Consider the following 108,939-nt stretch of genomic DNA (forward strand, 5'->3'; position numbering starts at 1 on the left):
TAACTGCACAAAGAACAGACATTAGCACTGTAACAAAGAAGTCAAGGTGTTCGTAACTCACTGGTACAAAGTATAATATTTTGCTTGCTTATTTAAGTAAAACAAAACTACCCATACTTGTCTGTGACAGTACATTAATAAGTCAGATCCATCATCCTGCACAAAATGCTTAATTTCTTTTTTTCTGAGATAAGTCAACTGACCTTTTCTAATGGCTATTTAATAACTTTCTATTTGAGTGTGAACCGATATATGAAGGGAAGAAAAGTTTTATCAGTAAATCCTGTATATTTGGGAACTATTCCCTGATTCCTACATAAAAAGGAATTGTATACTGGGTTCCCTCCTTATGGCTCCATATAAAAGAAACTGTCAGGGAATAATTTTTTAAAAAATCTATTTTCAAACTGAGGTTTGGTTACTGTAGGTTAGCAATTTTTCAAACAACTGAGAATATAACTTTTATTTTTTAAAGTCACTATTAGCTAAGTATATAAAAAAAATACTCTTTTTATAGAAATTCCAAATAAGCATCTTTTCCCTCAAATCTCAGACAAGTTTGTTTTTTTTTTTTTTAAGAAAGTACAGAACAAATCATGCCAACATAATCTGTGGTGCGTTAGCATAATTGAAAAACATATGCAGAGATGTGATCTTTAAATTTAATATCAAAATATGCTGACCACTGGGATTTCATTATAATCTTAATGATTGAAAACTTTTGTCACCAAATTTGTTTTTAATAGAAAAAAGACTTGCTAATGTTTTCATGTACACAATTTGAAGAAGTTATACTGTTCATAAGAAAGTGATATTATGCTAGGCATATAGTACTTACAAAACAAGTTTCAGTTAAAAAAAAAAACACTGAATTAGAGTTTTGTAAATACAACTGATTTCATCCTTGTAGATAATTAGTGAACATACAAATAAGAATTTTGCTAGACTGCTTCCAAGAAAGATTAGGTAGACTTGGTGACTGTGAATTCAAGTCAGCAATGCAGGTAGAAAGCTAACTTGGGCTCTCTTGTGAGCAGCACTGTAGAAAGGATTTTTCAAGGGGGTAAAAGCCTGCATAAAAGCAGTTATATTGGCATGTGCAAACAAGAAGGGGGAAAGTTGTGTTGAAGGAAGGGGTGAATTAAAGTCCCTAAAATTCAAGTCCCTTCTTTAGGGAGGTGAGAACCTCCTTGGCATATGCCCTACCTTAATTTGAGCTGTGTTATAGAAAAGTACAGACTCTGGTGTTTGGGACTGCCATCTCCAAACCAAGAAAATTAAATAAATAAAAAGGCAAAGGGAAACAGGTTAAGTTTAGAAAATGGTTTTTTCACTAGTGGAATAGAGTCTGAATACCAGAATTCACTGAGAATCTATTTACACCACAGTTTGATTGCACACACACACCCATACATATGCATACTCTCACACACATTCCCAATCATTAATTTAAAAAAAAAAAAAAACTCAAACAATCAAGAGTGACTGCTCTTAAAATAATTTGTAAAATGCCTAGAGCTGGGCTAAATTTCAACCTTATAGCAGATCCTGCAGATAAATTTCATAATTAATAATATTCCCATGCCTAAATTGCCACTGTTAAAACTGAAAAAAATTTAAGCATAGTAACATTAAACACCAAAATTAGTTTAAGCATTCAGTAGCAAATGTTTTTCTTGTAAAACTAAGTTTCTTTCACTGGAAATGGCCTGAAATATTAGTCATAGCCCTAAACCATAGTACAAAATATAACTGAAGAATTCTCATTTTATTCTAAGTTAAACCACCTAACAATATCACTTGTATATTGCCATCATGTTATTCTGTAAAGATGTGATATATAAAATGCTGTAAGACCCGGTACCTTTTCAATTTATAAACACAGTGAACTTCATTACTGTACATGTACTCTGCAACTACAGCTTAGCTGTAAATCCTCCACACACAATGGTATGGACATTATTCCCCCTCTATCCCCATTAAACTGTACATTGAGACAATACAAATTTACTGTCCCACCCACCCCGTTACAAAAAAATAATACTCTAAAAGCAACCCTACTGCAACTTTTTAATTAAGACGATTACATATATTTTAGACCAATTGCTTTAAAGCAAGAAGGCAGTATAAACCTTCTAGGAAAATTTTTATAAAAGAGGTTAAGAAATATAAGACAATTTATACATTTAAAAACTTACAATAAATAAGAGATGCAGGCATTTTTGAATACTAGATACTATAATCCAATACAAGAACATCTTGATGTTCTAAAGCCATATGTTGAAAATCATTGTTCCTCATGTTTCCTCTCCATGCTTTTAATATTCATTTAACATGACTGGGTACTATGGCTCATTACTTTTCACAAATACTGTGACCGGAAAAAAAAAAACGTTAATTTTTGCTACGAAAATGTTATAATACGTTTTGTATGATCAGTCATCATCCCTAAAGAGTTCAGTAGAGTCAATGAAAAATAGCAGGGTTATAGCCCCTCCCCCCAAGTCAAAACAATATTTGTTGAAGTAATAAGAATTAGACCCTATCACAAATGACTTTCACTGAGAACATTATAACTTAATCCTGCAGCAAAATATCCTTTTTTCCTTGTTCTTTTCTTGCAAAGTTCCAACAAATGAAGATCACAGCATATTCATGATAAAGTTGTATAACTGATTCAGCACCACAAAATGAATTGGGAGACATGAGCGTCTGTCCTGGATTGCAGGGTCACAGGTTAGCCAGGAGAGTGCATTGTACTGTTCCAAAACAAACCTGAAAAGCAAATAAACAATGTAAGTCATTTATCTATTTCCAGTATAAATTTCAGAAGTAGTTTTCAATTATAATATCTAAGATTCAAAGCACCTCAAAAGTCCTTGGGGAGAAAGATAATTAATTTCATGAAAAACTGTTCTTAGGCGAGGGATGTTTGTAGCTCAATGGTACAGCACTTGCTCAGCATGTGTAAGATCATAGATCCAATACCCAGCACCATTAAAAAAAAAAAAAAATCTCAAAAACATCTAAGGGTAAACACCTATGAAATCTTGCCAAAACTGAGGAAAATGCATTAAGAATCAAGAATCAACATTATATTCTTTGCTGTTATTGTTTGGTACTGGGGATTTAACCCAGGGGCACTTTACCACTGAGCTACATTCCCAATCCTTTTTTATTTTTTCTTCAGAGCTAAGCTGCTGAGGCTTATTTCAAACCTGGGATCCTCATGCCTCAGCCTCCCCAAGTCCCTGAGATTATAGGCCTGTGCCACCATGCCTGGCTTACATTATGTTCTTTTAAAGTTGCAATGGAGAACAAATAATGGTAAAAGAGCAGTACCTGAGGACATCTGAAGTCTGATTTGAGTCAAGTGGGTGGGAGTGTTTACTGTGAAGCAGCTCGTCAGATTGCACTGAAGGCACGTGGAGGTGCAAAGAGGCCTAAAAATGTGAACAGGGAATCAATAAGCCACATGGGAAAAGACTGGTCCTCTAGTTTTACCTTATTCTCCCAATGTATCTTTCTTAATGAAAATATATTTTACTACTATGTTATGAATGGAACCACTGCAAAAATGCTTGCTCTCCTTGCTGAATTCATTCATTATTGAAGTAATTTTTAAGTGCAAAATATACTGAATCTTCCTACTTATTTTAGTTTTACTGTTTATAAAACCTCGTGCTAATCCTTAAAAAGGATTTCCAACTATTTTCTAAGTCTAATTTGCCTAGATGCATAAAGTAAATGTTTTAAGGATGCAATAAACATAATAAATACATTTCATAACAGAGGCTTATTAAGAACTGGCATATCCATTTAAGTATGGCCGTGAACGGTGAGCGGAAGGAATCGCTACTTCTTCGCATTTCAACTAAATGCAAGTAATAATTTGTAATTAAATATGTATAATAGTGTTAAAAAGTGTGACAAGATGGTGATGGTATTCACCACAAAAACTCTCTGCAGATCTTATTCTATATACTATAAAAAGTACTCATGGGTTAGCATTGTGGCTCAGAGGTAGAGTACTCGCCTAGCATGCATGAGGCACCACATAAAGTAAAATAAAGACACTGTGTCCACCTATAACTGAAAAATAAATATTAAAAAAAAAGTACTCAAAATTACAAGCTCTCTCCTTTCCAGTTGTATACCCTTGTTAGGTATATTCAGGAATATAATTTAAAATGTTTATATCCGAACTATTTTGATTTTTGAGTTAAAAACAAGTTCCACATGGCAGATCACTACAAATTAAATGAATATTAATTAGTACCAGTGCTCTTAATCCCTATGATAAAATTATTTTTAACCATCTAGGTAACAATCCACTATTTCTCCAAGCATAGAGAAACACATCAGGTGGTTTTATTGCCTATAGTATACAACTAAAATGGGATGTATGAAAAACAAGGTGAACAAAATTATGGTAAGTTATGCCTTACCTGGTAATTCAGAATCAGAAGTCCTAATCTTGTTACACTGTATCTGAGGGTGAATGCTCACTTTACACTATCCTCTCTGCAAATAAATATTGAGTAGAAAAGAATCTGGATAGTCCCTTGGACTTTTTGTAAAGTAGTGTTTCCTAAAAAAAAAATGTGCCCTGAAACACTAAGGTCATGAATTACAAATAGGTGTTAAACAATCCTATTCTTGTGTATTAAAATAGATTTGGGAATTGCTAGGTAAACAATGTTACTATTTTCAGAATCTGTAGTGTGTATACATGCACTGTGTCTACAAAAGGGGGCAGAAAGCATGTACACCACTTCCCAAACATCTAAAGAACCCTTTGTTTTGTGGAGACTCCAAGGACTATTCAGCAGAAAATCTCTTGGAAAGGTGTTCTTGTAATGAGATTTGCACATCTACTGGAAGAGGAAGAAATCATAGGATAAAGCTACTATCTTGGCTGACACTCTTAAATATATTCTCTCATTAAATATTATCAAGGGCTGGGGATATAGCTCAATGGTAGAGTGATTATCTACCATGCACGAGGCCCTGGGTTCAATCCCACCTCACTACAAAAACAAAAAATAAGTTCAGATCTTCAACTGTTGTGCAAGAAGGACTCAAGTGGAACAGGCCTGTAGTCCCAGCTACTTGAAAGGCTGAAGCAAGAGAATCGCTTGAGCCAAGGTTTGAGGTCAGCATGGGCAACAAAGCAAGGCCCTGACAAAGCAAGAAAAGGAATGGAAGGGACAGACAGGGAGGAGAGGTAGGGAGAGAGCAAGAGGGCTATAGGTTTGATAACCACTAAAAATATAATATAAACTAAAGCATACTATCTAATTTTTGCCCTACAAGCAACAAGTACTCAACAAATACTTAAATTAGCATGACTAGTGAAATATGAAATAGAAACTTGGAATTCTCCTGCCTCAGTCTCAGGAGTAGCTGGGACCACAGGTATGTACCACCCCACCTGGCAAGACTGAATCTTTTAATCCTCAAAATAATGAAGAATAATGAAAATAAGATATGATGTAATTCAAAAAATAACTTAATAATAATTAAAAGATCCAGGTTTCAATCTTGAGTCTACTGCCAATTAATGACTTTGAATAGGTGAGTTTTTCTGAACTTAAACATTGTAATGAGATTTGCACATCTACTAGAAGAGGAAGAAATCATAGGATAAAACTACTACTTTGGCTGACACTCTTAAATATATTCTCTCATTAAATATTATCAAGGGCTGGGGATATAGCTTAATGGTAGAATGATTATCTACCATGTGTGAGGCGCTGGGTTCAATCCAGCAACCACAAAAAAAAAAAAAAAAAAAAGTTCAGATCTTCAACTGTTGTATATATGAACATGGTACAAAAGTTGAAACTAAAATATGCTCATCTAGAAAATGAGAAGATTAGAAAGAAATAAGTTTTTCTAAGCTCCAGTGTGTACAGTTGAAAATACCACTACTATATAAATTTTAAAAATTAGAGCTGTTTCCTAAGTAGATAATTCTGTGTGTGATATTTAGAGTCATTTGTGGCAATTTAATTAAACACTTAAACAAGCTATAAAATTTCAAAAAGCCACTTCTGTATTTCTCATAAGTCAAGCTGTCAAATATGATTCTTTATAAATTGGCACAGAAATGGTAATACCTTAAGAAAAAGGGGACACTGATATTGTGCTTGAGGACATGCTGACCAGAACCAGTCAGGTAATGGACCCGCTTTGGCAGTTGATACGAAGTATCCAAGGGCCAATGGTTGCTGAAGAAGAATATTAGTTACTTCATCATGAGATTCTGTTGAAAGTAGCCGATCAGTACCCTGACCCTTAAAAAGACAAAATTAAAAGTATATTATTTCCTTCAGTATACCTAAGTACTAGATATAAATACAAAATGGATTATGACAAATCAGTCTTATTGCATTATTATCTCAATTTTAAAAATACTAAAGGATATTGAAAAATTCAATGGGTTAAAAAAGAAAAACTCAATGGTTACATACTTAGTAAAAATATCATAAGGTAATAATATTAAAAGAATGAACTCTAAAACTTGCATGAGGAAATGAATATGCCAACTGTTCAACAAGTCTATTTTGCCAAACCCAGGGTGAATTGTATGTATATAAACATTCACAGCTGATTAAAAACCACAAAATGGTCAATCAAATTTCTAACTCATTTCCTAACAGTCTCTCAACTAATTCCTGACACTCATACCCCAATCCAAAGGGTAGATTCAATACACTTTTGTTCATCTACCACAATCTCTAAAATGCAGATATAATGTTTTAGAAAGCATTATGGCAAAATAGAGACAACTCTCAAGTGGTATTAACAAACTCTGGATTAGTCAATTTACTTCTTGGTTTTTTGTTTTTTGTGGTTTTTTTGGTGGTGGTGGGATCACCAGGGATTGAACCCAGGAGTACTTAACCACTGAGCCTCATCCTCAATGCTCCATTAAAAAAAAAAAAAAAGTTTTTTTTTTTCAGTTGTAGGTGGACACAATACCTTTATTTTTATGCAGTGCAAGCGCTCTACCACTGAGTCCCAGTCCTCTCAACCCTTTTCATTTAATTAATTTATTTATTTTGGTACTGGAGATTTAACCCAGGGGTGCTTTACCACTGAGCAACATCCCCAGCCCCTCTTTTTAATTTTTAAAAATATTTTTTAGTTGCAAATGGACACAATACCTTTATTTATTTATCTTTATGTGGTGCTGAGTATCAAACTCAGGGCCTCACACATGCTAGGCAAGCGCTCTACCACTGAGCCACAACCCCAGCCCTTTTTATATTTTATTTAGAGACAGGGTCTCACTAAGTTGCTTAGGACCCCACTAAATTAATAAGGCTGACTTGAGATCCTCCTGCCTCAGCTTTCCAAGTTGCTGGGGTTACAGGTAGATTTGTGCCACTGTGCCTGGCTTCTTGGTATGTAGGTTAAATAAATAGAAAAAAGAAAACTAATATGCACAGAAACATTCATTATATCAGTAACTATAACAACAGCAACAACAACAAAAGCTTAAATGCCCAATGTTTTAGGAATGATACAACAAATTATGGTGTCCATATTAGAAAGCTAAAGCTGGGCATGGAGGCACATAACCTGTAATCCTAGCTACTCAAGAGGCTTAGACAGGAGGATCCAAAGTGCAAAGCCAGTCCTGGCAACTTAGCAAGATCCTCCCTGAAATTTAAAAAGGGGACGGGTATATGGCTCAGTAGTATAGCTAGTATCCCTGGGTTCAATCCCCAGTACAGAAAAAAATTTAAAAAAGTGATTAAACTTCTTGAAATTTGAAAATAAATACACCCATACTTCAATCTTGCTTTTTTACATGTTTAAAAAGGAAGAGATGACAACATAAAATTCGACAAAGATCCTTTCTTAAATGAAAAAAAGTAAATTCTAAGCTGGGCATAATGGCACATGCCTGTTAATACCAGGTTCTTGGGAGGCTGAGGAAGGAAAAATCACAAGTTTGATGATAGCACTGGCAACTTTTAGTGAGAAGACCCTGTCTCAAAAAATAAAAGAGCTAGAAATGCAGTTTGGTGGTAGAGTGTTCCTGGGTTCAATCCCAGGAACAATAACAACAACAAAAAAGGTAAATTCTAAATATATGCATACTGTAATAATCAAGTAACTACTAGATATAATTTCACTCAAAGATGTTATTCAATGAAGCCCTAATTGTTACTTCAGAGAGAAGCATAGTATAGCCTGTTTTCATAAGTGCTAAAAATAAAAGGGACAGTGGGCATATTTTATCTGTTTGTATAAGAAAATTAATTTCTATTATATTCCTTGTCACAGCCCTGATGTGAATTACAGCTCTTACAGTCATATACTGATTATCTAAGATACTGTGATCCTACACCTGAAACTACAGTGAAAGGGCTAATACTCAGTACTCTAGAAAATATGAATTCAGGGAAAGCACAGCCTCAGAGAACCTCTGCAGAATGTTTAAATCCAAGTATTGGTTTCCGTGAGGCAGAAGTATATGAATGTACTGTTAATCTCACCTGTTGCCAACTTCCAAGGTAAACAATGTTCTATTTCATTTATTCATTGCTTACCAAATGAATGAATGACATTTAGATAAACTAAATTTTTAAAAAAATGTTTTTTATAACTTTATTTATTTACTTTTTATGTGGTGCTGAGGATCAAACCCAGTGCCTCATCCATGCTAGACAAGTGCTTTACCACTGAGCTACAGCCTCAGCCCCAATAAACTGAATTTTTATAATAGGATTACCTTGCCAGCATCACTTCCATGGGGGTAATGAGATCCTGGAGAATGTACGGGAGATGCAGTTGGAGATGCAGGAAGGATATTAATGATATCAGGATCAAGATCATCTCCTGTGTCTAACAAATCAAAGATAACCATTCCATCTGCTCCATCTATATAGAAGAAAGAAATTAAATATTCCATTATCCATATCCCATGATTATTCACAATTAAGGGTTAAAATAAATTTTAACCAAAATAAGTTTACTTAACCATTAAGTGTCTATCATGTACCAAATATTGTGCTAATAGCCATTTAAACAATGCATAAATAAACATATACTAGTCTGAATAATGGCTCCCAAAAGATGTCCATACCCTAATCCCTGGAATTTATGAATATGTTATCATAAAGGATTTTGTAGATGTGATTAAATTAGTGATCATAAGAAGAGAAGATTATCCAGGTGGGTCCAGTGATCAGTTGTGCTTCTGATCAAAACCATGGCCTCCCACATGCTAGGCAAGTACTCTGCCACGGAGTTATACCACCAGTCCCAGAAGAATCCTCCATGAGAAAGAAGTGGCAGGGTCAAAGTCAATCAAGGAGGCTGACAACACTATACTGCTGGCATTCAAGATGGAGGAAGAGGCCACAAACAGGAATGCAGGTGGCAAAGGCAAGGAAACAGATTCTTACTGAGAATCTCCAGAAAGAATCAACTCTGCCCAGTAAGCCTGACTTTTGGATACCTCCAGAACTACAAGGTAATACATGGACATTTTTGGTTTTGCTTTGCAGTACTAGACATTGCCCCGCAGTGCTCTACCTTTTTATTTTTTGAGACAGGGTCTCACTAGGCTGCTAAGGGCCTCACTAAATTACTTAGGCTGGCTTTGAACTTGTGATCCTTCTGCCTCACAGATGTTCTTTTAAACCACTAATATACAGCAATTTGTTATAGCAACTGTAGGAAACGAATACAAAGCAAACACAGTATGCAGGAAATAGAAATGTGTTTAAAATTATACTACTCACAATTAATGCGCTAGTCAGGTTTTTTTTTTTTTCTTTGTGTTTGTTTGTTTTTGTATCAGGGACTAAACCCAGGGACACTCAACCTCAGAGTTACATTCGCAGACTGTTTTGAGATGGGCCTCACAAAGTTGCTTGGGGCCTTGCTAAGTTGCTGAGGCTGACTTTGAACTTGCAGTCCTCCTGCCTAACCCTCCTAAGCCACTCCAATTACAGGCATATGTCCCAGCTCCAGATGTCCTAGTCTTCACTCAGTAAAACATTCAAGGTATTTCACAATAAATTAAATGACAGATTAATACCTACAAGTGTGACTTTGATGATCTGATTATCATGTCTTATATTCTTTTTGTTACTGAGGATTGAAACCAGGGGCACTTTATCAATGAACTAATCCCCAGCCTTTTTTATTTTGAGACAAGGTCTTGGTATATTGCTGAGGGCCTGGCTAAATTGCTGAGACTGACCTTGTGATCCTCCTGCCTCAGACTCCCAAGTTGCTGGGACTATAGGCATGTGCCACTATACCCACCAATCTTGATATTCTAAGGTCACTCAAAAGTAATAATGAAATCTCTACTTTTTGTTCTGCTAATCACAACCAACAAGGTTCACCAAAAATCACAACCCTACTCTGGCAATTTAAATAAAATATTATTTTGGCAAAGAAGACTAAATGATTTATAAAGATTGATACAACTACCTCAAAAACAAAAGCATAAACCTATACAAAAATTTTATAATCAATTATTATCTTTTAAAATAAGATTTTAAGTTCCAGTATCAGTAAGATAGAATAATGATCTACTAGTTTCCTGGTGCCATTTAACAAATTATCATACAGTTGTTGACATAAAACAACACATATTTATCCTTTCACAATTTGGGGGTCATAAGTCTCTAACTAGTTTCACTGAACTGAAATCAAGATACCAGCAAGGGTGCACGTCCTCTAAAGAGCTCATGACCCTTTCCTCAGTTTTTAAAGTGAGGGGCACAGCATATTCTTCCTCTGACTGCATCCTCTGCTCCATCACATGGCTTTCTTGTCTGTGTATAATCCAAAACTGCCTTTGTCTTTCTTTCATAAAGGATACATGTAATTGCATTTAGGCCCACCTGTATAATCTAGTATAATCTCTTCCTCTAACTTAATCACATCAACTAAAAATTCTTCCTTCTTTTTAAAAAATAATATAACATTCACAGGGTACAAGGACAGGAACCGGCTATCTTTGGAGACCATTTTCGGTCTAGCAAAATTGTCAATGATTAAAACCTTAGGCAAGACATGGTGGTACATAGTTGTAGTCCCTGCCGGCAGGGAGGCAAAGGCAGAAGGATCACTTGAGCCCAGAAGTTCAAGGTCAACCAGGGCAACATATTGAAATCCCAACACCCTGTCTCCATAAAACAAACAAACCAACAAAACTTTTCAGGAACAATTCACCTACCAGTGTTGGGATTGAAAGCTAAGTCCAAATTTTCAGTGGTATAAGTAGCTGAAGCTACTTGCACAGTAGCAGAAGTAGGGAACACAAGTATATGAGTACATGATGTATCCTGTGGGGTATTTAGCTGAGATGTCTGCATATTTAGAGTGGTGCTTCTTCCAAATACAGAACCAGTTGACACAGAATCTACCAAGAGAATGAAAGACATTTTTCCTTTTAATAAATGAATAAATTTTATGTAATACTTAAAAATTTAAATACATAATGAATTAAATCTGATATAAACTAAAGATAGCTAACCTGGCATAATAACAAAAGAGCCTTGGGGTTCCATTGCTACTAAGCAAGCACTGAGAATGCTGGGAGAGTCTGCAGCAGATATACCACACATTCTACACATGTCTTTGAGCCTTTTACTTAGAGACTGCAGGTTTCGACGACTCAGCAAACAGTACCAATCTATGGGTATCAACAGTAAAAAAAACACAAAAACACAGTAACAACAGTTAAAATAACAGCATCTCTACTACGCATAGAACCAATATTAAAAATGAAAAACTTGATGGCATAAAAATTTTCTATGTATTTTCCCCAAACAAGAATGAAAACTCTTATGACCAATGCTATTAACATCCTTTATCCCTCTAACTTTAGTGAACAAAAGATAGCATCTGCTGAATAAAAAACAGAATGGAGAAAGGAGGTCAACAAGAAAGAATAGTAGTAACTACCTGTATGTGGTTCCTGTTTAAAAACAAAAGTTTGTAGTTTACTTTTGTATTTTTTATTCAGCACATATATTTGGATATTGTCGGAATGCTATATAAATTAACATAAAACAAATTTAAAATTTTACCTTTCAATTCTCCATGACCTATCCTTCCCAGACGACCAATTACAACTCTCCATGGTAATGAACTCATTTGTACAAGTCCTAAGCACCACTCCCAAAGTTTCTGCAGACCAAATCTCCTAGCAGAACCTTTTTTTCGACGTGCCCTATTGAGTGAAATAAAAAGAATCAAAAATCTCTCTTTTTTTTGTAGTTATAGATGGACAGCATGCCTTTATTTTATTTTATTTTAGTATGAGGTGCTGAGGATCAAACACAGTGCCTCACACGTTAGGCAAGTGCTCTGCCACTGAGTCCCAGCCCCAACCCCTAGAATCATAAATATTTTTAAAATCCACATGACACTTTAAGAGACCTCAAAATTAGTTCCTTAATTGAATTTTACTTCATTGACTGATCAGTGCCAGCACTTGTTTATGTTAGCTACACACTCTTTAACACTAAGCTACATCCCAAGACCTGGTTCCCTACTTAATTTTAATGTTTCACACTTTAAACAAGTCCTAAGCAAGAATATATATGAAATAAAAAAGCGTAGTCTATAAATGTTTGTGGTTTTTCAATTGAGAAAGGGTCTCATTATGTTGCTTAGGCTGATTTTGAGCTCCTAGACTCAAGCAATTGTCCTGCCTCTGCCTCCAACTACAGACATTCACAACCATGCCTGGCTAAGTTTATGTTGTTTGTTCTTGTCCACAGATTACCTCAGTTGACCAGAAATACTGCTCTACAACAGTAAACTTCTTTTTGAAAAGGCCAACACTTTAAGGTTTGCAGGCCATCAAGATTCTGTCAGAATAATTCAGCTCTGCCTGATAGGAACTAAAGAAACTGGGAATGTAGAGATTTGACCTATAAGCTTTAGTAAACCAATCTCTGCTGTTTACTGAAAAGTCAAAGAATACCCCCCACCAAAAACAAACAAACAAAAAAAAAAAACAAAAACAAAAACCCACACTCTCAGACCAAACAATATAGGTATGTTTTCTACATACATGTCCTTTATTAGGTAAGTATATAATGTACATACACTGTGCCTGAGCAATGGTAGCTCTTACTATAGGTACTTACTATATACCAAGTACTTAAGTACTTTCTATATACCAAGCATCCTGCCCAATCAATTTATATGAAATAACCTCACTTCACCCTACCACTCCTATGAAACACATACCAGATATGACAGATTACAACTTAGCTGACTAAAGTAATTTTTCCCCAGGATTCCCAGGATCCCACGACCAGTAATTAGAAGGGTTGGCATTTGAACCCATTTTCCATTTCAACTTTTTAAAATCTAGGTAGTAAATTGAAAATACCATATTAATATTGGAAAGGGTGGTATTATTAATTCTCTACCCTCTCTTCCTTCAGAGATACGCATTTCCCAAACATCATTTAAATAGCACTAAAATCCAAAGGAAAAAATAACAATTGCAACAAAGAAATAAGGTAAGAGGCCCTATTCCATGATTTATAATATAGTCAGTAAACATTTATAAACAATACTATAAAATTTTTTTGGTGGTAATGGGGCTTCAATCCAGGAGCATTCTACCACTGTACTACATCACCAGCCCTTTTTATACTTTTTATTTTGAAACAGGGTCTCACAAAGTTGCCAAGGCTGGCCTTAAACTTGTGATCCTCCTGCCTCAAGTTTCCTGAGTATCTGAGAATCTGGGATCACAGGCATGTGCCACTGTACAGAGCATATTTCTCTCTCTATATATAAAATTTATGTTTCTATATTCTATTTCCCAGCGCCAAAGATCTAATAATTATCAAATATTTCAGCATACAATTTCCAAACATAAAGAAAAAAAATCTTTATCTAATCAAGAAGAAAATAAAGGCTAGAATCTAAATCTTAAAACTGAAAATTACTCCCAGTAAGTTCTCTTGAAATACATTACTAGAATATGTTTATCAAGTGGTAACTCAATATAAGGCTCACCTTTTGTGACCTATTACATTCCATTTAATAACTGGCCGTGATACTTACTTACTGCCAAGGAGAAATCTAAAAAGAAGGCCACCATTTTCAGAAAACATCCCACAATTAAATGGTAATATTTTCAGTTAATAATTTTAGAGGCTATATCTTAAATGTTATGTGAGAAAAATTAATCACTGCCTGAAGGTTTATGATGCCGAAGTTAAGTATGGACTTTAATAATTTTTGTTTGTATAAGAGATTAATCAAATTTATTTAACTATCTTAATTATCCAATGTGAAATTCATTACAAAAAAGTGAAAAGGACCCAAATTTCCAAGTCTTAATATCTTATTGTATATAACCTTGCAAATGATTTTCATTCAACTCATTAAAAATGAAACATTGTATGTGACTATAGGTACACATATGAAACTTTAAATTGGGATGATATAATCATAGATTTAGGAAAATATATGTACCTATTTGGAACATCGATGTTAATGATACAAGTTTCTAAAAGTTCTCCATATAGATCTGTGCAAGATGCAAGAATCCACCTTTGATCATGTGATAAACAGTAGCCCACAAAAAGAACATTATATTTCTGTCCAGCTTCTCCAAATGTTTCTCCTAATTCTGTCTGTTTGTCCTTAACAGGAGCCAGAATAAAAGGAGGTGTATAAAGTCGAATACACTCTGGTCTCTGTAAAACAAAAAATTAAGGTATTATAGTACAATATAATCTTAGAAAAACATGTATTATCTACTCAATAATTAGAAAACAAAATTTTCAAAACTCCTTCAATTTTTTGCACTTAGCTTTGCATAAAACTATAAAACATACAGTCTTTCAATAATTTTGGTCATGGAAAATAAAATACTCACATCAGGACTTTTAAGAGCTGTTTCCATGGCTAAACCTGGACCAAAGCCAGTCAATGTTTTTACATTGGTTGATGTTGGAAGTGGTCTCCGACATTGGGTGAAGACCGAAAAAGCAAGAGATTTTAAATGCTGGGTATAGATTTGTCTATCTTCATGCTTCACAGGTTGTAACAGGTATTGACAAGGGACAATCTAAGAGGTACAGGTAAATATTACACATGTTAAACTTCCAACGAAGAATAAAAGAAACTGTAGGACTAAAACTCTTATAAACTCCTTATTAGAAAATCTAAACAGAAGAACTTAAGTGGTTATCTAAAGAATTAGGTTTTATTAGCTACCACCTAGGTTTTTAATAAATCAACAGTTTTAGCAAAGAGCCATCAATAAACTAAAAAATGTCTACACAGCAATTATATTAATTAATACTACCAGCAATACAATGAACAAGTTAAAATGAATTCAAAATTCCTTCAAACAACTTACTCTGGTTAATCTTCTGTTTTTTACTTAAAATTTGACTTTTAATTAGAACTCTAGCTTATATAGTGCATGTTATAAACTTTTCTGTTTAGGGTTATGGACTTAAGAATTAGCTTATATGGGACATTTGTTGTTCCCAAAGTAACTGGCAGCATGGCGTACCTGCAGTGCACCTTACAATATTAAAGCAAGGTATTTATTATAAACAGAATAAAATTGTTCAATTAAAAAAACCTGATTTATAAAGTAATATGGAAGAGTATTTAATGTGTTCAATATAAATTTTTTACTACTCATTTTTACTATGGTATGACTATGAAGTTTACCTTTTAGAAACTCTCTTTCTATTATAATATTAAAGTAAAATCATTAAAATAGAACTTGGCATTTAGAAAATTGATGTGAATACAGAAAAGTAGCATTTTTAAACTTCTGAAACATCAAAACTGGTTTTGATGTGTATAAATTTCATTTAAAACAGTAATTACTCTTACCTGTACAGAAACAGTACTCTTGATATGAGGAGGAAGAGTCTGGACCATTTCCAGAAAGCATCGAAGTAGCCCCAAAGTCCACACATTAGAAGAATTAGTGCTCTCATCTTTATTTTCATATGTAAAAGGATCAATTATATAAACAACAATTGCAGGTGGATAGGTAATTGCATGTGAATCACCATCTGTGGGGATTCCCACTTTATCTCGATCCATTGTGCTAAAAGTTGAGGTAAACAAAAAACCAAAAAAGTTGTACTATATTTGCTTGGAGTAGCATCAAACAGATGATTTTTTTTGGTGGGGGGGCGGTACGGAAGACCAAATCCAGGGGCGCTCAACCACTGAGACACATCCTCAGCTCTTTTTTATATTTATTTATATTTTATATTATTGAGTCACTTAGGGCCTCAATAAGTTGCTGAGGCTGGCTTTGAACATGCATATCTCCTGCTTCAGCCTCCTGAGCTGCTGGGATTACAGGTGTGCGCCACCATGCCTCCGCTCAGGGCAGATTTTTATGTCCCTCCTCTTCTTCTGGTGGGAGGTATTAGAGAACCTCTCTGAAAATCAAGGATATCTCTTTCTCTCCAAAGAGAATCATAAACATTGCATGTAAGATTTCACACTGTACAAAGTCCCTTTTCATTACAATAATAAATAAACAAAAGGAACAGATTTCTTAAAAATCATAGTGTATCAGAAATGAAAGAGCTCACTTCCTCAGGGACAATGGAGACAAAGATGAGTCTTTACTTCATAAGCTTATCCAAATCACAAACTTGGCTAGAAAGAGAGCTAGACCAGAAAAAACAGGTTTCCAGACCTGCTCAATGTTCTAGTGCATTTTTAGACTATATACATTCATTTCATACTTTTTAATTTCAATGGTAAATAAGCTTCATTCTTCAATGGGTGATCTGATCTTCCTCTAAACTTCAAATCTGTTTAGATAGTCAAGATGGGTTTATTTTTACCTCTATTTATGAGTATAACTTTGGCACAAGGGCATCCTGAGCAGTTGACAAAACTATAGTTAAGCTCAGACTAACCTAATCTGTAAATCAAAAGGGAACTCACTCAATACCTAAACCATAAAAAGAACAAGATATCATCATCAAAATAAACAACTTGGAAGCACTGTGTAAAGCTTTTAATTCATTTTATTATATTACTCCTACTTTGTAGATAAAGATACATGTTAAGAAAAGTTAGAATATCCTCCAAAGCACAAAGGTGGTAAATGGCAGAGCCAAAATTCAAAAGTTGCTAAAACTCTTAAAGCCCCTACAGTGAACACACTGGTTCAATAGTGACTTCTCAATTACAGAAGTGATTTTCATAGGCATTTTCTTTTTTTTTTTAAAGACTGAATAGGAAATGAGACATGGAAACCATGTGTATAGATATCTCGTTTAAGAGTTTTTTTTTTTTTTTTTTTAAGATAGAGGAGAGAGAGAGGGAGGGAGAAAGGGACGGAGGGAGGGAGGGAGGGAGGGAGAAAGGGTGGGAGGGAGGGAGGGAGGGAGAGAGGGAGAGAGAGAGAGAATTTTTTTAATATTTATTTTCTTTAGTTTTCAGCGGACACAACATCTTTGTTTGTATGTGGTGTTGAGGATCGAACCCGGGCCGCACGCATGCCAGGCGAGCCACATCCCCAGCCCTTCATAGGCATTTTCTACTTGATGCCATGTCACAGGACAGATTCATCATATGTATATTTGGTGTTTTGTTTTTTGTGGTACTGAAAAGTGAACCCAGGAACTCATTCTAACATTAAGCTACATCCCCAATACTTTCATTTTTATTATTTTATTTTGAGATAGGTGTTGCTAAGTTTCCCAGGCTAACCTTGAACTTGCAATTCTTCTGCCTGAGCCTCCCGACTAGCTGGAATTATAAGTGTAAGCCAATACAACCAGCCTCGTATGGATATCTAGATATTTGCAGTAAAATAGCTTTCTTAAAAATCCTAATTATATTCATTAAAAATTTCTAATGCAACATTAAAAAATCCTAATTATAATTTTACAGATAAAATACTCAACATTATAAAAGCTAACTTTCAAAAAGAGCAATAAGCATTGTTCATTCGCAATGTCTATTTTTAAAAAATCAGGCATCATAGTTTTGTATTTCTGCAAAAATTATTTAATTTAATTAATTTATTTATTTAGTAGTACTAGTACTTGGGACTGAACCCAGGAGCACTATGCCACAGAGAGCACTTTATTTTTATTTTGAGACAGCATCTAGCTAAGTGGCCAAGGCTGGCCTTGAACTTAGAATCCTCCTGCCTCAGCCTCCTGAATAGCTGGGATTATATAGTAAAGCTTCACCATTCCCTCCTATCTATCTTTATTTATTCTTTTGGTTCTGGGAATTAATCCCAGGGCCTCACATACAGTAAGCATATACTTTATCACTAAGCTATCTCCTAACTCCAGAGACAAAGTTTTTTTTTTTTAATATTCTTTTTAGTTTTAGATGATGCAATATCTGTTTTGTTTTTTAAATATTTATCTTTTAGTTGGACACAATAGTTTTATTTTGTTTATTTTTATGTGGTGCTGAGGATAGAACCGAATGCCTCATGTGTGCTCTACTGCTGAGCTACAACCCCAGCCCCCAAGACAAATATTTTTAGAGGTACCTTTCAGACACATCAGGGTGTGGTTGAGTGGGAAGTGAAGATGACTCTCCAGAAATCCCAGCTGTCTGTAGAGCTGATGACTGCTGCCCTCCTAGATGACCACTCTGAACTGTGTTTGCCTGTGTGGTCATGGATCCAGTACCACTACTGTTCATACTGCCAAAGGGTGGAAATGAAGGGAGTTTATTTGATGATACTCCACTACTCAAGCTGGAGGATGAAGAAGATGAGGTTGTGGTCAAAGTTGAATTAGCTGTGGCAACTGAAGTAGATATGGCAACACCTGAAGTCATCGTCATAGTGTTGCTTGCTGCAGATGCTAAAGTGGCAGATGGAGTATTAGAAGTTCCAGTATTCGTCACATGAGGTGGAGTAATCAAAGACTGATTGGTAGGGGCAACTAAATTTGGCTGAGAAAGTAGAGAGCTATCCAGTGGTTGAGAAGCAAGATAAGGACCTAAAGAATAAAAACAGGACATTCAATACTTTATTTAACTGGTTTTTTAAAAAAATTCTATTATATGAATAAAAGATTATCTAGCTAATAGTGTAGAATGTACTGGCTTTTTCTATTTTACCCTAGAAACTGAAGAAACAAATCTAAAATGGAATAGTAACAAAACTAAACTAGCATTTTAAAAAATTAAATAAAGGATAACAATAAAAGCCTAATAAAATTCTCTTTCCTGACTACAATTCATTAAATGTTAAACAGTATCTTACAAATTTTCAAACCATTTCAAGTGTTCCTAAATCACAGAGTGAAAATATTGTCTACACAGATAGCCAATTAAAATATAAAATGAAAGAACTTTATCATGGTGCTCAAATCATAGAAACCTGAAGAGATTCAATATGTTGGTAGTGCATTTCTTCTTTGCTAAGACTTTCTTTATAGTTAACCCAAAGAACTATTTCCTAGTGTTGTAGAGATAAACTAAAAATTGTTTTATCTCTAAACTATGAACCACCAAGAATTATAACAGCGGCTGGAGATGTAGCTCATGGTACAATGTTTTCAAGGCTCCAGGTTTGATCCCCAACCTGCCTTTAAAAAAAGAAAGGAAGGAAGGAAGGAAGAAAGATAGATCAAACTCTACAGAACCAACAAAAAATTAAAAAAAAAAAAAACAGTTTAGAATTCACAACTCCCCCCTGACGGAATCCCTACATCAGCAAACTTTACAAGACTCAGGTGTATTTTTCTGGCTTTGTAAACCACAGTCTCTGTCACAATTACTCAGCTCTGATTTTGCAGCACAGAAGTAGAGACAATATATAAATGAATGAACATGGCTGTATCCTATTAAGATTTTATTTATGAAATCAGCTGGTGGATCAGGCAATTGGCCCTATACAATAAATGCAAATTCAATACCTAAGTCATATCTGCAGACTTGTGCATAAAGCTTGAGTTTAGAAAATGCTTCGTTGTTACCATCAGCTGCCTGAGAAAACCATTCTGCTACCAACTTTTCTGATAGTTTCTTTGATGCAGTAGATCCAACTCTCATGATCCCATCCGTCAACAGTCGAGAAATAGGTCTATGTTGACCTAATCGACAGGACTACAAGTATATAAATATATACAGAAAGCAGAATTGTCAGTTAATTACAGTATTTGAGTACACACTATAAAAGTTATTTAACATAAGCTTAATTAATTGTAATTAACATTTGAAATAAAAATATCAAAGGTGAAAATTGAGCCACAGCTCTTTTTCATTTTCCTAAAAAAGTCATTAAATTTCTTTCAAAATTAAAATAACTGTAATGAAAAGACATCAAGGTATAATATTGGCACTGGAACCATTTGATTTGATTAATGAAAGCTTTTAGAATTCAGAAATAAGTAAGCATAAAAATACAATCTTTAAAAGAAAAACCAGGAGAAGGGGCACATGCCTATAAATCCCATCTACCTGGAGGCTGAAGCAGGAGAATAGCTTGAGCCTAGGAGATCATGGCCAGCCTAGGGAACATATAATGAGACTCCATCTCAAAAAACAAAAATTTACAAAAGCAGCCTTTTTAGATTGTGCATATACCTCAATTCACATACAGAAAATGTGCCAATTCTCCTTCTTTTGGGGGGGGTCATGATTTTTGTTTTAAAAGTTCAATATAGAATACATTTGCAATTGGATTAAGTAAATTTGTTTCCATACTTAAACCTTTCAAAGTCTTTAATAACTATGAATTATGTATCTCTAAAAGATAATATAATATGCAGTGCTTCATCAAATCTATTTCATTGTGGAGTGTTTTTCATTCAGGACTAAGGTTCCAAATAATACTCCTCGGGAAATGTTCATTTATAAAAGACACTTATTATTAAAAGGAAAATTTATAAGGAACCTAAACCATCACAGACTAACAAATTAAGATTGTAAAAGAAATTAAAATATAAGAATTGAATTTCCAAGCATTTACAGACAGTATAATGAAGAAAGGCTTTTTCTCACAATACATTCAATTTATAATCATTGTGCCTAGTGATACATACAGCATGAGAATTATAATGTAAAACAACAGTCAATAATTTCAAAACTGAAGTAGATTTTGGAGGTAGTTAGCACAAATTTATTTTACATATTATCAGGAAACTCAGGAAACTGAAGCCTAATAATGTTACTCATTACCTGAGGTCCTATAGAATTTGGACAAGAATTTTTTGTAAATGCAATTATTTTTCTGGCTATCCTGTTTTTTTTTTTTTTTTTTTAAAGAAAAGATTACTTTAAATGAGATATATATGCCCACAACATTTGCCCCTCCAAAGTGGTGTTTTTCCATTGTGACCCACGTTATGCCCACCTACCAAAGAGACTTGCTAATATGAGAACTAAAAATCTATTATAGATCATCATCATCCTTACTTTGTCCCAATCAGTTGAACTTCTCAGTATATTTTATACATAAACATATAAATCATAAGGTAGTCTTAAAATGCCACCTCTTTTCAAAACACCTACCTCATATATTGCAGTAAGATCTCTAAAAAAGCTTTTGGCTCCATTTAACAAAGCTTCATTTTCTGGACATAGTACAACATAGGCTATATCTCTTTGAGATCCATAGGGTTCCAGCATAAGTCTCTCCCAATAAGGGAGAGCAAATGGAGAAAGCACCAAAAAATCATAATCATAACCCAACAAAAACGTGGGGATTGGCAGTGGTTCTGGAGATTCGTCAGTTCCTAAATAAGAGGTATTTTTTGAAGAAAAAAAGAAAAAAAAAATACTTAAATGTAAGATATGTTTTTCTTATTGTAAATGTCAAAAGTAAATGATATAATTATCAGTAAAACTACTTGATTAAAAACAAAAATACTTAAAGCAAATGACTGGTACTATTCCAGTGTTAGATATTTCCTAAATGGTCTTCATAAAATATACTTGACTACCGTAATTTAAATGTAAAACATTATTTAAATAGAAAAATTTAAAAGTGTCAGAAAAAATGAAAAGGAGTTTTATTCGTATTTTTAGTAAGTTTGGACTGGGTAAAGTATTTTTTCTTTTTTGGTGGTACTGGGGATTGAACCCAGGGATGCTATCTATACCACTGAGCTATATACGCAGACATTTTTATTTTTTGAGACTTGATAATGCTACGTTGCCCAGACTGGCCTCCACTTTATGATCCTCCTGCCTCAGCCTCCTGAATATCTGGGATTACAGGTGTGCACCATTATACCCAGCTGGAGAAAATATTTCTAATCATAATAATGAAATCTATTCATTAAAAAACTGATTAATCTCTACCATGTCATAAAGGTTCAATATCTAGTATCTCAAATACAAACAAACAAACAAAAAACCCCACTTGACTATATAAATTTTTGGCATAAAAACACACCATAAGAGGCTAGAATTGTGGCTCAGTGGTAGAGCGCTTCCCTAGCATGGGCGGGACCCGGGTTTGATCCTCAGCACCACATAAAAATAAAGGCATTGTGTTGTGTCCATCTACACCTAAAAAATAAATATTAAAACAAACACACACACACACACACACACACACCCCATAAGCAAAGCCAAATGATTAACAAACTGGAAAACAACATATGAGGAATATGACTAAATGTTAATTTCCTAATCATAGAAGGGGAACTACAAATCCATGAGAAAATAGCCAGTAAGATCTGCTAGTTATATCATTGTTCAGGAGTCCACAACACTGTCCTGAATACTTAAACCATACACAGGTAAAAATACATTACCAAATGTAAAAAATAATGGAGTACTTGCAGCCATTAAAGAAAAAAAAAAGAAAGTTATCTCTATATGTACTGCTAGAAATTATCTCCAAAATCAGTCAGGTACATAAATAAATAAATTTAAAAGAATTAAAAGAATGTAAAAGTTTATGCTGAAATACATTACTATTAACCTGCATCTTATACAGAATATCAGCTTTTGTGACATTTAAATCATTTAGCTACTTGAGCGTGGCGGTGGACACCTGTAATCCCAGCTGCTCAGGGGCTGAGACAGGAGAATTGTAAGTTTAAAGCCAGCCTCAGTAGTAAGACCCTAAGCAACTCCGTGAGACCCTGTTTCAAAATTTTAAAAAATTAAAAGGGCTGGGGATGTGGCTCAGAGGTTGAGTACCCCTGGGTTCAGGGTGGGAAAAAAAAAATACACACACACACACATATACACATATTAATGGAGATAAATTTCAATGATAAGAACTATTATTCCAAATATATTTTAAAAGCTATCCTACTTTTCAGAAACACTCTGTAGCAAATAATTCAAATATTCTAAATGTTTTTTTCCATTTCAAGTGACAATAAATCTACTGTATACCTATCTTCGTCCTAATTTTTCTTTTCTTCCTTTTTGTGGGGGTGGGGGTTTCCTGGAGATAGAACTCTGAGACACTTTACCACTAAGTTAAGTCCTCAGTCCTCTCACCGCCCCGAACGTAGGTACGTATGTATGTATGTATGTACGTACACGTACACACACACACACACACACACACAGTTTAGTTGTTAGATTGACACAAACCTTTAATTTTACTTATTTTTATGTGGTGTTGAGGATCAAATCCAGTGTCTCACACATGCTAAGCAAGTGCTCTACCACTGAGCCACAACCCAAGCCCCTATTTTTATATTTTTGAGAAAGGGTCCGGCTAAGTTGCTGAGGGTCTTGCTAAATGGTTGAGGATGGCCCCAAACTCACAATCTTTGTCTCAGTCTTCCAAGTTACTGGGATGATAGGCATGGTCCATAGCTCCTGGCTCTAATTTTATTTTAAAATGAAGACCTTCAGTTTTTTTTAATAACTAAGATTATCCCTACCCCCATTACCCACTCAGTTTAGTAAAATGATAGCTTAAGGCAAAAGTAGTTTTGGGTTTTAAAAATATATTAGTTGTGTGACGCTTTCTTCACATAAAATCTTATTGATAACAGGAATACATAAAAAAACAGACATAAGTGAAACTATTCCTTTTAAGTTATAGAACCCTGTAAACTGCATGTTGAAAATGTTGAAGTAAAGGCTAGAACTAGAACTGGACCCACAGTGGCTTAAGCTGAGTTTATGCCATAAAAATATTCAAGGAAATAATGTGCTTATTCAAGTTGGGCCATTAATCAGAGGACTAACATAAAACCAATCATTGCATTCCACTATAAATTACTTACCATAAGAGCCTCGGCCAGCCATTTTATGAAACTGTTGCCAAGTGAGAGGACCTTGAACCCCCCACGGTCTTACTGTTCTTTTTTTCTGAATAGCATCTTGAAGAACTGGCTGAAGAGAGAGGAGCATTCGAAGTATATCCTGTGAGCACTGCATACTCATATCTATAATCAGTTAAAAAAAAAAAGTAAGAATTGCTATTGCCTGAACACAAATAAAACTTTAATAAGAAATAACACCTAGAGAAGTTTAGCCATTCATCATCAAGTATATTAAACATCTGCTAGCATAAAGAATTCTATAAAGTTCTATAGAAATGGTTTTACAGGGCTGGAGGTATAGCACGAGGGAGAACATTTGCTTAACATGCATGAAGCATTGGTGTCAACATACTTTATATATAATCAGAGATAAGATAAATTATGGTATAATGTTGTATTAAGAATTGTAATACAAAAATGAATAAAATAAATAGATGGATAGATAGATAAATAAAATGCATGACGTAGCAGAGCATGGTGGCACATGCTGTCATCCTACCAACTCAGGTGGCTGAGGTAGGATCATCACAAGTTCAAGGCCAGCCTTAGCAATTTAGCGAGTCCCTAAGCAACTTAACGAGACCCTATCTCAAAATAAAAAGGGACAGGGATGTGGCTCAGAATTAAGCACCCCTGGGTTCAATTCCAAGTGTCAAAAAACAAAACAAATAAAATGAATTAAGCATATCAGAATGGCATGCATACAAGCACACACACAAAGGAATGGTACTTCCAGAAAACTACAGCTAAGAAGAAATGTTTAACTCTGTAATTCACTTCCATAAAGTCATTAATTATAAATTTTTCTTTTCCCATTTATTTTACCAGAAAAAAACTGTCACACTGAAATGGTTTATAAATTATGTCCCTTAATTACTAACCACTATGATAAAATAATCAGATGAGACTGATTATAAGAATTAACTAGGGGAAACTGTTAACAGTTCTGAAATACAGGCCTGAGGACTCACAGCTCAGTGACAGAACATTTATTTGCTTGGCATGCATGAAGCCCTGGGTTCAATCCCCAGCACCAGAAAAGCAAAACAATTCTGTAATACAAAACTTGTACACAGATAAACTTGTTCATCATGCTAAAAGAAAATGTATTATCCACACATTTTATTTTTAAAAATATTTATTTTTTAGTTGTAGTTGGACACAATACCTTTTATTTTATTTATTTTTATGTGGCGTTGAGGATCGAACCCAGGGCCTCGTGTGTGCTAAGCAAGCGCTCTGACACTGAGCTCCAGCTCCAGCCCATCCACGCATATTTAAAAACCTAAATTTTTAAAGCCCTGATCCAGAGAGTCACAGCCTTTGGGACAGGAGTCCCCTGTGTTTCTGGTTTGCTAGCAAATAAATAAAAATTTCTTTTTCTATAAAAACAAAAAAACAAAACAAAACAAAAAAACCACAACCCTAAATTTAAAGATCCTGAAATTGTTTCACTTGCATTTCTGACCAACTATCAGCATGGCTATGACAGGTACTGCTCATAAATGTCAAGTGGCTAAAAGAAAGACCACTAAATGATATTGACATAATTAATCTGGCCCCCAGTGTGGTTCAGTTGTACCACCAAACTTGTTAAGGCATACCATTACATACCTTAATTATGACCATTGCCTAATTTATGACCGTTAGCTTTCATTTCCTATAACTAATAAACATTATACAGAAACAGAAATAATTTAATTTCAAATATAACCCTTAGTAACAATTATGCTTAAATCAACATATAAAATATTATTTAGTCATTAGAAATGATAACAGAGCTACCTGACATAGACTAATGACTAACACAGTGATAAAAATAAAAATCAGGGGGCTGGGGATATAGTTCAGGTGGTAAACTGCTTGCCTCACATGTACAAAGCCCTGGGTTCGATCCCTGGCACCACCAAAAATAAATAAATAAATAAAAATCTGATTGTAAAATTGGGCTCTTTACCACTGAGCCACATCCCATCCCTTTTTATTTTGAGACAGGGTCTCTCTCTAAGTTGCAGAGGGCTGGTCTCACTAAATTGCAGAGATTGACCTCAAACTTGTGATCCTCCTACCTGAGTCTCACAAGTTGCTGAAATTGCAGATATGTGCCACTGTGACCAGCTTCAATTTTTTGGGGTGTGTGTGTGTGTGTGTGTGGTGGTGGGACAGTAGGAATTAGGTAACTAGGGATTAAACCTAGGGGCACTTAACCACTGAGCACATTCCCAGCCCTTTTATATATTTCTTTATTTAGTGACAAAGTCTTGCTGAGTTGCGTGGGGCCTCACTAAATTGCTGAGGCTGGCTATGAAGTCCCAATCCTCCTGCCTCAGCCTCTGGAGCCACTGAGGATTATAGACATGTGCCACTGTGCCCAGCTCAGCTTGTATTTTGATTCTAATTAATGTGATGCTCACAGACACTCATTAAAAAACACATATATTTATTAGAAAACCTACTATGGGCCAAGAACTATGCTAGCTGCCGAGTTATGTCTTCAGAGACCTAATAACCTTGGGGAAAGAAGGCTGACATGAAAAAGTCTTGTCATATAATTATAAGTATTAAGGGATAAAAATCAGTATGTAATCTGAGACCTAGTAGAAAAGCAGTAATCAAAAAGATATACATTGTAGGGCTGGGGATGTGGCTCAAGCAGTAGCACGCTCGCCTGGCATGCGTGGGGCCTGGGTTCCATCCTCAGCACCACATACAAATAAAGATGTTGTGTCTGCTAAAAACAAAAATAATAAAAAAAGATATACATTGTAACAACAAATCCCACCATCATGTGCAACAATAATGCACCAATTTTAAAAAAAAGTGGAAGAAAAAGATTACAAAAAGAGACATGACACCAAAAAGTACAAGCAAAAAAGAAAAACAAACAGACATTATCAAAACTAAAAACTTTTGCTTCAAAGGATACATCAAGAAAATGAAAAGACAATCCCAATAAATAGAAAATATTTGCAAACAATTCATCTGAAAAGAGACTCATATACAGCATACATACAGAATACTTAAAAACTCAATAAAAAGATAAAACACTCTACCTTATCTAGTTTTTTGGTTTTATTTTGGTACCAGGGATTAAATTTTGGGGTGTTCAACCACTGAGTCACATTGTCAACCTGTTTTTTTTTTTTTTACTTTTTAACTTTTTATTTTCAGACAGGGTCTGACTAAGTTGCTGAGGCTGGTAGTGAACTTGCTGATCCTCCTTCTCAGCCTACCTGGGATTACAGGTGTGTGCCACCATGCCTGACTCACAATCCCTCTTTTTATCCAAAGAAATAAATTATACTTTTTCTTCCTGCCTTTCCTTTGTTCCTAGTTAAAGGTCTGTCTACCTAACCCTCGAATATTTGTGCACTGGATTTTATTACTATTCATTTATTCAGTGATTTTACTTCTGCAATTACATCTTCTTTTCTGCATTAATATTTCCTCTCTGTGGAGGAGGGTAAGGACAGAGAAAGGATATTGGTCAAAGGGTACAAAATTTTAGCTAGATAGGAGAAATAAATACATTAATCACTGAGTTCATTGTGTGCATTGAACAATATGATATGAACACAGTTACTAAGAATGTAGTCTAAATTTCAAAATTGGTCAAAGAATAGACTTTTTGGCATGGAAAGCTAACCAGGGATTAAACTCTGGGGCACTCAATCATGGAGCCACATCCCCCCCGCCCTATTTTATATTTTATTTAGAGAGAGAGTCTCACTAAGTTGCTTAGCACTTCACTGTTGCTGAGGCTGGCTTTGATCCTCCTGTCTCAGCCTCCCCAGTTGCTGAGATTACAGGTGTGAGCCACCACACCTGCCAAAGAGTAGATTTAAAAGAACTGAAACTCTCTTTTATCCCCACCATCTAATTTCTCTGCTATGTATGACAGAAGTCCCCCCAATTTAAATTCACTTCTCATCTCATTCCCTCATAAATCCACTCTAATCAGATTGAATGAAACTGCTTGTCAAGGTCATTACCAACCCTGCATTCCATCACACTGAATGTCCTGTCAAAGTTGTCACCTTGATGTATTAGTTCCTCCCTCTCCTCTCCAAATATTTTTCATACTTCATTTCTAGGACACCATACTCTCTTGGCTTTTCTTCCAACCTTTCTCAGTTTCCTTACCTGGATCCTCTTCTTCCCTACATCTAAATGGCAGCTTCATCCTTGGACTGTTCTATTTAGTTACTCACTAGGTTACTTCATCCAGCTCTCTCTCCTTTTTTTTTTTTTGGCATGAAGGATTGAACCCAGGGACACTGTAACACCACCAAGCTACGCCCCCAGTCCTTTTGAGACAGGGTCTCACTAAGTCACCAAGGCTGCCCCGAACTTACGATCCTTCTCCTTAACCTCCCAAATTTGGTGGGATTACAGGCGTGCCGCAAAGCCCAGCTGTCTATAGCTTTTTTTTTTTTTTTTTTATGTATTTTTAGTTGTAGTTGGACACAATCTTTTATTTTTATGTGGTGCTGAGGATCGAACCCAGTGCCTCATACGTGCGAGGCAGGTGCTCTACCACTGAGCTACAGCCCCAGCCCTCTGTAGCTTTTAATACTGATAACTCAATACAAAAAATGTTCAGTCTCTAGTCCCAATCACTAGTTTGAATTTAAGACTCCCATTTCCAAATGTGTACTTGGGCGCTTCCCTTCTCCGTAGTCAGCACCACCATTCATCCAATTCCTCAAACTATCCCTGATGCCTCAATTATTCCTTCATGTATCAGAAACTCTTGTAGGTTCTACTTCCCAAATATAACTGGAATCTATTACTTCCACCTCTATTCCAATTTTGTCCACGCTGTCATCAGTTTTTACCTCAAATACAGCAACTGCCTTCCAATTAATCTATCTGCTCTTACTCTCACCTTTACCACCTCTAACCCTCAAGCTATTTTCCAGACAATAGCTAGTGATCTTGTAAAAAAATAAACAAAAATTGGATCATGTTACTTTCCCTGTTCGATACTGTTCAATAACTTCCCATCACATTTAGAATGAACTACAAAGGCACCTGGGTCTATTAAACCCAATATGATTTGGGGGCTCAGATGCTTCATCTCATACCAGTATGTCCACTACCCAATGGATTCCACAACATTAGCTTCCTTCATGTTCCTCAAACAATATCAACAAGAACACAAAAATCTTCAAAGTCTTTGCATTTAGCATTGCCTGCAATAGTCCTCCATCAGTTACATACCATACATTCTCCCACTTTATGTAGGATTTTGACTAAATGCTAGCCCTCAATAATATCTTCTTTGACCATACATATAAAATAGCACACACTTTTTTTCTACTTTTTGCCCTGCTTTGTTTTTCTTCGAAGTACTTGTCATTATCTGATATATTATGTAATTCCTTAATTTTCTGTGTAATATCTGCCCCTTCCACTAAATTATGAGCTCAAAAAAAGCAGGGACTATGCTTGCTCTGCTCAATAGTGATTGTAGAACAGTACTGGGCACACAGAAGGTGCTTAATAAATATATAATGAGAAAGACTGTTGAAAAAATAGACAACCAGCAGTTTTCTACTAATTAACATGTGCAAAGTAACTTTTATATTCCAACATAAGCATATACTTACAGATTATAAATTAAACAATATAGCTAAGAAATCTCCCTTTAAAAATATCATCCTTAAAATAGCTTAAAGTTGCCAGGCACAGTGGCGCACGCTTGTAAACCCAGCACCTAAGGAGGCTGAGACAGAAAGATATAGTTCAAAGCCAACCTCAGCAAAAGTTGAGGTGCTTAAGCCACTCAGTGAGACTCTGTCTCTAAAAATAATACAAAATAGGGCAGGGAATGTGGCTCAGTGGTTGAGTGCTCCTGAGTTCAATCCGATACCACCCAAACCCCAAAGTTTAAAGTCCAAATTTAAGAGTCTCAATTAGCTTCATGAGAAGTTGCCTTTAATGCTTTTTCCTAAGAAAAGTCATACAACTAACAAAAACAAGCGTACGTTTCATTAGTATACATACCATTTCGTTTGGACCAGGGGTGTAAGCATGAACTTTTCACAAGTGCTTCATCAACTTTTCCTCCTGACATATTATCCATAAATTGACGCCCATGTTCCAATGCAAGGTAGCAGTCATTGCAACAGTCCCGTTCTTCAACTCGCACCCAATTGCTAATCACACCAATTTTGGGAAAAGGATCTTGGTCTGCCGCTCCAAAGGGTGAAAATAAATTAGTGCACTGATCTTGTAGCAATAATATCAACTCATCAGGAAACTTTTCAGATTCCTTTAGACCTCCATTAACATGTTCAGTGGAGGTGGCCCTGAGAGCTTCAAAACGTTTTTCTGCTTCTTTGCCACAGTCTGTGTTGCGTCCTATGATATCTAATTCATCTTCAAGAAATAATCCTGAATTGTTTCCAAATTTTCTGTTCATGACAGCACTAAAGCCGCAGGCACACCTATATTGTGCTTCCTGCGTTGGATCTGGAATGTAAACTCCAACATCGGCACCCTTGATATTCATGTTGCAGACACATATACAGCAACTATCAAAGTTACAGTCTTTAAACAAATTCATAACTGATTCTGAAAGGATGAGGTTTACATAAAGACTGTGTGCTTCAGGGATGGAAGGAACAGTTGCAGGTTCAACAGAATTAAGGGGTCTGCATGTGGATGGGGTGGAAGCTGGTGAATACAAGTCTGAATTTTCATATTTGACTGAACCTTGAGCGCTAGCAGGTCCACCAGCTCCACGAGGAGTCCTTGGAGTCCTTGGAGTCCTTGGAGTCGGAAACCTAGGAGTGGATGGAGAAGGAAGAATTCCTGCTCCGCTGTTACTAGGAGGTGCACTGCTAGGAGGCATCCCAAAAGAAGTATGGGTTTGTGGTGTATAAGCAGGGCCATATTCTTGATCCATATTACTTCCATCACTACTGTCACCGGGGAAAAAGAGATAATCAAATATATAAATAAAGCAACACTTTTGTGATGTGAAATACAAATAAAAATATCTCAAATGTTTTCAAGTAACACTGAAAACTGTGATAGAACAATCAGTGCAAAAATCTCAAGTATAATTAGGACTTATTTCTGATTAATATGTCCACTGGTGACTGTTGTGGACTAAGGACCAATTAACTAATTTCAAAATTAAGAATAAAATTCTTATTTAATAACTTATCCATACCTAGAGACTCACATTTACTATCTAGAAGTTTCTTATATTTCATTCATATTATGATGCCTCTAAGAATAATAATTCCTGATTTCAGAGATGTTCATGTGTAAAAAGGACAATATGATTTTATTAGGCTACCAATTACAACACACTCCAAATTCAGAAACACTGATGTAGAAAATGTGGGAAATATGGCAAATGCAAAAATGAGAATGATTTTGAATTATAGGTCAAAAGAAAAGATGCTTTTGAAATCAAATAAAGTACAATGGTCTTATGTTTTCAAACAGTTTATCCTCACCTATTACCAGTATAATCAACCAGAAAACAATTTCTAGAACTTTTAAAAACCAATATTGTTTTGCCATAATACCAAATGCTTCCACACACACACACACACACACACACAATTTCTAGAACTTTTAAAAACCAATATTGTTTTGCCATAATACTAAATGCTTCCACACACACACAATTAAACCTATAAGCATTCATATAATATGATAAGAACATAAGTCATACCCTTCTTTGATGAATGGCATTGCAGGCCCTGAAGAAAGCAATTCCAATTTTCCAACAGTCCAGCTCTGGCGGTAAATACATTCTTCTGGCAATTTGATAGGGGGTAGACATTGGCTTGGTAGAGTTTTTAGAGGTGCAAACATGGAACATCCCACTAGAACTTGACAATTTTCAGGCTTATAGACATAAGAAAAATCCTATAATATAAAGGTCACGGATTTTTAAAGATCTTATCTTCCAAGAACCAAAAACCAAAACAAAACAACAACCCCCAAAAAAGTACCCCCCCACAATCTTTCCTTTTTTCCTATTCTTTAAACAAAAGAAAATGTAAATATCAGTTATATTCTAAAATGCATTCTTAATACTGTCACCACATATTAGTCCTCAGATCTGTTAGCTACAAAACTAGGATCACTATGAAAGGATTTTTTAATATAGTAACAAGAAATTCCATAAGAAAATATAGGGAGGCTTGGGTTGGGGCTCAGAGGTACAGCATTCGCCTAGCATGTGTGAGGCACTGGGTTCAATCCTCAGCACCACATAAAAAGAAAGAAAACATAGGAAGTGAATTATTTTTTCTAGAAAAATAAAATACTTACTTTAATTTCAGAAGGTTTGGGGCTACAGAATCCTTCATCAACCTCAATTTTGAACTGTGCTCCTATACTAGAACTATTTCCTTCTAGGACAGTTCCTCCAGGTGTTGTATCCATACTACCATATTCTTTATTATTCATATTCATTGGGGAAAATCCCATAATATGCTGTTCCAAAGATGGTGGTGTAGGATACATCTTATGAAGATCTGCAGTGCCTATATTTAATAAAACACACATTTTACCATAAGACTAAAAAGAGGTGAATCTATGTATAAAATAAAGGGAACAGAAAACTTTACTGAGATTACAAGTTTGCAAGTCTATCTGGAGCACAGAATTGGGAAGCTTACTTATGCAAGATAATGGATCCAGATTTCCTGTCTTTGATTCTTTGCAGCTGGCTTTATCATCTGATCCATTCGATGACTTTTTAGATCCAGGCTATTAAAAAAAGCACATATTTATCTGAAACCCAATGTGATTTCAAAGTAGTAAATATTCAGATTCAACTTAAAAAGTAAAGCCCATTCATCAAAAGTAGTATTTTGAATCTGTGACAGAGCCAAATACATACTAGATATAGTTTAAGGACACAACAGTTATTTCATAAGCCTCCCAATTAACTAAATTGCCAAGGCTGGCCTTGAACTTATGATCCTCCTGCCTCAGTCTCCCTAGTGCATGGGATCACAGGCATGTGCCACCATGTCCAGCCAGGAAATAAGTTTTAATATGCTGAACAAAGCATCCTCAGTATAACACCAATGTTCTTAGAGTTGACATGTGTTCCATTGTCTCCTATTAGACACTTTGTGATACATATGTAGACTGAGCTCTGAGTACAATTTCTTTATGTCAGAGGAGTCACAGCAAAAAAATGTACCAAGGTATTCCAGGATATAGTCATCTAGTGAACAGTGTCCTGACATATACTACTTTATTAGATACAGATTTAAGAGTTCGTGAATAGCTATATCTGCCTTTTATACATAAAAGCATAGCTATAAATAAACCTATATTAGCTGGGCACGGTGGTGCATGCCCACAATACCAGTGGCTCAGGAGGCTGAGGCAGGAGGATCATGAGTTCAAAGTCAGCCTCAGCAAAACTGAGGTGCTAAGCAACTCAGTGAGACCCTGTCTCTAAATAAAATACAAAATAAGGCTAAGGATGTAGCTTAGTAATCAAGTTCCTGAGTTCAATCCCTGATACCCCCAAAACAAAAACCTATATTACACACAGCTAGGATGAACAGCATATATTGTAATTAATAACATGTTACGTAAGAAAAGAAAAACTAAATGTGCCATAGTTTCCAAGATACTTTTATTTATGCAGAGGCAAAATGATTCCTTTTTCTGAATGCAGCACCCAATTCATTAATTTCCAAGAGGTTTGACATTCTAGAAAATCTCATTTTAAGCTTTAATTTCTTTTAACTTCATCTTCCTCTGCACATAGGTGTTAAAAGGATTAAATATTAATTTTGTCTTCCTCTCATTGTTATGCTATGTATCTGTCTTATAATAGAGTGGTGCCAAAAAAATTCGAAAGTGATTTTCCTTAATAAAGTGATAAGGCATAACTTTTATTGCTAATTATTTATATATTCTCTACATAAGTCAATTTCAGAGTTATTTCATAAACTAGAGATCAAACAATAGGAAAATTATTCTTCTTCCTAAGGACTGGAGAAAAAGAACACACAGCACAACTTATATCAAATTTCACTGTATATCCTTCAAACATCATAACAAAACAGTAAAAAGTCACCTCAAAGTTTATAAAACTATGTCAAGATGATTCAAACATGAGATTAAAATGAAAAAAAAAGATATTTTATTATAAAATATCTCCTACTGTTTTGACCTAAAACAGTATTCAAGCAACAAATCACTTCCAAAGAACTTATATAAAACCCAAGAAAACAAGCTTAATTCTAAACAATTAATAGGATACTCACTGTCAATTCATCTTCATCAGAATTGAAGAGATTATCAAGGTCGGTATAAGAGACAGCCAGATCTGAGTCATATATCAAACTGGTTGATGGAGGACGTGCATGACTAGTAGGGCGTGGAGCATCTACACGTTTCAATCAGAAACATAAAAAATTCAACTACAACCAAGTATTATTCCATTTACTTAAACAAGATATTAAATTTGTAAGAAGACTATACAACAAAGAATTCTAAGTTCTTATTTAAAATTTAAAAAACATTTTTCATGAAGTTGTAAATGAATGGTGGAAATCTTCCCCAGGAAGCACTAAAGGCTATGTAATCTATGTAAGTATTCTAAACGAATAATAAAAATAATAAAATCCTACAGGACAACAGAATTAAGCATACTTTTTTCAATTTGAAATGAATAAATTTTATTCTATGTAAATTTATTTCAATAGAGATGCTGTTAAAATGGGCAGTTGTTCACTGGATATAAAGTTAGTTATACTGGTCATGGTGGCAAATGCAGTAATCTCCACTACTTTGAAGGGTGAGGCAGGAAGATCATAAGTTCACAGCCAGCCTAGGTAACTTAGCTAGAACCTGTCTCAAAATGAAAATAAGAACAGCTGGGGATGGAGATAAGTGGCAGAGTACTTGCATAGTATATGCAAGATTCAGGATTAAATCTCCAGCATGGAATGGAGGAATGAAGGAAGTTAGTTAAGCAAAATTAGTAAGCTTCACCAATTAGTTTATAACAAAATAAAAGAAAGAGCTCCCTTTAGGACCAATTTTTCAAAAAAGTAAAAAAAAAAAAAAAGATTAATAAGTTCTACATATCCATTATACAACACAATACCTAGAGATATAACAATTCAACACTAGATTCTAGGAGGACAGATCTCACGTTGTGTTCTTTTACTGTGTTTGTGAGTGATTACTAGATGTGAGAAAGGAGCTAGAGGGAGGACAGATGAAGGGTACCAAAACAGAGTTAGATAGAAGGAAAAACCTAGTATATATTTTATGAAGAAGTAGAAAAGAGGAGCTTGAAGGTTCCAAACATAATGAAATAATAACAAAAAGAAAACATTAACTGGGCTGGATTCGAGACTCAGTGGTAATGCGCTTCCCTAGCACATGTGAGGTACTGGGTTTGAGCCTCAGCACCACATAAAAATAAAGATATAGTGTCTGTCTACAACTATTTAACAACAACAACAACAAAAAACCCCACTAATTACCCTGATTTGACTAATTCATATGGTATATGTGTATCATGTGTATTAAAATACACTGTATCCCTCAGATATGTACAATTATTAAATATTAATTTTTTTAAAAAGCACATACAGATTTTTAATTTTTCCAACTTCCTGACATGTAAAAGAAGCATAGTACAATAATTATGAATTCTGGTTCTTAAGTCAGACAGATTATTAAATCAAACCCCAGCTCTTCCACCAACAATGTTTCTTGGTATACTGACAATCTCTCTGTGCCTTCATGTAGCCCAGAATTTAATGTGGTAGAATAAAAGTACACTGCTTTGTCCAGAAATAGGCACTTAAAATACTCAATAAATATTAGTTCTTAGATAAGCTAGGTTTCAGTGCTCCCCACCCGCAGTTGGGAGGAGTTGACGACATATGATTAAAAAGTATACAAAAGCAATAAAAATTAAATTCCCCTTATATTACCACATAAGAAAAACAACTTATAGTAATAATATATAACCTTCCAAATCATCTGTATGTCAATTAACTTGAGATAGCCTTCAATTTCAGAAAAATAAGTTGCTTTCCCAGTGCCTCATTGTGTCAGTTCTAAATATTCACCATAGCAGTAATTTCAGACTATGTAAAAATCATCTTAGGGTACTTACTAAAAACCAAGATTACAGGGGCTGGGGCTTGCCTACCATGTGCGAGGCACTGGGTTCAATCCTCAGCACCACATAAAAATAAATAAATAAAATAAAGGCATAAAAAAATGTCGTATCTGTTAGAAAATTTAAAAACAAACAAACAAACCCAAGATTATAAGGCCCCACCTGAGATACTCTACAATGGGGTACATAGTTCACATTTTGAGAAATATACATCACAGGCACAGGGGATTCAGAATTTCTGTATCCTAGAGAATACTTTAGGGGTGAGGGGAACCAAAGAACTTATTTTTCATATATGTGTGTGTTAATGGTTAAATCAAAGTATTTAATATATGCATTATCTCACTTTTTTTTTTTTTGTAGTATGGACACTTAAAATCTACTCTCGGCAATTTTCAAATACACAACAAGACTTTTACCAGTTTACAATGGTTCAGCTTATGATTTTTCAGTTTTATGTTGGTGCAAAAGCCATTTGCATTCAGTAGGAATGGTACTTCAAACTCTGAATCTGATCTTTTCCTGGAATGACAGTATGTATCATGATAACTCTTAAAATACTGAGAAGAGGCAGCAGTTCCCAGTCAGCCACATGATCATGAAGGTAAACAACTGATTCTTCATGGGCACTGTTTATTGGACACAGGTAATAAAAATTTATAGGAGATATTCAACACTTTACAAGTTTTTGATAGATGATTTTGCTCAAATCATCTAAGTATTCTTAGCACATATAAGGTAGACTAGGCTAAATTATGATGTTAAGTAGGTTAGGTAAAATAGTACAGTTTTGACTTAAAATATTTCAACTTATAATGGTTTTAATTTAGGATGCCTCCCATCATAATACAAGAAACATATGTTATGTTACCTGGAGACACCATGATATAACAGATCTCTTGTATTTATTTCTCCTAACTGAAATGTTATACCCCTTGGCCAACCTCTATTCCCCAGGCTCTGTTAACTTCCATTTAACTCTGACTTCATTTTGTGGCCCTAGAGATTGAACCCTAAGCCTTATACATGTTCACTGATTTTTATGAGTTGTACTTTAGATTCCACCTATAAGTGAGATCATGCAGTATTTATCTTTCTGTGCCTGGCTTATTTCATCAAATATAATGTCCTCTAGTTTCATACATGTTGTCACAAGTAACATAATTTTTCTTTTTTAATCTTCATGCATACACCTGTTGATGGACACTAAGAATTATTCCATATCTTGCCTATTGTGCGTAATGCCACAACAAATAAAAGCATGCAGGTATCAGTATCAACACACTGGCTTCCTACCCTCTGAATATATGCTGAAGAGTGGGACTGATGTATCATAAGGCAGTTCTATGAAGAAAATTCCATACTTCATACTTATTAAATACAGCTCTAAAAATTTACATTTCCACAAATGGTGTACAAGTGGTCCCTTTACTCCATGTCCTTGCCAAACTTGCTATCTTCTATCTTTTTGATAACACCCATTATAACAGGTAAAAGGTGATATCTTATTATGTTTTTAATTTGCATTTCCCCAATAATCAGTCAAGTAGAATATTTTTCATAAATCTATTGTATTTTGTATAAATTCATTTGAGAAATGTCCTTTTCCCATTTTTAAATCAAGACATTTTCTTTCTATTGAGTTCCTTTATATATTGGGTATGATTTGCAAATATAGTGTTTCCTCAGAATTATCTCCTCAGTCTGTTGACTATTTGAATCATCATACAGAAGCTTTTTAGTCTGATGTAATCTCATTTGCCTATTTTTGCTTTTGTTGCCTGTACTTCTGGAATCAGATCCAAAAAAAAAAAAAAAAAAAATCTTTGCCAAAACTAATCTCATGGAGTTTTCCCTCATGTTTTTTTCTAGTAGTTTTACAGTATCAGGTCTTAGGTTTAAGTCTTTAATCCATTTTGAGTTGACTTTTATATATAACATAAGATCCTAATTTCATTCTTCTGCAGGAGGATATCCAGTTTTCCCAGTACTTACTGAAGAGACTTTCCCATTATGTATCTGAGGCATCTATGAATCAGTTGGATTTATTTCAAAACTTATTATTCACTTCTGCTGATCTAGGTACCTTTTTAAAATGCCTATATTTGCTGTTTTAATTACTATAGCTTTGTCATTGATTTTCAAATCAGGTAGTGTGATACCACTGGCTTTGATCTTTTTGCTCAAGATTGCCTTGCCTATTCAGGTTATGTTGTGGTTCCATTCAAATTTTAGGATTGTTTCTTCTACTTCTGTGAAAATCGACACTGAAATTTTGATAGGGATGGCACTAAATCTTTAGATGGCAAAGAACCCAAATTGTTAACTCACCAAGTTACTTAAAATCATCAACCACTAAATTTACTTCATAAAAAGACCATCTGCTCCTTGCACACATAGACTTTCTTCTTATTCTTATTTCTTGTAACATAGAAACTGATCCTACTTATTCCAAATATTTTGTTTCAAAAAGCACATGCCGGAAAATATCTTCCTTTGCCCCTATCAAAAGTCAAGTAATTGGGGCTGGGGTTGTGGCTCAGCAATAGTGCACTTGCCTGGCATGTGTGAGGCACTGGGTTCGATTCTCAGCACCTTAGATAGATAGATAGATAGATAGATAGATAGATTGATTGATAGACAGACAGACAGATAAAGATCTATCAACAATTTAAAAAATATATATAAAAAAAGTAATGGGAGGGCTATTGGTCAAATGTGGATGTACTAATATGTAAAAACAAATCATATCAGTATATACAACTATAATGCACCAATAACAAAATGTGGAGGGGAAAGAAGTAAAAAAAAAAAAAAAGTTAAGTGAATTCTGACTAAAGTTAATATTATACCTGACACTTACTAAGAAAGTACATTTTAAGTCAGGTGAACTATAATCCCACCCACTCAGAAGGCTGAAGCAGGAGGATCATAAGTTTAAGACCAGTCTCAGTACCTTTGAGGCCCTGTCAAAAAATAAAAAAATAAAAAGGGGCTGGGATATGGCTCAGTGGTAAGCACCCTGGGTTCAATCCCCAGTACTGAAGGGAAAAAAAAATTGACAGATACATGTATATGGATACATACATACACACAAACACACACAGACACACACACACACGTTAAGTGTTCTCATCACAGAACAGTAGTACTTATGTGAGGTGATGTATATTAAATTGCATGTGTTTTAAGTTTGATTTAGCAATTCCACAATATGTATGTGTGTGTATATCATAAATATTTACTTTTTACTTACTAATTTAAAATATTGTTTAAAGATAAATAATTTTTTTTAAACAAACTTGTTACACTGTGTCTCTATGTGTCTCTATTCCATTCACAAGGAGTATAAGCCAGATAATTTTGAAGTGGAATCTTGATTACTTTATCCCCAATGCCTAGCACCCATAACAGGTATTCAATAAATTGTTCAATTAAGGACCTTGGAAATAGCACTCTTAACACTTACGAAGGGTGGACGAAAAATATTTCAAAAAGTTTAATTGAAAAATTGAGTTTTTATATCTGAAGAACCTTAGGCAACATTCTTATCCAATCTACTAATTTCATGAGTAAGAACTATTTAAAAGAGAGGATAAAAAGTGTGTGTGTGGGGGTGTTCTAACAATTCATAAGGTAATTTTTGTCAACTCAACTTGCTCCTCCCAATAAAAGATAAATAATAAATTCATCCACATATCCTATAAAATATATAAATTTTGCAAGAAGAAACAGTAAAACTTCCAGGAGTATCAGACGTAAGTCTATAGAGACAACTCTGGATGCAATGATTTTTGAAAGGGAAATAAAAAGTTTTACCTTGCTTAATAGAGGGACTAAATAATGACATAGCATCTTCTTCATGTGATAAAACTGTAACAGTAGATGTTCCGTCTTCTACCTGCAAACAGTATTACATATTAGCCTAAAATGTGTTATTTACCAATAACAAAACCTACCAATTTTTTGTCAAGTATTCTGATAAATGTTCTATGTACATTAACACTAATTTTTACCAACTTTTATAGTTAACAAATACATTGTATGCTTATGTTCAAATAAAAAGAGAGTAAAAGAGAAAAAAATCTAAAGAGTCTGCCCCAGGAATCATGGCTGATAGTGGGAGCTGGAATTTTAATCTACATCTATAAAATTGTAAATTTGGCATTCGTTCTATTTCATAAAAAAGAACAATAGTTTAAGTATCATGCAAACAGTAGGGTTAAGTAAAACTAGTGAAATTAATTATTTGTACTACACATATTACTGGGTCCTTTCCCCAGTTTTACAGCTTTCAATTCTCACATTTTGTATTTAAGGCAACTTTTTTTTTTAATCTACTAGAGTGACCATAAGCTCAATTAATCCCAAAATGTTTAATTCTGAAATTTTTAATCAAAAAAAATTTTTATGTCCTACATTTAATTAATGTTAAGTTTTTAACTTTTGGGGACACTATAAGTAAGTTCCTGAATCACATATTCAAAAATAACTTTTTTAAAAACTCAGTAATATATATTTTATCACTGAAAGCAGATAATTCACTTTTAGCATATTCCTACTCAGTGTCAAAATAGTCTATACCATAATGCCCTGATTTTAGTTATGACAAAAATTAATATCTCTAGCTAGTCCAGAAACATCAGAAGTAAACAAAAAACATCTTTTGTCAGAGATCAGCCATAACGTGTACTATCTGCCTTATTTACTTATTTTTTTTAAAAAGTGTGTGTACAATCAATTTTTCTAAAAGAAAAAAAGTGAGGGGGCCAGGATTGTGGCTCGGCAGTAGAGTGCTCGCCTAGCATGTGTGAGGCTCTAGGTTCGATCCTCAGCACCACATAAAAATAAATAAATAAAAGTATTGTGTCTAACTACAACTAAATATATATACATATATATATATATATTATTTTTTATAAAAAGAAGAAGAAAAGTGATAAGGTACATACTCAGCATGCTACTCTATGTTGTGCTACAAAATCATCAGTGAACCTTCAGTATACTGTGATTTCTCTTACCTTGTGTTTTTTCCCAGTCTCTCTCTCACTATTTTGTCTATCTTTTTTATCAGGAAAAAGGAATTCCTCATCTCCTTCAACAAATGCATATGGATCAATTTTAGGTTCTTGTTCTGCATCAGATGCTATTGCTGAAAGATACTGATTCTTCATTTGATACTGCTGAACTAATTCATCAGAAACTTTTAAACGTTTCTTACACTGCACCATTAATCTGCATGAAAAAAATAAAATCAGAAAATAATTATATTTACCAGAAAAGCATAAAAAGTTTCCAAACTTAAGCATCACGTGAATTAAAAAAATTAAACATTATCCAACCTGTAATCTCTGATTTTACAAATGAAAAAACTAATTATGCATCCTAAATTCAGCAGTAAAAAAATGGAACTAAAATCCAGGTCTTTCCTACCAAAATATATTATCCTTCAATAACTCATTCTATTCTCAAATCCTCAAGCACAATAACTAATCTAAATCCATTTACTGAAAGGGGCTCTTAAATCTAAACTCTTCCAGGACAATGACTCTAAGTGTGGGCTTTATATAGTGAGACAGATACTGTAATTATACAATTTATATATTTAAACAGTGAAAATGATTAATCCTTTCTTACTGTCATGAATGGACATATTTTAAGTTTAAAATTTTGAGTTGTTTCATTTGTGTTCTGTGATGTTAGGGATTAAATCTCAGAAACTTGCTTAGGCAAGCGTTCTACCACTGAGCTATACCCCCAGTTAAAAATAAAATTTTTGAGGGCCTGATTGGGTGTTTCATCAAAGCAACATTATTACTGTATTATTATTCTTGACAAGATAAATTATAGGGTAAAGTGTCAGTGTTAAGCACTTCAGGTTTTTCTAAACACACTGGAAAATATAATAATTTTTATATTACCAGTCCTCTGGTTGAACTGGTGACTATAAAATGTATGTTTTTCTCTGCTCTCAATAAAATGACAAGGGAGGACAAAAGAAGAAAAAAAGCTGGGATGGTGGTACTTGCCTATAATCCCACTGACTAGGGAGGCTGATTACCAAGTTCAAGGGTAGCCTCAGCAATTTAGCAAGACTCCGTTTCAAAATAAAAAATAAAAAGAGCTGGGGATTCAGCTTAGTGGTTAAGCGCCCCTAGGTTCAATCCCTAGTATCCAAAGAAAGAAAAAATGGAAGTGGGGTTGGGGACAACAATGAACTTGGAAAGATAAGTTGTAGAAACTGACAGATCAGAGAAGGCTGAAATATAAGGTTAAAAGAGAATTCATAACAAGCAGCAAGCTGATTTGTACCCAGAACTCTCAGAAGCATCAGGACATATGTCTCTCCAAAGACCAGAGTGTTCATGTTTCATGTCCCTGAAGACTAGAGTGTGAATACAAAATGACTATTTTCTAGTTTGCATAAAAGCTTTTAAGACTCTCAAATTCCTGTTCTCTGAGGTTTACAAAGCTGAGGTTCCCAAGCTGTCAGAATAGTGGCAGCCAGGCTTCTAGCCATACATTTTTTTTTTTTTTTTTTTGAAGTCCTGCAAAGACTAGCTTGCTCTGAGTAAAAACCAAAATCCTTAGAATACCCTTCCCACACCTTCCATTATCTAGTTTATTTTTTTTCCTCTTGAATGCCATCTGTTTCTACTATAGTCCTCTCTCATTTACACCACTTCGAAGGGTTTCCTTGATGATCCTTAAACAGAATAGACACCTCTTAACCCTTCCCTTTGTTTGGGATATTCTTTCTCCAAATATCTGTATGGCCAATTTTTTTAATTCCTTCAAATCTTTGTCACCTTCTCTGTGAGATCTTTCTTATTATTGTCAACCTTATTTAAAATTGCAATATGATCACCTATCTATAACACTAATCCCTCTTACCATTCCCTATCTTCCCATTAGGAATTACCTTTTAACATATATAATTTATTACATTCATAGTTGGTTATCATTCCCATTGGAATAAAAGTCCCACAAGATCTGGAATCATCTTTGTTCACTGAATTATCTCAAATGGAAAGAGTGCCTGACACATAATAGGCAGTCAATAAATATTTGTTAATGAATAAGTAATATCTAAAAGAATTGAAATATTTTTGCATTAATAATTACAATTATCTGGTACTTTGAAATAAATTATCTTTACATCATAGAAAGTACTGATGCCGGGTTGGGGTTGTGGCTCAGCGGTAGATCGCTTGCCTAGCATATGCGGGGCCCTGGGTTTGATCCTCAGCAGCATATAAAAACAAAATATTGTGTCCATCTACAACTAAAAAATAAAATATTAAAAAAAGAAATATAGTTTATCTACTCTGAACATTTAGACAAATATATAAGGTTTGGGAATATTAGTCCAAATATAAATTCTTTGAATGACGAATATAATATCTCATTCATCTATGCACTAATGCCTAGCGTTAGCCATCACTCTGTCCTCTATGTGGAGGGGTGAAACAGCATGTATTATTCATATTCTGTTTATAACAGATTATTATGAACATTTATTCATTAAGAGCTCTATACCTCATCATATTGAATCCTAAATAACTATTGGCTGAAAACTGTGGGATACTATAATTTTTTAAAAAATAGTTTTGACATGTACTCTCATTTAATACTTTAAATAACATCATAAGACAGGAAATGGAGGGCAGTCCTTCTAATTTTGATGTGGAAGTTATATAGAAACAAGTGGTTTTTCAAGGTCACGTAGTGGGCAAAGTTATGAATGGAAAAATTTAAATATTTACTCAAATAACTAACTATTAATAGGGAAAAAAGCATAAAGAAGCTCTTCCATCCACATCTTGACACTACTACTCTGTACAGGTAAATAATACAATTGTTTTGCACATTAAGTTGTTCTCTGGCAGAAGCATAAAAACTGCCACACTGTTTACACACATAGGTGCTAAACTAGTGCACAGTAACATTGTTAAAAACACTAATCCTCCTTCACAAGGCTCTGTTAATAAAAAGGAGTAAACCAAATGCATTGCCTAAACACAAATTTTTGTTATTTTATTGAATCATTCTCACAGACATTGGGATATGCAAAAATTTTAAATGTAGTCAATATCAAATCACAATAAATTTTAAAATAAATAATTTACATTATACATTCTTCTGTATTAAAAGTTCATAAAAATAGAAATAAAAAATTGTGAGTTTTGAGGTGCCTGATTAAAAATTCAAATTTTTACTGTTAATATTCAATTATATAGTACACATAATACTTTCATATACAGGAACAAGAACACCTCTCCTTTAATAAAAAGAACTTTCATAGATAGCCAAATACTTAACTTCAGATAGTTTCAATTAGAAATAAAGCTAAGTACAGACAAACTGGAAGAGAATCAGGTACAACCATAAGCAGAAATGTTGAAAAGTCCAAAACAAATTTAAATTTCCTTTGTATCATTAATTACATCTCCCACTTTTCACTCTGACAATAACACACTGACCTGAAATGCACTGATAAAATTTAACATGGCTTAGGGTAGGAGCTGCCTTTATGCCTTTATTTAATAAAAATTCCTCTACAATATGACAGTATTTTAAGATTGACAATTATAGAAGGAGACAAGCAATAGAAGGGAATGTTAAAGAACAGATGAATTTAATGAACCTTAAAATCTTTCCCTTTTCTTTAAATTAACTTATTCTAGTACCATCTCCCACATTCAGAATGAATCCTTGAAGTGAATCAAACTATCAAAATTAGAGTTTTATTGCATTAAAATTAAACAGCAAATAGAGAAGACTTACTTAAAAGATTTAGAGTACAATCAAATCGAGTTTATTTCATCACAGGTTTCTTTCTATGAGACAAAGGCATTCAAAACTACCTTTTAAGAGATCAAATAATGCATTCTATACTATACACATACAATAAAAATCTAGTAGATATAATACAACAAAGCAGTAGTTCTACTGATGAATATTAAAATAGTTAAAACATCGTAATGCACCCTGACTACAGAACAACATGGAAAGAACTACACTCAGGTATATATCTTTCTTTGCTCAGGGTTTAGAAAGGTTTCCATCTGAATTAGAATAGCAGATTATTTTAAACAATCACAAATTCTACTAAAACTAAGAACTAAACCCTTGAAAAAAGATTTAAAAACTATAATGCTTCTTGGCAAAACTTTTTGTCTTTAAAATTATAAGATCCATAGCCTCAGCCTCTATTCTAAAATAGACACTATCACTAACAGAGAAACTAAATACAATAAGGAACAAAATGAAGATTTTGTTTTAAAAACTCCCAGATGTCTGTATATTCCATGTATGGGACATGCTGTGTTCCACCCCTAACATCTCCCTCCCACAATGAAATTCTAACAAATTAAAAAAGGAATTCAACTTTAACATAGCTGGTGAAAATATTTTCATAAGGTGCTACACATGTAAGTCTAAGACTAAGGGAAGTATTCAGAAATCATGCATTCTATTACCCTGTACTAGTTAGTTAGCCATTACTATCAAAAACTACACAGCAGAGAAATGAAGAGCAAAGCTTTCTTTCATTTATCCATTTATTATGGAAGCAGAGTACATATCACCTTTCAATAGTGATCAACACAAAACATCTATTTATACTAAATGGAAAATGGATTTCTACTCAACACAAAAAAAAAAAAAACTCTCAATTTTCCTCCTACTATAATTCTCTATGAAATTCAACTATCATGAGAAAACTAATTGTTTAGATATATCCGTGCCCTTTGAACTCCGAGTTTTTAACGGTTTCCTCTTAAGCTATATACACATGTTCCAACACCGGATGGAATCTGTCTAATCAGACAGTTCATACTGAATTCACATTTTGCAGTCTGCATATAATATACATAGCTAAGGTCACAGATGAAAAGGGTATCTCAAAGGTATCTCAATCCCTCTTCTTAAAAACCATTTATTTATTTATTTTTGTTTTAGGTTGACATGCCATTATTATTTAGCTAGACCTTAATTATTTAGCAAGACCATACTTAGTAAGGTATGCCAATAGTTATTTCAAGGTACTTCTATTCTGGAAAGCAACTTCTAATAAAATCATAAAACTGAAATTTGGTAAGACGTAGCCTAAAATAGGTAAAAAGGCTTGTAAAGAAGTCTTCAAACCTGCTCTTTCTCATCTTCCTCAAGAAATTAATATGCTTGTTAACTCTTCTGTTAGTCTACTACTCAACTTGCTGAAAAGATTTTTCAACTACATCATAGTATCTATAGCATTGATATATCCCTGAATCTATTGCTGTTTGTAACTTCCTAGAGATAACCTTACATCACTTTTTGTCTGAGTAGTTCAAACATGCCCAAATCGATCTCCTTGATCATAAAGCTTGCAATAGTACTCCTGTTGTTCGAAGGATAATATATCAATTTATGAGCAATAATTTGCTATTCTATTGCCTTTAACCCACTTTTCAATCTCATTTCTCATCACAACACACTAAACTACTAAGCAGGATCCCTATCATCTATCCATGCCAAACTACATTAAAAGCTTCTGATCTCCATAAATGGAATTCAATTTTTCAACCAATTGTGGCTCTGCATTCTTGCTGTTTTTCTTTATTTTGGTATCAGGGATTGAGCCCCGTGGTGCTTCATTATGGAGCCACATCCCTAGCCCTTTTTACTTTTTGAGATAGGGTATTATTAAGTTACTTAGGGCTTTGATAAATTGCTGAGGCTAGCATCGAACTTGTGATTTTCCTGCCTCAGCCTCCTCAGCTGCTAGGATTACAGGAGTACAGCACAGTGCCCAGCTTCTGCTATTTTTTTATTCATGCTTCTATAAGATAATTTCATGTTATCTTCCATTATACAACAAGTTTGGAGCCTGGACCAAATTTACTTTATACCCCTACAGTGTCTCACAACATCTTGCACATAACAGAAATTTCAGTTTTATGCAAACTGATATAGAAAAAAAATATATATATATATATATTTAAAATTGTTGATGGGCCTTTTTTAAAATTTATTTATATGTGATACCAGGGATCAAACTCAGTGCTTCACACATGCTAGGCAAGCCTTTATCACTGAGCCACACCTCAGCCCTAGAATATATATCTTTTAAGAAAATGAATTTAAAAAGAAAGATAATTGTTTTAAGAAAGGAGAAAGAATTCAGGACTTGCAAAAAGTCTTCTAATTAACATCATTAAAATTAATTGCTACACATTTAAATACACTTTCAAAATTCAAAGGAAAAATAATAGAATTATCAGGTTCTTCCAAAAGATCCTTTTCACCATGGGGGAAAAAGGACTTTTATGCTTCAGTATGTGACAACAAAGATTATGCCAGTATTTTACTGTGATTTAGGGGGACTACAGTAATACTGGGAGATCTTCCTAATGAAGTTTATCATTAAACACAGTGGACCTAATAGCTATTAATAGCTACTATTAAAAAGGTATTCATTATCTTAAAGCACTACAACGCTATTAAAATGTGGATCTGTATAATTTTTTGTTGTGGAGAGACTACACCTGCACTATAAAGATATATAGCAAGCCAGGTATAGTAATACATACCCGTAATCTCAGCTACTGGGGAAACTGAGGCAAGAGAATCACAAGTTTGAAGCCACTTTGGGCAACTCAGAGACCCTGTCTCAAAATAAAGAATAAAAAGGGCTAGGGATGAAGATCAGTGACAGAGTGCCCCCAGATTCAATTCTCAGGACTAGGGAAAATAAAATTAAAAGGTATTTAGCATCTCTGGCCTCTACCTACCTCATGTCACTTGCATATCTCCAATTATGACAACCAAAAATTTCTCAAAATATTTTTACCATCCTGAGGATGATAAGATGGAAAATACCCCCCGTTAAGAATTACTGCCATAGGACAAGAATTCCAGGGAAAGGACAAAATCATCTAAATGACTGAAACATGAGGAAAAAAAAATTGTCAACCAAGTATAGAACTATTATAATCCACAAATGTTTCTTAGTGCATACAGAAGCAAAACCTCTGATGGTTGACCTATCTCCTAATCTATAACACTATAATGAGTAAATTTTGACATACTACAAATTTTAGTAACTATCATAGTCTTAACAATGCTCAAGAGACAAAATAACACAAAAATTTTAAAAATTTATTCAATTGTTTGTTTTTCTTTTCTACGAGAGAAAAAATGATAGCCAGGCACAGGCAAAAGCATGTTATTTCCTTAACTTACATAATCATGACCCAGTACCACTCTACTCTGCATGCTATTTTTCTATATTATGCTTCTTCATTCTCATTCTTATTCAGTAAGAAAAATGTCAAATCATTTTTAGAACAGATTCTAATGTTAAGCTGTATACTAAGGTTAAGCAGCCAAAGTATTTATTTAAAGCTATAGCCAGAATTCTTAGATCTTTTGAACACAATGTGTCCATAAAAACTCACTCTTGAAGTTTTTATAATTGAAAATATTTATACCACATTTTTACATACATTAAATAGAAAATATAACTTGGAAAGTAAACAAGTTTTAAAGCAATAAAATGTTCTAGGACCAAACTGCTGTTTCATTCATCCAAACATTGTTGAATTTCTACTATATTCCTAAGATTGTTGTAGGCATGTTTGTGTTAAAGCTAGAGGAATACAGCAGCAAACAAAGAGTCCTTGCCCTCATAGAGCTTACATTCTAGTAGGGAAAAGACAATTAACAAATACATAATTTCAGATGAGATATATTAAGGAGCAGTTAAAAACCAATGTATAGTATAGACATGATTTGGGGGAGAAAAGATAGACCATATTTTGGACAGAATGATCAGGAAAATTCTATCTGAAAGGTACTTAATGATAAGGAGTAAGTAGTTCCCCAGACTGTGTGATGCAATTTGGAAGGTCAAGAGGCAAGAGCTTGGCTTTTGGAAGCAATGGCAAGGAGGACAGTGTGGCTAAATCAGAAAGCAAACAGGGTGAACACTAGTTAGGCAGATGACTATACAATTTTACATTATCATGAGAAAGACTTTGAATTTTATTCTTAGTATATAGGCAAACTATTGGAGGGATTTAAGCAAATGAAGAACATCATTTAACTTATGGTCACTCTGGCTGCTGTATACAAAACATTCTTTAGACTAACAGTTTCAAGCAAGACCTGAAGTTGGCTTAGATATCTGTATTTAGCACTGGATAAATTACTACCCTCCCTCTTCCCTATTTAAATCCCACTCTTCCTGGGAACTGAACCCAGGGGTGCTCTACCACTGAGCCACACCCCCAGTCCATTTTATTTTGAGAGGCCTCACTAAATTGCTGTAGCTGGCCTCAAAGTTTCAATCTTCATGCCTCCCACCCCCCAAATTACTGGGATTATAGGCATGTGCCACCATGCCTAGCTAGATTATGATCTTTGTTTTAAACCTGTTTCTAAGACATTAACTTTAAAAGATCCACTATTACACAAGTTAGTTGTCTTTATTGATCAGAAAAGTATTCTGAAGTTTCTTAATTCAAAATCCAGACTTTAATTAAAAATAAAATCCTACAATTATTTTAAATTCAAGTGTTAGATGAAACACAAGGTGTCTGCTAAAATGATAACAAAGGCATTTTAAGAGAGAATAAATTGCTTAACAGTAGGGAAAATGAGACGTTATAAATGGAACAGACTAAATCTTAGGGAAGCTCAAAATCAGATGAAATACAACAGAGAAAGTTCAGTCTACAGTATGCAAAAGGAGACTGTAGGAAAACTATATGAACAATATAATACCCAAAATGCCTAGAAAAAATTTTTTTAAAAATCTGGACTTAACATGTCTAGACGAAAATGAGAAGAGCTCAAAATGGGAAAACAGATTTTTTTTTTTAATTCATAAAAGGTAATGGGGGTGCTGGGGTTGTGGCTCAGCAGAATACTCGCCTAGCATGTGTGAGCACTGAGTTCAATCGTCAGCACCATATAAAAACAAATAAATAAAATAAAGGCATTGCGTACAACTAAAAAATAAATAAATTAATTAATTAAAAAAAAAGGTGATGGAAAATTGAACTCAGGGCACTCTACCACTGAGCTGTATCCCTAGTCCCCACACTCATTTAAAAAAAAAATTTTTGAAACAGGATCTCCTAAATTGCCTAGGCTTACGGTGAACTTGTGGTGCTCCTGCCTTAGCCTCCCAAGCAGCTGAGATTTCAGGTGTATGCCACCATGCTTGATGGAAGAGTTTCAAGAAAACAAAGTGATGAGGTCAAAGACATTAACTTCTTCATTCTGAAGTGAAGCAAGGCCTGCCAATCAAAAACGTTAGCCTATGTACACAAACTTTCCAATCTATTCTCTCATTTTAAAGTGTCTATAAAAAATAATTATTATCAGAAATATAAGAACAATGAAGATAAAAGATCAAAATAAGGTAATTCTACAGCCAAAAAAAAGTTTTTTAAACAAATGACAAGAAGGGGATGCTAATCTTGTATTTTTTAAAAAATCTGTTTAGGGGCTGGGATTGCAGCTAAGCAGTAGAGCGCTCGCCTAGCACATGCGAGGTCCTGGGTTGGATCCTCAGCATCACATAAAAATATTTTTAAAAAATCTGTTTAGAAAATTTTAGTAACATTATATAGGTGTGCCCAGCATGGGGCACACCTATATAATCCCAGCTGTGAATTCAAGGCCAGCATAGGCAATAGAGCAACACCCATCTCATTCATTCAATCATTCATATATAAATAAATAAATAAGACAGAGAAATTCTAGAAAGGGCTATAAGAAATAAGGAAGTCCCCCAGAACACAAAAGGGGAAAAAGATTTTAAAATGAGAAAATAAAGAAACTCACCATTGGAATCATAAAGTTCCAAAGAGAATAGGGGGAAAAAAAGAGAGATGATATCCAAGAAAGATTTCCCAGTAGCAGGACAAAAAAAAAAAAAAAAAAAAAAGACTTCAAATTAAACAGTCCCTTCAAGTATTTAGTACAAGGACTTAAAAAAAAAAAAAAAAAAAAAAGCTTGCTATACTTAAACATATTCTTAGAATTTCACAATTCTAAATCTAAAAAGAAAACCCTAAAGCCTCATGGAGGTAACAGATCACATTCTTTAAAAAGTGAGCCAGAATGAGACTGTTATTACATATTTTGTTGGAAGCCATTAGAAGACAAACAATGCCATAAGAGTTCTAAGAGAAAATGATATTTCACTGAAAATGCAATATATACCCAAATTATCAATGAGTACAAGGACAAAATCAAATCATTTTCAGAAATTCAAAGATGTTAAATATATATTTCCCACAATCTCTCACTCAAGAAGAGTATTGAAGATGTTTGTCAACAAAATAAGAGCAAATCCCAAGAGAAGCCACTAGTTATATTAACTTAGGCATCTATCTACTATCTACTAAAATAAAATCCTAGAAAACATATCCAGTAAACAACACTAGAAAGTAAAAAATTCTATATAATAATTACATAATAGGGAAAAATACACAAATAATGGAGACATATGACATTTCAACCAACTAATAAAGTCTAAGATATCATTTAACCCTTGAGTAATTTTTAAACAATAAAAACATAACTGACTGACAATGGACTGAGAAAAGGAAATGTAATCTTTGCATACTACTTGGCCTTTGACTAACAAATAGGTAGACAGTTCTAAGGAATATAGTAGTAGCAGTTTGTTGGATTTCATGTTTTAAAAAAATGTAAAAATGCAAAAGACTTATTTGACAAGCTGTATATATATTCAGAAAACAGAAAAAAAAACACCTTCTGCCCAAAGTATGTCATAATATATGTCATAAATATAGTGAACAAATAAGGCAAATCACAGATGAAGCAAAGTATCTATAGCACATATTACTAACAGGTAACCAGAAGGTGAAAAGAACAAATCAGACAAGAAAGACTTAAAAAAAAAAAAAAAAGACTGCAATTCACAGAAGAGGTAATCTAAATGATCAATATATATTTTATAAGATGCTTAACCTCATTAGGAATCTGGAAAGTATGTATTAAAGACAATGAGATGCCATTTTGCATACAGCCAAATTCAAAGACTCCTAACACCAAGTATTGAGGAAAATGAAGAATAACAGTTTTTCTCATACTCTGCTGGTTCATTAGAGAAAAACTATATCAGCTGTTTGGACAGCAACCCTTAAGACTGAAAATGGACAAACCTCATGGCCTAGCAACTCTAATTTTCAATGTATTTCCTAGAGTAATTCTTATACAAGTGCAGAAAGAAATGTGTACAAAACAAGTTCAGTTACATCCTTTGTAACTGTGAAAAACTGAAAATGATCAACATATCCATCTTTTAGAGAGCAAATTAAATTATGATATAGTAACAAGGAAATACCATAAAGTCATTAACGTGACTTAATTAGAGCTACACATATAAGGACATGTATAGAAATAATAAGCACCAATTCAGGAAGTGAAAGAAGAAAAATAGTACACGGGAGTTCTAACATTGGTTGGCTGATGGATATGAGTGTTTATATATTATTTTCTCCACTTTTTTTTTTTGGTGGCTAAACTATTCATAATGAAGAGGTTCCCTGAGGAAAAAAAAAGAAAAGAAATTATACAAATTTAATACTCAGAGGATTTATTATTGTAAATCCTATTCTGAAACAAATCCCGGAGTCCTAATATTAAGAACTTAGATCATTTCCACCCTTAACTTATAGTAGTGACTATTAAAAAAAATACATACTCTGTAACTGATGTTACATTTTCCTGTCCAAAAGGTCCAACTGGATCATCCTTGAATTTATCACTTGGAAGTTGAGGTGGTAAAAACTCTACATCTTTTTTCTTTGGGACTTTGTAATACTTCCAGGCTATATTAGCTTCATCTTCTTCCAAGTTTACAGCTGTACCAATATATACTGTAGGCTCTACAGCTTCCTGGAATTGAGGTGGGAAAGACTGGGACAAACTGTCTATCCTATCTTCCATTGGTTTAGTAGGAACCAAGGGATCCGGTGTTGGCATTTGATAAAAATGTTGACTCTGAGGAGTTGAAGGTGTTTTAGTCACTCCTTCATCAACCACATCACATGGGTGAGGACTAAGTGGGGGTGGTTGAGGTGAATTTGTCATTTCAGTGCCATGCATCTGAGGAGTCTTTGCTACATCATTAGTTCGGATATTTGAAAATCTCACTTGACTATCTGAAGCAGAGATGACAAGTCTTTGGCTGGCTGAATCTGTGTCCATGCCAACATCATCACTGATAGATATACGATGGTGAAAAGGAGTCAAGGGGCGTTTCTGTGGCTTTTCACTCTTTTCTTGCTTCTCACTGGTCTTGTGCTTAGGAAGTACTTGTTGTTGCTGACCTAAAGATGGTACCTGTCCTTGTTGTCCAGAATTTCTTGGTTTGGGATTTTTGTGCCTGCAAGTTAAAATAAAGGTTTGATATTTAGAGAATCACTATTACAACAAAGTGACATTTCAAATATTATTTGTTTTCCATATAATCCTAAAAACAGAATAATCTGGCTGGGTACAGTGGCATATGTGGGTAATCCCAGTAAATTCGGAGGCTGAGGCAGAAGGATAAAAAGTTCAAGACCAGCCTCATCAATTTAGCGAGGCCCTAAGCAACTTAGCAAAACTCTGTCTCAAAATAAGAAATAATTGCCTGGGGTTGTAGCTCAGTGGTAGAGTGCTTGCCTTGCATGCATGAGGCACTGGGTTTGATGCTTAGCACTGCATAAAAATAAATGAAGATACTGTGTATTGTGTCCATCTACAACTAAAAATTTAAAAATAAGAAATAAAAGGGCTGGGGGTGTGGCTTAGTGGTTAAAGCACCCTGGATTCTATCCCTGGTACCAAAAAAAAAAAAAAAAGGAATATTAACTTCAAACATTTCTACTTTTATTGAAATAATTTAGCGAATACAAGAAGACAAGAAAAAGATGTCAAAAGACTTCATTAGTAAAGGAAGAAGAAAAACTTTTTATTTGCAGTTAACATTGTTAGAAACTATTCAAGGTGATCAACAACCAATCGATTTTTTTTTTTTTTTTTTTTTTTTGGTGGTGCTGGGGATTGAACCCATGGCCTTGTGCATGCAAGACAAGCACTCTACCAACTGAGCTATGTCCCCAGCCCCCAATCGATCTTAAAACTATTAGAGGTGGGGGCTGGGGTTGTGGCTCAGTGGTAGAGTGCTCGCCTAGCATGTGTGAGGCACTGAATTCAATCCTCAGCACCACATAAATGTAAACTAAAGATATTGTGTCCACTTAAAAGTAAAAAATAAGTATCAGAAAGAAAAAAAAAAACATTAGGTGGGACATTCAAACGTTATGTCTCTTCTGATGCGACTACTACAAATCAACTACAACACTGTCCATAAAATACTCTTGCCAAAAACATTGTACTTGAATCTAATCAAGGTTCTAGATGAGCACTGCCCACAAGAACTTTGTACTATGATGGCAATGTTCTGTATGTGACTCTTGAGCACTTGAAATATAGTTAATGCAACTGAGTAACTTAATTTTTATACTTCTTTAAATATAATTTTTATACTACTTTAAATAGCTACTAGTGGTTACTAACACACCTTGTACTGGGCAGCACAGCTGTAAGAGCTACCTTCAATTTATAGAAATATAAAAGTTAAAGAAGAAGTTGGGTATATAAGGTAAATGATAAATTCAGAACATGGGACATCCTATAGGACAACTGACCTAGTTTCTCTAACCAAGTCAATGCCACATACAGGAGAGACTCAGAATACTTAAATAAGTACTCCTTAAATTTGCATGCTAGTCAAACAAACCACCTATTCTGAGACAAATATTGACAGGGTATTATGACATCAAGGAATTACTGCTCATTTTATTGGGTATAATAACAGAATTATAAAATAACAGGGCCAGAGGTACAGCTCAGTGGTAGAGTACTGGCTTACCACATGCAAGGTCCTGGGTTCAATTCCCAGCACCGTAAAAGGAAAATATAAATAAATAAATAAACCTCACACAGAAAAGTACTACAGAGTTAAATGGTATCTTAGATTTGTTTGAAAAAAACTTCATTAAGAAGCTAGACAAAGGCTGGGATGTAGCTGCTCAGTGGCAAAGTGTCTCCCTTGCATTTGCAAAGCCCTGGGTTCGACTTCCAGTCCCCCACATGACCGCCAAAAAAAAAAAAAAAAAAACCAGCATCAGCAGCAAGTATACAATGAGGCACACCCCTGTAATGCCAACTACTCAGGAGGCCAAGGCAGGAAGATCACTAGATCAAGATTAGACTCAGCAACTTACTGAGGCCTTGATCAACTTAGTGAGACCCTCTCTCAAAAAATAAAAAGGTCTGGGGATAGGGCTCAGTGGTGAAGGAACCATTGGTTCAATTCCTAGTAACAAAAAAAAAAAAAAAAAAGTGGGTGTGTATGTATGAATGTTTGCTACATATTAAAGTATAATGGCTGCTCTGAGGAAAAACACTTGTTGAGGCACAAGATGAATTAGGCCTTTTTTTCAAAGGACACCAATTTTATTTGAAAAACAATGAGTATCCATTCATATCTGACTGATTATTCAGGAAATCTATTTACTAAGTTACAAAAATGAACAAAACAAGTTTGTCATTTTAAGGAAGAAAAACTGATAAATCTGAACTTTAGAGTAAGATACAGAACTTTGGAAAATTTTATCTGCCACAGGGAACTCGACAATTTTCTGATATTTACTTTTCTGGTGAGATCATTAATGACATAAAAGAATAAAATTTTTGTTACCTTATAACAAAGTGTTCAGAAGAGCCACATAATTTAATGAATTGATGTTTTCCAAATAACCAATGTAAGAAAAATCATGCTTAAGTAAAATATCCATTCAGTCATTAGTGGAGTATAAAAATTTCATTAACATGGCTTCAGATTCCACATTATAACTATCATTTAATAAACTATCATTTGCAAATTTTGGTGCAGTATCAAAGGAGAATATCCATAATTATCTGAAAAAGTTATTAAAATATTATCTTCCCTCTTCCAACTGCACAGCTGTGTGGGCTGCATTTTCGTCATATATCTCAACCAAGACAACAAGAGGTTGAATGCAAAAGTAAATATGGAAAAATCCATGTATCTTATAATGCTCAACATTAAAGAGATTTTTTTAAAAACTGTAAAATAATGCCACTTACATAATTTTTTGTTTTAGAAAATATAGTTAATGTCTATAAAAATATTTTATTCATGTTAATATACACTGGGCTTATTGTTTTTAATAAATTAAGTAGTACTTCAAAATTTCTCTAAAATAAATATAAATAGATATAGCCCATATAAATAAAAGCACTTTAGGTATCACACATTTCTATTTTCTTTTCCATGGACTAGGTATCAGACCCAGAGGTAGGCAAGCAATCTACCCACTGAGCCATATCTTAGTCCCCACAATAATTTTTGAGAGTGTAAATGAATTCTTTTTTTTTTTTTTTAAAGTTATCGGCGGGCACAACATCTTTTTTTGTATGTGGTGCTGAGGATCGAACCCGGGCCGCACGCATGCCAGGAGAGCGCACTACCGCTTGAGCCACATCCCCAGCCCGTAAATGAATTCTTAAAACCAAAATTTTGAGGTGTAGTCTACATAGTATTAAGAACACCTCCATTAAGGAAGTGAATTATTTTGTTATGTCACAAATACAAGGGATGTGAAAAATAAACAGCCATATATTTACTTATCCAGCTATAAGAATAGAAATTATATTCATTGAGGCTATATAATAATAATCCATTATCGGTATATACCATTATATGGATCTTCAAAAAAAAATTTTTTTTTGTGGGGCGTACAGGGGATTGAACTAAGGGGCACTCAACCACTGAGCCACATCCCTAGACCCATTTTGTATTTCATTTAGAGACAGGGTCTCACTGAGTTGCTTAGCATCTCGCTTTTGCTGAGGCTACCTTTGAACTCCTCCTGCCTCCATCTCACAAGGTGCTGAGATTACAGGCATGTGCCACTGCACCAGGATAAAATTTTGACAACACTGTCATAGTCTGATATAGACCTTTACTTAAAAAAAAAAAAAAAAAAGAAAAGAAAAAAGAAAAAAAAAGTTTTTTTAAAGACAGCAATTCTAGAATCCTAGTATGAATTTCATACTAGAAATCAACCAACTTGGGAAATCTGTTTAATTTAGTGTTAACATCTGAAACAATTCCTTTTTTGTCAAGTAACTTGGCTAAGTGTAAATTGTCTTATGAACATTCTATCAGACAAGTCTAATATCAATAAATGTGCGCTATTCAAATCTCACTGGTAAATGATGCAACCAAAACAATTTTATGCTTTTCACTTACTATAACAACTTTAAAAACAATTTTGAGATAGTTCTAAGATGAATGAAAGTATAAGAAAAACCAAAAAATGAGGAAATTTGGTAGAATCTTTTTGAATTCACAACTGTTTAAGCAGTCTTTTGCCCACAATCATCACCTAATCCACCCAATTTATATCCTATCCAGTATTCACCCTTAAATTTAAAAGTTCAAAAAAATCTAACTTAATAGTCACAGCAATAGCCATTTTTAAAAAGCTGATACAGTTAATACATATTAAAAAAGCCTCTGGAAACAACCTGTATGTCCATCAAATAAAAAAACTCTTGGGCTGGAGTTTTGGCTCAAGAACACTTGCCTAGCATGTGTAAAGAACTGGATTTTTATTCTCAGCACAGCATTTAAATAAATGAAGCCCACTGACAATTAAAACAAAAATTTAAAAAAATTTTTTTTTGATACTTCCATTCAGTGAAATACCAAGAAGATATTTAAACAATGAGGCATATTTACAAGTAACTAACATGTAAAGATGTAAGGAAAAAAAAATAAGACGTTAAATATCAGAATAAGCTGGGCAAAGTGGCACACACCTGTAATCCCAGTGACTCAGGAGGCAGAGGCAAAGGATTACAAACTCGAGGCCAGCCTCAGCAACTTAGCAAGACCCTGTCTCAAAGTAAAAACGGCTAGGGATATAGCTCAGTGTCTAAATGCCCCTAGTTTCAATACCCAGCACCAAAAATAAATAAATAAATAAAATCAGAATGTAAGCATGAAAGGAAAATGTAACGCAGAATTACAGAAAAACTTGTAAAAGAATAATATCTAACTGGCAAACAGCCACATATAGATAGGGAAAGGTAGTGGATATGGGGAGAATGGGCAAACTTCGTATGTGTAATTAAAATTTTTTTTAAATTTATTTTTGCAAATCATTTGTTATATATTTATGCCATTTTTTAAAAATCAGGTTCTTTAAAATAAATTTTTTATTTAGTTTTTTAGAGTTTATTTATTTATTTATTTTAATGTGGTGCTGGGGATCAAACCAGTGCCTCACACATGCTAGGCAAGCGCTCTACCACTGAGCCACAATCCCAGCCCTTAAGAGAACCCAACCTTAGTCAGGGTCCAGTCCTACCTTTCACTCAGAGGAAATTTACTATAGAAAACAGGTTTCCAAAACAAAAAAAAGAGAGAGCTATCAAGATAACAGTAACTTGAGACTGTGACTTCAGACTAAAAGGCAATAAGATGAATTAGTCTCACCATGTTGCCAAAGCCTGGGATGTGCTATAAACAAAGCAAGAAATGTAGCCTTTGGGACCATGGAGGAAGGGGCTATTAATAGGATACACGGGAGCTGCTGATGAAGCTGGCTCAAAAAAGTAGTGGCTTCTTCCCTCCTTCCACCCTCTAATCTTCTATTAACCAAAACCAGAAAGCAAGGGAGCCTAAGAAATTTAATTCCCTGAAACGCAAAACAAAGTAGGGAAAGGGTAGGAGCAAACTGGAGGCCAATTAGCATAGTTAGTTAGCAATATTTGTCCTATTTCCTATATTTCACGGCAAAGGAGAATACACACATATGGTTGCAAGGCCTCACTCTCATTTAATAATTAAATTAAAAATCAGGTCAGGCACTGTGGCACACGCCTGTAATCCCAGCGGCTTGGGAGGCTGAGGCAAGAACTCACAAGTTCAAAAGCCAGCCTCAGCAATAGTGAGGCGCAACTCACTGAGACCCTGTCTAAAAATAAAATACAAAATAGGGCTGGAGATGTGGCTCAGTGGTTGAGTGACCCTGAGTTCAATCCCCAATACCCCCCCCAAAAAAGAGCAGGTGCAGTTGTTAACTACTTTAAATTGTAAAACAGCTAACATATCCATACTTTTTTAGTTGTAGATGGACACAATATTTATTTTTATGTGGTGATGAGGACTGAATCCAGTGCCTCACACATGCAAAGCAAGCACTCTACCACTGGGCTACAATCCAGCCCTATATCCATATTTTTATTCCAATCTATCAACAAGAGGTAAGCTTTCAACAGTATTGCCAGATATTAAAACATTACCATCCTTTAATCCAAAGAATCTAAGTAAGAATATTCAATATATACAGAAATACACCGCAATGAGTCCGTCATTATACTCAAGTAGCTAAGGTAAGAAAAACCTTGGCCCTAACTTGCAGGCATTCCATTCTGTTGGCTCATTTCCATGGGGAAAAAGGGTAGCCATCTATTCAGTTACAAGTCCTGATTAGGGATGTCAAAGCCATTATTGTTTACTTGACTGTAAAAGTATGATTTACCTTTATTTGGATAATAATATAGCTTTAGTCCCTTGCCAAAGCACATTTTCTGAATCTTATCCCAACAACTCACTTGCAGCTGCCCAAAGAAAAGAACCCGCTGCACAAAATTCAACAATGTATTTACCATAAAAAAAGAAAAATGACAGTGGAGATTTTTACTAAGTATATCACATATCATCTCTTTTATAAGAACCCTTGGGAGAAATTTCTCAGGCACAGTACTATTGAGGAACAGTTTTCTCAAGAGACATGCATCTTTTATTTTTCAGATGCTGTATATACCATAATCTAATAAAATCTCTTTTATTTGGCTGCTAGGAAAAACTTCCACAATCTACCTCTGGTATCTGGAAAATACATACATCTATAATCAGCTTCAAATGATTAAATTTTCTTTCTCGTATTTCTTTCTTCTGAAAAAAAATTCTAACACAGTGTTTACACAAACATATCCCAAACAAAGTGAATAAGAAACAACATACATATACACACAACCATCAATCAATTAAAAAATAATCTACCTCAAACAACTGCAATTTGTTCTTTGTGTGGCTTCAACAAAGTCCCAGCATGCCACTTTATCAGGAGTTTCTTCTTCACATAGACCACCTGATGAAGCAGAATACTTCCTCCTAAAATTTGAAATTACAAAATTTCTTAACATTCATAAAATTTTCTAATTTAAATTTAGCATTAAAAATAATTTTAAAAAACAAATTTCTGAACTAAAGTCATATAAATGACTGTTTAACTCTTAATTATAAGTAATTACCCAACATGAGATTTTTTTTTTTAACTTGAAAATGAAAATACATGGCTGGGAACAGTGGCACATGCCTATAATCCCCAGCCACTCAGGAAGCTGAGGCTAGAGGATCACAAGTTTGAGGCCAGCCTCAGCAATTTTGCAAGACTCTGTCTCAAATTAAAAAATAAAAAGGTGTGGGGACATAGTTCAGTAGTAGAACACCTCTGTTCATTACCCAGTATCGCTAATGAAAAATAAGAAAAACTAAAATACATACTTGTTCTGTGCTCTGTTCATATTACATTCTTGCCAAACTCTATCCACCACATGATTTGCTAACTTTCTGGGTATTTTCCCACCATGGTGGCTAGTACTATCAGAGTTGAAGCCATCAGACACTGAAGAAAATTTGACCCACTTCTGGGCAGACTGAGGATCAACTGCAAATAAACAACAAAAAAAAAATAAGCTGTAGGAGAATAAAGTAGATTTAAATTAACATTATTGAGGGTTATATTAATTTATGATACAACTTACTCAAGCTGTCTGGTAAACCTGTTCATATTTGAAACAAAAAAGAATATTAAATACTGATAGCAAAAAAATGTCAACAGGGGATGTAAATTGAATTATAGTATGTCAATTTGTTTTCCTGACTTAGAGGATCAAATAAAAATTATAGAGGCCAGGAGTATAGTTCAGTGGTAGAACACCTGCCTAACATATGTGAAGCCCTGGGTTCTTTTCCAGCACCACAAATAAGTCAATAAATTGTCTTAATTTTGGGAAATACACTAAGTATGTAGGAATGATGGGACATCATGTATGCAACTTGTTTTCAAATGGTTCAGAAAAGACTAGTGATAATGAATGTACACACAGAGGGAATAATAAAGCAAACGTTAAATTTGGGAATCTAGAAGAGGGCGTTCTCGGTAACTTTTCAGTAAGTTTTAAATTATTCCAAAATATATATATATATATATATATATATATTTTTTTTTTTTTTCCTTTCTTATGTATTCAATAGGTTTATCACCAGACTTGATGAAACAGACTAGTATAATACCTGTTTGGACTTCCTCAGGAGAAGTAGGTGGTGTAAGAGTAACTGAAGACATAGCAGGATCTCTTGTGGAAGCAGGCACTTGGTGGACACCCAAGCAAGAAGCTGAACAGTGAGAGGATGCCACAGAACTAGGCGTAGGAATGTCTGACTGGGGGACTAGAACAAAGCATGCTGGGTAGATCATTCGAACACCAGCTGAAAAGGGAAAAAAATGAACAGGAAAATTGATGACTATTGTGACTGCAGTGGAATTAGTCTCAATTCAAGAGCATATAATAGAAAAGCAGGCATACTATGACCATGTTTGCACAGAAAAGGTTTTTATCAAAATCCACTCTTTTGGCAGAAGCTATATTTTGTTTTTTAAAGAAAAGTCTTTTTGCATACTTGACCAACTAAACCATATAATTTTTTTAAATTATTACTAGAATTATGAACTATATTCTATTTTTAATCAACAGGTATACTTTAATTTTTTCCAGTGCTAGAGACTGAAGCCAGGGCCTCACCCAAGCCAAATACTACCATTAGGTCACATTCCCAGTCCTATATAGCTCTGTTTTAAAAGCCTAATAAATGTCTGTGTTTTGTTTCTGTTTTTGTCACAAATGTTCTGGTAGTAATGTTTTTACTAAAACAATACTGCTAATGTTTCTAATTAAAAAAAAATCAATGCAGCAATCTTTATATATAACATTTAGATTCCACTAAATACTGTATTATAGTCTAATCCCAATTATCTGCTCAATTACACACTCCCCATGCTTTCCATGTCTCCTAAGGTACAGTACATCTATGTCTTCACCCCACTGTGGGGCTTGGCTATGTGTCTTATTCTAAAATATATGCTATATCCTAATAGGAGTGTTAAATGTGCTTCCAGGGTCAGTAGCAGCCTCTTTTACTTCTTTTACTCTTCTACTTCTCCTAGTAGATTAGCATTCCCTAGTGTAAAGGTTACCTTGGTAACCTTGGTCCTTGAATGAAAAAACATACAGAACAGAGCCAATGTGAAAACAGCTGACCTAGGCAGAGTACACTAAAGCAACAAGTTCTTTAGAAACATTTTCTGTTATTGGAGATGAGAGTTTTATTAAATGTTCAAGCACTGTATAACACAAGTTTTCACTTTCCAGCCTCCAAATATTGATTTGTTCACAATTATTCCGTCCCATCTTTAGCATGCTTCCCTTCAGATAGAATATATTTCCCTATCTCAATAACTTTTGCATGGACAAGTAACTAATTTTTCTTTTGTTGGATACTGGAGGTTGAACCCAGGGGCACTTTTACCACTGAGCCACATCCTCAGCCCTTTTTATTTTGAGACAGGGTCTCACCAAGTTGCTGAGGCTAGCCTGGAACTTGTGATCCTCCTCCATCAGCCTCCCAAGTCACTGGGATTATAGGCATGCACCACCATGCCCAGCTATGTAACTAGTTTTGTCCAATGATAAGTGAGCAGATGTAATATACACCATATTCCAGCAGAAGCTTTAGCTATACTTATACGGTTAGGTTTGGTTCCTAATGTTTTGATTGTTCTTTTAAGATTAGTGTGTCCCAGATACTGGGACTCCTTTAACCTACATTACAGAATGAGAAGATATATGGTGCCAAACCATGGCCAAGTATCAGGCCTTCTGTAATCCAAACAGGAAGTAGGCAACACACAGATGCTTGGTGCTGAAAGCCACTGAGGTATTAAAATTGTTTGTTACTCAGTAAAATCTAACTAATACAGACAGCCACATGGTTTCCCCTTCAGATTAATACTCAGAATCCATACCAACAAGAACTTCTACTGCAGCTAAAGAATCATCTTCCCAATCCATATCTTCCTGTTTTTCTTCAGACATCTCCTTCAAGGAACATGAAATAGGATAGAACTGTTTCCATTCACCAATCAATTTTTTTGTAGCTGAATCAGACATCTTGAATGCCTGTCCTGTGAGAGTGCCATTTAGTCCAAATGGGCTTAAGATAACTAGAAACCCAGAGCAGACATCAAGTAAGTAACTAAAGACTATTACACCAAATAAGATCATGTTGAATAGTGTGACAAGTAATTATGCAATTCTAAAAACTATTAAAAATATGTCTACCCCCAACTCAGAAATACAAAGAATTCCATCAGGAATTGAGGTATCTGTAATATTCTTCAATTTCTCTTGACTAAAAAAGCAATTTGAGGAAAACGATGTGAATATACAACTCTAAGTACTTACAATGGACTGCAACATAAATTTAAACATTAGATTTTAAGATCAAATTAACACATTTCTAGTCCTTAAAACAAACCAGCAATCTCTTAAAACATTTTTCCTACTGGAGTTTAATGTTTTTATGGTATAGATGATATTGAAAGTTCCTGTGTAACAATGTTAAACATGGCTTACTTATATGACCTGACACACAGGATAATCTTGAAAAATTAACAGGTAATGCTATTTAACAGAACACATTAAAACTTTAATATTTGTTTTCATGGATTTTAAAAAATAATTCTTACATTAATAAACATACTTTGTTGACTTAATACTCTAATGAGAGAAAAGAAAGAAAGCCACATCAAAATCATCACTAGGCTAAAGATCAGGGGCAAAATTCCACCAAGCCCAATATGCAAAATTAGCAACTTCAATAAGAATATTCTTGAAATAACAATAAAAGATCAAATTCCTAAGCCAATAAAATAATCTACCTTGAAACGAGCTATTAGATTGCTGAGCAAGGGTGATGTGCTCTTCACTGAGAAGATATACAGGTTGATGTTGGTTAATTTCCACACTGGTACAAACATTGCTTTCTCCATGCAAGAAAAAGGTGAAAGAGCAGGACAAATGTTCACTAATAAAGAAGAAAAAGTTGTATTTTAGTGATGATTAACAGCAAAAAAAAAAATAAAAATAAAAAAAATAAAAAATACATAAAAAATAACTAGCTTTTCTTTATTAAGAAGTTATAACACAAAAAACGCATACTTTCTTTAACCCAGGAATGCTTCATCTGAAGGAAAAAAGTCATAGACGCAAGCAAATATTTAGTTGTAAGAAAGGTGGTTCACAGCACTATTTATGACTTTTTTTAAAAAGCTGCAAAATAGATGAACCAGTTAAACAAGTTAGGTACACCCACATGTATATATATATCTATTATTATATAACCACAAAAAAGTTGGGAGAGAGGGTTTAATAGAAAGTAGACGACTATCAAAATAGCATGGTCTTAAATTATTTAGAAGAAATAAGAATTTTCCTTTATTAAAGAAGAATAGCAAAAAAATTAATGGCCACAATTTTTATTTTGTTCATTTTCACCCTCTCTGTAAGAAATACAAATATATAAACAGGCCATGGTAGAGCTTATCTGTAATCTCAGCACTTGGGAGGCTCAGGCAACAGATGACTTGGGCCCATGAGTTCAACATCAGCCTGGACAACACAGTAAGACCCCATCTAAAAATATACCTATTAATACAAATATGTTTTCTTGTTTTATTATTTCTGACATTGAGACATATCCAATTAATCATTTAATGAAATAATCTCTCAACCAATCAACCAATGAAATGATTTGAAAGCAATCCTAGAATCAAGGACAGATGTAAATACTCTATGAGGTGTGTCTGGGTATTCAGATTGGAAAATAAAAATGCCTTAGGACAGAAGATGTATCCTTAAGACAGATTTAGACAGTGGCAAAGAAAGGAATGAGATTATACACTAAGAATCTACTTTTCTTATTTTTTCTCCACACATTTTAAGAAGTCCTTTAAAATATGATCATTAATCAAATCATAACCTGTTAAACATGAATAAACCCTCTTGAATTTTTTCCAGACAAGGCAGAGCAAAATGAATTGGAATAATAGAACTAAGTATTTCATTTTAAAAAAATTTTTTAGTTGCCAACGAACCTTTATTTTATTTATTTATATGTGGTGCTGAGAATCTAACCCAGTGCCTCACTCATGCTAGACAAGGGCTCTACCACGGAGCCATAACCCCAGCTCCCAAGTATTTCTTTGTCTAAAGTTGATAGAACAAGAAATTGAAATCAATCATTCAAGTTATGAAAGTAATTTAGAGAAGCTGGTTTGAAGGTATTATTTATCTCAACTGAATATTCATAGACACAAACTGAACTTATCTCTGGAATTATGGTAGTAACCACCAGAAGCACTAAACAAAAAGTTTAAAAACAAAGTAACCTAGTTATTTCTGGGAATGGGAATGGAGTATTAGAGCAGGATTTTTTTTAAATCACACCATTCAGTGCTACTTGAATTAAAATTACTTTTAAAAGTTTTAAAATACTGAATTCTACACATTATTCAGTAGTTAATATATCTTTCGGCTCTAATAGTTTTTAGTATTAAACACTGCAGAACTAACTAAATTTTTACAGAAAAATTGCAAAGATACTACAGAGAGATCCATATCCCTTCACCCAGTTTTCATTAACATGCTACATCTGTCAAAAAATAAACTTACATTGATATGTCACTATCAGTTGAACTCCAGTCTTTTATTTAAATTTTCCACTTAGGCTTTTTTTCCATCTCGGGATCCAATCCTGAGATTTGACACTACATTGCAGATACCATATTGCATTTGACGAATAATTTTGTTTTTTGTTTCTTTGGTTTTGTTGTGGTTCTAGGGATTGAATCTGGGGCACTCTACCACTGACCTACATCTCCAGCCCTTTCATTTTTTGAGACAGGCTTCTCTAAATGCCCAGGCTGAGCCTGAACTTACAATTCTGCCTCATTTTCTCAAGTAGCATGCTCCACTTCACCCAAGATACCAGTATTTCTTTATTTTTTCATTTTGTTTTTTTGTTTCCGGGGATTGAACTCAGGGGCACTCAACTACTGAGCCACATCCCAGCCCTACTTTGTATTTTATTTACAGACAGGGTCTAACTGAGTTGCTTAGTGCCTCGCTGTTGCTGAGGCTAGTTTGAACTCAGGATCTTCTTTTCTCAGTCTCCCAAGGTGCTAGGATTACAGGCGTGGGCCACCTCAACATTACTAGGGGGAATAATTATTCTGATATACTACAGCACCTTATATCAACATACCTCCGATATCCATTACTTCTCTGACCTCATTTCTCACTAGACTTCCTCTGAAGCTACCATCTCCCTGCTGTTCCTTAAATATAGCAAGCCTCGCCAAGCATGGTGGCACACACCTGTAAACTCAAGAGACTTGGAAGTATGAGGCAAGAGGATCACAAATGCAAGTCCCAGTAACTTAGTGAGGCCATAAACAATTTGGCCACACCCAGTCTCAAAATAAAAAATTTAAAAAGAGGCTAGGGATGTAGCTCAGCAGGAAAGCACTGCTGGGTTCAATCCTTCATACCCCGCCCCCCCACCCCACCCCCCCGCCAAAAAAAAAAAAAAAAAAAAAAAAACCTTACCTAAATTTACCTTCTTCAGGAATTTATTCAAAAGATTTTGTCTACACAAACATTTCACTGATGACTTGTATGCTTCTTGGTGGTTTTTAGGGGGGTACCAGAGATTAAACTGAACTGAGGGGTACTTAACCCCTGAACCACATCCACAGCCCTTTTTATATTTTGAGACTGGGCCTCAGTAAATTGCTGAGGCTGACCTCAAACCTGCAATCCTCCTGCCTCAGCCTCTGGGAGTTCCTGGTATTACAGGGTTGTGCCACCACACCCCAGCCACTTTTCTGCTCTTGAGTGTCCTCTTTTTTGATACAATTCTGTAATTAAAACTGAGAGGGCTGGGGTTGTGGCTCAGTGGTAGCACATGTGAGACCCTGGGTTCGATCCTCAGAACCACATATAAATAAATAAAATAAAGATATTGTATCCAACTACAACTAAAATATAAATATTCTTAGAAAAAAATAGTTAGAGATATAAATACATAATAATTTCTAAATAATATTTTAATCTTAGCAAACTACTGATGTTTAATTTCTGAGAGCTACATGCCCATCAAGCTCTTTATATGTATGGACAAAAATAGAAACCAATTTTCAAAGCATTTTCTTTCGACTATTAAAAAAAAAAAAAGGATGAGGGCTGGGGATGTGGCTCAAGGGGTATCGCACTCGCCTGGCATGCTCGGGGCGCGGGTTCAATCCTCAATACCACATAAAAATTTTTTTAAAAAGATATTGTGTTCACCTAAAACTAAAAAATAAATATTAAAAAAATTTTTTTTAAAAAGGGATGAGGCTACATAACAGAATGCTAAAAATTAAAGAATAAATAAAAAATAATCTTCAACTGGTTAGAGCAACTATGCATTTTTCTTTTCTTTTTTTTAATTTATTTTTTAGTTTTAGGTGGACATAATATCTTTATTTAATTTTATGTGGTGCTGAGGATCGAACCCAGTGCCCCATGAGTGCTAGGCAAGCACTCTACCACTGAGCCACAACCCCAGGCCCATGCATTTTTTCAATATGAAAAGCAATTACAGATTTTAGATTTTAGAACACTTAAATATGTCTTAGTAGAGGGGTCAAATCTTTTTAGAATAGAAAGGAGAAAAACTAACAATGAGATGCCAAAGAAGACATTTATTAAGAAAAAGACTCAAGTAAGAATAAACTATTATACAGAGAAATTATAATTTGATTACTATTAGGGATCAAGTAAACATACTATAGAAACAATTATGAAAACTGTATGCTTACTTAGTAACTGGAGACCAAATTTCAAAATGTGGGCTGTAAATACTCGAAATAATATTTGCAAATATAAGCAATAACCTCAATAGTTCCTTAGCATTAAAAGACAAAAGGGGCTAGAAGACTTAATTTTGTATCTTCACATCTACTGCTCCTTTAATCAGAAGTATAGTTCTTAAAAATACTGTTTTCAATTCAGGCACAGTAGCATATACCTATAATAAAACTACTCTGGAGGATTACAAGTTCAATGCAGCTCAGTAGTTAAGTGTTTGCTGAGCGTGTGGGAGGTTTCTGAGTTCAATCCCACTGCCTGCTTTCCCCCCAAAAAAGTGCTTTCGTTTCACAGAAGAAATTTTTATTTATTTATTTTTGGTTCTGGGGTTTGAAAAGTCACTTTATCACTGAGTACATCCCCAGCCCTTTTAATTTTTTATTTTCAGACATGGTCTCCCTAAGTTGTTTACGGTCTTGCCAAATTTCCGAGGCTGGCCTCAAACTTTCAATCCCACTCCGTCAGACTACCAAGTTGCTGGGACGTAGAAGAAATTTTAAATAAGAAAATGGATAGGAATCAAAATGGATTTTTCTTATGACAATAAAACTAAATATGTGCCAGGCATGTGGAGCACACCTACAATACCAGCAGCTTGGGAGGCTGAGGCAGGAGAATGGTGAGTTCAAAGCCAGCCTCAGCAATAGGAAGGTGCTAAGAAACTCAGTGAGCCCTGTCCCAAAATAAAATACTAAACAGGGCTGCGGATGTGGCTCAGCCGTTGATTGTTCAATCCCCAGTACCAAAAAAAAAAAAAAAAAGAAAAAAGAAAATATGCTAAAAATTAGTTTCCTAAGTAGAACAATGCAATATGAAAAATGTTTTAAAGAAATACATTAACTACTCATAAATGTTATTTAGGAAAACAAAATTACAAAATTATGAAGATCATCTTTTAACTTTCCCAGCAGTCTTTCCAGATGCCCAATGAGCACTTGATTCACTTTTTAAACTAGAAAAGAAAATTTGACTGTCTGATATAAATTTGACTTCCAGGGTCTTTCTAAAGAGACTACTTCAGCCTCCTGAGATGCTGGGTTACAGGTGTTCGCCAGAGTGACAGGCCATTTTGTATTCCTTTTTTTTAAGTTGTAGTTGAACAACACCTTTATTTCACTTGTTTATTTTTTTTTGTACATGATGCTGAGGATCAAACCCAGGGTCTCCCACGTTCGAGGCGAGCGCTCTACAGCTGAGCCACAACCCCAGCCCCCCATTTTGTATTCTTAAACACAAAATGTTACCACTGCTCTCCACTCCCACTCTATCTACAATAGCTCTCAATTCCTACAGTCTGATCAAAGAAAAAATCACCACCTATGATACTAGCAAATGATCCAACATAGCCTTATCTTCTTGTAATTTAATGGTTTAAAGTAACCCATGTTTATACATAATATTGGAGAAAAAAATATTCTATAAATGGGATAATAATTTCTAACATTCTTATATTAAGGCAATACTCTAGTCAGAATGTTATCAAAGAATTTTAGGTTGATACTGACATAATAAATTCAGAATGGCTTTTCTTTCAGGGAGAAATATTATCATTTATAACACCATTGAACCATGGTCCTTAGTATTTAAAAAGTAAAATTAAAACAAGTAGTGGGACATGGTGATGCACACCTGTAATCCCAGAAGCATGAGAGGCTCAGGCAGGAAGATGATAAATTCAAGGCCAGCCTCAGCAATTTAGTGAGATCCTATCTTAAAATAAAAACTAAAGGGGCTGGGGATGTGGCTCAAGCGGTAGCGCGCTCGCCTGGCATGCGTGCGGCCCGGGTTCGATCCTCAGCACCACATACCAACAAAGATGTTGTGTCTGCCGATAACTAAAAAAGAAAAAAAATAAAATAAAATAAAAAATAAAAAATAAAATAAATAAAAATAAAAACTAAAAAGAACTGGGGATGTAGTACAAAGGTAGAGGATCCTTGGGTCCCCAATACAAAAAAAAAAGAAAACTCAAATACATGATAAATATACCACTATGAATACAGTTTTTACATATCATACACTAATTAAAATAATAAAATTAGAGGAATTAGTTAAGTAAAACAAGCAAGTGCATCAAGGGGAAAGGGAAAGTACAGGGAATGAGAATGGTCAAATTATGTTATGTGTATGTAAAAATATTGATTTCCATTGTTTTTAAGAAATGTTGTGTCTGCCAAAAACTGAAAAATAAATATTAAAAAATTCTCTCTCTCTCTGCCTCTCTCTTAAAAAAAAAAAAAAAAAAAAGATTGTAGAAAATACTACTCTTTTCCAGGAGCTAACACTATAAGAAACAAAAATGCACAAATGAGACAGAATTTTATAAATGAGATCTGAACACATAATTATATATTGATATTGACTTATACCAGATCAATATATATTATTCTATGTTCTTATCCTTACATAACTCATTCACTCTATCTAGCATCTACCTTTCCTTCTTTCTAAATCTCTCAATATACTGCTATGTACAATATACTAATTTGGTCCTGTTTTCAAAACATCAAATATTTTAAAAATAAAAAAGAATTTTCATTAAATAAGAAAATGTTGACTTAAAACCCTAGTTATCCAACTAAAAAATAGAGAAAAGACTTAGACATTTCTCCAAAAATGATGTTCAAATGGCCAGTAAAAAAATCATTCTTAGCTACACATTAAGAAAATACAAATCAAAAATACATTAAGATACCACTTCACTCCTATAAAGATGGCTATTACTTTTTTAAAAACTGAAAAATAACAAGTGGTGAGAATGTATAGAAATTGAAATTCTTTACAACTTTGATGGGAATGTAAAATACTGAAGCCACCATGGAAAATAGTATGGCAATTTCTCAAATAATTAAACTTAGGATTACTGTATCTAGAATTTTTCACTTTTGAGAGTGTACCCAAAGAAATGAAAACTACAACTTGAAGAGATACCTGTACACCAATGTTTATAGCAGCATTATTCACAATAGCCAAATGCTGAAACCAACTCAAATGTCCAATGACAAATGGATAGATTAGCAAAATGTGGTAAATAACATAGAATGGAATATTATTTAGCCTTTAAAAAAATACAGTCAAATGTTACAACATGGAAGAATCTTGAAAATATTATGCAAACTGAAATGACATAAAAGAGCAAATACTACATGGTTCCATTTATATTAGGTGTATGGAATATTCAGATTCACAGAGAATTTATTATTTTATGGGCATATTTTCAGTTTGGGAAGATGAAAAAGTTCTGGAAATAGACAGTAGTGGGATGGTTGCACAATAATATTAGTCTACTTAATGCCAGGAAGCTACACACTAAAAAATTATGAAAACTGAAAATTTTTACATTACTTTTTTTTGGGGGAACTGGGGACTGAACCAAAGGTGCTTCACCACTGAGCTACATTCCAAGTCGTTTTTCAATTTTTTGAGACAGAGTCTCACTAAATTGCTGAGGCTGGCCTCAAACTTGTGATCCTTCTGCCACCAGTCACCTCCTGGTGACTCAAGAGGCACCAGCATTATAGGTATGAGCCACCACACCTAGCTATTACATATATTTTATCACAAAAAAAACCCTAGTCATCTTAATTTCCAGAATATTACATGAGTTCATTTCCAAATGTTATCTTAAACATTAGAATCTTTTAAAATTCCAAAATATGAGCCTATCATAGTGACACACACTTATAATCCCAGTTACCCAGGAAGATAAGGCAGAAGGTCTCTCTGGGCAACTCAGCAAGACTCTCTCAAATTTTTAATTAAAAGGCTGGGGATGTATGTCAGAGGTAAAACACTTGACTAGTATAGTATCAGAGCTCTGAGGTCAATCCCCAATACGGTGGGGAGGGGAGAATCCAAATCCTAGGTCACAGACCCAAGTTAAGACACCAGTAGCAGTACTTTTCTGAAGCTCTCCAGCTGGTTTTCATATCCAGACAAGTTTAGAAATCACTGTATTAGTCTATATTTCTGCAGCCTTTAGCTGTTTTAAAATATTATTATTTTACTATTTCTTACCATTTTAAAGATGTAAGTATTTGAAATATAATAGGCTACAGAGTATACAATCGATTGCATATTTTTCATGCCCTATAATCCAGCTACAATACTTAGCTGTATGACTTTGGAAAAATTACTTAACTTCTCTCTGCTTCAGGCTTATTACTCATAAAAATGGAGTAATGACAGACTGTAAGAATTTCATTAAAACAAATAAACCCTAATTGTGAATAATATCTGGCCAGTTCTGGTTAGGTAAGTTCCTTACTCTCTTCTTCCCTGCAGAAAAAAATTTCTATTATTCACTTCTCAAAGGAACAACTGAAAAAGATTTGTATGTATCAACATAGCTAAAAACTACAGTAAGAAAAGCTCAAGGGGAGGGAAAAAAATGAGAATTTTTTTCTTAGCACTTAATTTTTCTCATAAACATTCTTGGAAAGCGTTAACACGTTAAAATCTGATCGTGCAAATCCAAATGATTTAACAGAGAAATGCACAAGTATTATGGCTGTACTTCAGAAATGTGATACATGATTATCTGTTGACAGCCATTAAGGACAAACCAATACAAACAAACAACACAGGGGAGGGGCAGACAAAAGATGTGTCAAGCCTGAAGGAACTACACCTAACTCAGTAAATGGTGGGTATCCTGACATAGGTATAGCATTCTCCTGCCTTTAAAAACTCTTACACTATCACAGTCTAGTAGACAATTCCAGGAAGGTTTACAGATCATCAGGCATTAGATATCTTTCGTCAATAAACATTACCAAGTTCAGTTAAGCTTGAAGCCCTAGAATCATGTTGTTAATAGCCAAATATATCCATTTAACTACTGATGACTTAAAATGTAGCCAGTCCAAACTGACTGAGATCCACTCAAGATAAAACACATGCTAGGAATTCAAAAACTCATTTCAAAGAAAACCCCAACTATTTCATTAGTATCTTCTGTAGATTTAATTACATGCTGAAATATTATTTTAGATATACTATATTAAAAAATTGTTAAAATTAATTTCACCTGAATTTTGATTGTTTATTTTTGTTTTACTTTTAACCATCTAGCAGAAATTTTAAAATTACTTATGTGGCTTACTTTGTATTTTTATTGAACAGTGCTACTCTGAAATACAACAAAGGAAATAAGTCCTTAAAAAATATAATCGCAGTAGCTCTCAGCTTCTCTATAAGTTCAGGTTTTCAGAGAAAACCAATCAAAGGACACAGTAAAGCTATTAATAGCTACTACTTTTGTAGCACAAATTTACATCTCATGGCACTTTTTTCCTCCCCTGGCAGTACTGGGGACTGAAGCCAGGGGTGCTCTATCACTGACAGCCTAAGCCCTTTGTATTTTTTATCTTGAGACAGGGTCTTGCTAAGTTAGTGAGGATCTCAGTAAGCTGCTGAGCTGGCTTTGAATTTATAATCCTCTTGCCTCAGCCTCCCAATTTGGGATTAAAGGAGTATGCCACTGTGCCAGGGTTTTATTTTTAATTAATTTTGGAGATCAGGAGATAATGTAAAAGCCTAGTGGGGCAGAAGATAAATACACCTTTATGGGTGAAACTTAAAGCATATTCTTTCATCTGCTGTCTTTAAAACAAAAAACAAAAACACTTGGTTGCTCCTGCTCAGAACGACCTGTTCTCAGTCTTGAATGTACTCTTGCTTCCTATTTAATAAAATCTGCTTGCTGTCACAAAAAATAAATAAGTAAAACCGTGACCAACTTCTTTAATGAAGCACCAAATATGTTAATTATAAATTTAAGGGAAGTTTCTGAACTTCCTCCAATGACAGAAATGTCATACAATACTCAATACAAAAGCCACTAGTCATATAACAAGCACTTGAAAGGCAGTTTGCAAAACTGAAGTTTTTTTGTTTTTCGTTTTTTTCCCCACAGATACTGGGGGAAAAAGACCCAGGGTCTTGTGCATGTTAAGCAAGCACCATACCACTGAGCTATATCCCTAGCCCTAATTTCAATAAATTGAATTTAAATTGACATAAGTGGCTAGTGGACATATTAGACAGCACAGGTCTAAGACATCTTTTTTTGCAGTACTGAGGACTGAACCCAGGGCCTTGAGCCTGCTAGGTAAGTACTACACTACTGAGTTACATTCCCAGCCCTAATTTCAATTAACTGAATTTAAAGAGTCACAAGTGGCTAGGGACTACCATACTTGGCAGCACAAATCTAAAATATCTTTATGCAGGTTTGGAGGAAGAGGACTAGGACTGAACCCAGGGGCGCTACATTTGCAGCTTTTTAAATATTTCACTATTTTATTTATTTGTTTACAGTACTAAGAATTGAACCCAGGAGTGCTTTATCACTTAGCTACATCACAGGCCCTTCTTTTTTTTTTTTTATTTTGAAATAAAGTCTTGCTAAGTTTCCCAGGCTGGCCTCAAACATGCCATCCTCCTGCCTCTCAGCCTCCAAAGTAGCTAGGATTACAAGTGCGTGCCAGTAGGCTAAACAACACGTTTTTTCCTATAAGGATCCAGATACAGCTGAGCTGGGGAGGTAGATCAGTGGTAGAGCACCTGCCTACTACTTGTGATGCCCTGGGTTTGATTCCCAAAATTGCAAAAAATAAAATAAAAAGATCAAAATATATATTTCAAACTAAGTATTTTAGGCTTTGTAGGCCATCTGTCTGACACAGTTATTCAACTCTGCTATAATTTTTTTTTAATTTTAATATTTATTTTTTAGTTATCGGCAGACACAACATCTTTGTTTGTATGTGGTGCTGAGGATCGAACCTGGGCCGCAGGCATGCCAGGCGAGCACGCTACCGCTTGAGCCACATCCCCAGCCCTCTGCTATAATTTTTTGAGCACTTTTCAGGTAGGCTAAGGCCAGATAAGGTGGCATACACCTTTAATCCCAGTTACATGGAGGCTGAGGCAGAAGAATTGAGAATTTGAAGCCAAACTGGACAATATAACAAGACCTTGTCTTGATAAATAAATAAATGAATATCGTTACAATAAAATAGGCTAGGCTAAGTTACAATATTCAGTAGGTTTAATCCATTTTTGGCATATTTTCAAATTAGGGTTTATTAGGACAAAAATCCCATCATAAGCCAAGAAGCATTTGTAAAATAGAACAAATATAATTAATACACTGGAATAAATTGTGTGAATGAGGACGGACTCTCTAATTTCTTATTATACTTTCACCTTTTCACCTAAAGAAAGCACTTTATGGCTTCTCTGTGGCATATCTGAATAGTTCCACTCTCTTATCAATATTCTCATACTTTGGAGCCATTATAAGTAAAATAAGGGTTACTTGAATACAAGCAGATGACAAGTGATCTGATAACTAAGAGGGCTACTAAAGGACTAACAAGAGGGTAGCTATACAGCATAAATATTCTGGACAAAGGAAAGAGTCAGGTTCTGGGCTGGACAGAGTGGGACTGCACAAAATTTTACCATATTACTCAGAATGAGGCACAATTTTTAAAACTTATGAATTGTTTATTTCTGGAATTTTTCCATTTAACATTTTCAGACCTCAGTTGGCTGTGGGTAACAAAAACCAAAAGCAAATTAAACTGTAGAAGAAGAAGTATTGTTTATGGTGGACACTGCTAATTGCCTACCCCAAATCCACATTCCCTCCTTCTTCTGTCTATTCCCTTTTCTTCTTCTTTTTTTTTTTTTTAGTTGACGGACTTTTATTTTATTTATATTAACTTATATACAGTGCTGAGAATTGAACCCAGTGCCTCACACTTCCAAGTCAAGTGCTCTACACTGAGCCACAATCCCAGCACCGCCTTTTAATCTTACTAAGAAAACTCCTACATTGTTCTTAGTGGTTATTTTATTTTTCCAAATAAAAGGTACTTCTTTCTGTTAGAATGGCCAGTGATACATCAGGTTTCCAATAACTAATCTTCTCTCTGCCCTCATCTTCTGCATATCAGGTGTGAAGGTTCAATATCCACTGGGAGTATAAGAATGAAGCTAAATATTGAAGATGTCCCAGCAGAAGAATATAAGGAACCTTAAATCCTTGACAACAATACTAAACAAGATACACCAGAATTATCTACCTCCAGATTCCTTACTACTTGCCATGTAACCCAGATACTTAAGTTTTCCTGCCATTTGCAGAATGCATTCCTATGTTATTTTGTTAACAATAAATTTGTCAATTTTCAGAGGGAGGGGAAATCAAAGAACTTTTATATTCCCAAAATTATCTACTCATCTAATCAACTAAAAAGAAAAGCTTGAAAAAAAACACCAGGTGTACATGAAAAGATGATAGGCATATATAATCATAACCAAATGTTTACTTCATATCTTCCCACATCATTCAGAAAAACAAATTCCCTTAAGTTTCTCTACTTGCCATTGGTTCATCTCAAAGCCTCACTTATTCAACAACTGCTTAGGACTGAATTTTCTGATAGACTATTTTGTATTATTCAAATCACAGAGAAATGTAGTAACCTGAAACTTTTAATTGAAGAAGAAAAGAGTTATCTAGGGGCTGGGGATGTGGCTTAAGCGGTAGCGTGCTCGCCTGGCATGGGTACGGCCCAGGTTCGATCCTCAGCACCACATAAAAACAAAGATGTTGTGTCTTCCGAAAATTAAAATGTAAATAAAATATTTAAAAAAAAGAAAAGAGTTATCTCTTGTAAAGCCTTCCATGCCAAACTCAGAAAGTTAAGTGTTGTGTGCTTTCTCTCATATGTGGAAGCTAGAGAGGAAAAAGGAAAAGAAAACTGAGGGGAATCTCATGAAAATGGAAGGGAGACCAGCAGAGTAGAGAAAAAGAATGGTGGCGGGAGGGAAGAAGAAAAAAAAAGAGGAGGAGGGAGCAAGAAGGAGGGAAGGGCATGGGGGAATAATAAAGACGAAATTATATTATTTTTTTAAATATTTATTTTTTAGTTGTAGTTGGACACAATGCCTTCATTTTATTTATTTATTTATTTATTTTTATGTGGTGCTGAGGTTCAAACCCAGGGTCTCGAACCTGCGAGGAAAGCGCTCTACCGCTAAGCCACAACCCCATCCCCAAATTATACTATTTTGTTTTTTCTTTTTTTGGTACTGAGGTAAGGTGCCCCTGGGTACGATTGTGCCACATCCCCAGTCTTTTTATTTTTTCTTTTGAGACAGGGACTAAGTTGTTGATGCTGAACTCAAACTGTGACCCTCCCATTTCAGCCTCCCAAATCACTAAGATTACAGGCATGCATCAACACACCTAGTCAAATCATATTGTCATATTATGTGCATGTATGAATATGTAACAACAAATCCTACTAGTATGTATAATTATAATGTGCCAATTAAAAATATGGGAAAAATAAATAAAAAATTTTTAAAAAGGCAGTTTTTTACAATGTATATGTTAAAGGGCAAGTAAAGTGGTCAACAAATGCTTGAGCCAGGCATGGTGGCATATACCTGAAGTCCCAGCTACTCACAAGACTGATATGAGATCACTTGAACCCAGGAGTTTGAGGTCGGCCTGGGCAATTTAATGAAACCTTTCCCCAAAAACTGCTGGGCATAGTGGCACAGTCCTATCATCCTAGCTACTAAAGATATTGAGAAAGAAGAATCACAAGTTCAAGGCCAGCCTCAGGAACTTAAGGAAATGAAGCTCAGTGGCAAAGATCTATCCTGATACACTTGATGCCCTGAATTCAATCGCCAGTAGGACAAAGAAAAGGGAAAAGAAAAAAGCATATAACAGAATACTTAGAGTGCTTTGCCAAAGTTAACTTCCTGAACACGTGCATTCATTCTCTGTAGTTATAAAATGAAAAAGAAATATTAAAAAAAAAGTTAATTAAGACAGCTTACCTTTTATTTATAGGTTTTTCATCTTTTTCATAAGGCTTTACAAACCACTTGCCAATACGTACAAAGTTCCGGTTCATTAAACACCGTTCCAACAGATTGTGAACTGCTTTGAAAAGCAGAGTACGGCATTCATAGGAAAGACCATTCTCCCACACTCCATCTTCCTCTTCTAAATAAGAAATGAAGGAAGCAAAAAGCAGTAAATAAAAGTTACAGTTTAAGTTCTATATTCACAATCCCTACTCTACCTAAGAAAATTAAACTACAATCACTCGATATATTTCTAGACATCAAAGTATCAGGTTTCAAAGTTACTCCCCAAGAAATAAAAGGCCTAAGTGCTATGCATTCTATCAAGTTGCCTGAAGTTTATTTGCACAATGTAAAATATGGGAATAATATTATAAATGTATTGATTCATTTCTCTATCAATGAAAAGTCCACCTGCTTGTATAATTTGGAAAATATTAAACATACTCTATGGTGCCAATTTCTAAACTGGCTCACTTACTAGTTACCTTCTCCTAATTCTTTCAATCATTCGACCTGCCTCCACTCCCTCCAAAAAAAAACAGCACCAGCCAATTAATAATTAAATTCAAAACATTTCATGTCCATTGGCATTCTAATTCACGACTCAACTATAAAATTAATTGATGAAGAAAAAGAAAGCCAGTGGCACAGAGCCTAACAAGCAACGCATTATCAGCTACCTTAGGTCTCATTTTAACCAAATGATTTCCATGATTATTATTCAGTACAGAATCTTTTATTAGGGGAAGAAACTTAAAAGATTTAGGCATTCCCAGCATTAAGTTATAGCTATCTTCACTAACTATTAGCCTTAATTTTTGGCAGCCAATCTACTAATCACTCCAAGTTAATCTACCAAATAAATAAGTCATTTTGAGATAAGTTGGAATGAAGTTCAGTAACCAATTTTTTCCCTCTATCCATTTCCTGCCTATAACAAAGCATCCAATGAATTCCACTACAAATAATACCACTTAACATTTTAAATTTTTATATTTCTTAATTATTTAATTCAAATATAAAAATCTTCCCATAGCCTTTATAACTTTGTAAATATTTTCTGAATTTGAATCATCTTCATTTACTAAATAAAAATAGAAAAAACATTTGTTGCCAAAATACATTTACTAAACCTATGGAAAAATAACATATATACTATGAGCTTTTGAATAAAAGAGATATGCATTAAGAGTAGAACATGGGCTGGGCACAGGGGCACACAGAGGCTGAGGCAGGAGGATTCTGAGTTCAAAGCCAACCTAGCAAAAGGGAGGTGCTAAGCAACTCAGTGAGACTCTGTCTAAATTAAACACAAAATAGGGCTGGGGATGTGGCTCAATGGTTTTGTGCCCCCGAGTTCAATCCTGGGTAAACACCCCCATCCTCCCCCAAAAAAGAGTAGCAAATGGTATTCAGAGCTTATACAACAAATGAGTATAATAAACATTAACTAAAAAGTATAATGACAGTGGACTTTAACTGCACTAGAAACTCTGTGCCACTACAAAGGTTAATGATGATTTGTATTGTTCTTTCAAGTGTTTCCTAAGTGCTAAAAGTCTTTCAAAGCAACTAACTGGTTTTTCAAAAAGAAGTTTTAGAAAATGACAATACTTGAGAGTTGGAAAAACATTTTTAAACATTAACATTAATCATTAACATCAAATAAGAAAACTTCACATTCTATGGAAGAGACACTCATTAACTTCCATTTAACGTTAAAATGCTTACAAGGTTTCATTTTATTAAAGAAAGTATTAGGCTAAGAGAAAAGGAAATTGGCACATCGTGACTTCACTTTAATTAGTTAAAAGTCTAAATCACAAATAAATTTGTAAGTTGCTGAGGAAAAAAAGAATCTTACTTGCTTTGCTTTCAGCTTAATGAAGACCTATCATTTAAAAATTAAATAGCTATGTTAAAACTTTTACCTCAAATTATGACTTATAATTTCTAGAAATAAAAGTTTCTAATTCCAGTAGTATTGTGTAGGAATCTTTCTCCCAATTCTTAACCTCTTTATGACTCAGTATCCTTGATTACCATTTACCTCAAAAATCCCTACCTTCTAAGAGAAGCACAATAGTTTTAACATCTGTCCTATACAAATAGCCTGTTAACAAGTTTTCCTAACTTCAGGTATGTTTTAAATCAAAGACCCAATACACAAAGTTGCTATTATACATATAAAAGTTATACAGTTGCAATAAACATCAAATAAATTATTCACTTAAAAATGAGGAACTGGGGATGTGGCTCAAGTGGTAATGTGCTCACCTGGCATGCGCAAGGTTCGATCCTCAGCACCACATAAAAATAAAATAAAGATGTGTCCACCGAAAATTTAAAAATATTTATAAATTCTAAAAATAAATTAATTAAAATAAAATAAAATAAAGATGATTTGAAAGAAAAAAAAATTTAAAAATGAGCTGGGTGTGGTGGCACATACCTGTAATCCCAGGGGCTCAGGAGGCTAAGGCAGGAGGATCAGGAGTTTCAAAGCCAGCTCCAGCAATTTAGTGAGACCCTAAGCAACTCAGTGATACCCTGTCTCTAAATATAATAAAAAATAGGGCTGGGGATGTGGCTTCATGGTTGAGTGTCCTTGAGTTCAATCACCGATACAAAAAAAAAAAAAACCTTAAAAATGAATTTGCCTCATTCTGAAAAACAGTTTAAGTGTAAAGTTGCAATTCATGAAACACCATTCAACAGATTGTGAATTCCTTTGAAATAATTAAAAATCTTTGGAATAAGTTATAATTTATAAATTTCATATAAAATTCTGAAAATTTTATGATGTAAAGAAATCCATTGCAGTCAAACTCACAGCTAAACAATTTAAGAATACTAAATGTGGTTTAGGAATTACTCAGTATTAATTTGAAAGTACTTCTCTTTCCTTACTCTAAAATTTATCTGAAGAAACTCATGTGAACTCAATGCTGTCAAGCAGACATCTCATGACCCCCAAATGCACACAATTCTCATTAACACTAAACAAATGTTATACAGAAAACAAAAGAGTAAAGCCCATCTGATGGGGTTTTCCAAAGCCAACAAATCTCTGAAGTATATCTTTACCTACGAGTGACTAAGTAAACATTACACTTAAGCAATAGACTTTCAGTTTTTTGTTGCTGAAGACATAAGTCCTAACAATGCTCCATGAAAAGTTTGAAGGTTATTGGTTTTGTTTTTAGGGAGAGTGTCACTTAGAAAGAAGAGGCCTACTGAGCCAAGTTTCTAATATTCTGATTTTGCAATAACAATAATAATGGTATTTTCTACATGTACTCACATATATAAAAGATGAAATGGTACAACCAACCCTCTAAGACATTAGAAATATGCAGCTCTAACACTAATTAAAAGAGGTTCTTAAATCTCAACACCAATATTATAACAGGGAGAAGGAAAATGGAACACATGGCAAATCTTTACTTAGTTCTTTTGAACTTAATCACCCATACTCTAATGAAAAAAGTCTGCTTAATGCCTTTCAATGTTTTTCTCCCCTTGTGTCTGTATCCACAAAGAATACAGTTTCAGTTTTGTTTTTAATAATATTTTTCCATTGCTATTAACACTATAACTTTTAAATCATCAGTGTTACTTAAAATTTTTTTATAAAGTATTTATTTGCAGAACACAAAAATTAAAATGCTAAATTTAATTACCATGTTTTTTCTGAGGCTACAAATTACAGTGGTGTCAAAGTGTGTCACAGGCCATCAAAATAATTCCTTAAACAACAAAAAAAAATGAAGATCAAAACCAAAAAAGCTATATACCCAGTACTCATCATTATTCTCAAAACTGACATCTTTAAATATCTCCATGGTATCAACTGCTTTTAAAAAAGCAATCTTTTCCTACATAATTCTGCTAAACTATTAAAATACAACATACATTAATGAATACAGAAAGAATGGTTTCAAATTTAACATGGTAGAAAAATACTATGTATTTCCTAAAAGAATAAAGAAAAATATTTAAAATGTTTAACCAGTGTTTGTCTTTAACAATAATTTCTCATTCATAATCAATTCATTCAACAAATACTACTGAGTGCCTTAAATTGGCAGTACTATTTATTTATGGCAAAACCTTGAAATTTTTAATTTAAAAATAGCTTGAGGGCTGGGGTTATAGCTCAGTGGTAGAGCACTTGTCTCCCATGCATGAGGCACTGGGTTCAATCGTCAGCACCACATAAATAAAATAAAGGTATTATGCCCATCTACAACTAAAAACAAAAAAGAAAAAAAAATATAGCTTGATATGTTGATTATTTTCTTTGGTTACTTTTTCAAAAAGGACAATCCTCACAAGAAATACAGCAAATGAAGTTATTACCTAAAAAACTATCCAAATAAAGAACTGGGTCACAAGTTTACAACATTAGACATTGGTGAATTAACTCTCTTTAGGCTACGTAAGGCAAAAAAACAATTGCTTTCATTTTTCTTTTAAGTGAAATTTTTTTAAGAGAGAGAAAGAAAGAGAGAGAGAATTTTTCAATATTTATTTTTTTTTAGTTTTCGGCGGACACAACATCTTTGCTTGTATGTGGTGCTGAGGATCAAACCCGGGCTGCACGCATGCCAGGCAAGCGTGCTACCGCTTGAGCCACATCCCCAGCCCCAAACAATTGCTTTTTAATTTGGCTAGCACTAGGTAACTACTATAGATGGTTGCTGTTTTGTATTTGTCAATCCTGTTAAAAGCTGTCACATGGTTATGGTCCACTATAATTAGTATCCTTCAATAACAGCATCCAAAATTAAATCTTGAACAATGGCCCACTTAAAATTTGAGTTGTACACATTATGATGGAATTCTGGTACAATAAAAATATTTGAATAGATTGCTAAAATCCAGTATACAGACCCCAAGAACTACGAAGAAAAAGAAATATTTAGATTTGATTGAGTCTGTTTTTGAGTTCTCAAGATGACAGTTTTCTCTGAGAGCCTCACTGCAGCCTAACTTGGGAGTAGTTTTATTTTTATTTTAAGGGGAATAATAAAGCCAATGAGGATAGCAATAAATTCCAAAAAAGTCAGGCTACAAGTTGGATGCACTGACACATGCCTTGTGATCCCAACTACTCTCAGGAGGCTAAAGTTAGGAGTACCTCAAATTTGAAGACGGCCTGGATAGCATAGTGAGAATCCATCTCAAAAAAAAAAAAAAAGAGAGAAAGCAGAAAGTACACAGAAAACTCTTCTCCTTCAAGGACAGACTGATGAAAATGGAACAATCTTGCTTTGCAGTATGCTTGAAAGAACCAATCAATGTCACCCACTAGAAACTTCTGACCGGAGGACTAGAGCTAAGATTTTTCCCAAGACCAGTTTTATAGTTCTCACCCACAATCACACAACCATTAAATAAAATGTGCTGCCAGGCATGACAATACATGCCTGTGACTCAGGGGCTGAGGTAGGAGGATTCAAGTTCAAGGCCAGCTTCAGCAACTTAGTGAGAGCCTGTCTCTAATACAAAAGAAGGACTAGGGATATGGTTCAGTGGTTAAGCACCCCTAAATTCAATTCAATCCCTGGTACAAAACAAAACAAAAAGCTGCTACAAAATTAAATTTAAAAAGAAAATCTGTACCCAAAAAGTTTTGTCCCTGATCCTTTTTCTATCAAAAAGATCAAAATGTATTCAGATTCTCCTCAGGGGAGTAAAGAGTGAAAAGTAATTATTCAGCTTTCAAATCAAGAGATTTTTTTGGAACAAATATCTTTCTGGAATATTATAGTTAGACTAACCCCAGTTAAAACAAATCCTAATTCAAAAAATCATCTGTTCTTTACAAATTACTTTGTTGAACAGTAGAGACAACTGATACAAAATGAGTGAGGGTTTAAAGCATAAAATCACATTTGGTATGCTTTAGCTAATCTTTACTAATTAGCAATAAAATGAGTTAATATTCTATTTCTACATATCAGCTAAACTTGAAAGGAAGATGACTCAAACAAGTGCTAAGTGACATGAGAAAATGAAATTTAACATGTACTTTGGAACCCGACTAGATTCCTCAGAACTGTCAAAATGTAGCAATTTAGCTGGCATCCTAGAACAGAAAAAGAACATTAGGTTAAAAAAAAAAAAAGGAAATCCAGATAAAGCACATACATACAGAAAAAGAACATTGGGTTAAAAAAAAAAGAAATCCAGATAAAGCACATACATACCTTAGTTAATCATAAAGTGTGTATACTAGTTCATTAGTTATGAAAAACACATCATTCTAATACAAGCATTAACAATAAACTGAAAGAGTTACACAGGAACACTCTATACTCCCTTTATAACTTTTATGTAAATATAACCTTTATGTAAATATAAAACTATCCGGGCTGAGTTATGGCTCAGTGGTAGAGTGCTTGCCTTGCAAGTGTGAGGCACTGGATTTCATTCTCAGCACCTCGTACAAAATAAATAAATAAAAGTATTGTCCATCTACAACTAAAAATGTTTTAAAAAAAAACATAAAACTACCTTAAAATTAAAGATTTTTTTATTTAAAATATTTTTTAGTTGTAGGTGGACACACAATACCTTCACTTATTTATCTCCAGGTGGTGCTGAAGATCGAACCCAGGGCCCCACATGTGCTAGGCAAGTGCTCTACACTGAGCTACAACCCCAGGCCCTTAATATTTATTTTTTAAAAATATACTATGGGTGACACAAAGATGTCAAAGAGGTTAAGCAAAAACAATTGTGTACTTTTGTAATCAAACATTCCAGTTAGAAAAACTGAGACTTCTAGTCTTCTTTGCAAAAAGAAATACGTTTCCTCCTCCCCACAAAAAGCGACAGAGAAGGTGGGGGAGGATATTATCAGCATAATCACAAACATTTCAGTAACAAGATGTGTTAGGTGCTGAACCAAACAGAAGGACACTGCCTGTGACAAGCAGGCTCAAGCTAAATTAATCAGCTTTTTAGTTGCCACCTGGGTCCTTCCGGTTCCCCTTTCCTCAGTGCTACACCTCCACTTGGAACTCAGGATGCCTCCTGCAGCTGATGCCACCCCCACTGTCCAGCTGCTCTCTTCTCAGGGGAGTGTAAAAGAAGGGAATACAGTGCCACAGATGGGAAGAAATGAAAAAGAGTTGGCGAGAGGGCGAGAGAGAGAGGGCGAGAGAGAGAGGGCGAGAGAGAGAGAGAGAGAGAGAGAGAGAGAGAGAGAGAGAGAGAGAGAGACACAGACACAGACACACTAATTGCCCCAAAAGGGAGGCAGACAGTGTCCCTGGAGCAAAGAAAAGGGCAAGACAAATATACTCCATCTGAAAAGTGCTTATTATTAGGCTATGTTTGATTTAAGTAACAACAGTCTAAATTAAACGACAGGTTAAAACAAAAACTAAAACATAAATACCACTGAATATGTAAACCGTAATAGTACAGGACAGGCTTTTGAATAGTAAATATGATTACATACTATTCTTGATTGAAATAGTAAAACAAAATAATTATTTCCACTTTGATACATCTTAAAGTTATTAACTACTTACTTAACAGCATTCAGCAAAATCTGACAAATAAAACCTAATCTCCCAAAATTGCTTTCAACACTTTCAGGATCAATATCTATTTTAAAGTATGGGTGCTATCATTTAAAAAAGTTATGCTAAAAACCTAAGTTAACGAAAGAAGAAATTTTAAAAATGATAACCCAGTTTCATCAGAGAAAACATAGCTGACTGATAATATGAAACCTAGAAGGAAACAATGTCCACATACTGTAGTGTTTTAACAACATTACAGGGAAACAGCTCACATTTAACTTTAATAGACTTTTCACCTTCAAATTTAGTCCTTCTATGGTAAAACTAAATAGTATATATCAAAAAGTATCGTTGATTCCATAAAATGTATGTCATGAATTTTTTCTTTTTAAAGGTTTGTTCAGATGTTCTCCCAACTTAAAAGCCAAAACCTACAAATCAGCATTACAGTTGTTTGGGGTTTTGTGTGTATCTGTATTGCTGGGAATTGAACTTAGGGTCCCATGCATGCTGGGCAAGTGCCCTACCACTAAGTTATAAACTCTCAGCCTACTGTTTGGAGACTTACATTAATAGACTATCCATAAATTATCAAAGACTTTTAATGTTAACAAATTACTATAAACTATTGACAAACTGCAATTTTGGATAATCCGTAATTGCTGATAATACTGTAACGCTGCTGAGGATGTAGCTCAGTGGTAGAGCACTTGCCAAGCATGCATAAGGCCCTGGGTTCAAGCCCCAGCCCCACTAAAAACAAAAACTTTCTACACATTTTAGTGAAGTGACTTTAATGATCACTTAAAGATTAAATAACTCACATATGCCCAAGTCAATGAAAGAAAAAGGAAGCTGGTAGGCTTAGCTTTTGGCATAGCAATTAGAAAGCAACATCTTGCTAAAACTATTAGGAATTTTAAATCCTGACATACATGTATGATACATACATACAAACTAATCATTTTACATATTTAGAACAATATTACATACTTAGAACTAAGTCTACACTCTGGTAGGCCATCTTAGAAAGTTGAAAAGCTTAAAAGAACTGCAATCACTTCAAAAATAAGAACACAGAAAAAAATGTTTTCATGAGAAGGTAAAAAGCAATTATCAGAACACACAAAATTAACACACACACATTCCTAAACAAATGTTGGTTTTACTAAGTACTAGTTCAAGATACAGACACCTGGATTACATTTCATTAAAAAAAAAAAAAAAAAAAACCTACAGGCCAGACAATAACAGAAAACTTCAGAGTGCTCAATTTCGAATAGGAAAGCTTTTTAAAAATAATCTAAAGAAAGACAATAAAATGAATTAGGCATAACTTTCCTATGTTTATACATGAATATACCACCAGTGAAACTCCACATCATTTATAACCACAAGAATGGGATTCTAATTAGAATAAGCTACATTCCATACATGTATGTCAAAAATACTTTACTGTCATGTATATCTAAAAAGAACAAATAAAAAAATAAAATGACCTAAAAATCCTAAATTTAACTGTCAAAAATCATTGAAATAACCGGCTAAAGTTATTTCTTGTTGCATTCAACTAATCATTTACATTCCTATCAAAGATTCAGTTAACAGACTCTTACAGTCTAAAGTAAACACAAGCCTCAGTAATTACATGAAGAGCTATAGTTTTTCTTTCTAAAGTAGCATTTGATCCTAAAAGTTGAGAAAATAATAAGTAATCATTAATTTGCTCACAAAATTATTTATGTGTAATCTTCTAGATTATGACCCTCTGTCCTATAAAAGCTAAACAAGTTGGCTCTTGTCTCCTTATCTTTGATGTAACAGTATCTAAAAGAGTCACTTTCCAAAAATAACAAAATTAACGTATGTCTTTACAAGCAAATAAAAAAACAACAAAATAACTACATACCTTGAAAAATATACCAGAGAAAGCTACAGTTCCAGATACTCCTACAATGTCTCTATATTCATGCAAAAGAGAGCAGTGGCAGAACTGACTCCAAGTTGAGTTACACTTGGTTTCAAAAGTATTATGTAACTGTGCTAAAAACTTTATGTTCCTGGATTCCATTTTTCTTAGGTTAATGTAACATGCCTTCTTTAGATTCTAAACACTTGTGAGAAATTAAGGAAGGAAGCTGTATATTGGAAGGAGACCGTAATTCAAAGCTTAAAAAGCCTCCCACAGGACTCGGGGTATAGAACAGTGCTACATCACTTACCTAGGACACAGGAAGCCCTGAGTTCAATCCCCAGTGCAAGAGAAAAGTAAATAAAGCCTCCCATAACATGCATGAATGATTTAAATAAAATAATAATAGTAAAATGAAACATGAAACTGTATTTTTATCTGGCTTTGTTATCTAACTGGTGTACACAGATGTGGCACTACGCACCAGCCCCCCCCCCCACCACCTTAATTTGTAATACAAACAGTATTTTGGGAAATGTATACAATGTTGTTAAATCATTGGCTAGAAATAGTAAATTGTTTTCACCTGATAAGTCATGGTGAATAAGGTCAGCAAAATTAGGATCTTCACCCCACCAAAATATCCATAACTCTCTTCTTCCAGGTCTTTGATCTCGCCGCCAAACACCAAGTACATCTGCCTTAAGACAGCGACTAAAACTGCTCAAAATGGGGTCTTCTTCTGTCACCGGAAACAGAATAGGGGCAGAAGTTGGACCTTGCCATACATATCTTTTCCATTTAATTCCTGTCAAGTCAGCCTAAAGAAAAGAAAGTATGATTTTTTTATTATTGTACATTCACTCAAAGTCAAAAAGTATTCAATACAAAGTCCCCAATTTCAATGGGACATTAAAAATTTTCAATATTGCTTATAACGCTGAAAGCAGATTATGACAAAAAAAACTTTAATTCTGAATAATTCAACAACCAAGAATTTAAGGAAAAAAAGAAAAACAGTTTAAAATTAACACCAACACGCCACTGAACAGCACAACAAAAACAACGCATCTCAAGCAGAAATAAGAGGAACATTAAATAAAAACATGTTCTTTAGTACTGCACACCGAGTATACATTTCCTCTCCTAAATCCTATCTGAACTAGTCACATTTGTTTCTTGGCATCAAACTTTGCACCAACAATTAATTCTTAAATCCATCACTCCAAGTTTAGAGAAGTCATGGCTTTAAAGAAAAAGAGAGACATCTGAATAATTCTTTTTAAAAAGCCCTCTTAATTCTTCACTCACACACCTCTTCAGGAAAAGTCAAATAGCTGCTCCCAAAGAAATGTCAGATTTATGTTAGTCTATCTTCCAAGAACCTGATCCTAAAAGTACCAAAAATAGATCCGGGTTGGAGAAGATAGAAATGTTAAACCTGCTCTATGTCTTATTATATCTGAAGAGATGCTGATTAATGAACATTGTCAAGAAAACTAACATTTTATAATAGGTAAGTGCATTAAAGATCTCCATTTAGCATTATGAAAGAAATTCAACCAAGGCAATTCAATAATTTAACTTAAAGAGAGAAAGTATAAGATGCCAAAAATGAAACTGCTGATACATGACTGGCAGCTTACACTTGCCAACTACTTGCGCTCCGCCCACTTCACTTACCTATCATATACTCTCAATATTTCTCACAGCACAGAAAAGATTTTTAAAGTCACTCAAACTTTAAGTCAATGATGAACCTAAGCTATTGTCCAGTTCAGGACTTGATATTTGCAACAGTTGGCACTTTTGAAAGTCTTAACTGTTGGATGTTACTAAACCTGGAGCAACCTACACAATTGTAATGGCTACATCCAGCTTCCCCAGACTTTTCACTCCAATAAAAACAAGGAGCAGCCTGCTGAAAATATTCTTAAGCAGGCAAAACAGACAAATATAGAAACGTTTAGTGCAAAACCACTGCACCTCCCTCCATTAGTCCCTCCACTCTCCCAAAAACATAATGTTCTAATAAAAGCAAGATGGCTTGAAATTGTCAAAATGGCAAACTGTTTCCAAAGTTTGAAAAAGAAAACATGAAATGGCATCGACTGGTTTTTACACAAAAATATGAAGTCACCAAGGAAGGCACTAACTCTGTGTGACTTTGACTCATACAAAAATACATAAAACGAAAGGTTTTTAACGCAGAAATCCCGGGGTCCTATTTATTGGGGGAAACCAAATCATCAGGATAAGGTATAAAGATAACGAAGTAAAGGCAATCGTGTAAAGTGTGAAAAAGTGTACCCAATCAATAAGGAGAAAAGCGAGAGTTAAGCAAGAAACAGGAAAATGTTAAGTGTCCTGCCAGATAAGGAATCCAAGTTGAAGACAAGACTGCCGTGGGGGCGGGGGGAATGGGGAGTCGAAACAAGACAGAAAAAAAGCCAGCACTCCTCGGGCAGAGCCCAGGACCCCGGCTGAGTGAATGCCGCCTCCCGGGGCTGGCCGCCGAGCGTCGCAGGGCGCGGGCTCCGGCTGGGCCTAGCCCGGGGACTCTGGCATCTGGATCCGACCCGGACCCCCTCCCCCACGGCCCAAGGGCGCACCTCGAGGCCCCCTCCCCCACCGCCCGCTCGCCGCGGCCCCCGCCCGCCGCCCCGGCACTCACCAGACAGAAGAGGTTACAGTGACAATCTTCCAGGCTGGCCCCGTTCGCCACGAAGGAGGAACTCATCGTCCCTCACAGCAGCCGCCGCCGGCGCCACAACCCACCATCCGCCATTACCGCCGCCTCCGACCAGAGAGAGAAACACAGACACCGGGGAGGGCGGGGGGGTGGTGGTTGGGGGGGCGGTGGAAGAGGAGGCCGCCGGGCCGCCCGCCCTCCCCACCTACCCCCCCGCCGCCGCGAGCAGCCCCCGCCGCCCGGCCGGCACCCAGCCGCCCGGGGCCGAGGGCCGGAGGCGGGAGGGCCGCGCTGCGCTCGCCCCGCGGGCCGGACTGCGGAGCCCGCGGACGCTCGTCCCTCTCTGGAGGACCGAGGGGACGTGTGCGCCCCTTCCACGAGAAAAAATAATAAATTACACAATAAATAATCAAAATAGAGTCTGAGTCGGCAAAGCCCAAGCCCGGGAGGGTTCTCCCCGGCGGGGAAGCGCCCGCGGAGGGGCGGGAAGGGCGAGAACCGGGAGAGAAGCCCAGGCCCCCGGCCCGGCAGCGGCGATGTCCTTAAGCCCAGAGCCTCCTCAGTGGCGGAGGTGGTGGCGGCGTCTGCGGGCTCAGTCCATTCTCTGGTTGTATCTCCGTGTTGTCCCTGGGCCGAGCCGGCCAAACGTCTGCTCTCCCGCGGCCTCACCGCCTGGACGCCGTAGTCTCCCCCATTTTGTGGGCCCAGCGGGCGGTGTTTTTCCCCCTTTAATCCGAATTCACGGGTTTTCCCTTCGCTTTAATGGCGGCCACAGGGACCAGCTCGCCCTCTCTGTTCGCCCATTGGCCGTCTTAAGGTCACGTGGGCCCGGGCTCCGTGGGGAGGGGGGGAGAGAAGGGAGTGAGGGAGGGCCGGGAAGCTTTCGGCCGAGGCGGTGAGCCCCGGGGACCGGGCAGCCAGCTGGTGCTACTGAGATAGCGCCATCTGCTGGGTGCCCCAGCCAGTGTAAAATGACCCAGGCCTTGGCCCTTTCTTCTGGCGGGGAATGTACCTACAGGAGGGTTCACTCCAAAATCTGTGAAGATTCCATGAAATCAGTTTGAATTCTTTGAAAAAAAAAAGTTGGCAATAATTCCGAGATATTTTCATTTATTTCATGAGGCGTGCAGCGCAAACCCCAGGACTTGAGAGTTGGGGATCTGGATAAAAGTTGTTATATGGAGAAAGAAACAAGGAAACAATATAGCTTTGGAGTAATATAGCTTTGGAAATTGGGGCCAAATTGACTGGGCTTGAGCCAATCACTTACCTCTCTGTGACTCAGTTTCCTCAATTGTAAAAATGGGAAAAACATACTTCACTTCATAGGTTCCTTGTGATAGTATGAATTAAGCACACAGCTGATGCCTGGCACCGTTAAGCATTGAAAAAAGTTATCTACCATTGTTGTCCTCATTCCCTCCTGTAGTTACTGTGAACAGCAAGTGAACTCCTGTATGGAAAGTTGCCACATGAGAACCGGGACTTTGTTTTGTTTACCTCTGTCTTTCTAGTATCTTAAAAGTTTGCTAGCACACAGTGGGTGCTAGATACTTGTAAATTTACAAATGAATGAGTGATAAGAAGTAAGTTCTCTTTTCCATAAAACATTTCCTTCTTGGTTGGATTTCACTTCAATGTAAGAATTCAAAATATTTTCCTTCAGAGTTTCAGAGTAATATAAGAAGGAAGGAGAAAAAGATCTTCAAAAGATAGAAACATCAGGAGGTAAAATAATTTTAAATGATAATTATCTCTGTAGAATAGAAGGACTCATGCATACCACTTAGATACAGAATGAAAAGGAATCTTCATCCATCCATTTGTTCATCTCTGCTGGTTAAGAGCTTGAAGCCAAAACCCTGTTAGAAAAGTTCTGCCACTTTCTAATTGACCTTAGATCAAATGTAACCTCACATCAAATCAATTTGTCTTACTTTCAGTTATTAGAAATTGGAATCATAAGTCATAGTTAACTTTCATATAATCTTTCGGGGAGTGCCGGGGATTTGAACCCAGGGGCACTTTAACCACTGATCCACATCCCCAGTCCTTTTTATTGTTTCATTTTGAGAGAGGATCTCCCTAAATTGCTTAGGTCCTCACTATGTTGCTGAAGCTGGCTTTGAACTTGCAGTCCTCCTGCCTCAGCCTCCCCAGCCTCTGGGATTACAGGTATGTGCCACTGTGTCCAGTGATTCATATAATTATTAAAGTCATTTTTGAGCACCTGCTGGCTCAATTAAGTGTTTCTGGTCTGTACTAGGCCTGGGATACAAATATTATTAAGATACATGCCTATTCCACAAAATTTCTGAAGAAACAATAAAGGGAATATTTCCTACAGAGTAAGATAAAACACAATAGGAGTAACTGCTTGAATAAAATATGTATCAAAATATATCAACAATAGGAGCACTAGAGAAGGAGCATCAAAGTTGAAAAGGCGTCATAAAGTAGGTAGCATTTGAAATCAGATTTGAAGGATAAAATGAATTCTTATAAAGCCCTTTGAAGCAGTTAAATCTTGTTAAACCCAATTCAGATCCAAAGGCCACATATCAAAGTCAATTATACAACCAGGACTAATTCAATCCAGGAGCTCAAATCAACTAAGGTCGGCATCCTTTATAACTGAGTGCCAGCACCAGGAGACAGGGATCCCCAGACCTAATAAGAGCTCCTCTGCTCATTTCTCTTTCTCGGAGAAAACCCTTGGGGCTTTGTTCTGCTGCTTTCCTCAGCCTGAAATATTCTCATATCCTCCCCCAACTCTTGATCTGCAGTAGACCCATCGGTTTAGTTTTGTCCCCCATTGTCCCCACCACCTAACTTGAGCACCTTCCTCAGGACTCCAGGGGCAGGTAGAATTTGCCTGAAACCTACTAGCGGAAAGTAAATTTTGGCCTTTCATTTGAATGTTAATATTCTCAAAAGAGGGGGAAAACAGAAGACAAGAAGACTCTGAGAATTCTAAGGAAGGGGGGGTGTGGGAGGGGGGCAGAAGAAAAGTTGAGAGAAGGAATGAAGAAGCAAAGTGGAGGACAAAGACCCCAAGAGTAAGAGAAATGGAAACCTCATGGGGAGGAGAGGAAGAGAGCAATATCAGCCCATGGAGAGCCTGTCAGGAACCACTTAGACCTATTAAAATGATATCCTGTGTGATTTAAAGAGTAACAGAAACGGGAACTTTGGACAAAAGAGAGTGATGGGGCAATGTAGGGTCATCAATTGTAAAAAACTATATAACACCCTGGCAGGGGGTGCTGATGACTGGAGAGGGTATGCGTGTATGGAAACAGGGTATGGGATTTAAAAGAGAGAGAGAGTGTGTGTAAATAAGTACAAAGAGCACACACACATTTTCAGAGATTTGGAAGATAGAGAAAAGTATAAAGGTGGAAATTTTAAGTGTACATTACCCCCCCAAGAAAAATTGCCCATAAAAGCATAATAATTAACTACCTTTTAACATTTTGATGTATTTCCTTCCAGATTTTCCCATATATTTTTTTCCTACATGGTTGAGTTCATACTATATACAGAGTTTACACTCATTTATTGACCACTTAGTGTGTGTCTGGTCATGTATAGACAAGATAGAGGATATACAAGGAGCTTAAAATGCTATGTAAGGGGCTGGGGACTTAGTTTAGTGAATCCAGTGCTTACCTAGCATGCATGAGGTCCTGGGTCCAATCCTCTGGTACCGGTTTAAAAAAAAAAATCTTACTAGATACAATGCACTGGGACAAACTGGACTAATTAGGGCCAAAGCTTTAACCAGGCTACCTCCCTAACTTTGATTTACCCATTTGTATTTGGGTGCATAAGAGTAGCACTAGAGCTGGGCAGAGTAGCACATGCCTGGGCACTTGGGAGGTTGAGGAAGGAGGATTGCAAGTTGCAGGTCAGCCTCAGCAACTTAGAGAGATCCTGCCTACAAAATAAAAAATAAAAAGGGCTGGAGATATATCTCAGTGGTAAAGCACCCCTAAGTTCAATCCCCAGTACAGAAAATAAAGAGAAGGAGGAGAAGGGAAGGGAAAGAAAAGCACTAAATGTCAGAATTGATGAAATGATTAAAAGAGAGATGCTAGGGGCTGGAGTTGTGTCTCAGTGGTAGAGCACTTGCCTGGCATGTGTGAGGCCCTGGGTTTGATCCTCAGCATCACGTACGAATAAATAAAATAAAAGGTCCATTTACAACTAAAAGAGAGAGAGAGAGAGAGAGAGGGAGGGAGGGAGGGAGGGAGGGGCCAAATAAAATAGGAGAGTCACAAGGTTTTACCCTAGTACCACCAAGAAATTACAATAATAATAGGAGAACCAGTGAAAAAATTTAGAGGAAGCCTTGGGTCATCTATTATTTTCTACTCTGAAATGTGGACCTACTCAGTGATCTATGTTTAAAATTTCTTAACTTCTTTATCCTTTTAAAGGCTCCATTCCAAATGGGATGGTGGAAGCACTGGCTTACAAACTACTATTGGCCTCCTTCTTGGACACAGTTATATCACTAGAGACAGAGAAGTCCAGGAAAGTCCCTGCCTCATCTCAGGGCTAACGCCCCAACCTGATTTTGAAAAACTACAAGGTCTAGAGCAGAACAGTCCAATAGAAATGTAATGAGAACTAAATACATACTACGATTTGATTTTCTGCAGTAGCCACATTAAAAAAGTAAATGAAAAGTTATATTTATATTAATTATGTATTTCATTATCCTGATATATTGGAGATTGTACCATTTCACATACAGTCAATATAAAAATTTTAGTGAGATACTTTGTCATCCTTTCTTAAATATTTTTTTTTGTTTTGTTTTTTAGGTGGACACAATATCTTTATTTTATTTTTATGTGGTGCTGAGGATCGAACCAGTGCCTCATGGGTGCTAGGCGAGTGCTCTACCACTTGGGCCACAACCACAGCCCTTGCCATCATTTATTTATTTATTTATTTATTTAGTTATTTATTTACCTACCTAACCAAACCTTCAAAAATTCATGTGTTTTTTCACTTAAAGCACATTTCAATAAGGACTAGCCCCCTTTCAAGTGCCCAACAGCCACATGTACCTAACGACTACTGTGTTGGATAGTACAAGTCTAGAGTCCAAAGCTGAAAGCTAAGGAACCAATTAAATTGTGGAAGTGAGTGGTCTTGAGCCTAGGGACAGTATTGATTTTCTTAAGGTCATGTGGATGTCTTAATGTTGTACTTAATTCAATAGAAAAAAAGCCTAAGAAGTTGGGGAAAAAAAAAAAAAACCTTTTATTTAGTGAATGTGCAGACACTACTTCATTGACTATAGGAATGAGCAGACCTAAACAAAGTAAATCAGCCAGTTGAGACAATTAAGGATACACTTCAAGTCTATCTGTCAAATATCCTGAATTGTCTCAAAAGCTGCCCTGACTTGCCATTTTTCTAAGTAATGCAGCATCTACTCTCAACCTCAAGTTTTTTCATGTAAACATTAAATTTGAAGTCAATTTTCCTAATTTCCTTACTTCGAAATTAAGTTTGTAAACCTTCAAAACCAAATCAGACTATTCCCCTTCCCCATCTTTATTCTCTTCCGGTCAGCCTTTGAACCACTCTGGATCTCTATTTCCTCAAACATGATAAAGACATTAGATTCAATAATCACTACAACTTAATATCTAATATGTGACACATAATATAAGTCAATCAGAGTGTTAAGTATCTTTGCCACAAGCTTCTGAGGTAAGTACTATATTAGACCAAGTTCCTAGATTGAGATACTTAGGTTTAGAGAACAGCTTGCCTGAAGCAAAAGAGGTCTCTAAAGTATGTTAAGGGAACCTAATATATCAAGAGGGCTCAAAAGGTACTTCCTGGGGGGACAGTTGAAACTAAATCTTGAAGGATGAGTTGGGTTGAACCAGGAAAAGATTGATGGGGGAGGGGAAGAAGAGGCCCAGAAGAAAGGGGGGGGGGGAGGACTGGATGGCTTGGTATCAGTGGGAAAAGAGTTGACTGGAGAATTAATCCCAGGGTCGAATCATGAAGAGTTTGGATTTTATCCAGAAAAGAATGAGTAACCATTGAAAGACTAAACATGAGAGTGACGGAGCTCAGATTTGTTTTTAGAAACAAGATACCAGGAGGCTTGTTGGGGGCACTGTGGTAATCCAGGCAGGAAGTGAAGAGGACTGAACTAATTAAGAGGAGCTTGTCTAAAAACAACCTTTCTGTTCCCATTTATTCCCTCTGTTAAGGCATCAGCAAGAAAGGTGGGAAAGTAGAGGAAATCACTTTCGCAAACTGTTGAGCATTCTTTTCTTACTGAACAGATGACTTTTCTGAGTGGCAGGAGCTGAGAGAGCAGATAAGTACAGTCCTTTGAACTTATTCCTCCTGCTAAAAAAAAAAAAAAAAAAAAATAGTCCAGGCAGGACTTTGGTCTCACAGGATAATTATTCCTACCCAGATACAAACTGGTTTGCAATTTTATTGTTCTCTTCCCTCAAGAAAAGGTTCATAGGGATTCAAAAAAACGTGACTAGCCAAGAAGATTATTCTAGATATTCTAGAACCTCTTGATTTTACTAAGAGTTTGTAAGGTAATTAATAATAACATAAACCAGAGTTTTATGCCACCTGTACCTCTGGTATTTAATATCTTTTGGTATTCAATCATTCATTCTCATTCACTTAATACAATGATATTTATTATGTGCAAGATTCTACGCTAGGTGCTGTGGAGATGGGACAATAAGCCACAGCACATCAAAAATAGACCTGATCTTCCAGAATATAAATTCTCAGAAAATAAGACATGAACTGAATAACTGAAAGCTGTGTTTTAGAATGGTTAAAACACTTGCAGATCAAATGCTATGGCATTGACAGAAGAAGACAATACCCTAGGTGGAGGAAGGAAAGATTAGTAAAGAAGAACTTTGCATTTCAACTGGATATTAATTGATAAATAAGATTTGGTCTTGCAGAGACTCTCTCTCTCTCTCTCTCTCTCTCTCTCTCTCTCTCTCTCTCTCTCTTTGTACCAGGGATTGAACCCAAAGGCATTTTATTACTACGCCATAACCCCAGTCCTTTTTCCTTTTTAAAAATTTTTTTGTTTTGTTTTAAGACAGGGTAAATTGCTTAGGGCCTTTCAGAATTGCTGAGGCTGGCTTTGAACTTTCAATCCTCCCATCTCAGCATCCTCAGTCACTGGGATTACAGGTGCATGCCATGATCTTGCAGAGATTTTAGGCTGGTATTTCCCCAACTGGAATCTTAGGATAAGGTTCTAAAGAATGTTTATTGGAGATTCTAAATAACAGGAGTTCTTGGGCATCAACAAGGTGACACAGGCCGGTAATCCCAGTGATGCCAGAGGTTAAGGCAGGAGGTTGGCAAGATCAAGGCCAGCCTCAGCAACTTTACAAGACCCTCAGCAACTTAGTGAAACCCTGTCTCAAAACCCCCAAACCAAAGACCAAAAAAACAAACAAAAAAATAAATAAATAAAGGCCGTGAATACAGCTCAGTGGTAAAGCACTCCCCTGGGTTCAATCCCTAGTATCAAAAAAAAAAAAAAAAAGGTGGTCCTGGTAATTTGCCTATTTATTCTCAGATTCATTTCCCTCTTTCCCTCCCCACACCCCGTCACTGCGAGAGGCTGCAAATAACATCAAGCTCCCTTCCTTACCAATGTCCTTGTGGTTTGTTTTGGCCAATGGAACCATGGATAGCAGACAGGAGGCACATAAGGAGGCACCCTTTTTCTTCTTCTTCTTGTGCTTTAGGCAATATTCCTGGCATTGGCTGCATCTTCTTTGTGACTCCATCTACAGACAGAAAGTCCCTTTTGTGGTTTTTACTTTTGCCAGGCTATCCTGGCTCCTGGGCTGTGGCATATTTGTTATTTATTGCTATACAATAAGTTACCTGGAAATTTCACAGTTTAAAAGAACAAGCACTTTATCATCTCATGCAATTTCCAAAATTTAGTAATCTGAGGGTGACTTAGCCAGGAGGTTCTGGTCAGCCTCTTTCCTGAGGTTATAGTAAAGATATTGGTTGGGGCTTCAATCATCTCGAGGCTAGAGTAGGGGTGAAGAATTCAGTTCCATACTGACTTACGTGGTCCATGGCAGGACACAGTTCCTAGCTGACTGTTGGTCAGAAGCTTCAGTTTTCTGGGGGGTGGACCTCTGTCTAAAGCTGTATGCAACATGGCCACTTTTTTCTCCAAAACAATAATCCAAGATCCAGAAATAGAGAAAAAGAGTGATCCAGATAGAAGCCACAGTCTTTTTGTAACCTAATCTCATATGTAACAAACCATCACTTCTGCCACATGCTGTTGGTCACACAGACTTACCGTGATACAGTGTGGGAGAGATACAGGGGTATAAATGCCAGGAGTCAAGGATAATTAGAGGCTAGCTATCTGGGAGACTAACTTCCACTATCCACCCTCTGGTCCCAATGATTCATATCTCTTCCTCATGCAAAATACACCCATTTCCTCCTTAAGTCACCAAAAGTCTCACTGCATAGCATCAGTTGAAGCCCAGAATCTCATCATCTGATTCAAGTCCAGGGCAGCTGAGACTTCTTGGGTACCATTCCTTAAGTAAACCTTCTTGAATACAGTCTATTCATTTGTGAAATTGAAGAGGCAACTAATCTGCCTCTTCATACACTGAACATACAATGACAAGACAGGTGTAACAGGGTAATCGTTACAGATATCCCTGCTTCAAAAAGTAGGCAAATGGCAGGCAGAAAGGAGTTGCTGGTCCATTTTCGTTCTGAAATTCAGATAAGAAAAATATTGAAAGTTCATTAAGTTCAAGGCCTGGGAATAATTCTCTTTGGTTCTCTGCTTTATGTTATGGGAACTTGATTCTGCATTTCAAAAAAATTTTTTCTTTTTTTTAAATTTTTTTTTGGGGGGTACCTGTGATTGAACTTGGAAGCACTTAACCACTGACACGAGCTTTGAACTCGCTATCCTCCTGCCTCAGACTCCCAAGCCACTAGGATTACAGGCAAGCATCACTACAACTAGCTCATCCTTCCTTTTTCATGAAGATAGTTCATGTTTGCAGCTGAGGAGTTTTCTCAGAGTTTTGGTGTGTGTGTGTGTGTGTGTGTGTGTGTGTGTGTGTGTGTGTGTGTGATGCTGGTGATCAAACCAGGGCCTCACACCTGCTAGGCAAGTGCTCCACCACTGAACCAACATCCCCAGCCCTTCTCAACTTTTTTCTTGTCAGTAGAACTGGAGAGTCCAAATGCCTCTTTTCATTTTGTGCTATTTTTGTTCAAGGTGACAATATATGACAATGTATGTTTTTTTTAATCTAATGGGTCTTTGTGCATTTTAAAAAATATTTTTTAGTTATCAATGGACCTTTATTTTATTTATTTATATGTGGTGCTGAGGATCCAACCCAGTGCCTCACACATGCTAGGCAAGTGCTCTACCACTGAGCCACACCCCCAGCCCATCTTTGTGCATTTTACTGGGGCTCACTCCATTAGACTGAAGTCACATCCACAAATCTTTTTTAGGAAATCCCTTCTCTGGGGGACAATGCCCTGAAGCTTCCTGGATGCTATATAATTTTATTGAGCGAATATGAGGCACACCTTTAATTTCTTTAAAGGACCTTTTGTCTAACTAAATAGTAGCCTGAGGCACTACCTTAAATCTTTCTGAGATTTTAACAAAATGTTTTACAGTCACATACTTAGTTTCATCTTTAGACCACATTTTATTTGTTTGTTTGGTTTTAGTTTTCATCTTCTTTTTTTCTATTTTGCTGTGAAAAGTGATGTACTACTGAGCTACCCCCGCCCCCGCCCCCAGCCCTGGACCGTGATTTACTTGGCAATGTCCAGTATTTGATTTTTGCTAGAGGTTACATCAATTGCAGCATTGTTTGTTAGAGAGGCTGAGTTTTTGTTTATTGGTTGGTTTGGGTTTTTGTATCAGGGTTTAAACCCAAGGGTCCTTAACCACTGAGCCACATCCCCAGCCCTTTTTATTTTTTATTTTGAGACAGGGTCTTACTAAATTACTGAGGGCCTTACTAAATTGCTGAGGCTTGCCTCAAACTTGTGATCCTCCTGCCTCAGCCTCAGCTGCTGGGATTACAGGCATGCATCACTGTGTCCAGCTCCTGCTGTATTTTATTCATGCTTCCATCAGATAACTTTCTGTTTTCAGACAGGGTCTTCCTAGGTTGCTTAACAGCATTGCTAAATTGCTAAGCCTGGCTTTGTACCTGCAAGCCTCCTGCCTTAGTTTTCTGAGCCAATGGGATTACAGGCATGTGCCACCACATTGGGCAAGGCTGAGAATTTTCAAAACTAGCAAATTCTGTTTTCTTTTTGCTTAACCTTCTTTTCTTTTTCCTTCTTTCTTTTTCTTTTTTTTTTTTTTTAGTTTACCTTTCATATTTTACAGTAAGCTGCAAGAAGAAATTTTTTCTTGGAAATCTCCTTATCTTAGATTATCTAGTTTGTTAGACATATTTCTACTTTTCAGTTACTGAAGACAATAGGTGTTGCTGAACATTCTGCCAAGGAAAGGTTTCCCTTTCCTCCAGTTTTCAATAATATTACCATGCTTTCTTGCAAACTTTCACCTGCAGCACATGAAAGAACATGATATGTGTATTAATGGTTTATTCAAGATACTTCAGACTTTGATCAGCACTCCTTAAAACCAACACTCACTTCCAAAACCACTTCTGAATTTAAGGGTTTTGCTACAACTGAACCCCACTTCCAGACACCAAATTCTGTATTAGTTATCCTTTCCTGTTTGACAAGTTACTTGGATACTTAGCAGCTTAAAACAACAAATATTCATCATCTTACAAGTTCCGGTGGATCAGTAATTCAAAACCTGAATTAGGTAGGTAGTTCTGGTTCAGAGTTTCTCAAAAGGTTGTAATCAAAATGTCAGTTGTGGTGGGGGACACTGGGGTTGTGGCTCAGTGGTAGAGCACTCACTTAGCATGTACGAGGTGCTGGGTTCAATCCTCAGCACCACAAATAAATAAATAAGTAAAATAAAGATATTATATCCAACTTAAAAAAACATTTTAAAAAGTCAGATTATACAATATATTCATGTATCAAAACATCACATTTAACCCATAAATATGCACAATATTATGTGCCAACAAGTTTTTAAAAATGTCAGCCAGGGCTCATGGCTTAACTAGAGCTGAGAATATGCACCCCCCACACACACACCCACACAATCTGTATCATATCTGGGTTAACAACACCTCCTCCTTCAATCCCTCCAGCCCTAGGAGTAACATCTTCATGTGTCTCATCTCTGGGTTATCCCACTGTTAGTAAGCTTTTGTTACTGTGACCCAAATAGCTGACCAAAAAAAAAAAAAAAAAAAAAAAAACTTTGAGGAGGAAAAGTTTATTTTAGGCTCACAGTTTCAGAGGTTCAGTCCACGGTCCGCTGATTCCATTACTCTGAGTCCAAGATGAGGCGGAACATCATGGCGGAAGGGTATGACAGAGGAAAGCTGCTCAGATAATGGCAGCCAGGAAGGAGAGAAAGAGAGAGGGGGCAGAGGAGTGTGTGGGGGTAATGAGAAGAATTAGGGACAAGATACAATCCCCAAGGGCATGTCCCCAGTGACCTGCTTCCTCTAGCCACTTACCTACAGTTATCACCTAGTAGTTCACTATTAATTCATCAAATGGACTCATCCACTGATAAGTTTATAGCTTTCATCATTGTCTAAAAGCCCCACCCCTGAAACTTCCTGCATTGGGCACCATGCTTTCAAAACATGAGCTTTTGGGGGGGAACATTTCTAGATCCAAACCATACAAATCCATCATCCCCTATTTACCTTCAAAATCCTCCAAAAAAAAAAATTTCAAGGTAGTTTCTCATATTATTATTTTTTCTTTTTTTTTTTTTTAGAGAGAGTGAGAGAGGAGAGAGAGAGAATTTTTAATATTTATTTATTTTTATTTATTTTTTAGTTCTTGGCGGACACAACATCTTTGTTTGTATGTGGTGCTGAGGATCGAACCCAGGCGCACGCATGCCAGGCGAGCGCGCTACCGCTTGAGCCACATCCCCAGCCCCAAGTTTCTCATATTAGATTCCTATATTGAATTCCCTGGCATAGGTACTGTTTTCTCGTCTGGATCCTGACTGATCCAACTAAGTCTTAGTAAGTTGAACATATTTCTTTACTGAAGGACTTCTTAGAGCTTTTAATGTGCTAATGTGCCTTATAAATCTCCTGGAGGAATCTATAACATGTGGTATTTCCTAAACTCTTTTGGTCACACGCCCTGTTTTTACTTTGCTTTTACATGGAGCTAATAGCTAGTATGCAAGAGGCTTGAGTTAGAAACATCATAGCTTAGTTTGACTGAAACAATGAGTACATGAAGGAAAGCAGCAGAAAATATGGTTTAAAAAAAAAGTGGAGTAGATGGTGAATTATATTAAAGTAAGGCGATTGGCTTTGATCCCATAATCCCTAATGGTTGCTTTCTGCTAGGTGAAAAGTTAGAATTGTTGAGCTCAACTGTCTAATCATCATAACACACTGTTTCATTTGTATGTAGGATTACATACTACAACTAAAGGAGACTTACAAATAAAGGAGACTTACATTTTAAACATTTCTCTTTGTACCTTTACCTTTGGTTCAGTAAGGTTGAAGGACCTTGGCCCAAGCTTCATGAGCCCGATATTATTTGGCCTATGTTTTCAATATGGTACAAGAAGCAGATGTGCTGGTACTCACCTATAATTCTGGTAATTTAGGAGGTTGAGGTAGAAGGATTGCAAATTTAAGGCCAACCTGGGCCACTTAGAGAGACCCTGTCTCAAAATTAAAAAGAAAAAGGGCTGGGGATATAGCTCAGTAGTAGAGCAACCCTAGGTTCAATTCTTAGTACTACTACAAGAAAAAAAAAAAAAAAAGGTAGAAGAGATTGAAAAAATATGAGGAGACCCTCAGGAGAGAAAGAAAAGGTTATAACATACCCCCTCCCTATAATATAGTATTGTCATAGGGGTTAAAAGATGGAGGAAGAGCTGGGCACAGTAGAACATGCCTATATACACAGTGCTCAGGAGGCTGAGGTGGAAGGATCATTTGAGCCCAGGAGTTGGAGGCCAGCCTAAGCAACATAGGAAGAAAAGGGTAGGGGAAAGGGGAAGGAAAAAAATGGAAGAATTCTTTTGAAAAGAATTGGCGCTAACAAAGAGAGATGGAAGCATATCTCAGGGAAATAATGAGCTAGTAATTAGGTAAAGAACCAACATCCTTTCTTAAAAGCAATATTGAAATGGTATCATTAGGGGCTGGGAATGTGGCTCAGTATTAGAGCACATGTTTAGTATAGTATGCACAGAGTCCTGGGTTTCATCCCCAGCACCAAAAAAAAAAAAAAAAAAGAGTGGGGTAGGATGGGGAACATGAACATGTATACTAGTTATTTATGTTATAAAACAAATAAAAACTTTGTGGACCAAACAGCAGTAAATATTATCTCTCCAAATTTCTGTAGCTGGATAGTGGCACAGTTGTAGTTAGAGTTTCTACGAGGGTCTGACGGTAGTCACCTGAAAGCTTTCTTTTGGCTAGCAGATGTACTTCCAATGGAGCTCACTCACATGGATGGCAAGTTGGTGTTGGCAGTTGGCAGGAGAACTCACTATCTCTTCCTATAGGTCTAACTTCAGGGGTCCTTGCATCCATGGCAACTGGTTTTCCCTAGAGCAAGGAATCCAAGAGGCCATAACAGAAGTCCCGATGGTCTTTATTATCCAGCTGCAGAAACCCCACATTGTCACTACTTATAACAAGTCTGCCTGATTCACTGTGGGAGGAGACTGTCACAATATGAGGATTGTCCTAGGTTTTCTTGGAGGCTGGCTACTACTTTTTTAGATTCCTTTGCTATTACTCTTTTCCCCAAAAAAGTGACTTACAAAATAGATACATCTTGAGTAGCCAAGTCCAACGTGTCATACTCAAAATTCATATTATCTAGTCAGATTGTAAAGAATTTCAGCCAGGCTTCTGGCCTTTTATCCTTTTTTTAAAAAAATATATGGGATTTCCTATTGCAAAAACTAAGCAAGTCAGAAATCTCTCAAGAACAAAGGCCAATCCAAAGGCTGAAAATGCAGCTTTAATGAAGAAAAGTAGCATATGGTACCAGCTTTTTTTATAATTCTGCTCCTTGTAAACAAATTCACCTGCTCTCCTACACACACCTTGGGATAGGTATGTGTTATAACTACCATGTTTGATTTTTTTTTTTTTTTTGGTACCAGGAGTTGATTGAACCCAGGGGTGCTTAACTACCATATCCCCAGTCCTTTTTATTTCTTATTTTGAGATAGGGTCTCACTAAGTTGATGAGGCTGGCCTTGAACTTGTGATCCTCCTGCCTCAGACTCCCAAGCTGCCAGGATTACAGGCATGAGCCACTGCACTTGGCTTCTGTGCTTGATTTTCAACAGCTTCTGTTCTAAAACGATAAAAATGGGCACCATGGCACACGCCAGCAATTCCAGTGACTCCAGAGACTGAGACAAGAGGATCAAAAGTTCAAGGCCAGCTTCAGCAACTTAACAAGGCTTAGGGAGACCCTCATCTTAACACTACTTAGGGAGACCCTCATCTCAAAATTTAAAAAAAATGTTTTAAAAAAGGCTGGGGATGTAGCTCAATGGTAAAGCACCCTGGGTTCAATCCTCAGTATCAAAACATTTAAAAAGTAAAAAAATTAAAAGCACCAGTTGCATTCATTCTTTGGATATGGAATAATTTACTAAAAGTGTATGACAGGGGCTAGGGTTGTGGCTCAGTGGTAGAGAACTTGCCTGGCTTGTATGAGGCACTGGGTTCAATTCTCAGTACCACATTTAAATAAGTAAATGAATAAAATAAAGGCCCATCTACAACTAAAAAAAATATTTTAAAAAAGTGTATGACCAAAATTAATAAAATGACATATTCTCATGAGAACCACCTCAACCTTTACATAATTTCCCTCTTTTTAAAAACCTTTATTCATTTATGTATTTATTTATTTTCATGGGGTGCTGAGGATAGAACCCAGTGCCTCACATGTCCTAAGTAAGTGCTCTACCACTGAACTACAATTCCAATCCTTAATCTCCCTCTTTGAGACTATTCCAAGAGTAAACTACAATGCTTTCCCTCAACAATCTATAGAACAGAGGCAGTGTGGTATATGAAAAGCATGAGCCCTGGAATTAGAAAAAGGTTTGTACAGTTACCTAACCTTTCCAAACCTCTGTTTGCTAATCTATAAAATGAGGAATGTACTTATAGTACTTAGCCTAATGCTTGGCACAGAAAAGGGTCAATGAATGATAGCTATTATTAGAAGTTGGGCACACAGTTCCACCCACAAAAAGTTCACCCTTCAGTCTGTTAGTTGTCTATTGGTTCTACATGGCATTTACAATTACCGATTTTCAAATGTTGAAATGAAGGAACTGCAAAAACAACAATGAAAAAGCTCAATTTATGGGTGTGTTGTCCTTTATCTGTGAGTTTGATTTGGATATAAAGTGATCTATATATAGGGGTCTATTTAAAGTGTGCACCCAATTCAAATGTGAACAGGTTTTTTTTGTTTTAAACCTACTTTTTTTTTTTTTTTTTTTTTTTTGCTGCCCATTGGGTGCACACCTGAAGTCTTAGCTACTTTGGAAGTTGAAATGGGAGGATCACTTGAGCAGCCAGCTCAAGAGCAGCCTAGTCAACATACTAAGATACCTGTCTCAAAAAAAAAAAAATCTGCTTTTATTGTAATATTAACCTTTAAGAGAAACAAGACACAATAATAACAAAATGATCACTGGATTGTCATCATTTTGGACTTAATTTTAAATGCCATAAATCTTGAGACATTCTAGAGGATATGGAACAAACTTTGGGGATGTTCACCTTTGAAAGATTCTATTTTCCATATGGGCAAGAGGAATAATACTCTCCAAAGTCTTTTTTATTTTTTTTTGTACTGGGGATTGAAACCAGGGGTGCTTTATCACTGAGCCATCACATCCCCAGTCCTTTTTTTTTTTTTTTTTTAATTTGAGACAGGGTCTTGCTAAACCACTGAGAGCCTCACTAAATTGCTGAGGTTGGCCTCAAATTTGTAATCCTCCTGCCTCAGCCTCCCACATTGCTGGGATTACAGGTGTGTACTACCACACCCAACTTTTTAAAAAATTTTTTAAACTTTATTTTATTTATTTATTTTCTTCGGTGGTGCTGAGGATAAAACCCAGTGCCTCACACATGCTAGGCAAGCTCTCTACCCCTAAGCCACAACCCCAGCCCCCAGCCCCCATTTTTTTTGCATGTCTAAAAAGTCAAAGAGATGAGTTTCAAAAAACAATCAAGAATTTAAATATGTATACATTTTGATTTAGTAGTAAATGGGTTTGACTTCAATGCAAAACCATTTCATATTTTGTATATTTTTATGCCTTAACCTTTTTTTATATACTTAAAACCTTAAGAATAACACTTTAAAGCATAAAAAAATCAGGCTCACTTTTAGAAAATATAAGTAATCCAGATTATTTATTTATTTTTTAGTTTAGTTGGACACAATACCTTTATTTTATTGATTTATATGTGGTACTGAGGATCGAACCCAGGGCCTTGTGTGTGCTAGGCTACCACTGAGCCCCAGATTATTTATTCAAAAAAAATTAATTGTAGATGGGCACAATTTATTTATTTGTTTATTTATTTTTATCTGGTGCTAAGGATTGAACACAGTGCCTCACCCATTTGAGGCAATCACTCTGCCACTGAGCCCCAGCCCCAGCCCCAGAATACTTATTTTTTAAAAATATTTTTTAGCAGTATATGGACACAATATCTTTATTTTTATTTATTTTTATGTGATGCTGAGGAACGAACCCAGTGCCTCACAAATGTGAGGTAAGCTACCACTGAGCTACAAGCCCAGCCCAGAGAATATTTATTTTTTCACATAGTTTATTTACAAAGTCACTGCTGATATTATTTTATTTTTAAAGACAGTTAACATGAAGTGTTAGTATTGGCTTGTCTTCTTTTTTGTGCAACTCAAGATGATGATTTAGAAAAGACCAATGCCTGTATTGATATGAAGGAATGTCATGTAGCTACTAAAAATGACAAGAATATGGCTTGTGTCCATACATGGAAATGTGCATACAGAGTAATGTAAATGCAGAAGAAGAGACCACAAAACAGAATATATATTCTGATTACATTATGGAGAAATGTATGTATGTATGTATGTATGTATAAGAGTGCAGTGGGAAAGGAGAGTGGGAAGCCAAAGCACTGAATTTGTGGGGCGTGGTGGTGCGTGTCTGTGATCCCAGCGACTCTGAAGGCTAAAGCAGGGGGATCACAAGTTCAAAGCCAGCCTCAGCAAATGAATGAGGCCCTAAGCAACTTAGTGACACCCTGTCTCAAAATAAAAATAAATAAATAAATAAAAAGGACTGGGGATGGAGCTTAGTGGTAAAGTGCCCCTGGGTTAAATCCCCAATACCAAAAGAAAGAGAGAGAGGTAGAAGCCAGGCATAGCTGTGCCCGCTTTGGAAGGCTGAGGCAGGAGGATTTTGAGTTCAAGACCAGCCTGGATCATTTAGCAAGACGCTATCTTAAAAATAAAATGCTAACAAAAAGGCTGGGAATTAATGTAGTTTATTTGGGGAGCACTTGCCTAGCATGCAAAAACACCCTGCTTTCAATCAATTCCCAGGATCTTCCCCCTAAGAAAGAGAAAGAGAAAAGATAATCATATTAGTCAATAAATAAGATTCAGTGACAGGTCTGTATACTGCTTTCTTTTTAACTTTACTAAAACAAAAGGCATTAGGAAGTCACTAAATATTTTGGAGTAGAATAGTAACATAATTACAGTATCACTTAAATCAGTGATAATGGTATGCATCATGCTTGACCTGGTGGGAGCAATCATCTAGTCATTTATCCAGCATTTAGGAGCTCCTCACTGCACTAAGTGCAAGGGGAGCAAAGATACTTTAAGTACACTATCGCTTTCTAACCCCTCTCCCAACTTTATTTTTCTTCATAGAATTTATTACTACTTAATTTTTTACTTATGTTCCCTTTTTTTTTAAAAAAAATCATCTATCTGACCCTCCAGGATAAAAGTTCATAGATAGATAAGACCTTGTATATGAATACTTACTGAATGAAGGGATAAGTGAAAACTATATTGAATCTTATAAATGAAATCAA

General features: G+C 35.5%; 1 protein-coding gene across 1 annotated transcript; it reads right to left on the minus strand.

Annotated features, from left to right (window-relative positions):
• Positions 1-558: 558 nt before the first annotated feature.
• Med13 (mediator complex subunit 13) lies at positions 559-90,782 on the minus strand. The gene is made up of 30 exons (XM_077801016.1): positions 90,611-90,782; positions 88,523-88,757; positions 78,451-78,619; positions 64,548-64,693; positions 63,633-63,830; positions 61,844-62,038; positions 61,052-61,214; positions 60,548-60,658; positions 53,099-53,782; positions 41,391-41,604; positions 40,189-40,270; positions 34,493-34,614; positions 32,879-32,969; positions 32,529-32,743; positions 31,924-32,120; positions 30,237-31,153; positions 24,189-24,350; positions 21,499-21,722; positions 19,902-20,091; positions 18,524-18,980; positions 15,871-16,090; positions 14,894-15,085; positions 14,488-14,711; positions 12,072-12,214; positions 11,516-11,674; positions 11,216-11,401; positions 8,750-8,898; positions 6,123-6,299; positions 3,343-3,443; positions 559-2,775 (listed from the first exon to the last, which is right to left on the minus strand). Exons 1-30 carry the CDS (start codon positions 90,674-90,676, stop codon positions 2,643-2,645), a joined length of 6,522 nt encoding a protein of 2,173 aa, XP_077657142.1. The 5' UTR covers positions 90,677-90,782; the 3' UTR covers positions 559-2,642.
• Positions 90,783-108,939: the final 18,157 nt, after the last annotated feature.

The sequence above is a fragment of the Urocitellus parryii genome, chromosome 7, assembly GCF_045843805.1.
Source record: "Urocitellus parryii isolate mUroPar1 chromosome 7, mUroPar1.hap1, whole genome shotgun sequence".
Taxonomy (NCBI): Eukaryota; Metazoa; Chordata; class Mammalia; order Rodentia; family Sciuridae; genus Urocitellus; species Urocitellus parryii.

Coding starts and splice junctions, on each gene's coding strand:
- Med13 (XM_077801016.1), bottom strand. CDS start 90,676: ATGAGTTCCTCCTTCGTGGCGAACGGGGCCAGCCTGGAAGATTGTCAC. Junction 31,154..31,923: donor ATGCCATTCATCAAAGAAGG/GTATGACTTATG, acceptor CGGTGACAGTAG/TGATGGAAGTAATATGGATC. Junction 11,675..12,071: donor AGGTCATGGAGAATTGAAAG/GTAAAATTTTAA, acceptor TGATACCCATAG/ATTGGTACTGTTTGCTGAGT.